General features: G+C 36.0%; 2 protein-coding genes across 11 annotated transcripts; one reads left to right on the top strand and one right to left on the bottom strand.

Moving 5' to 3' along the window:
• Positions 1-26397: 26397 nt before the first annotated feature.
• RBM11 (RNA binding motif protein 11) lies at positions 26398-42535 on the bottom strand. Of its 7 annotated transcripts, XM_088793917.1 has the most exons (6): positions 42339-42535; positions 38962-39124; positions 37131-37203; positions 35846-36001; positions 34640-34679; positions 31937-34214 (listed from the first exon to the last, which is right to left on the bottom strand). In XM_088793917.1, the coding sequence occupies exons 1-6, from the start codon at positions 42432-42434 to the stop codon at positions 33930-33932; spliced, it is 813 nt and encodes a 270-aa protein (XP_088650043.1). In that variant the 5' UTR covers positions 42435-42535; the 3' UTR covers positions 31937-33929. The 7 variants fall into 7 exon arrangements, with proteins under 7 accessions (XP_088650040.1, XP_088650043.1, XP_074189598.2 ...); XM_088793914.1 differs by lacking the exons at positions 31937-34214; positions 34640-34679 and adding an exon at positions 26398-27286 and having other exon boundaries at positions 35846-35942; positions 42168-42535; XM_074333497.2 differs by lacking the exon at positions 34640-34679 and having other exon boundaries at positions 35846-35942; positions 42168-42535.
• A 16881-nt stretch (positions 42536-59416) lies between these two features.
• LIPI (lipase I) lies at positions 59417-95950 on the top strand. 4 transcript variants are annotated; one of them, XM_019741997.3, is made up of 9 exons: positions 59417-59794; positions 62032-62140; positions 64278-64379; positions 68427-68516; positions 69489-69656; positions 71369-71461; positions 83145-83256; positions 86866-87036; positions 95337-95950. In XM_019741997.3, the coding sequence occupies exons 1-9, from the start codon at positions 59501-59503 to the stop codon at positions 95422-95424; spliced, it is 1227 nt and encodes a 408-aa protein (XP_019597556.3). In that variant the 5' UTR covers positions 59417-59500; the 3' UTR covers positions 95425-95950. The 4 variants fall into 4 exon arrangements, with proteins under 4 accessions (XP_019597556.3, XP_088650094.1, XP_088650091.1 ...); XM_088793968.1 differs by having other exon boundaries at positions 68427-68517; positions 69595-69656; XM_088793965.1 differs by lacking the exon at positions 95337-95950 and adding an exon at positions 90068-90098.
• Positions 95951-144179: the final 48229 nt, after the last annotated feature.

Below are 144179 nucleotides of genomic sequence, written 5' to 3'. Positions count from 1 at the left end.
GGACTTTCCAATGCCTTCCTTCCATCCTTCCCTCAATCCCTGCCCCCATCCCAGCTCCTACATCTCAGTCAGAGCCGACATCTAGTCCATCTTCAATGCACAATCCCAAATGTACCATCTGGTCCTATACCCCAGATTGGCATCTGTGGAGGGTATTTCCATCACCTCAACAACGAATCAGATGATCCCACGTCATCTATAATGCAACACCTGGGATGGCGTTTGTTGTGCCACCAACTTGAGCATCTGTGGGGTTTACCCTCTGTGGCCCAAGTTTCTCAGGAGGACTTTTGTTCTTTCAGTCCCAACTCTGCTTACCACCGGCCCTCCCAGGCCCAGGTTTCAATCTCCATCCTTCATGGAGCATTTCCTCTGAGCAATGAGCTTTCCCAAACTGTAGAACATCACCATAGAATGGAGCTTATCCAACACCAGTGGGGCCTGCCCCACAGAATCCATGAGTCTCGGGCGCTCATGAGGCCTCTGAGTGATTTGTCAGAGTTATCTGAGACGGAGAGCAATTATGGATGGTCATACATCTCTGTTTATAAAGGTCAGAGCAGGAAAACCCTAAATCTAGGATGGAGCCCACCCAGAAGCTTTTGTGAGAGGGGCTCAGAAATGCAACATCTAGAGGAAGACATGGGGAAGGCTAAGGGAAACAGCCTAGAGAATGGTCCCGAAGATCCTGTTCTGGGTGACTCAGACAGCTCTTCAGATGAAGATCTCATGTATGGCTCTGAGGAGGAACTAGATGGTCCCGGGGTGAGTCCGTCAGACAGCTTGACAGACGAAGCCCTCCTGACTCATACTGAGGGTGTCTCCAGTGTGGACGTGGGAGCTTCCCAGGGGCTGCCTGTCCATGTGGAGGACCGAGGAGTCAGTATGGAGCAGCGGCAGGAGCCTCGGGGCCCTAGGCGGGTCTTCCGCTGGTATATGAAGAAGATTCTACCTGCTCAAAAGAGACTGAGTCCTCAAGGCCCCCCATCAGAAATGCTCGGTGGAGGCGATCCAGGGTTGGGAACATCACAAACTCAATGTTTGGGGCGTAGTAAGAAGGTTCAGGACATGGCATTAGAGGAGGTGCTGGAGAGCAAATCTTCCCAGACCACGTCACAGAAGGGGCAGTCTGCTCCTGAAAGCCCATTCAGGAAGCAAATAAAATGCTTGTTTCCTTGTCTACAACCTAACAGAGAAGGCAAAATGCAAGAAAATCCCCAGGCCACGGGCAGCCCCATATGTGCACAGAGCAGAGGCCCAGATCAAGGTAGAGATGCCTTGCCTGGGACAACCAGAGATAAGAAAGTCAGGAGAGGCATTGGGAGGTACCTACGGGAGAAGCTGGGGTGTTGCCATGCAGCAGACATCCCCTGCCCCCAAGAGCCCCTTCCCTCCCCAGCGAAATTTGGCAAAGCTCAGCAGGAGGCAGAAGTAGGGGCCCAGGCACAGTCCCCCTAGGGGCCTCCTCTCAACTCCAGGGCTCCCTGCTGTAAAGTGGCAAATAAGAATTCATGCCAGGAAGGAGCTGTCTGTTCGGGCCAGACTTCTCCAAGTATTCAACAGAAAAGACACAAGAACAGACAACCCCAGACATTTGCATCATTTATGCAGCGGCTATTCCATCAGAAGCACCCCCAATCCAGGCCTCACAGGGAGAACGCGACCCATCCAAACCCCACCTGCAGGGGTCAAGCTGGCCTGGAGCCTCCGGCTTCTGTCTCACCACTACTGAAGGCACAGCTTTCGGAGATATGTCTATCATTTTCACATGAAACCAGTTTCTGAATTTCCAGGGGAAACATTTTCCCACCCCCAAGTAATTCCTCCCTTGGGATGAGTGTTGATACTTCATAATAAATGTCTGTCTAGTAACAGTGATGTTTTTGATGTGTGCTGTGTGGAGGACATGGGTTTTGGGTCACTCAGGGCTTGTGCTTAGGGAAAGGAAGGACTTAGTTCAGCCCTTATCATTTGCTTCCTTTGGCTTCTGAAAGGTGACCAGTCCCCTGCAGCTCTAGCCTAGAAATAGATAGCAAGTCCCCATAAGCCCCTTTCGTCCCTGGTGAAGTGTGAGGAGATGGGCTGTGTCTCCTGCCTCTTAGCTTAGTCTTAGTGACCATGGATAGCAGCCCACACCTTCCCCCTCCTGGAATGCTTTATATCCTTTAGGGCGGTGGGGAAGACAGGCCTTCTATATCTGAAGAAGGTCAGGGACAGTTACATTTTCAGAAAGTATCAGTGAAGAAGAAATAGTGGCTTCATCGCTATGGAGAGTCAGTGGTGATGATCCCAAGGAAGGTGAACCCTCAGCGGGTGTGTTTGGGGCGGACGTTGTCCAGTGGTTCCTGGGCTGGTTGGGGTCGGGTCCAGGAACAGCATCGATGCTGCTTACAAGTCTGTCTCGTGGCTTGTGTTAATGTGTTGGGGAAGCAGCCTTTAAATTTGACACTGAAGTTTCCCTCCTGGAAAGTCACCTTGGCAATGTGGTTTCTGTCCCTGGGTATTTCTTTGGGCTGTCGGATTGATGACATTTTTTTTTTTTCTTTTTGCAAACAATAGCATCACTTAATTCTCAGTGGTAGGAATGTTGACCAGGGAGCCACCTACCTTCCAGGGTAAAATAAAACTGAAAGTAAGGAAAAGCTGCCCTAGAGTGAGTGGGAGAATAAGAAGAAAGAGAGAGGGGAAAGAGTGACCTTGCGGTGGAACAAAGGTTTATGCCCCATCATCCCCGCACTGTGAGCCTGCCTGGCTCCCTGCTTCTTCAGTCTGCTCCAAGCTCCCCTGCTTGAGGCTGCTCAGAGCACCGCACAGCATGGCGATGCCTTAGACCAAATGGCACGGGGCTGTTGTGGGAAAACGATTTTTGTGGGGAAGTCATCAGTTTTGGTGTCCCTGTGTTTGGGGAGGGTGATCATGGTGCCTTCCCTCCAGCCATGCTTCAGGGAAATATACAAGATCTTGTCCTTAGCCAGTGCCATTCAGCTCTCAGGGTGGTCGTATCCCCTTTGATCCTCATGGTCCTGGTGGAGCCCTAATCCATCTCCCCAAAAACCCCTATAGCTCATGAACCAGAGGTGAGATTCAGGGTTACAGACATTTGGGGGCTGACCATGGACCTCCATGGAATGCTTTCATTAGCCAAGACTGCACACATACCCACCCTTAGACCGTGGTCTGAAAGGAAGGAAGCTCCAGTTGTACAGACTAGGACTCAAACATGGTATGCGTTGCCAGAGCACATTTGAGGTCATTTTCCCAGGAAGGTTTATGAATCCTGCAAGGAGAACAGCAAAAACAAACAAAAAAGACAAAACAACAACAAAAAAATGATGTTCACCACATCCCTCTCTCAATATCGCATTTGAATCTTCGTGTCCCAAGTTATGCCATTGAGCATGCAATATCCGAAGTGTGGGGGAACAGAAAACAAGAGCCAATTTTGTGGAGGCCCTGGGAAGGCCAAGGTGGGTTGGGGTCCATGGCAGGAGCTTGAAGGGTTGAAAGTCAGTGGAGGCTCTGACATCCATGTGGGTGGAGCAGCAATAACTCAGCCTCCCAGACCTTACATCATCCCCTCTTAGGGTCCTTTACTTTCATTCCAGCGCAGTTTCTTCCACACAATAGAGCTTGTTACCAGGAAGACCTGTGCCATCTGGAATAGTACAGAATATATTCCCAGCTTTGGCCTCATCCCCTATCCTTCCAGCGTATCTGCCCCTTGTTAATTTTTAAACTCACTTCATTCATTTTCCCACTTACGCCTTGTAAATACCTGTCAATCCAAGCTCTTGTTTTCCTCCCTGTCTCTGGCAGACTGGATAGTCTCTCAGGTAACTAACATTTAAAAAGAACCACTACAAATGGGCCCCTTCCAATCCCACTTAATTCTCCCATGTGGCAAAATTTCACCTCTGTTTTTCCAGAAATGCCTTCCTAAAAGTAACTGATCACTATTGCATTAAATCCCACATTCAAGTCTGCTCATACCCAGATCAACTCAACTCCAGAACTATCTGGGAATCATTCATTCCACAAATAATTAACCCATGCTTACTCACATGTGAACAAAACAAATGGAACTTGGGACAGTTTCCTGAGTCCATTCTCTCTCCGTTGCTCCTCAAACCTATTTCAAATCTCATTCACTTTCCTCAAACTGAGCCCATCTCCATTTGCTCAACAGCTGTGCTGGACCACTGTTCACAGAGGAGCTAAAGCCATAAGATCTGAAATTTTCATCAAAACACTTAAACTCTTTGAGTTTCTTCCTTTCCTTTTTCCTTCCTTTTATATGGACAGAGACTTCCTTCCTCACAAAAAAAAAAAAAAAAAAGGACCCTTCCTGAAATCACCTTTCTGAGAAACAGATAAACTCTAGTCTGGATGGACTCATACCTCCACAGGAATCCTTTTGCACCACCCCCTGTCTTCAGGAGGCACCCAACATCTTTTCTTTTTAAAATCTTTTTATTCCAGAAATGTTTAAACATGCACAAGAACAGATATATCAATATATCATCCCACGTACCCTCACCCAACTTTCCCAATTACCATCTGCATGTGTGATACGTCACATTTTTTGCACTACAATAAAGTGAGAAAGTCCATCAAAGCATCTTGCCTTCCACTCAGTCATATGCTCGGTGCCCACGTCAAAGTTCTCACATTTCTTTGATATTTCTCACCTGTGGAACACACTTATACACCACAGGTGTAAACAGCACTGGTGACGAAAAAGCATGGAGCTCCTAGGTTGCTTTGGCAATCGGTCCTGTTCTGCCTTTTATTCAATCCAAGGTGTCATTTGAGTTAATTCTCCTCTCAAGTCCACCCAAGAAGTAATGTTGCAGAGCACAATAATGCTGTCCATTAATCATAACTATACTCAGCTGGGAAAAGTATAGAAGGAGAAATCTATACAAGTTGATAGGACTTGGTATTGCTACATGTGTTTCCAAATATTCAGAAGGAAAATTTTTCTTGTCACACATTAAGACGAGCTAATGTGTTTTGAGTTAAACACAATATTTCCAAAATGCCATGAAAATGATGAGAAGATGCTCAACCTCATTAGCCATCAGGAAAATGCAAATCAAAACCACTTTGTAATAGCACTACACACACACACACACACACACACACACACACTCTCACAAATTGTTAAAATAAAAAAGTCAGATAATAAGTATCACTGAGAATGTGGAGAAAGTGGAACGCTCAGACACTGCTGGTGGGAATGAGATATGGTGCAGCCACTTGGGAAAAAAGTCTGTTGCTTCCTCAAAATGTTCAACATAGAGTTACCATACGACCCAGCAATTCCACTTCTAAGTATGTATTCAAGAGAAATGAAAACATGTCCACATAAAACTTGTAAACCGATATTCTTAGCAGTGCTATTCCTGGTGTCAAAAGGTGGAAATAGCCCAAATGTGCATCAACTTATGAATGGGTAAATAAATATGGTATATCCACACCATGTAACTTGTTTTGACAGTAAAAAGTACTAATGCATGCTACACAATGGATGAAACTTGAAAACATTATGCTGAGGGAATGAAGTCAGTCACACGTGAGCACGCATGATCCCATTCATATGAAATGTCCACATAAGGAAATCTACAGAGACAAAGTAGGTTAGTAATTGCTTAGGCCAGGGGAGAGGAGGGAAGAGGTGGATGGTAGCTAAAGGTCATGAGGTTTCTTTTTGAAGCCATGGATATTTTAACATGGACTGTGATGATTCCCATGTCTGTGAATGTAAAACATACATGGAATTATGCACTTTAGGTGGGTGAATTGTGTGGTGTGTGTAGTATAATTTCAACCAAGCTGTTAAAACAAGTAAAGGATTTAAAAGAGTACGTGCTTAAGAATGATAAGAAAGGGTGAGGATAGGACAAAAGACATCAACGTGTTTTGGAAAGATGGAAATCCCTGGAGGAGTGGTAAGTGACTGGCAGAGCAGCGTTAGTGCTAACAAAGCAATTCACACCACAGAACCCCAGAAGATGGACAATCTGGTTGCACCAGGTAAGAAAGAAATCAGGGGTTCCATGCTATAAACATCTTCGATTTAGGGTTTCTTTTATATAGTATATAATTTTAAAAAGCTTTTTAGGAGGAGAGGACTGCTCTCCAGTATTTTGTAAACCCCTGTGGCAATGTCAGAATGCTTCAGTGTGCAGAGGTCCTAGGTTTCGTGCTGGGACAAAAGTCAAGACAACTGTTTGCAAGTTTCATTGCACACTTCTGGGGTCTGGGTGTGGTGGAGAGGGAAGCTGTGGATTTCAAAGGCAGAAATCTCAAAGATCAGGTAAAATAAAAAAATAAAAAACAGTGAAATGGTCATTTTAAAAATGTATTTGTTTCACATAAATAAACTTGAGGAAAAATTGTACAGATGGTAAGACCATAAACCATTTTTCAGGTTTGTCTAGCAATATTTTGACTCATTTACCATCTCTATCCTGTCTCTCTGTCTCTGTTTCTGCCTCCTGCCCTCCCTCCTTTGTCTCTCTGTATATAAACACACACATAAATGCACAAAAATATCCATACATTCCTGAATATTTGAGAATATATTTCGTGCATCATGCACTTTCTCCTGGAATATTTCTTTGTATATTTCTTAGGAAAAGGCAGTGTCCTGTATACAGTGCAGTTATCCCCACTAGTCATTTTAACGTTTGTCATAAGACTTGTAACTAATCTCCTATTCATATACTATTTTTGGCAATTTATTGAGTAATGTCCGTTGTAATGTTTTTATAAACTTCCACTAAAGGAGCACATCTAGAATTGCATATTGCATTTAACGGTCCTGGGTTTTTTCAGTCTCCTTTAAACTGGATCAGTTTCTCAGACTTTATTTATTTATTTATTTTTCATAACAAGGACATTTTTGAAGACTGTACTCAACGTGCCATTTTTACACCCATCTCACCTGGAAATTTCTTGGTGGAGCTTCTCAGACTTTCAATGATGTTTTCACCATTGTGAGTCCTTGGGACCTTAGGAACAGTCAGGGCCAGACTTGGCTGCAAAAAGACCAGAGATGCAGAGCTATGTGGAGGGATTGTTCTGAACAGACACACCTCTGGCTGTCCCAGGACGGCTTGGAGAGGGGCTGGCCTTGAGGTGCACATTCCTACTGAGGGGACAACGGGAAGCTGGGGAGGCTGGAGGAGAAGGCAAAGGAGGAGCTGTCATTATGGAAAACCTTCCTCATACGGGAGGGGAAGGAGTGGGTGTCTGGGGCCAAGACTGAGTCCTCAGACTCAGAGAGGGAGCGCAGGCAAAGAAAGGGAGAAAATGACCCAGGGCTTCACTTCGGCAGTTTCTAATCTAAATAATGAAGCTGCAGGGGTTGTAAGTGTTAAGTGACCAGCTGGCACGGGGAAATGAAAGGAATGCAATAGACCATCCACAAATTAATTTATTGTTTCAAAGCTTATGCAGGTCCAATAGATATTTTGGTGAAATGTTAGAAAGTAACTGGGAAAAAATAAAACTTTAAATAGAAGAGTAATCAAAAGTGAGATACGAAAAAGTCAGAAAGGTATTGCTAAACATAATTACAATAGTGCTCATTAGATCTTATGCTAAAGAAAAGCCCCTGCATAAAACACCAAGATGTGTTTGGTCCTGTGGGGTGTGGGCCAGCACAGCTACAACGTAACTATTTTCATGGAAAGACAGGTTTTGGGACAGAGAAGAAACGGCGAACAGCAGGGTGGGACACTGAATGTGTGGAAGGGGCTGAAGAGCCTGAAAGGGATGTTGGGAGAGAAAAGATGACTAAAGATTTCAAAGTTATTGGCCGTGGGACCATGGGGTTGCCAGGTCCCCATCTCCCTCCGTGTCATGCTTTCTGTTCCTCACTACAGGCCACTCTGCTCTCACGCTCTTTGGTGAATGTGGATTCTTTGTGGGGGATGTGGGGATGGGGCTGTTGCTGAGTATGTTCCCGGGTTCATACAGGTAAACACACATCATGGAGAAGTGGAAGCTGTAGGTGAGGACAGAGTAGAATTTGGGAGTACAAATCCACGGGCACAGCCGGCTTTCAAAGAGATGTGGGGTCCAAACGGAGCTCACCAGGCTGTAAAAGGATCTCAGGTATTATCTGGGTAACAGGCTGAATAAATAGAAAAGTTTACTGAGGTAGATAAAATATATGGTATGGTGAATGAGTGGAGATGGACTTTGGCTGGAGAGATCTAACAGGCCCTGGAGGGATGGACCGATCTGCTGGGCTGGAGGATGGGCAGAAGGGACACAGGTTCATATTCCTTAAGGCGTCCCCTTCCCAACCCTCAAGAACCTTTGGTGTCTATGCCACAGCTCTGTGATGTGGGCCTGGGACTCTAGCCTAGAATGTGCAGTCAGTGCACAGCTGCCTGAGGCAGCAATCCCTTCCCACGTTGCATACCATGTCCTCTGTCTGAGGAGCCTCACTGCACTGTGGCCGAGCTCCAGCTCACTTCCCAGGTGTCCCCATCCTTGTCTTCCTGTGAGGGTGGGGCTCCTCCTTCTGTCTCTGAGCTGCCTAAACAGAAATCCACGTTTGCCAGGACTTTGGAATCACAGACATCAATCACGTAAGTAAACCAGAGTCCCTCAGAGATATTAAGTCTTTCTTTCCAAGTAGATGAATTCAGTGTTATCAGTTTTTCTCTAAGTACTGCTTTAACTACATGTGACAAATTTTAAGTTGTATTTTTGTTTCCATTTAGTTAAAATTCTTTCTTGTTTTGAGACTTCTTTTTGACCCTTGTGTTTGTTATTTCATCTCTGTACATTTTGGGATTTTCCAGATATCTATCTGAAATTGATTATTGTGTAATTCCATTGTAGTCTGATAATATGCTTTGTATAACTTCTATTCTTTTTTATTTGTTATGGTGTGTTTTGTGGCCTAGAGTGGTCTGTCTTGGTAAATGTTCCGTGTGAGCTAGAAAACAATGTGAATTCTGTTGTTGCATGAAGCAGTCTATCAATGTTAATGAGATCAAGGTGACTGATGGTGCTGTTTAGGTCAACTGTATCCTTACTGATACCTGCCTGCTGAATCAGCCCCTTTCTGATAGAGGGGTGTTGCAGTCTCCGGTCACACTGGATTCATCCGTTTCCCCTTATGGATTGTACCAGAATTTGTACCAGAATTTGTTCCTTGTACCAGAATTTACCTCACATACTTTGACAATCTGTTGTGAGATGTGAAGGACTGCTGTGTCTTTTTGGAGAATTGAGCCCTTTGTTTCCTCTGTAGTGCTTCTCTTTGTCACCGATAATTTCCCTTGTTCTGAAGTCTGCTTTGTCTGACGTTATCATAGTTAATCCTGCTTACTTTTTGTTAGTGTCAGCATGGTACATTTTTCTGTCCTTTACTTTTAATCTATCTATATCTTTATATTTACAGTGAGTATTGTATAGGCAATCTATAATTGATTCTTGTTTTTTCATGTACTCTGACAGTCTCTTGACTTTTAATTGGTGAATTTAGCCCATATGCATTTATTGATTTTTTTTTTTCATCTCTTTGGATTCATATCTACCATGCCCATAACTGTTTACTTTTCATTATATCAATTTATTTCCCCCCCACTTTTTTTTTTTTTACCTTTTCTGGTTTTAAACAAGCATTTCATATGATTCCATTTTCTCTCTTCTCTTGGCATAGCAATTATTCTTCTTTTAATAACTATTTCGGAAGTTCAGGTTCTGCCTATTCTACCTGACTCTCCAAGGATAACCGTTTGTTTCCCTGTGATCCCAGGGTCACGGATTCTGAGGACGTTTGTTGCTAAATACAGTCCCTCTGAGAAAAGAGGAGCCATTAGAGGAGAGGCTCATGGGAAGGCAGTCAGACCCTGAGACACTGCTCAGGTTCCCTGTTTTGGCTGTTGCTGGGAATGAAGCAGTAATAGACCTGGGACATGGGTATTGCCCAAACGGTGGCCATGTGAGATGTCAAGACTCAGAACTTTTGTCTACTAACTTTGCTACAGTATGTTGGCTTCCTGGGACTCAGACTCCTCTTTGAGATAACCTCTTTCAGATTGACCAGTGTTCCTCACAGGGTGGTTTTTGAGAGTCACGTGAAATAATACGTATGCAAGTCCTATGAGAATAAGAAAGCAATATTCGTCTGAGCCTATTATTATCATGGACAATGTGACCTTGTAATTGAACTCTTAAGGCTCTCCAAGTTCAATCTACCAAGGGTACCTCTAAAGAACATTGTAATGAGCCTCCTCTAAGATCACTTTGCTTCTACCTTCATCATTCTCCTGGTGTCCCAGGTTGAAGAGCTTAGCAGAGCAAAGTCGAGGAGGCAAGGGAGGTGTTTTCTTTTCTGCAAAGGTGACTAAACATTACCTGTTTATTTCTATAATCCTCTCTTAGTACAGTCTATGAATTTCTAGGGCCTCAGTGAAGCCTGGGATGGAACATGGGAGGGAAAATCCCGAGTCAAATTGTGAAATTCTTCGGGAGAGGGATAAAAATGTATACAGTACAATTAAGGCAGTAAGCGGATATGAAAAGATGGTTGCAGTGTGAAGCTCTACCTTTGCCAGACCTTCCAAGGTCCCATATGTTTGTTGTGGTCCTGGCTGCAGCTTTGTACCTCCTGTCTTATGTAGCCCCTGGGCCAGCATCAAAATATCATGCACTTTCGTCAACTGTTATGTCCAGGGCCCTTTTGTGAGTTGTGTAATAGTGCAACTGCTGAGGTCAATTGGCTGCTGTTCCAGGAGGCCCTGGGAGATGCTACTCCCTCTGTGTCCCCTTTGGCTTACACAACTCCTGTGACTGAGTCATCGTTCACTCTATCTCCTGCCTTCTCAGTTGTCCCACCAAGAGACCCAAACCCTGCCCTTTGGCCTGAGCCTTTCCCACTGCCACACTCAATTCCCCTCCCTGATCCAATGACCCCTCAGCTGATTTTCTTTCACCTTTACCAGCAGCTTACTCTCTGCCACCAGAACCCTTTCCTACATTGAAATCCAAATTCCCAGTGGACGATTCCCTACACCAATCCCTTGCCTTTGCCCCTCCCACCACCACACTCAGAGTGTGGATCCTGTTGTCCAACCAGAAGCCTCTTTTTCTCTGATTACCATCTTTTCACTTGACTCGCCCTTTCCCAAGGTACCAACTCCTTACCAGGCTTATAACAGAAAACAAATTCCTCTGATTCATTTGCTTGTCATCTCAACCCACCAATGCTGTCTATTTCACCACCACCAGACTGCCTTTATCTGTGACTCAATCTAAGTCGATTTACATTTTATTGAAGCATGTCCCAGAGGACTCATTTCCACATAGACCTGGTGCATTGTCCACTTATGTCCCAACAATCAGAGGCACTGACCATTCAACCTGTCAGTTTCAGACTTGTCCTGTTGGCAGGTATATACCTAGAACATGTTCCTCCCCACATTATCACACTCTGCTTTTCAGTGAGAACATGTTTCCTTCCACTTCTTGGAGACCTCTATCTGGAGAGACTGTTACAAATCACATGGAGGCCAATAGCCATTCTTTCTTTGGCTTTAACATCCAGGCACACTTGGAGAGACCAAGAAAAAAGAGAATGGCTTTTGAGATTTTAGAGAAGAAAGACAAGGAGGAGGGACCATTTTCAAAACATATGTGACAGAATATCAACGGACATCTGCATGAATTTCATTGCAGCCACTTGAGGTACAAAATACCACAGCTCCCCAAACTGGATGGAACTTCAAAGACCTACCAGAGCACATTGGCCAGCAACTCTTTTATGTCAAGAATCTGTGGGAAAATGTGCAGCAGAAATATAGCCATTCTGGGGTCTTCCTTCTTTTCACAGTGAGTCCCGAGTGGCCACTGTCCTGGTTTTAGGAAGTAACTCCCAACAAGAATCTTGCTGTGTCTTATTTAATAGAACCTATAATGCTTCTGCAGGGAAAATGCAGCATCAAGGATCTCCACCAGCTCCTCATTTCCATGTCCTTTTCCTACTCAATGCACATCCTCAAACTTTGCCCTAAATAAGGCCCCCATCCCAATCTATCAGGCAGGGCTAGCGCCAGGCCCACCTTCATTCCTGATTCACAATCCTTCCATTCTCTTCTTCATTCCAGATTAGGGACTGTGGAGAGTCGTCCCATAGAACCCTGAATCAGTTGAACTCCCACTATGTTGACTGAATATCAACTCTGGGAATGGTATGTGTTGCAGAAGCAACAGGAAAGTTTTTGAGGTTTAGGCCCTATGCCCTGAAGCTCTCAAAGGGCCACTTGTCCTCAAACTCCCAACCTTCCATTGGGCAGCTGGTTGTTTCAGGCCTGTGTCCCATTCCTGTTCCATCCTCCCTGGCCATTTTTATATCACCAGTAAACCCCAGGAAAAACCGTAACACCATATTCCAAGAAGGATAATCCCGCACTGCTGCCTGCACACCTGTAGGAACCTAGACTTTCCAGCACTGATGGTACCTCAATGTACATTAACGGAAACATCTCAGCAGAAAGGCCATCATGCTCACTTACAACTCTCTGAGCTTCAGGTCCAGAGTAGCAAGGATCTATCAGGACTGAATTGAGCCTCCCAGGAAGGTCCCATGAGAGCATCTCAACAAAATTTAGCTCAGGACGGACATGAGGAGGACTTTTGGAAATATCCTAGGGAAGAGCCCAAAAGCCAGCCTACGAGAGTCTTAGAATGCTACCTCATGAAGGGTCTGAGGGTTACCTCAGACACAAAAAGTAACTGTGTGTGTAATTGAAGGAATTACTTACGGAAGGAATTATTAAGTGCCTCAATGGATGACATAGACCAGAATCAAGAGAAAACCATTCTCAAATTACATTTGAGCAAGCAGTTTTGGCAGATCACTACACATGGGATCCCTATAGGTGTGTATTATTCATGACTAGCTGATGACAATACATTGCCTCCTTCTAGACATTTCCAGACCAATATGGAAAACACAAATTTAAAAAATACAATGATAACCCCATTGACACCCATGGACAGACCCTCCAGACAGAAAATCAACACAGAATCAATGGCCGTAAATGACACTTTAGACAAGTTGGATTTAATCCATATTTTTAGAGCATTTCACTCCAAAGCAGCAGAATATGCATTCTTCTCAAGTGTGCATGGAACATTTTCCAAGACAGACCATATGCTAGGCCACAAAACAAGTCTCTATAAATTTAAGAATATTGAAATCATATCGAGTGTCTTCTCTGAGCTCACTGCTATGAAACTAGAAGTCAATTATAAGAAAAACACTGGAAAACACACAAACACATGGAGCCTAAATAGCATGGTACTATAAACAATGAAGGTGTTAGCGATGAGATCAAGGAAGAAATCAAAAGGTATCTTGAGGCAAATGAAAATGAAAACACAATGACCCACAATCTATGGGACACAGCATAAGCAGTCCTAAGAGGTCTGCTTTTCATAACAGACCTTTTCTTTATTCATAGAGATCAGGCCTACCTCAGAAACAAGAAAAATATTAAATAAACTATCTAAGAAAATAATAAAGCAAACCAAATTCAGCAACTCATTAAAACGATCACACGCCATAATCAAGTGGGATTTATTTCTGGGATGCAAGGTTGGTTTTATATCTGCAAATTGATTAATGTGATACACCACATAAAGAAAGTGAAGGATAAAAATCATATGATCACATCAGTAGATGCAGCAAAAGCATTTGACAAAATCCAGCGTCCATTGATCATAAAAAATCTCTCAGCAAAGTGGGCATGGAGGGAACATACCTCAACATAATAAAGGCCATATATATGACAAACCGACAGCTAACATCATACTCAACAGTAAAAAGCTAAAAGTGTTTTCCTTAAGATCAGGAACAAGACAAGGATGCCCACTTTGACCACTTTTATTCAACACAGTATTAGAAGTTCAAGCCACAGCAATGACACAGGAAAAATAAATGAAAAGCATCCAAATTGGAAAGAGAAGTAAAACTGTCATTATTTGCAGATGACATTATACTATATATACAGAGAATTCCAAAGATTCTACCAAAATACTATTAGAACTGATGAGTGAGTTCAGTAAAGTAGCAGGATACAAAACTAAAACTATTCAGAAATTGGTTGCATTTCTATACACCAATAATGAATCATCAGAAAGAGAAATTAAGAAAACAATCCCATTTTCAGTTGCATCAAAAAATAAAATAAAATAAAATAAAATAAAATAAAATAAAATAAAATACCTAGAAATAAACCTAACCAAAGAGGTGAAAGACTTGTACTTGGAAAATTATAAGACATTGAAGAAGCACATACCACACACACGGTTAGGAAGAATTAGCATCACCAATATGTCCATACTACCCAAAGCAATCTATAAATTTAATGCATTCTTTATCAAATACCAATGGCATTTTTCACAAAACTAGAAAAACTCATCCTAAAATTTATATGGAATCATACAAAACTCTGAACAGCCATAGCAATCTTGAGAAATAAGAGCAAAGTTGGAGGTATCACATTATCTGATATCAAACAATACTACAAGTCTAGAGTAATCAAAACAGCATGGTACTGGCATAAAAGCAGACATATAGATCAGTGGAACAGAATAGAGAGCCCAGAAATAAACCCATGCCTGTATGGACAATTAATCTATGACAACGGAGTCAAGAGTATACAGTGGGATAAAGACAGTCTATTCAATAAAAGGTTTTGTAAAAATTGGACAGATACATGGAAAATAATGAAACTGATGGTTGCTAGATGAAATGAGGCTTGGAGACACGGTCAAAAATGTAAAAGGATTAAGAAGTACAAATTGAAAGCTACAAAATAATAATGGGAATGTAAACGAAAGTATAGGGAATAGTCAATAATAGTCAATAGTCAATATGTTAATAACTATATATAGTGCCAGATGCGTACTAGACTAGTACCTGACTATAAATTATATAAATTATATAAATGTCTAACCACTATGCTGCACACCTGAAATTAACATAAAATAATATTGAATGTCAACTCTAATGAAAAATTTAAAAAGAGGGGTAGGTGAATAAGAGGTCCAAATTTCCAGGTATGAAACAAGTAAGTGATGGGGATGTAATATACAGCATGGGGAATACAGCCAATAATGTCGTGATAGCGTGTCACATTGTTGCTGGACTTATCATGGTGATCACTTCTTTAGGTATATAAATGTTGAATAACTATGGTGTATGTGTACATTTGAAACAAATATAATATTGTATGTTAGCTATATTTTAATAAAAATCTTAAAAAAAACCCCACAATACCATCAAGCCATTAGTTTGTGCTAATAAAACATCATAATTTAAAAAAAGAAATGTAATAATGAGCTTCTTTAGTCTCCTCATGACACAGGATGTTACCACATTAATTAAACATGGCAGAAGACCACAAAGAAAGAGCAGGTTGGCATAAAGGTAAATAAGATGTTGTCGTGTTCCGCACGATGAGAGTTGTGGGGAGCGAGGAGGGCGGCGCAGGGTTAAGAAAAGACAGTAGCCATGTATAGAGTTTAAGTGCAGAGGCCAAGGGACCAGCAGCCTCAAGGTTTGGGCTGTGGTGCCTAATCGGGCCTGTGCAATAGTTTTTATTAGTTCGGTGGGGTAGTAAAGGAGATAAAGCTTGTCAATCTCAAGATCTGTGAATTCTTTTTTTTTTTTTTTTTTTAAATTTTATTAAATTTATTGGGGTGACAATTGTTAGTAAAACTACATAGATTTCAGGTGTACAATTCTGTATTACATCATCTATAAATCCCATTGTGTGTTCATCACCCAGAGTCAGTTCTCCTTCCATCACCATATATTCGATCCCCCTTACCCTCATCTCCCACCCCCCACCCCCCACCCCCCTTACCCTCTGGTAACCACTAAACTATTGTCTGTGTCTATGAGTTTCTCTTTCTCATTTGTTTGTCTTGTTCTTTTGTTGCTTTTGGTTTATTCTATACATCATAATAGGAAACCGATTTAAGTCAATCACCCTTGCTTGCAGACAGCTGGACCTATATGCATATGAATAGATGGAGAGCACCTCATTGAATCACATCCCTTGCAGGTTTTGGGAAGGAATGCAGCCACAGAGGCTGAGGCTTTCCTTAGCCTGAGGAAGGAGGGGGGCTGTGCCCACCTCTGTGAACCCTATGGGTTCTCTTGTTGGTCCCCACTGGACTGCGTGTGGCTTGAGTTGTTCCTTCCTTGAGGAATCTTACTCGTCATTGACTGTCCAGTCATCTTTCTGGGACCAAACAGGGAGGCATAAGGTCCAAACACAAAGGTTTAGCAAAGTCCCTGAAAGGATCCGTCTTACAGACTCTCCTTTCTTTGGGGGCAGGTAGAAGGAAACAAATGGTTAAGCTGTTGTGTGGTGACAAGATGTTATAACAAGGGAGATAGGAGAGAAAAAGAGGGATTTTTTATATATTCCATAAGTGCAAAAAAGCCAAATCGGAAGGAGTACAGCGTATTCAGGTAAAAATCAATGAGAATAAATTCACACCTTTAAATATCCTGTAAATGAGAAGAAATAAACACCTTGAATATATCTTCAGATAAAAAAAAACACACAAATAATAAAGAGAAAAATCTTAAAAGTATCAAGTCAAAATAACTAAGTGGCTTACAAAGAATAAAAGAATACTCATAGTTTACCTTTGTAACTTTTTTTCACATATTCACTGGCAATTTGTTTTTGTTCTTTTGTGAATCACTGGTTAATATTATTTACTCTTTTTGAAATTAAAGACATAATTTTGAAACCGATTCATAAGTGTTGGTTCTTATTTTAAAACTTAAACCATACATAAATATAGAGAGAAAAAAAATAAATGTCTCTTATATCTCTCAATCTTCATCATAACTCCTGTGAGCAAACTAGCCACTTTCAACTAATGCTGTAGGAGCACTAGAAGAGCTCATACTTCTGAATCTATTAACTCCTGGAAATGTAAGTTATTAAATAAATACATTAACAATCAGTGATTTGCACGAAGAAGTTTAGCACAGAGTTATTTACCATAGTGACACATTGAGATTTCGAACAATAGGGTAATGAAGCAATATTATGAAATGTATGTCACTTTAGCCTGCATTACCTCAGGGTTTAAAATGTGGTCAGATGGGCTCTATCTTTATCTTGCTCATGCCCATACCTGTTAATGGAAAAACAGGAGATGGTCGATGAAGAGCACGATTCTTAAAATTGAAATATGTAGTTGTTGTATTTTTGGTAATGGGGCAAGGTGTAAAATAACAACCATGGGAGGGAGTGTGTGAGTTGAGACTCTTATAGAAGAGTTCAGGGAACTAAGAGACCTGTACTTTGGAAGGATCAGCTAGGTGTACATTGATATCACTGAGAAATTTGGCAGGGGCAGCATTGAAGAGACTGACAGTGTACCAGCTGTTAAATTCAAGAAATGAGACCACTGTAAATGATGCAATGAGGCACCTCAGGTAATACAGTCCAGTAGAGTGAAGCACGGAGAATGATCTTGAAGTGGCAATGTTGAGAAAAGAGACAACTTCTTCTCCTCAGGCTGAGCAGTATGAGGCAGCATCAAGAGGAGACAGCCACCACCTGAGAGGGCTGCAAGGAAACAAGTGTCCTCAGGGGAGAGCCTAGTTTCTGTTAGAGCAGAAAGGTAAGGGAAGAGGTTAAAGATAAGGGGTTTATATGTTGAATGACTGAGTTCTAAGCACAGCAGAAACGTTCAAGAATTGAGAAGGGGTGAAATATGGATAAGAGCAAGGATTTCACATATCTTATGGTCCCTACAGTCTGGGAGATGAGGGATGACCTGATGTGCTTTTTTGCAGCAATTGAAGTAAATCAACACGAACATACCAACATTAAGTAAATCAACATTAAGATATGATTGATCTTAATCGTCTCAAGGGAAACAGTGAAGGAGAAGCTGTGAATACCAGGGTTGGAGGTAGGAAGAGAGAGGGTGGTGAGGCTCTCTCCAGAACATCACAGAAATATGGAGCCCTCCTTTATTCCTAGTGAGGAGGCCAGAGGAAGGGACGTCTTGCCAGTACACAGCTGTCCCTTTGGATGGAACTCAAGAGTAATCCAATCGACGGATGGATTTAGAACTCTGATTTAACCATGAAACAGCTAGAGATTCCAGATTGTTATTTATAGAATACCTTATATTCCATACTTGCATATACCTGGATTCTTATTAAATAGTTGTAGGAAATATTGGGGAGCTTCATATCACTTAGATGTTTGGTGTTAGACAACTTGAGAACAACAAGGCTGGATCTGCATGACAGTCACTGTGACTACACAGGTGGATTTAGAAAGAAGACAGGAAGAAAACTATTTTGTCTCCCTAAATGAAATGTAAAGAAATGAAATGTGTTTAGTGAGCTAAACAGCACTTGTGGAATCTTACTTGATCTGAGCAGAGTAAACTGGGTTTGAAGCTTTCTCATGTATGTGGCTTGCAGTGCCTGGAATTCAGGTTTGAGGGAAGAAGTCCAAGAAATAACTACTTAGATGGCCACCTCAGAAAGGAAATCAAGAGCCAACAATAAGGAGAATATGCAAATTCTTAGAATAGTTTTAATGCAACTTACTTTTGAAGATTTTTTAAGACCAGGTTTTAAACATATCTGTTTATGGATATAGCATTACATAGGTTTTTTTTAATGGTTAAAATTAAATGAACAGTAAAATTTTTACAGAAGTCTAAAGACTAAAGCTCTGTAATTTTACTCTCTAGCCATAAGGAGGGAGAGGTGTTATGTAGCTCTAAACTTCCCAGTTAACAGATTTGTTGAAAAAAAAAAAAAAAAAATTAAAGGCAGGTTGGCTTGTAGAAATGCATTTAAATTGTTCAGTGAGCATATGGAGAATTATTTTGTTGGTTAATGGGATGTGACCAAAAAAATCAATTATTTCCTTGCCATCTCACTGGTATTTAAAAGCCAATAAAACCAGTCTGATTGCATTAAATTTCTGAAAGTCGGGCTTGGGAAAAATAGTTTAGAGAGGAATGAGAAAATAGCCCCTAATCACCGCCTGAATTTCAAAAGTATGAGAAGACAAAGAAGTGGAGATGGAGGCCAAAACATAATGATTATTATCAACAAACTTTGGAGGAAGAATGGAGTACGAGATGCAAATGGCTTGCCCCCAATTATTGGACTCCACAATTTAAAGCTTACTAACCCAGCAAGGGAATAAAGGTAGAGCTTGTAATATTTATGGTGTGGGGAACAGAGAATACCTACACCTTGAGGCCAACTCACCCTAAAATAGACCAAGGGAAAGGACAGTGCTTCTCCTTTTCCATATTAAAATGATCTGAATGCCTTTTTCTGTATCCCAGCAGCTGCAGACTGGGATGTCTCCCATTGGAATGTTTCAGTTATCTATTGCAGTGTGATCACCCCAAAACTAAGTGGCTAAAAGCAAAATATTTTATTAGATCTCATGATTCTATAGGTCAGATATCTAGGTGGGGCTCAGTTGTGAAATTCTTCTGCTTCCTACGGTGTTGATTGGGGTCCTTTGGTGGTGTTGAGCTGATGAGCTGATTCAGAGCTCCAAGATGGAGTCACTCCTATGCCTGGCCAGAGCAGGGATTGTTGGAAGGGGGGTTTCAACTGGGCCTAGTCTCAGGACCTCTCCAGGCGGTCCTTCCAGCTGGATATCTTACATGGAAACTCGACTCCAAAGGTGAGTATTAGAAGATACAGGAAATGGAAAATTAGTCTCTTAAAGGCCTGGACCCCAAAATTTGCACAGCATCATCACTTTTGGCTATAATATATTTGCCAAAGCAGTCAAAGAGTCCACTCTAATTCAACAGGAGGAGACACACACCCAATAAGTCTGAAAAAAGGTCCAAAGAACTTATGGTTATCTTCATTCTGTGATAGTTTGCCAGCTCTCTGACCACATGGAAAACACATTCAACCCCTCCCTTGTCTCCAGAAATTCTCATTGCATTACAGCATCATGCTCAGGCAAGATTTCAGGTGGTCATCATCTAAATCAGGTCCAGGAATGCGTGAGGGTCTTTGGTTCCTGGGGCATTGTTTCTCTCTATCTGATGAGCTGTGAACTAAAATGACAACTTTTCTACCACTGTACAGTGGTGAGACACAGATAAGTGCAGTAGGAATTTCAGTTCAGATAGAGTAAAAATAAAATGCACAGCAGTTATTGGTCATTGATAATTCTGAAATCCAGGATTGAGGATGATTTGTTTTACTCCCCAGGAATGATCCCCTTGGCTCTTGGCACTGCCTTCTGAGCTTGTGAATCTGCCTTCTGGGTCTTTACGTGTATAGAATGGACACTTTCTGCAATCAAGTGGTCTTCTCAGTCTGTTTCTTGGTCATAGTGGGTTGGGAGGTCCAAAAATTTCTTTTCATTTTGTAAAATTTTAATCCATGCCATTAGAATACACCATACACACATTTATTACTGCGATAGGCCCTTTTCCACCTTGGGCCACGACTAAGGATACTGTGGAACAACATCTATAAGATCCTTTAGAGCTCTAGAAGATATGCCCTTATTTATTTATTTATTTATTTATTTATTTATTGGGGGGGTAGGGGAGAGAGGATTCTCTCAACAAGAGAATTTAGAGCAGCCACATATTTGTGACCTGGGTTTCTATGCTGGATTTCATATTTGCTAAAGTTAATTCTGTCTTTGAAAATCTTTTTCTGGGAATAACTGGGGATAGAAAACAACTTTATTTTTAAGCTAAACAATCCCTGAATCCTTTATGTTTCCTCTAAATTCCTAAAACCTTAATGAAAATGGTACAGTCTCTTCTTTAGTCTCTCTCTTCCTCCTCCCCCTCCATGTTGTATTTAAGTATAGGAAACTAGAAGAAGCCTGTTGGAATTTTCCATATTCTGGCAATAAATTTCTCCAGCTAGATCCAAGAGTTCATTAAGTACCCTATTTATTTTCCTCATTAAGACAGGATGTTACCAAACTTTCTAACAACAATTTCTTTACTGTTTTTCAAAAGCCCCTCCAGCTTTAACCAATGATCTTCTGAAGCCTCTGCCATCTTCTGCCTGCTACCTTCTTTCTGCCATCCTGTCCCAACCCCAATGTCACCTGTTTTGGGTTTTTGTTATGATAGCACTTCTATTTCAGGTACCAAACTTTGTAGGATACAACTAAGGAAGAAAAACTACTATGAGTGAGAAGGAATAAGGATTTATTCTAGGGATTGGATCTTACATAATAGTAGGACCTGGTGCAGAAGACTGGTAACTCTGCTCTTGGTAGTCAGATATACATTATATAGATCAATATGGACAGAAGTAGAGAAACAAGATGGATGTGAAGGGGGATGACCAAGGACTAACTGGAACTTGTATCTATTTCTCAATATCTCCAATCATGAGGATGTGGGTGTCTTGCAGAAGTAGCCGATGCTTTCACTACAAAACAGAACTGCACACTCACCTGCTTCAGGACTCAGAAAAACTGAACAAGGAGGTCCAGGAGATATGGGGGAACAATGGGCTTGGCTGCTGCCCATGCCAATAATGGGAGTCAGCAGATCAGTAAGAAACCAGTGTGAGCTGCAATGATGAGCTGCAACACCTTACAAGGAAATTCAAACCTTAATTCTTGTTGCTTCCAGGCTTCTTTCCAAATATTGTTCCTAATATGGCTAACCTGATTTATAGAGAAGAGAATTCTGGGAAATGTAGTTCGAGCTTAGCTAAATTGACATGCTTCAAAATCACTGAAAATGGTTATAATTCCTTAGAAATATGTTAATTCACCACCAAGTCTCAGATGTATCTCAACTTTTAAAGAGTTCAAAGAGTTAATAGAAGTCTCAAGAATATCACAGCATTGATGCAACCCCCAGCAAATTTAGAAAAAAGCCAATTTCCATTCATGAGGGTTGTTATTTCAGAACCCAATACTTAGAATTGCTAATATCCTATTGCAAGAAGCTTAGTTGTAAATGAGTGAAGATGGGTAGATAGAAAGATAGGTAGAATATCCTGGTTTCAGTTCTGACAGAATGCTAGTGTTACTCTTTTAACGCCAGGCAGTAAATTCTCATTATATAGCTACATAAATTGTTAACTTATTTAGGGATGTCTCCTGGTAGGAGGGTTATTTTAGTACAAGTATTTACCATATTTCTGGGAAAACACACCTAGACATGTTCTCTTCTGTCGTGCGGGGAGGCCTGCAGGGTCTCTGCTCCCGCTCCCCACAAGAGAACACAGGACATGGTGAGGCCAAAAAGGAACACCCACGGAGCCATAGGTAGGGGAGTCATACTACTATATTCTTGCTGGTGGCATCCGCCTCTCTGCAATCCGCTCTTGCTAGCTCAGCCACCATCTTCTTGCTAGCCCCCGTTTTCTCTGCTAGCGTAGCCACAGCAGTTATATTAGTGGCCAATGGCTCACTGGTTACAGCTGACGGCCAACTAGCCACAGCTGATGGCCATCCAATCACAGTTGATGGCCATTTACTACCTAAGCTAACACCTTTCTATGTGAGGCTGAGAGCCTGGAAACTACTTTCTGGGGCTCTGTCCCCACATCTTTTTTTCCCAAGAATAGCAATTGAAACATGGCCAATGTCTTACAAAAAGTGGACATATTTGCAAAGCTGGAATCCTTTCTCTGCAATCTGGAAAATCCTCTTCGTTTTCATTTTCTGGACCTTCCTTGCTGAGTTGAAGGGGAGCTTTATTAAGTAACGTGAGCTCTACATGTGGGAAGGTATTTTTATCCTTGTTGCTTCTACGTTTTCTCAGAGAATTGCTTAGAGCTACAAAACCGTCCTGCTTTCACATTTGTTGCAGCTGGAAAAAAGCTTTCTCCACAGATTTCGCAGCTGAAGCTGCTGTTGATGTTTCTGGTGTCCGTGTACCTACCAGCCTACAGAGAACAGGTAACACTATCACAGGACACTAAATACAATCTCTCCTCTACTTTTGAAATCCAGAACTTTCATATACATGTTCATTTAAGACATAGTTAGTATTTGCATGTCTACCTGTAATAACTATGAGGTGGAACAATTAAGTTCGCGGACATCCACCATGTAAGCGCAAGGTGGAAAGTTTGCGAACATAATTGTCAGACCTCGTATATCAGCTTGACCTCTCTTTAATAACATTAATGTTTCCTGCTCTTGAGCTGGAGGTAATGTTATATGAATTCCAGAATAGCTACTTCCTGGTTTCTGGATGCTAGGGGTGCATGCCAATGGAGGACTCTCCACGGGAAACACTTCTCTAACATAAAAATAAATGTTCAAATACTATGAGATATTTAGTCCTTTTTAAGTATTCTGTGACAATAATGCTGGAAATAGGATTAACAGATTTTTATAACTGGCAAGGAATTTGTAGAAAAAAAAATTTCATGTTACAGGAGAGGTCAATTGAACAAAGATGAGAGGAGAAAAAAGAGAAAAAGAGCGATATTAGATTGTTCACTTTTTCTTATTTATTTCTAATGATACAGTCACATAAATGTTCAAAAATATTGATACTGTTTTATCCTCTTCATCCTGAATAGGGACTGTTTAAAATTGGTACGATTGATAAAAATGTAGATTACTTTGACACAAGAGGGCAGCATTTTCATATGTATTTTTGAAATAAATTTCCAGGACTTAGAATAATTTGTAGACATTTTAGCTTAATTTAGAAAATAGGGAAGAGGAATCCAAAGCAAAATTAACCCTTCAAGGTGATTATTTTGCCAGGTTTCTTATTGAATTATTGGTAAGTAGGTCCTGAATTTAAACTATTTTATATCAATAAAACAAAAGAAACAGAAAAACAAACCTAATTGAAATACAATTTTATTGATTTAAATGTTTTATGGAGAAGCCAACGTGTATGGACACAGTACCTTATATTCTGAAGCTAGAGTAATAAAACAATGTAGTACTGTTGAAAAGATAGATAGTTCAATGAAATAGAATGAAAGGTACAGAAACAAAAACAACTAAGAATTTATTATTTGATGGAGGAGTCATTTTAACTAAACATTTGGAGAAGAAATAAAGTTTAATCTTTAACTTATACCACACAATAACATTAATTCTAGGTAGATTGTACACTTAAATGCTAAATATGAAATATTAATAAAATGCCATATAAAAAGCTGGCAGTAGTCACATAATTTAATAATGGAAAAGCCTTCCTGAAAATGTACTCCAATGCATCTACTACAAATGATAAAATGGTAGACTTGAGTACAAACTAAATTGTCCAGCTCAAAGATACCTAAACAAAATGGAAAGGAAATGATAAATAGGGAAAATATATTTGAAACAATTATAAATGCCAATGGTTAATATTCCTTTCATATAAGGACCTCTTACAAATAATTTAAAAAATATGATCCCTCAATAGAAAAAATGGACGAAGAACTTAATTCACATAGACCAAAAATTGATCAATCATTAAAAAAGGATCACCCTTTTCCTCATAAATTTCATTTATAATAACATATATAAAAAATTTAGACAAGAAAATAATATACTTGACTTATTAGATTAGTGATTGGCATTACAAAAGAAATTAAATATCAAAATGAGGGTAAAGTTGTTGGAAAATGAGCTATCTCATATGGTCAAGGACTGGATGATGTGTTCCCCTAAAATTCATATGTTGAAACCCTATCCTTCAGTGTGATGGCATTAGGAGGTGGAGCCTTTGGAAGGTGATCAGAATTAAATAAGGTCAGAGGGTTGTAGCCTCAGTGTAGCAACAGTGTGGTAATATATTTAGAGCACTGGAACAGGTCCCATGAGACTTATATTCTAGCTTTACTCTGCTGAAGAAAGATGAGTATTTTTGGACAACTGAACTCAGCTTCCTCATTTGTAGGGTGCTTTTCTCAGGACTAATGTTTGGCATGTAGTAGCCTGAATAAATAATAGTTATGATTATTAACCGTTTACAGCTTCAGTCCCTCATTCATTCATTCATTCATTCCTAGTCCCCAAATCAAATAAAGAACATCTCCAGCAATAAACAACACAGTTTGATTAATGTTCTTTTTTTTTCCTTTTTTTTTTTTTACCATTGCTTAAAAATTTAGGTCTTTGAAACAGATCAGTGAATTTATCTTCAGTGTTCTTCAGAAAAGTACATTATGGTGTCCTACATAATCCTTTCATAAGGTTCCCAATTACTTCTGGGGTAGAGTGGATCAGAATGATTGCCTTAGTACTACTTTGATGGGGACAAGGATGGAAGAAGCTGCTGTGTGGGCAGCTGGATAATCTGTGGGTAGAAGGTGGAGGTGGTACCAGTTTCTGAGACAGACAGACCTGAGATTTTCATCAGAGCAATGGCTTGTAACTGCCTCTCTCCCATTTTCACATGCAACCACGGGCTAAGGCTTTGGCATTTATTATTTTCTGAACATGGCATTTATTTAGTCTGATTCTCCCCGGAGATTTGCTACTACGTAGGTATGATGTTTTAGTTTCAGGAGATTTTAATTGAATTTTAAAGCAATATAATTACTAATTTAAGAATCTCTTGCTAAAGAAAAATCCCACTTTTTTTTTTCAGACTAAAGTATTATACAGACATTTGAACACTTAAAAAAAAAGAATGATACACTTCTGGATATGCATACCGAGGCATATGTTAGTTGAACCAAAAAATGCCTTAGCTCATATTAAATACAGTTTAAGGGTTACTGATATTTTACCACTTAAAAGGGATATTTTTTTTTCTTCAAAATGTAGTATCAGCTTCCTTACATAAACAGCAAGTATACTTGCTATTAGAGGGACCAACAGCCCACCAGAACAGTGTAAGGATTATTTTAAACTGAAAACATTGGAATAAACAGCAGCCTCAGAAAGAAACCTTATTTAAACTTCCCTTTATTGACTTTAGCAGAGCCATACACCCCCTTGGAAGGATTTTCCTGTTTGGGCAAAGACTGATCCTCAGCGCTGGGATGTTAGAGTTCAGCTGCCACAAATCACCCTCTGGGGGAGCTAGCAGCCAGGAAGCAGACTGCCCTTCAGCACCTGAATGACATATTGTGTAAACGAGCCCAATAGAGCCTTCCATACTTTCTCATTGAAGCCTTAACCCCCCACACCCCCTTTTGTTAAGTTGATATATCAGCCATTATCCCTGGCAATGTGAGGAGCCACTCTTTACAGAGTGCTCTCATGTGCATGTGAATTAAACTTCTCTCCTATGTGATGGTTCATTGTTATGTATTAACTTGATTGAGCCACAGAGTGCCCAGATATTTTGTCAAACATGATTCTGGGTATTTCTGTGAAGTTGTTTTTGAATATTTAAAGTGATTCATTGGGTAAAGCAGATTGCCCTCCCCAATGTGGGTAGGTCTCATCCAATCTGTTGAAGGCTTGAATCCAGCAAAAGGCTGACTTGTTCCTGCAGAGAGTTGCTTTCAAGCTGGCAAATGGGTTTTTTGTGGCCTTCAGACTGGAACTACACCATTGGCTCTCCTGGTTCTTGGGCCTTCAGAGTTGAACTGGAACTATGTCATTGGCTTCTAGTTTATCAACTGCAGATCTTGGGACTTATCAGTCTCCGTAATCACAGAAGCCAACTTCTTATAATCAATCAATCAATCAATCAATCAATCAATCAACCAATCCTATTGGTAATGTTTCTCTGGAGAATTCTAATACATCCTGTCAACTGTTTTCAATTAATTCACAGGCCCTCACCACTTGGACATAATTTAGTAGAAGAAAAGTTTTTCCTCCCAAGTTTTGATGACGATCAAGTGGTTAGGACGCCCCACTTACTGTGGAGATGGCAGCTGAGATTTTGAGACTTCTGACCAAGCTTACCAGAGAAGGTAAGCTTTCTTACCAGTCAGATTCCTGGATCTCTGCTTAGTGTTTGGTCAAACAAGGGCAGTCAGAACCTCTCCTTGATTTTTTGAAAAGGGATGTCCATAATTTAGATGTACAGGAGAAAATTTTTTGGTTAGAACTAGTTCTTTGGGCATTGTGATTCTTGGTTTGGATTATCCCTCCCCAGGGATAGCATTGTGTCCATTTGTCACTGATTTTTGTGTTACTGTTTTGTATTGTGCTATCTAAAAGTGTTGTTTACCATAAAAATGAGAATCACAGTGTAGAACACAGGCATAGAGCCTGGAAGTCTGTTGTTTGAGCTGGCCTCATCGACGAATGACTTTGTTGTTCTCACTGGATTTCTGTCTGCTTGACCAAACTTTGCTCTGAGTCACCTAAAAAAAAAAAAACTGGATGAGTTTCTTCTTCCATCTTAATTTTGTGTGTTGAGAGCTTGTCTTGGCTCTGGAGAGATGATTCTTTTAACAGGCCTCTGAATGAATTTCTCACCATCCCATAGATGTGTTGAAGAATGGACTTCATTGGTGAAACTTAGAGCAAGACAAGGGAGGGCACAGTTTATCATGCTCTCATTATTCCCTCGGAGAAGCTGAAGTTGTGTGCTTGTGGGTTTGTGTGCCATCGCAGGGGCCACTGCTGCCCTGAACTTGGAGACATTGGGCACAAGGGAAGTTACCTTACTCCCTGTTTGGGATGGGGGAAGTGGGAAGCCACTTACCTCACAGACAACTGAACTTGAGTTTAACCCTTCTGGTTGAAAGCAGTGGCAGGAAATCCTTATTTCAGCCAGCTTCTTGTCATAGTGGGTACGTGGGTCATTTTCAGAAAATCCTGCTCCTTGCATAATAGCTGACAAATTACTTTCCTTAGAAATTCACTCATTTATTTTCTTAAATTTTTTTTATGACAAGACACCTTACTCTTATGCTATTTTAGAGTGTGTCTTATTACTTGAAACTTCCCCGACTTAAATTTGGTTAACTTTTAAATTTCTAAATGCCATCAACTGTATTTTACTTAAGTTCCTTAAATTTACTCAATTTTATTTGCCATATTCCAATTAGACTTTTCATTTTCCTACCTCTAAACTATTCATTTTGCTGGGAAATAAGCTTTTCATTCCTGATGTTTCGAAATACCACTTATACTTCTAAATTCAAATTTAATGCAATCAAATTCATAAAATTTACTTTGTCACCTCAGGTGGAAATGGAATTGACTTCATTTGAGCCTCTTGCTGTCTGCACTGTTTATTCTGTGTAGGAGGCTGGCATCTTCCTTCAACTTAATTTCTGTTTCAAGCTCCTATTCCAGTGGGTGGGGGGAATAATATGTGTCAGTGAGAATATTCATTCTTTTCATCAAGAACTGCATCCACTACAGGGTTACATAATATAGGAAACACTACTGCTGGTTTGGTATAAGAAAACCTTGCAGGCATTCAGAAATAAACGCAAAATTGCTTATGTTGTACAAAAATCTAAAGATTTTACTTCCTTACATCCTAATAAAGTACTCCATGACCCAAGATTTATATATAAAATTGAGTCCGGCAAAATTCTAAAAGAAAACTTGATAGATTTTTTTCTTAATTTTTGATTTTGAATAGCTTTTCTACAAATAAAAATTCCAGAATCCATAAAGAAGACTGATAGATTTGACAATATATTAACTATATGAAAATTAAATCTTCTGGAACAAGAACACACACAAAAAAACTGGAAAATTATTTTAAAAATATATAACAAAAATTGAATTTTCCTAAGATAAAGAGGATTTTGAAAATCAGTAAACAGAACTTTTAAACCTGACATATTGACATATTGATGCCAGTTTTATCTCCTCTTCCTCCAAAAATCTGATTAGAGTAAGGATTTAGAAAAAAAAAAAAGTATTAAGCCACAGAGAATGAGAAAGAGACAACAGTAAAATTTTAGACATTCTTTAGGTCTAAGAAAATCAACCAACCAGCTCAACAAAAATCTAATTACATATCTTGCTTGAGTTATAGTCCTATTTTTCCCCTCCCTTTTCACAGCATGACATTTGAATAAGTTCTCTCTTCCTGCAGCCTTTCAATTATTTTTTTCTATTCTCACTTGCAATTAGTCTGATCATGGCTTTTGCCAGAATCATGTATTCAAAATGTCTAATATAAAGGATCATTGCTAAATCCAAGAATCAATTCTGAGTCCTCATCTTACCTGATCTAGTAATAGCATTTGACAAAGCTAGTCATTATTTCCTCCTGGAAACACTTTGTTCACTTGGATTCCCAGACTACACTCAGCTTGTCATTCTACATCACCTGCTGTTCCCCCTCATTTCCCTAAGGGCTGAATCTCCCTAAAGCAATCCACTATGAATACTGGCAGTACTCAGGGCAGTCCCTAGACCTCATCTCCTTTCTATCTACTTGCATTTCCTAGTAGGTGCTCTAATGCCATCTTAAAGCTTGAAATACTATTGATATGCCAATAATTCTAATGTTTAAGACTTCAATCAAGACCTCTCCCCTGGATTCCAGACTTGTGTGTTCAAACTTCTTGATCTCTCCTATTAGATTTCTGGTATGCAAACAATGACAACATGTCCAAAATTCTGCTCCTGATCTCCCTCCAAAACTTGCTCCTCCATAGTTTTCCCCGTATCAATAAATAACTTCATTCTTCTAATTACTCTGACGAAAAACCTTGGAGTCGTTGTTGACTCGATTCATTCTCTTTCCCAATATTGGAATGCTTAGTGAATTGTCAGCCCTACCTTTAAAATTTATCCAGAATCTGACCACTTCTTACCACTTCTATTGCTAGGGTAACTTCATTAGTCTTAATATTTCTTCCCTGTCACACCCTCACTCCCATTCACAAAAACGTCACCAGTAAAAGTCTAGTCCTTACAATGGCCTCTAAAGTCCCATTATCTTTTGATCTCATCTTTCGCTTGGTAAACTCCATCCATCACACTGGCTTCCTTCCCTTTCTTCTAAGCCTGCCTCTTCCATGGGTCCTTTGCATCTGCTGTTCCCTCAGTCTGGAGAGCTTTATCCTCAGATACCCACATGGCTTATTTCCTCTCCTGCTTTGGCTTTTTAATCACTAAAAATATCCCTCTATTTTTTTTTTTTCCTTAGCAGTTACCAGTTATTAACATCCCACTTTATATTTTATCTTTTTATTCTTTCTTCTAGAATGTTCCACGGGAGCAGGGATTTTTATCTTTTTCATTTATTGCCATAACCCAAGCACCTGTATCTTCAAGAGGATGGGATGATACTGATAAAAGGCAAACCATTTTACTCGTGCTAGCTTAAAACTTGGAGCCACCCGCTCCAAAGAGGGGCGACAACAGGGTTGAAAACATGAGAACAGTTCAGTCAGTTTGGAAAGCTTTTGGGACTGCTAGATCCCCCCCGTCCCCCCCCCCCCCTTTTCCCCTGTGTATGCAGGTGATTGGCTCCCTCCTCCCAGGATTTATTTTGAGGAAAGAAGACTCTCATGCATTCAGATTGCACTCTGTGTGTTGCCTCTATTACAACGTTATCCTGAAATCACCTTTCTAACTGTCCATCTATGCCAGTAGACCGTAAGCTCCTTGAATGTTGGGACCATACTTTTTCAGTGATGCAGCCCCAGCACCAACATCTGTGTTTAAAAGAATGGTATCCATTGTTGATTTGCTTGATGAATACCCCAAGCAGGAATGAAGAGAACCTGAACAAGGTCACAAGGAGCCGCTAATGACCACTTAGAAGTGAAGCAAAGGGAATTGGCTAGAATAACTCCCAGAGTTTTGATTAGTATGCAGGAGAGTCTGCAATGTTTCCTTTATGATTAACTTGGAGGTGGGATAAAATCAATGAGGATGCTGTCAGGCTGGGATAAGCAGCTGGGGTGAGACTTATTTTCCTATTCAGCATATTACTATTTTTCTCATATAGAAATAGAAGCAAATACATTAATTATTAGGATTCAAATAAGTGTCTTAGACTGACCAACAGTATCCATTTAAAGTATGTTTTCATTTATTAAGTTCCCCAAACAAGTTGTGGGGACAGAGCCCCGGGAGCAGTTTCCAGGCTCTCGGCCTCACGTGGAAAGGTGCTGGCTTGGGTAGTAGATTAGCCAATTGACTACTCATATAACTGCTGTGGCTGTGCTAGGGAGTGGGAGTCAGTCGGTTGGCAGAAAAGTGGACAGCAGGTTGCACGTCGTGTGAATCCAGCCTCCAGCAAGACTATAGTGGTATGACTCCCCTACCTATGGCTCCGTGGGTGTTCTTTTTGGCCTCACCATATCCTGCGTTCTTATGTGGGGAGCAGGAGCAAGACCCCGCAGGACGCCCCGCAGGACACAAGTTCAAATAGTTGAGCCAATTATCATTAGACCCAGGTTCCTTGCAGTAAATGATATTATATAGGCTTGTTTGGCTCAATCTTTCTCAGGGCTCACAACTCAGGAAATATATTAGTTTGTATCCTGGTTATATTCCTGGTTATATATACATACTGGTTATATTCCTTAATTAAATGCCAGTAGCACGTGTTTCGTTATCTTTATAAAACCTGTTGACGATTATAACAAGATGGTGTTGGAAGCTCAAAAGGAAAGTTTACCAGGAACCAGATAATAGATCACTTGTCTTCCTTGCTAAAAGTTTTTGCATGCACGTAAAGTAATATGCAGGTTGGACATGATTGGGAACAGAGACTTACTACTTAGTCCACAAGTGAGGCTGCATTTGACCTTGTAGAAGATTCTGATAAGGCAGAATGACAACATCACTAACAACCTCAGAAAATATTGCTTAGTACAAACTGGAACAGCTGAGCTCACGTGCTCACTCAACTTCTCTGGGCTTGAGGTGTAAAGGCAGTTTTCATTCTGTTAAAAATTTTTTTTTGAACTTCTTCCAGTAAGATATACTTTTTATAGAGATTTATATATTAGCTCATTTTAACCAAAATCAAACCTGGACTATCTATTCACTTTTCTTAATGGGAAATAAATCAATGAGAGCCAGACTTAATTCTGATATAATTGGCTTTACTAGGATGTATGGAAATAGAAAATGAAGGTACAACATGAACACTTAAAGATTTCAAGGGTATGCTTTGCACTCATCATTTGGACCAACTTTAATTCTAAATAATTTTTCTCTTGTTTTTCTACTGCTTGATGCATTACAGAAACGAACTAAAAAAATAAATTAGTGAATATGAGAATGAAATGACGAACTTACTTTGTTCTCAAATTCCAAGTTTCTTCTAGCATTTGAAGTGGAATGTGTACATTACATACTTAAAAATAGATTTCTGAGAGTGGAGAATTAAAATTGTAAGAACAATACCCTTTAAGGTAAATAATTCAACAAATTTTAACTCTAAAACAGTGTTGGGAAAATCGGTAATTTAAAATTGTATAAGATTGTAGATTATATTTGATATTTTTAACAATGAAAGACATTGGGGTAATAGATAAATTTGCCTTCTGTTTGGTTCGAATTGGTTGACTTGCTAAGTTGATATTGAGGGAATTTCTGCTTGTGATGAAAAAAGTTGCAAGTTCCTTGCATTTCAAAGATTTTAGTTTGTGTAACAGTATTTCAAGATAATTTTCTTACAAATATGCCACTCTTACTTGCTAAGAGACACTTCTCATGTATGTATTTCCTATAATGCCAATCACATAGAAATAATTTACGGCTAAGGTAAACTGTAAGGTATAAGAATTGAAGAAAAGGCTGAGGTGAAGTTAATGCGTTTATATATTATTTTCTATTTACACAGAAATTTATTTTTTCTTTGGCATAATTCTAAATTGCAAAACTGAATTTACAAAGAAAAGATGTCATCTTTTTTAATTTGAATATTTACGAATATGCAAATATATAGATCAAGTTACACCAAGCCGAATTTAGTTTTCATGATGATCAGATGGAAATACTCTAATAAGTACATTTAAAACTTTACTGCACTGTATATTTACAACCAAAAGTTAAATTCAGTTACTCATTTTGCTGAAAACATCTTTATTATTTTAAATAATAAAGATCTATAAAGTGCTATGCAATATGTAAAAGAAGGGTGGGTAACTCCTAATGAAGTTGCATGATTCTTTCTTTAGTTTTAGTAAATACATTTTACAAATTTTAGTTTATGATGAGCTACAAAGTTAACAAAATATTTCCAAATAAACCAGTAATTTATACGTAGTCTATCTTCTAAAAATAAATGAGCCAGAAATAAGAAACTTGATTTGATGGTATATATTAAATATTATAATATCATACATTAATGAAATACCATTCTATTTATTTTTCATTATCAAGTCTTAAATATGTCACATATACCCTCTCCAACCCAGTTAGCAAAAGAAGTGGATAATAAATTCTGACAGTCAAGTGTTTTTGTGAAATACAGTAAATAAGTGAAAAGAGACATTCATATTTATATACAATTGTATAAATCATCTTTCCTTTGGTACCACTGTTATATATCCTCGTTTTATGAAATAAACCTGTAGGAGAGGTAAGGCTCAGAAATAACATATTTAGACATAAAACATAAAATGTTAATAAAGGAAACTAAAGCTTGCTTCTTCCCTCTGTTGGAAATGGCACACAACTCTTAAATATTTGCACTAGTTTCATTCAGAAAAACCCACCACTCCATACAGGCCACAATGGAGGAGAGCATGGTGCCTTATCCACAAGTGCTAAGTGACTTTTGACTGACAGTATAGTGCAATTTCATCTTCAGTACTAAAATGTAACAACTCAAAATGTATTTCTCGTTAGCAATGTGTCAACAATACCATTACAAATACAAAAAGTAGTATATTAGTTTTAAGTTTCTGTCATTCAAGACAAAAATTCAATAGCAAATCAGATGTTATAGTATTATGTATTTCAAAAAAGTAAGAAAGCCATGAACTTGGTCATTTAGTACAATACAGATTTTTTTTTTCTTTTAAGAGCATTAAGACAAGTATAGATAAATTTCATTTAAATGTAATACTAATATCTTTTCTTCTTCTTACACTTTTGGAACTTTTGACTATATTCACTTCCTCTATTGTTTTCTGTACTACTATCACTATCACTGGTTTGTTTTTGCCTCTTTCGTTTATTCATCTGATAAAGGTCAGGGTCACGTGGTTGTTGGTGAGTCCATTCATAGGAGCTGGGTCCAGCCTCTAGATTTGGAACACGATTTAGTGAGGGAGACACAGATGTGCTATTAGGAAGTGGTGCTGTCATCTCACAGTAAGGAAGCTGCAGTGCTGGGTTATACGCATGCCACTGGTATGAAAAAGAGACAGTGAAAAGGTATAGAAAACAAGCCCCAAAAGTTTACAGTTTACATGCATTACACAAATAACTATGAACAAACCAAATCATGCATTAGTATAAGGCAGTGACTTTTCAAAGCAGGGATGTGGTAGTTTCCTTAAATGGCTGACATACAGATTCAAGGTAGTATATAGCTTTACTGCAATTCAGATTAGTGCTGTCCTACAGAAATAGAATGCAAGCCATAGGTAGTTTTAAATCTTTACGTTGCCACAATACAAAAATAAAAAAGAAACAGGTGCAATTAAATAATGTATTTTATTTATCTCAAAATATTGTCATTTCAACATCTAACCAATATAAAAATTATTGAGATATTTTACTTTCTTTTTTCATACTAAGTCTTCAAAATCTGGTGTGCATTTTATACTTACAGCATAACTCAATTTGGATGGTAACTTTTCATAAAAAATACTTGATCTTAATTTACGTTGCATAGAATTTACAGTTGAGAAAGTAAATACACATACACAAGTTCTTTCAAATATATGTAAAAGTTTTCCAATAACTGAATTAAATATTTTTAAGTTTTAATTTAAATTAAAATTAAAAACTCAGTTTCTTAGTCTCACATGTGGCTAACAGCCACCGTATTGTATAGCATGATTGTCAATAGTTATGACAGAGAGAAATATCTTTGTTTTTAAAGTTTTTAACTCAAATTTCTAACTATTGGAAGTATATTAAAGATTAATAGAGATAACGTAAGAGTGAGTGAATGTGACTATGTATTTCTCATCAAAGATAAAAAATGCTGGAAAGATATTGACATTTTCAGATGAGAACTGGTTGTTTATTAATATCTCACTGTAACAAAGAGAAGTTTTTTCCAAAAGTTAAATTATCAATTTTCCTTATGTTTACAAAAGTGAAAATGGCAATTTGAAAAACCTAAAGCTCACATGCATGTTGGATATTTGAAAATCCCACCCTGTGAATCAGAATACCTGTGTGCTAGTACCACATCTGTCACTAACAATGGGTGCAATCTTGGGCTTGTTGATTAATATTCCTGGACCTCAATGTTTTTATGTATAACATGAGGAGTCAGGAAGAAAACAATTTCCTAAGTTCCTCTTTAATAATAAAGAGCATAATTAAGATTCCTAGGCCAGAAACATATTTTTGAGAGTCTCTGGAAATAATGTAGCTTTCTACACTGAGACTTTTTGCCTTAAGTTAAAAAAATAAATAAATAAATAAATCCATGTCCAAAAGCAGTATATTTGTGATTGGTGTTTACATTATATAAAAATGTTTCACTGAATGAAACTATTCAATTCTGAAAAATATATTTCAAAATAGGTATTTAAATAACTCTCTACTCAAACTTTACTTGGATCACAGTGCCTCATCACTCCTAGCCACCCCTTTGTTGTTGAAGCACTAGCTGTTTGCTGAGGTATATGTGCGGGATTTAAGATGACGGGAGTAGAGCTGACTGCCACTGGGGGAAAGGCTCGGAGAAGCTTGTCTTCATCTCAGGTTTAGATTTGAGCATCATTAAGTTTAATACAGTTTTCATATTCTTCATAGTTTGTATCATGTTGTATATTGAACCAAAGGCATACCAAACTTACCATCCTTTGAAAACAAAAGTATTCTTGAGGTAAAGCTGCATTATTAGTTGGAAAGAACTGCATGGGAAAGGAAGATCTGCCCACGACTTCTTCATTTCTTTGGAGAGATAAACAAACAAACAAACAAACAAAAAACATAATAAAGAGTTAAAATTCCTACCCCAAAATGTCCCTTTTGCTTAAAAAAAAAAAAGACATCTCTTTGTAATTAAAAAAAAAGCTTCTCTAAGAGAGCTCAGTTACAATTAATTAACTTTAAACACACATATACAACTAATCAGTTGTTATACTGATAATGTAGTGACACAGCAGTACCTTAAGTCTTATGAATTACTACATATTGAAGTCTCAATATTTAGAGTCACATTTGGCATTCTGATAGGAAAATGATAAGCAATGTTATAGTTGCATAAGACAAAGAAACACTTAGATACAAAGACAGCAGAGCAAGTCATTATCAATCATCAAGGGTACATTCGATCTTTTATAGCTATAAAAAGTGAAAGAAAGGTAGACATGTTCCTCAATTTATTTTTGAAGATATCTTTTTATATAATTTATATACTGTTTATATAAATTATACTCTTTCTGAAATGGACTGCTGATGTTAACATGAACACATACTTGCTGATTTCTTCTACATATTAAGAATACCTAATTTAAAAACTGCAGTGGCCTAAAATTTCATTTTTAAAAAAGTGTAATGTTTTGTTCTATGGAGATGTTCAATAAATTCCAATGTTATAAATACTAGCTAGATACTATAGCTAGTCTTCATTAGTCTACTTGCCCCATCGTATTCCACAATTTTAAAGCTAATACTACTAAGCCTTAGTCCAGATAGTGTATTGTGGGAAGGGCGAAATTAACATAAGCAGATAAAGGAGAGGGCAGGAGAACAACAGGAAGCAGTCAGATGAAGAGGCAGAGATCCCTTTTATAAGTGGTGGAAGTAGTACCACAGAAGCCTGAATCATAGTATCTCTATGATTCATCACAAGGAGATCTTAGATGTGTAAATGATTTAACATCTATAAAAACACAATAAACTATAAAGAACACAAGAAATACAAATCTCTCCCACCTATTGCTGAAAATAACATGACTGAACTTAAATGAAATTATTTCCTGTCACTTTTCATGGTTTCAGAAAAAAATGATTCCTTAATTTTATCCTATGTCTAAATGGTAAGGTTTACAATTGTCCAGAATGTATAAAAACTCTTCCTGGCACAAGAGTGTGTTTATTTTCTTTACCTTTATGAAAAAAACATATTTTAATTACCTGTAGCTGTGTGAATTTATCTTAACACAGCTCTCAAAACTTTGGTTAGCTGGTTCAGAAGCGCGAGAACTCCCTTTAAAAATAAACAGAATAACAGATTACTTCATGGTATAATATTTTTTGAGTTCTAACATTAAACCATAAAAAAACTCCAAACCCAAGAAAATGTAGTATTGATTAAAATTCTAAACTCATATAAGATACATGAATATGTCGTTGGCCTCCAAAGTACTATTTACAAATTGTTTATATTACTATAAATGACTGAAATACAATCAAGGATTGTCCAAAGGAACGGCTCTACAAAACAATTATATTGACATGGGACCATATACGATACACAACATTTTGTTCTACATACCTGTGAACTAAAAATGGCAAATATTCAGTGTTATTTGCCTCCATGCATAAGGCATGGGTTCTTTAAACTGCACTGACAAAAAACAATGCAAGATCACAGAGGATGCTATGCAGTTGGCTAGAGAAGTGTCAGGACATACCGTCCTGGCCCACGATACTAACCTGTATGAGTTAACTGGACAATATCTGAAAGCATGATACAGCCAATGTTCTTTGCGAAGACATTTAAAAAAAAAGAAACTCAAAGAGAAGCACTTTTCCTTTGCAACAAGGCATCGTTTTGTCATTCTTGTTTGTTTTTAGTATAGTAAGAATAAACAACAAACAAGGGATCTATCAATAACTTAAATTATTTAGAGGAGGGAGGCAACATAAGCATTGCAAGCACTGCAGCATAAGCATAAGCATTGCTTCTATTAGTCTCTCTAAGCATGACAGTGCTAGAGTATTAGTACAATGTTCTCTAATCAAAGATGATCAGTTCTTGACGTGTGTGCAGGAGAAGGCCATTCATCATTCATGTCAGGAAGTTTTCCTCCACCGCTATGGTCACTTTGCAGCTGCCGTTGGCCAGCTGTTCTTACAGGGGCTTAGATCCAGAGCAATATACACACACACACACACACACACACACACACACACACACTATATATATATATATGTGTGTGTATATATATGTATATATACATATATACACACATATATGTGTATATATATATCAATATGTGTGTATATATAATATATATGTATATAATATATATTATATATAATATGTGATATATATTATATATACCATGGTTCCCTGAAAATAAGCCCCAGTTAAGATCGTTGGCCAGACGGACGCATTTAGTACATTATGACGATGTTCCAAAAGATGACATGATTGTATTTGAATAAATGTAGATTGGTGTACATGAAAAAATAAGACATCCCCTGAAAATACGCCCTAAATGCCCTAATGTATCTTTTGGAGCAAAAATTAACATAAGACCAGGTCTTATTTTTTGGGAAATACGGTATATATGTATATATTATATAGATCATGATTCCCCTAGGAGTAGGACTAAGTCACCGACTCTGTCTTCCAAACAGTAGGTATTTGATACCATACATTAGCAATGACAATATCAGCAAATAGCCTTGCTATATAAAAGCTAGAGTTGTATGTCCCCAGTTCATTTATATTTGCTTCATTTATAATAGCAAATACCATAGATACTTGCTGGCTGATACTAACATGGAACATTAAAATTTTTAATACAGAAGAGATGCAAAAGGGTTGGCCATGTAACTGGCAATGCTAATTAATTATATACCATTATGAATTAGACATGCGTTCTGAGATAATTTAATAGACAGCACAGGGGCACTTTTTTGGTCTAATGCTATATAGAAAACAAAATGCTTATACTTCTGAAAACACCACCACCAACAGAACACACTTGGAAGACTTATCACTGATAGGACCTACCAAATCGATACTGCACATTAATTGGTCTTCCATATAAACGAATTCCATTCAGCAAAGCTATGGCATAAGACACTGATTCTGGATGTTTAAAGCAGACAAATCCAAAAGACTTCGGCTTTCCGTCTTTGTCTTTGCATATAGTCACTTTGGTTAATGGCCCAGCCTACAAGAAACTTAAAAATTATTTTCTCATAAATCAAAGATTTTTTTTTTTACAGTTGGATAAATCAAGTATATTCAACTTTAGCCTAAAAAATCTGTTAGCAATAGTATCTTTATGTAGCTCTAATGTAATGTACTTTCCTAACACTAAATATTACACTTCAACACACTTTCTTCATATTTTCTATCTCATCAAGAAACATTCATGGTGTTAAGAACAGGCAATTCTAATACGTCCAAATTTTAAAAGGAAATCTCTGTTACCCTTCTGTTAGGCTTAACAAAAAAATTTAGAGAGCATTTAAATCTAAGATCAAAATGCTATGTGTCTCTTACGTAATAACAGTGTATATAACTCAAAAATAAATTGAAATGACAAAACCAATGTTGCTTATGACCAAAAAAACTGGTAATATTAAATCACTGCCAGATATTTTTTTTTGGTCAAGAAATGTTTTAATATATTTAAAACTTTTAAGTAGGTGCATTATTTATAATAGTGAAAAATCAAAAAGGCTCTACATTCAACTGGAGAATATTATTCTATGGTGTATTATTAAAATGGAATACCATATATTGAAAATATTCAGATTGCATCAATAATAAAACTTATAATTAGCAATACAGAGTAAAAACGCAGTCAAATATTTTTTAAAATAGTGTTAATTAGAACTAAGAAAATATTTGTATCTTCACCATGATAATGATCAGAGGAAGAACTCACAAAGATTTATAAACAGCTAAGGTGTAATAATGAATGGCTCAGACTTTGTATAATCATTAAAGATTGATTGCTTTGCTCTGTAGTGATGGCTAAATATAGTATTAAGAAATTGCTTATCTAAAGAAAAATATTAATTATCATTTTTAAAATGATGTTGTATTTTAGGATTCGGTCTTTCTCTTTTCATTTGTTGCTTTCTCAGGGACTAGCTCATCCTCCCTTCTGGTTTCAAGGACCACTTCACCAACAAATCTGTTTCCTACTCATGCATGCCTCTTTCATGGAACAGTGTCCTAGAGACTTCCATGTCACTGTACTTCAAACTCAGCATATTTGAAAGTGAATTCGTTATTTTTCCCCTCGAAATCTCTACTCCAGTATTCCTCAGTTAAAAGTACAAAGATATTAAACCTTACTGTCTCACTTCAAAGGATAATCAGAAATTTGAAAGACACTAGGATAAATGTATAGTAAAACCAATTTTAATCAGTATTTTTCCACTCCTGACATTAAATACATGAAATCACAAATGGACAGAATATGTTAAATGCTCTCTGAATTTTACAAATTCAAAGATATGCCAAAGCATGTTTAAAGATAAAATTCAGTAAGAGACTTGCTTGTAGCAAGAATCACATCAGCTTGTAGTCTTTTTAAATCATGATAAATAAAACACATAAACAGTGTTGCCGTTGTCAACATTTGCTGGGTTTTGTTGGGTTGAAGCCTTTCTAAAAGATACCTCATTTTAGCAAATTCTTCCAGAATATAGGACCGAGGCAAAAATAAAAATGTGCTTGATTACCTGATCTGTTAGAAGAGATGAACACTTTGTTTATGTAGAAATCACAAAAAATGAGAATATAGTAGATATATGGTCTTATAGATCCACATAACTGAGAAGTCCCTACTGAGTAGAACTAATACGTGCACGAGGGCCTTCGTGCCTTATCCTCCCCAACTCCCCTTCACTTCGTTTTTGGAGGCTCAACAGAAGCCTTCTGGAAAAAAAGAACGATTGAGCTTTTTCTTCTTTTTTTTCAGAGTAACAAGTTTCAAATGATATTGGGGGAAAAATAACTATAGGAAAATACAAGTATTTGAACAGATTAAAAAGAGCAAATTTTAAAGGATGGCAAATTATTAGAAGGGTAAGCATAAAAGCCTTAATTTCAACAATATTTTTCAAATAAAAAATTTTATGTCCAGGACAGGAAACTGTGGTACCAGAAGGGATTGTCTCTATCAAATTGTCTGTATCTATAATTAACAGAGGGGTGCTTTAGTTCAGAGACAAAGGTAGGGCCTTTCAAAAACTACATAAAGAACTCCTTTCATGGTTGGTACTCATACTTCTGGAAATTTAGCTTTGCTATTGTCAGTCTTGGAACTTGCCCTTTTTCTGACAGGGGGATGTCACTCTTTGATTTCTCTTCATGTTAGTATTAATGGTACTATTAGTAGTAGCAGCAGCAGAAAACAGTAAGCGTCAGGCTCAGTTCTGTTTTACCTGGATTAGTTTATTTAATCTTCACACATCATATTGTAGATATTATTGCTCCCATTTGACGTTCAAGGAAACTGAGGCACTGAAATATTTACTTACTTGCCCAAAGGTACATTGCTGACATCAGAACTCACACTCTAAACAACTGTTATACTGTGTATCCTCTGTTTTGTAGATTATCTTGAACTATGGTAATTAATTTAAAATTTCCCATTTAAGAAAGACTAAAATCGGGCTCTTAACTGTGTATGCCCAGTACCTTACTTAGTACTTGCCATGCCACTCTGGCCCATTAAATGGTTAGATGAATGGCTGAATGAGGATATCTCTTTACCATCTGAGACCTAGGTGTGTACAATAGATGAGTGTTTACAAGAGACAAGAGGGTTAATCCTGGAGGTACCTGGTCTGGAAAGTTTCCGGAAAGTCGGTTGAGTATGAAATCAGGGAACTGGCCAGAGAATTAATTGGTCAAAGTCATGCTCTGGCTGCCCAAATCATCTCCAATCTCATTCATCATACTGGAGCAAAAACACCAGCCCCATAAAACGGTACGGGGGGGGGGGGGAGTAAGAGAGAGGGAAACACTGAAAAATCCATACCGCTCATTCTGCGGGCTGGAAGGTGTGTCGGTGTTTATCACCTGAAGGCAGGCAGTGACACAGCTGTTTTCCGTTTTGGCTGAGCACAGCCAAGGCCCAGGCAGCTTCGGCCAGGCACTTACTTAGGGCGGAGCCCAGTCACTGCCCATCCCCAGGGCTCTGCACTAGGGATGGGGATCACATTAGGTTACATCACTACCCAGCAGCTCACCTGGAGACAGGTGCGCCAAGGCGTAACTATATTAAAACCAAAGCTCGGGGTAAACGCGCGGGAAGGGGGCCGGGCTCCGAATGGTCCAGGTGGGTGGGCCCCGCCACTCCGGCTGCGCTTCAGGCTTGACGGGCCCCGTCGCCTCCACTGCCCCTTCCCCACCGACGGTACCTGAAGGAACAGCTCGTAAAGGATCTCCTCGCGTACACGGGCCTCTAAATTCCCCACAAACACCGTTCTGTCGGCCTCCTCCTGAGCAGGGAACATTCCTCTAGTCTCGGCCGGAGGACGGAGGAGAAGATGTCGAGACCCCGCCCTCCTCCGCTTCACTGCGCCGCCTGGCGAGGGGGTGGGGCCGACGGTGGGGGCGCGCGCGCCCGGCGCCCAACGAGGCTGCGGAGCCACGCCTCCTGGCGCCTCACGGGACCCGCCCACCGCGCCGTCGCCAACCCAGGATTTGGCGGGGACCTTGGGAGAATGAGAGTGAGAAAGTTTAGTGTGAGAGAGGCTCTGCCTTCTTGCTTATGGAATATCCTCCCTATTTCCGGCCAGGACACTATTAATTCTGGATTTATTCAACTAACATTTTAAATAAAATGCCTGTCTCTAGAGATCATTTAAGTTATACTAACTCAATTACAGAAACTCCCAGGCCAATGGGTAGATTAGTTTCCAAAGAGAAAAATGAATAAATCATTAGTATTTTCAAATTACATTCTTCATAAAATTCTTTGGAAAGAATGAATGCATGATGCATGCATGAATGTGGGTACCAGAGATTACTAGAATTAAAGTTTATTCACCTAGGAAGCACTTCCTGGAAAAATATTTGAAAATGGTCATAGTGGTTTTAGATGGATGGACTCTAAAAGGCACTTGAACTTGAGAAAACTGCCTATATCAAGGAAAACAGCCTATATCAAAGAAAGAGTGTGCAAGTTTTGTGCCTGAAGCCACAATTCTTGAGGATGGCTACTGGGCACTTGTAGCAGGAGCCAATATTTGTACCGTGTATTAGGACTGTACTTTGAATACTGTGTACCAGGATGAAGAATTGATTCTTACTTGAGGAAGATGTTTTAAAATCCTAAAATCAATAAAGATAATTTAAAGAAGGGGGGGAACTTACTTAGTACTTTGATAAATCAACTGTCAACTCTTAATTTGGCTTCCTTTCTGAAGATACGCATGTCTACATAGAACCATGAAATCATTGTGTAAATATCATTCCAGTAATCAGAACACCATTTGGCCTTTAGTTAGGTGTGGTGATAATTCATTTTGAATTGAAGACACATGCTTTTAATTGGTTGGTGGCCCAAGAAAATGATCTTTTCTAATGAAAAGGGACACATCTTTGGAACCCTGATTTCTAATTGAACTCTGACATTGGTTCATTTTATGACTTTAAGTAATTTCAGTTTTTGGAATTCAAGTTCTGTTTTTTAAGAAATGGATTGGACTAATATAATTACTTAATTTAATAGATGTTTTCTGAGTGTTTCTTATGTTCCAGGCACTGTCTTTAATCTGCGAAACAAAAGTATAGAGATCTGCCTTCCCAAAGCCTACAGGATAATGGGGGAGACAGACTTTCTGTCACCTTCAGTTGATATCATGAATCTATAAATCCTGTCTCCATTATTCTTTCTTTCCTCTGTCATTAACAGTGTAATAGGGTAGGAAGGGGGTTAAGGAAACTAGCACATTGTAGGTGTATAACAAATATACGTTGATCAAATGAATGCGTACTTGCAAGTTCCTATTATGTTTGGATCTAATGATATTGTTTTATTCCTTTACTTCATAAATTGTATCTGTGGGGACAGAGCCAGATAAGATTGGATGGCCATCAGCTGTGGCTACTTGGCTGTCAGCTGTAACCAGTTAGCCATTGGCCACTAATATAACTGCTGTGGCTACACTAGCAGAAAATGGGGGGCTAGCAAGAAGATGGTGGCTGACCTAGCAATCTCGGATTGCAGTTAGCAAGTAGAGTGGAGGAGAGTCAGTCGGTTGGCAAAAAAGCAGACAGCAGGTTGCGGATCGTGTGCCTCTTGCTTCCTGTGTCTCCAATCCAGCCTCCAGTGAGACTATAGTGGTATGACTCCCCTATCTATGGCTCCGTGGGTGTTCCTTTTTGACCTCACCATATTCTGCGTTCTTATGTGGGGAGCGGGAGCTGAGACCCTGCAGGTCGCCCCGCAGACAGTATCAAAACAGACATATTTCCTTTTTAACTGCTCCTCAGACACTGCTTACATTCGAGATGTATCTTCAGGTTTTCATTATAAGACATGCAGTGGATATATATGACTGTGAATGCTAAAACCTTTAGTTGTATTTGTAAGTAATTGATAATATTATCTTGTTATAGTGAAATTTGCATTATTCTTTGTCTACAAATGTGAGTAATTTTGGAGTTCTTATCACATCTTTTGGTATTACATAAGTTTATAGTGCTTATAATTTTAAGAATACTCATTTAATGTTACAAGCTCTGAAAGTCAGCTTGTGCAATTAGCTTTCTGTTCAAACTTTGACCTCAACATATCATTTTTTCTGATGTAAGCATACTGTATTTCCTAACTCATATTGAATGAATGCATGGTAATAAACCTAACAGAAGCTAAAAAATAATTCACTTTACTCTCAACATTTACTGGACCATTGGTCACATATAAGGTTTAGCAGGTAACATGCATTGAACACTCTTTAAAGAATTAGCCTTTCTTCACTCATATCAGGATGTCTTATACCTCTAACTGTGTGAACACATCAAAAATGAAAACATTTATAAATCTATAATATATATCATAAGTAAACCTATAAACTTTGTTCAGATAAAATATATTTATAAATTTATATATTTGTATTGTATATAATTAATATATTTTTATATTCTATATATAAGTTAGAGGTCCTTCCTCCCCTTCTTTGCACTGTTGACTCCTATTTTCTTTTGTAATGCAGCCCAGGCAGCAGCTCCAGTTAGGCTTCCCTGAACTCTGCACTATAAATTAGTTGACTGCCCCACCTGTGTGGTTCCATAATTCCTTAGATATACATTTTCAAGTCCTCCTCACTGTGAAGTACTATAGGATAAATATATTTCAGAACCTAGGATAATCTCTGACATATCTGTGGATGTATCATAAATAGTTGTGGAAATAATATGGTTTGAATAAATAAATGTTTCTGTATTGTATGTCCAACAACTAAGTTATGCGTGGAAATCAGCGGATGCTTTTGCATAAGTGAATGAATGAATGAATGAATGAATGAATGAAGAAATTTGGTCGTGTTAAGGGACTCTAGAGGATGCGTTTTTTTAAATTGACCTCACTTTTATCTTCACCTTTTTCCTTCCACTCAGTTTGTCTTTATTCTAATTTTTCAAACCGTATTTGTCCCAAGTAAATATAGCTTTTTTTGTTTTACTTATATTAGATATTTATTGTAAAGACATATTTTAATATTTAAAGAAATAAATAAGAAAGTGAAAATCATTAATGCATCTATCATGCAGAAATAAACATTTTAGAGGAACATTTTTCTATGTCTATGCATATGTATGTAAAACATTTTTTAAGGAAATAAACCTTACTATGTTTTTTAGCTTGCCTTTTCTCTCCTTAATGGAGGCTTTCTACACCAACAAATATTGATTTATTTACATCATTCATTTTAATCCACAGTATGTGTATAATTAGGCTAGTCCCCCAATGTTACACATTTACACCATTTCCATTTTTTGGCAGTTATAAAAATGCTGAGATGACCATCCTTGTGCATATGTCTTTGTGCATATGTGTTAGTTTTTCTGTAAGAAAGTATCTTGGATGTTTAACTGCTGAATCAAAGGGTAAGATCATTAAACATTTTGACGCATTGCTAAATTACACAAAAGATTATGCCGAAATATATTCTGATAAACAGTGACTCCCCGCATCTCAATAAACACTACTAACTACCTATTATAATTACCTGTAAAGTGCCTAAAAGCATGCTTGGTATATAGGGTTCAATTAATTTTATATCATCACTCTCATTATCACTTTTTTAGTATTGTTTATATTGTGTGCATACCTGTAATCTTCTTAAAATCATTTTTTATAACCAGGAGGACTCAATAAGTACAGGAATAAATATTGTCTTAACTAAACTATAAATTTTATATAATATTTTGTCATTTCTCTATATTTTGCTATTTAATGCAATAGACATTAAATCAACTTTGTCACTATTGACAGTAAGAAAAAATATGAAAATGAAATGTAATTTTATATTTTAAAACTCTGGTATTTATTATGCTGTCTTAAATGCCAAGTTGATATTTTTAATATAAGCTCTTTAGAATGGTAAAGATTCATATTACCCTGTCACATCAAAAGCACAAAGCAAAAGGGATTTATGTTAAATAGGAAAGGCTTTTAGTTTGAGTATAAACTGGTTAAGAAAGAATCTCTTTTAACATGTATGACAATTACATTTTCTATCTTCTCATTTTGAAATGACATGGTTTATTTATATCTTTGTATGAGAAGTGCAATTGTTAAACAACTAAATTATGTGGAAAGTCCTAGGTTATTTTGTAGTTTCCAGTCAAATTTTAATGGTGGCACTCTAAAAAATGAAGTGTCACATAAAATTTCTAGAGATTAAAAAGAGTCAAAACAATGATGACATTTCATCAGCAATTAGCCTTTTCATGATTTTTAAATGAATAACTAATTTTGTTTGTGTATCCTCTGAAACACCTACCCAGACCTCAGACTGGTTTCTGCTGATCAATGATCATGTAAATTAAACACTTCTGTTCTTGAAGTATCTTTGGAAATTTACAGAGACTTGAATTTCCAAAAAATAAATTTAATTTTGAACTTATAAATGCATGCATTTAGAACAATTCTCTACTTTCCTTGCCTAGTAAATTCCATTGCTGGAAGGAAAATTAGAGAAAATTTAAGTAAACATGTGAAAAGAAAACCTGGAATAATTTAAAAATGTTTGTTATACTAAAACCAACATATTTTTTAAAAATGTAGCTTTCAAGACAAGCTAGCATTCTGAATTTTAAAATAGCCACTGAATTTGGGTTGCAAAATGGCAAACATGAAAATGCTATATTTCATACTTGACAACTTGATGAATAGGATTTCATTATTGATTTTATGGTGTATAAAGACAACTTAGTTTGTAGTCAACATGAACATGAACCACAACTATTTCTGACTCTTTCCATTTCTAGCATTTTCTAACATCACATTTGCTCTAGGCTTTCAACAAATATGTTCTTTCTAACCACTTCTAAAACCCCGAGGTTAAGAGGAATAAAGGAAGATATAATTAGCTTTTTCTTTCCCTTAAATTCAACTTTTTAGTTGAATGTTTGTGACTTATTATAGAGTCTTTGACTTAAAGTCTTTGACTTAAAAATCTTTCTCACAACCACAGGCTAATTGGGAGAAAACAAACTACCTCACCTTTTCAACAAACAGGGTGGAGCAAAAGGTCAGGGATGTTTTACATTAAAGCTTACCAGACTGTGACAGTCCTATCAAAGAGAAACCTTACTGAATTTCAGAAATTCATTTTTGGTGAATCTGAGTGCTTCTTTTACTTTTATCAGATTCCAAATGAAAATATACATATTTCTCTGTTTGATGTACTGGACAAGATCTGGTAAGAACTTGATAATTTGATTTGTCTTTTAAAATGGTGTATAAAATAATCAGTATGGTCTGTATTGTGGGATAGGGAATTCTATGACATGGTATGAAAAAAATACTATGATTATGGGTACTAATGATATAAAACAGATTGTTATGAAGAAAGTTCCTGTATGTATGTAGGTATGCATATATGTGTGTGTGTGTGTTTTTGGTAAATTGCATATTCTGGACTTTCCAAATAATTAGTAACTAAGAAACCTTTTATAAGAAGATGTGAATAGAGAACAAATAGAAACATTCAAGAGAAATTAGAATAACTCAGTAATAAAAATCCAGTATTTGAAAATCATGATATAATAGAAATCTTTTTTCAATTTCAAATAACCCACTTGTGAGGAAAATTTTTACATAGATAAATTATCAATCGCAAAGAAAACAAAGTAAACATATACTACAAGTTTCTTCTCCCTTTCTTTTTCTTCTCCTGGTTTACTGGTCTATGGTAATAAAGCTTACTAATTTTAGTAATATCATTTACTACTTTATGGCAATAAAGTAGAACTACTTGTTCTACTTTATGATAATAAGAAAAGTAACAAAATTTAAAATTCATGATCACTATTTTATTTTTTTTAGGGATTTTGCAAAAGCAGATTACTTTCTTTACATTTAAAAAATTTTTTTGAAGGGATAGTTGAAGAACTTTAAAATATCACCTAGAAATTCCAATTATTTCTTGTTTCTCTTCCATTTTATATTTGAGCTAATCATACAGTTTGGAAATTTTTGAGTTTTATATTCTGTGGAGGAGAAAGACGCAGTAAATAGAAAATAAGGAAATTAAAGATTTCAGTGATTCTCGAAATCATGCTTAACCCATGTAAACGCTTATGCTTTCTTGCTTTTTCCTCAAATTCCCACATGCCTAGGAAATTTTGTTGAATTTTCAGTAATTTATTTATATAAGTATGTTTATTCAAGTTACACATGTTCCTCCCTTCTTTACTAGAGATTCTGATATATACCTCCTAGAGGTCACGTCTCACATATTCAACATGAAAATCATTATATGATTACATCTGCCTTCAAGAAAAGAAAAAACATTCTGAAAAACTGAGATTAGTCAGATGTTTAAATTTTTTAAAATAGAATAAAAGGAGAGTAGAGAGGTAGCTGAACAAACTATATGTAAATATTTATCTGTATAAATATACCGGGGGTGCCAAAAAATGTATATACATTTTAAGAAAGGAAAAAACTGTATGAAAATTGTAATACCTATAACAAAAGATTAATACAAATCACGTTTGACTTCTGCAATTACAAGAGATGCTTAAAGTGGTTACCATCAGCATAATTGTAATAGTTATTTTCCTTTCTTAAAATGTGTATACATTTTTTGGGAACCCTCTGTATATTCAAATTGCATATATACGAATATATATATTCTTGGTACAGTTTGTGATTCGTACTAGCTGCCTATATGGCAGTTGTGATTGTTACTATTATTATTATAGCAAAGGTCAGCAAATATTCCTGTAAAGGGCCAGATAGTAAATATTTTAGGCCTTGGGGGCCATATAATCTTTGTTGCATCTATTCAGCTCTGCCATGATAACATGAAAACAGCTGTAGACAATTTGAAAACAAATGAGTATTCTAATAAAAATGTATTTGCAGACACAAAATTTGAATTTATTATAATGTTTACATGTTACATGTTGATGTTATTGCTGTTAGCAGATATGTTTTATTTTCAGAAATGGGGAAAGAGAAGGAAGGAGGCTTTTTGAGATGAGCGTGGCGTTTCAGAGGGTTATCAGAAGAAAAGGGTTTAAATTTTTCCAGAATGTGTTAGGATTGCTAGCTTTTTATGGCTGGATTTTGAGGCCCCCTGTTACTGATTTGGTCAACGCTAGAAGTTGCAAGACAAGATAACTTGTCTCTGAAGATTACCAAGTGTGAAAATGGGTTTTAAATCAAAGAATGTTAGAACAAGTCATAGGGATCACTTATTTGCATTCCTTCCATTTAAAGAAACCAAGGCTCCAAGATGAGAAGAAAAAGAATTTGCTCAGGGTGCAAGAGATGCTTGAGAGAAGCTAGAGTCTCTGGAGTCTCAGCTGTCCATGTCCAGTGCACTCGCTGTCCACACCTCTGCACTCTGTCCATTGTGATCTCCCTATCGACCTCTTCACAGCCATTTTCGCTATAATGGAAATATACGCCAGAGGTACAGCTGAATAACCTAGAAGGATTGCTCCTAACATTACCATATATCTTTGATATTTTTAGCAATTTTACTGCCTTTATAAATTTAAACCTGAGATTTTTAGAATTCTTTCTCACTGCACTTCTCTGTTGAGATACTGCTGGAGTCATTATCTTCCTATATATTTGGCAGTGAAATCTAAGACTTTGCCCCGGCTACTGAATTTCTAATCACAATACAGTTACTTAGTCTAGTTCCCAGACCCTCAATTTGTTAATTTTTCAAGTAGGATTTAAAAAAAATCAATCTTTATCCTTTTTTTCTAGATACCTTTATCTTTTTGCTGATAACATTATTATTATTATTTTTGCTATTATAATTTTTAATTACCTGGTCTATTTAAACCATTTTTCCTCATTATAAAACTAATAAATGAATATTTTAGATCTAGAACATTCAGAAAATATTAAAATACAGAAAATAGAAACTGCACATAAAAATACAAGAAAACAGAAAAAACTCTGTTCTAATAGCACCATCATTACAAACAATTAAGTGATTGTTTTATTCCCTACCAGTCCTATTACGATGAATATATGTGCATATGCACAAATTGTGTATATGTTTATAGTATACTGTATAAACACTATATGTTATAGACAAAATTATAACTATATACATGGACTATATAGATCTATTAATTGCTGCATGTAGTCCCCATCTGTGGATACACCATAATTTATTTTTCCAGTCTCTCATTGCCATATATGTAGTTGATTCTTAAGTGTTCACTATTAAAAATCCTGTGACATAACATCGATATTGGTGGTCAATAGGTATAATGGTAAAAATTCATAGTAACGTTTTAATTAATTTTTATTTAATTTCTAAGAAAATTAGGGACATTTAAATAAGTTTATGAGCAATTTGAATATTTTATTTTATAAAATATGTTTATATCCTTTCCTTGGTGTTCAATTTGGGGTATTCTTTTTCTTTTCTTTTATAGTTCTTTATATGTAAGTATATTAATTCCTTTCCTACCTTATATTGAAAATATTTCCCTAGTTTATGTATTTTTTGTCTTTTGGCTAGTGTGTAGTGTTTATTGAAGAAGTTTTAAATTTATGTATGATGAATTCTCATACTTGATAATTTCTTCCTTTGTTTTTATGCTAAAAAGTCATTCCTCAATCTGAGATCAGGTCCATATTAACTCTATGTTTCTTCTTGTTCATATAAGTTTTCATTTTACACAAAAATGTTTAATATAACAAGAATCAAATAATTATCCTAGCCATTGTTTATTTAAAAATCCCTTACCTTTGACTGCTTTGAATTTCCATAGTTAAGAATAATACAGTTTACTGCTGGGTGTTCCTGTTCTGTTTCATTAATTTATCAATTATTGACTCAGCTTCACAGGCCTCTTTTTTAATTGATATATAATATGAACATACTTTTAATCAAAACTTTTTATTATCTTTAAAATATCATTCATTTTTCTTGGGCATTATCCCCCCCTTGCAGGCATCTCACTGAGACAATTTAGAATCACATTGTACATATAAATTAATTTCAGTAGAATCAATTTTGTAATATTAGCTCTTCCATTCTGGATTATGGCATATCTCAGTGCTTATTCAAATCTTTTCTGTTTCTGTGTAGTTTTTCAGCTTCGTAGTATTCTTTTATGGGTACTGTATATTTACTTTTTCCTTCTGGTCTTTTCTTTCCTTTTCTCTTCTTCTCCTTCCCCTTTTCCACTTTATCCTTTCTCTCCTCCCCTTCTCCACTTCTTCCCACTCCTCTTCCTCCAACTCCCCTCCTTCTCTTCCTTTTTTCAAGAACTAATTAACTTGCAAATCACCAGTTCAAACAAGCTTAGGCAAAGAAGGAATTTATTTTCTCACATAACTGAAAAGCTTTGTATTAAATACCACTGGATTCAAGCACTGAAAAAATAAAAAAGCCACCCACAGCTTCAGGATGTGTTTCCTCATAGCTTGAAATGTGGAAAGAAGAAAGCCACTTTCTCTCTGCTGGGTGTTCGGAATGGGCAGGGATGGAGGGAGAGCATACATTTATGGTTAGTCCAGAAAAAATTCACTCAGTGTGGGAAGTAAGTTTTGAAAAGTTTGAAAGCTGAGAAAAATATATATTTACAGTAATATTAATAAATACATGTTTGTGGTTTTCAATTTTTTAATTTTTTGAATTATACTTTTTATATTGGTTATTGCTAATATAGGCCATTGGTTTTTTTCAATATATTTACAGGTACTTTTCAGATTTACATATTACATGTTTATATTAAAATTTCCTATTGGATTTATTTTTTCCGTTGCTATTTCCATATTTTTAGGTGTAATATATCACATGCAAAATAAGGACAATAATGTCTGTATCCAATGATTAGATCATATTTCTTTTTCTTATTGATAAATTAGAATGTTTAAAAAATCCTTAATGGGATAGCAGATGTTTTTAATACTTAATTTTAATGGAAATGTGTCACTGGTATTTCATCATGAATATAGTAATCACTATTGGCATGAAAAAGGCATTTTATAATTTTAATAAAAAATAATTCTACATTTATGTTACTTAAAATACAATAATTGAAATTATTCCTGTTGTAGTCCTATTCTGTGGATTGTAGTGTGGACTGCTCTATATGTTTTTGAGTGTATTATTTGGGAATTTTGCTTTTGGATTGCTGCATAAGGTATAATGATTTATAGCTCATGTATCTCTGTGTGTGTGTGTGTGTGTGTGTGTGTGTGTGTGTGTGTGTGTGTATTAGTCCTGTGTGTTTTTGGATGTGTGTGCATTTGTCCTGTTAACTAAACTATAAAGGGCCAAATGAATGGCAATAAGCATTTATTTGGGATCCAAAGAATAGCTATATGGGAAATACTGGTTCAGGCAGAAACCCAAATATTGTTCTGATAGGAAGATAAAAGCAAGGGATATTTATAAGACAGGGAAGGGGAACAATTACATCAATGCTTATTGACTGTACTGTCATTACCCCATTGCATATTCTTGCCTCCTTTGTCATAGATTAATTGGCCATATAAGTGTGGATTTATTTCTGGGTTCTGTATTGTGTTCCATTGAGCTATATGTCTATTTTTATGTTAGTACCATGCTGTTTTGATTAGTATAGCCTTGTAATATAGTTTGATATCAGGTATTGTGATATCTCCAATTTTGTTCTTGTTTCTCAAGATTGCTGTGACTATTTGGGGTCTTTTGTGATTCCATATAAACTTTAGAATTATTTGTTCTTGTTCTGTGAAAAATGCCATTGGTATTTTGATAGGGATTGAATTATTAAGCCTATAGGTTTCTTTGGGTAGTATGGACATTTTGATAATTTAAATTCTACTTATCCATGAGCATGGTATATATGAAGGCCGGACAGTTAAGTTCACAAATTTTTCACTGTGTAAGTGCACAGTGGAAAGTTTGCAAACTTGATTGTCTGGCCTTTCATATTTATTTGTATCTGCTTCCATTTCTTTCTTCAGTGTCTTATGATTTTACAGGTATAGGTCTTTTATGTCCTTGGCTAAATTTATTCCTAGGTTTTTTTGATTTTTTTTTTTTCCCCATGCAATTGCAAATGGGATTGTTTTCTTTATTTCTCTTTCTGATAGTTTGTTATTAGTACATAAACATAAAACTGATTTCTGAATATTAATTTTGTATCCTTCTTCTTTATTGAATTTATTTATTAGTTCTAACAGATTTTTGGTGGAATCATTGGGGTTCTCTCTATATAGTATCATGTCATCTACAAATAATGACAATTTTACTTCGTTCTTTCCAATTTGGATGCCTTTTATTTCCTTTTCTTCTCTGATTGCTGTGGCTAGGATTTTCAATACTATGTTGAATAAAAGTGGTGAAATTGGACATGATTTTTATCTTTCATTTTTTTTTTATGTTGTATATCACATTAATTGATTTGTAGATATTGAACAAATCTTGCATCTCAGGAATATCATGGTGTATGATTTTTTAATATATTGCTGAATTTGGTTTGCTAATATTTTGTTGAAGATTTTTGCATGTAAGTTCATCAGGTATATTGGCCTGTAATTTTGTTTTTTCTTTTTTGTAATGTCTTTGGTTTTAGAATCATGGCAATGCTGGCCTCGTAAAGTGAGCTTGGGGATCATTTCTCCTTTTGAATTTTTTGGAATGGTTTGAGAAGGATACATGTTAATTCTTCTTTTGAATGTTTGGTAAAATTCACCTGTGAAACCATCCAGTCTAGGGCTTTTGTTTGTTGTGATTTTTTTTTGATTTGTTGTGATTAACATTCAATTTTGTTAGTAGTAATCAGTCTGTTCAGATTTTCTGTTCCTTCCTGATTCAGTACTAGAGGATTTCATGTTTGTAGGAATTTATCCATTGTTTCAGATTGTCCAATTTTTTGGCATATAATTATTTGTCGTATTTTCGTATTTTCCTTTGTATTTCTGTGATGTCAGTTGTCACTTCTCCACTTTCATTTCTGATTTTATTTATATGGGTCCTCCCTCTTCTTTTCTTGATGAGTCTGGTTAAATGTTTATCAATTTTGTTTATGTTTTCAAAGAACTGGCTCTTGGTTTCATTGATTCTTTGTATTGTTTTTTCGGACTCCTATTTCATTTATTTATTTATTTGTTTGTTTATTTATTTATTTCTACTCACTTTCGGCTTTGTTATTTTAGGTGTAAAGTTAGATTGTTTATTTAAGATTTTTCATTTCCCTCAGTAATGTGGGATGCTTCAAATTGGTTTACATCCTCACCAATACTTGGTTTTGTCGGTCTTTTTAATTTTAGCCATTCTAATAGGTGCATAGTGGTATATTACTTTGGTATAATTTATATTTTCCCAATGATGTTGAGCATTTCATGAGCTTATTGGCCAGTATACCATCTCCATCTTTTGTGAAGTGTCTTCAATTCTTTTGCTAATTTTTAAACATTGAATTGTTCTATTGTTTTACATATATGTGTGTGCATAAACACAGACATACAACACACTGACATACGAGTATTCTGGTACTTTTCAGATTTACGTATTGCAAGCCTATATATTCATATTCTTATCTGTGTCCAATTTATCACTTTTTCTTTTATGTTTCAACTTAAACGGTAATGTTGTCTGAGAAACCTTTTCTAACCTCAAGATTGCTAATATTTCAGTATTTGATATAAATAGCCTGCTGCCTGCCAGAGAAAGAAGCTGAATCAAAGCAAGAAGAGTTGAGACAATGAGAGGGAGAAAGGATGATGTCTTTTACTCGTTTAGATCCCTAAAAACTAAGTCTGATCCTTCTAGGGTCTCTGTTGAATATCCATGATACTCATTAAACATATTCCACTCTGGCTAGTTGGAACTTCATTATGTCAGAGCCCATTGTGACCTCTGGAATTGTTCAGCTCTTTGCGGAGTTTCACACTTTGCAACCCACACATGGGAACTCCCTGCAGATTTCAGAGTTCTGCCTCTGCATGGCTCCATCCTTTGTGGCACTCTGCAATACAAATTCAGTTTGCTTCAGCCTCCCCAAACTCCAGTCTTTTTCCCTAGTTCAGTAAGACCACCACACTTTCCTAGGGTTCAGTCTTCCTGCAGTGTGGTGTGGAAACTACCCGCAGGCAGAAAGTATTAGTTATAGGGTTCAAATGATTTGATTCCCTTCTTTCAGGGATCACTGTCTTATGTTTCTCGTCCAATGTCTAAACTTTTTTTCTTGCATATATTTTTATCCAGTATTCTAATTGTTTACAGAAGTAAGGTAAGTCTGGAATCAGATATTCAACATGATAGAAATTGGATTCTGTATGTTTTTGTTTGAATTGTGGTGAAACACATAAAAATTACTATTTTAACCATTTTAAAGTTTACAATTCAGTGTCATTAAGTATATTCACATTATTATGAATGCATACACTATCACCACTATCTATGTCCAGATCTTTTTCATCTTCCCAAACTGAAATTCTCTAACCATTAAACAGTAACTCTTTATTTTCCACTTCACAGTAAAGTTAAACAAAACAAAACAAAAGCCAAACTCTCAGTGGCATTTGATATAAAGCAGTTATTACTCACACTTGTGGAGTCAAGTAGTACCGTATTTCCTCAAAAATAAGACTTAACCGGAAAATAAGCTGTAGCATGATTTTTGCAGGATGCTCGTAATATAAGCTCTACCACAAAAATAAGCCCCAGTTAAGATGCTCAGCCAGACGGACACATTTAGTACATCCATTGCAACACACGACAGTATTGAATTATAAAATAATAATATTAATATATAATTAAATATAAATAAATAAAATTATTGACATTAATACTTAAAGTAAATGGTAATATAAATTATAATTAAGTATTTGTAAATACCCAAATGAGCGCCTTTGGACAAGAGGTAAATGCCTATGTAAACAGATCAACTCATTAAACACATTCCACTCTGGCTAGTTGGAACTTCATTGTGTCCGAGCCCGTCATGACCAGACTTATTGCCGACTGACCAATTGGAGTACAGACACAACACACGAATAATGTGCGCACTTGATAACGAATAGACGTGGTTGTGTCTAATATGAACCTTCAAAATTCAATATGTTGCGTGTTGTAACAGACATACTTAATGTACTCGTGTGAAATAAAGAAACGTTTTCTGAATTTTGGTGCCTGCACATGCTCACTTTCAGTCTTTTTATACTGTGAGTTTCTATGGACCTTGTCTTCAATAAATCTAGCATTTACTTAACAATGATAACATCAAAGCTATACTATATCATTTATGAATGGTGTACTTTAGGAAGAATACAAAATTGTTAGACCACAAACTTTTCCACTTGTAATCTTTATTCATTGTATGTTTATCTGTCTGCTGTATTATGGTAGAAGACAAATGTGAAGTCATCATAAATTCATTCCTCTATATGTAACCTGGATTTTCTGCTTTGATGTTTTTAGGGTACCTTTCACTTTCACTGAAACCCAGACCAGTTTCTAGGAAGACTCTCGGTGAGTGCGATTAACTGATTTTCTCTAGATTATGATGAACCTTTTCAGTTTGCACACCCTGGTATACAATTATTTCCTTAATTATTCTAACTACTACTCTGTCCCTCCCCAAATTTCTCCCCCCAGCCCAAGGGAAACTGATGATTTTTAATTTAAATCATTATTGACTATCCCATATCTATATTTCGTTTTATAATTTTAATCTCTTTCTTCCTCCATTCTTACTTTAAAGTGAGCTTTCCACATGTGTTTTAGTATCTATAATGTGAATTTTTATTCTGCAATTGCATTTGTACTTTTCCTGGATTGGATTGTCTTATTCCACGTTTCACCTTATCCTATTGTTTTCGGCCTCAATAAATTTTCTCTTAAGGGTCTCCTGCTCCTTTTTTTGAGACATGTTTTGCTTGCATTCTAATGAGAGTGCTGTAGTTTTCTGCAATTACTTCTACATCTGGTAATAGAGAATAGATTTCTCTGTTGATTGTTTTGGGTGAGTTCTTTCCCTTATTTTCTAACTGAGATCTTGCTGGTTTATTCCTCATTAATCATTCTAAGGCCAAGTAAAATCTACCTTGGCTTGGAATGGACCAGCAGTTTGGATGTACTGATTGCATTTGGCCTTCTCAGAGTTCCAGATGATGTGAAGGTGGATGTACACAATTTCTTACATAATTTTTCAGTGTAATAATCACTGATATTGCACTATGGTTTGATTTATTCTATCTCTTTACTTCCTCACTCCCTAGTACTTAGAGCAAAGTATCAGTTTTTCATTTGTCCAAGTACCTCTGTTGTTAACTTGGGGAATTGAATGCAGGTCTTACTTCTCCTTTATTGCCTTCCTCCTATATCTTCTTCTAAATAATTGTGACAAGGTCACACATACACTTTCCAAACAGAATGATTGCAATTAATGAATATTAATGCATATTATTATGGTTTATCAAATATGTATTACATATTTATATATTAAAAATATATTTCTATTTATCAGATATGTATATATGCGGTTTACTTAATCAAATCATTAATTTGGGGCAGTTAAATCACTTCTATTTCCCTAGTATTAAAATAACTTATATTAGTTCATTTTTAATGTGTTTTGGCACTATTTTTTGGGGATAAACTCTTAGAAGTGGAATTACTGGTATAAATTATAATACAGCTTCTGTGAACTTTTGATATATGTCAAGAAATTGTTTTCCCAAATCTTCTTACCAAGTTTAACTTTCAGAAGCAGTAAGAACATATACTTTCATTTTAAAAATGGTATATAATTATTTTGAAAAAAAATACAATTCTGAAAAGCTATGAAAAAGAAAACACAAAGCAGCCTAGCAATGACTATTGCTATTGATTAGGCTTAGTTATTTATTTTCTGCTCTACTTCCTTCAAGGATGGATAGATGGATGGATGGATAGAGAGTTAAGAAGATAGATAGATAGATAGATAGATAGATAGATAGATAGATAGATAGATAGATATAGATAGATAGATAGTAGTATGAACACATGGATGAGAATACTTATAAAACGATATTTAAGGTGTTTTACACTTTTTTGTTATTATGCATAACTCTGTGACTAATGCCTTTACATTTAATATAATTGTTTATTTCATTAATGTAAATCCTAGAAAGAAAATCAGGAAAAATAAATATTTTTAACTTTATGTAAAAGTGTGTGTGGTACAGACACATATATAAAATGTCAAAAGGGTGTTGCATCAACTTATGCTCTCAGCATCCATCTATATGAATATTTGTTACATTTACCCTCACAATTGTTGAGTATTAAAAGGGTTTTCCTGTTTTGTTTAATTTGATAGGAAGAAAGTGATACCTTATTGTTTTGATTTGTATTTATTTGATCACTAGTCAGGTAAAATATATATTTTTCTAATGCTTATTATACATATATAAGTATTCTAAAGGAATTCTGTTAAAGTTCATAATCAAATTATCTGCTTTTATAACTGTGCATAACACTTTCTTTATTAATACTATTAATGATTTAGCTCACACCATTGTTACTTTGTATACTTGAAAATAATTCTTATTTTTAAATTAACTACACTTATTTCTGTATTTTATTTCCATTTTTAGTACTTCTAGTTCAAAAAGTCTTTTCACATAATCAACAAATTATTTGAATATTATAGTTGGTCAGTTAATTATGTGGAAGAGCTAATGAAATGAAATCCTCCCCACCCTCTGAGTTCAATTCTGTTCTTTGCATCAGCAACAGGAATCGAATCAAATACTATCCTAGTACTCAGCTTGATTGAATTGTTTTTTATTTCAGAGAATAAAAGACCATGCCTTAAATTCTCTCAGCTAAGTATAAAGGATTCCCTCAGAGATTTGTTTAAGCCCAAAATTGAGGTGTTTCTGATAATGTATACAAGGAACAACCTAAACTGTGGGGAGCCATTGTTTGAGCAGAATAACTCACTTAACGTTAATTTCGACACAAACAAGAAAACAGTCTGGCTTGTTCATGGATACAGACCAACAGGCTCCACCCCACAATGGCTTCAGAACTTTCGAAGGATTTTGTTGATTCAAGACGATATGAATCTAATTGTAGTTGACTGGAACCATGGTGCTACAACTCTTATTTATAATAGAGCAATTAAAAATGCCAGAAAAGTTGCTGCGAGTTTGAGTCAGTGCATTCAGATGCTTTTGGTAAGTCTGGAATTTTACGTACGATATATGTTATACAATATGCAGTGTGTTGTGCGATACCACAAAGTGGTGATAAAAGAATGTGCTTTTAATGCTTTTCCCCCCATAGCATTCAGAATTACTGCTTTGATATGCTAAAGTGTGCAGTCATCTTTCTTTGTATAGATGGATAATTCTATATCTAGACATGAACTGTATGATTTTTAAAAATTATCTTAAAGACTAAGTTATTGTGTTTTATCTTAAAAGTCTTTTAAGATTTTAATTTTTTAAACTTTACCTATACAGATTTCAGGAAAAGGTAGTGAGTGATTCTATGTGGATAGAGTGGATAAACTATGTAATCATTAGGTTCTTTAGATATCTTTTCTAAGGTATAGCTAATATGTTTATAGTTAATCAAGTGTGAATAAATAAAAGGGAGGGAAAAACAGATTGAAAAGGAGCATACTTCTGCCAACCTTGGAGGCAGGTCTCAGTTTTATACACATTTGTGCAGGATTTAGGTCCAGGGTTGAGATGGGTCAAATAAATTCAGGACAGTTCTGGGTCATCTTTGGTTACTAAGTAACCCATAGGGAGATCCAGAGAGAGGTATGGTGATGGGCACTTGAGAGAAAGAAGGGCGATGTCTGATTTGGGGGTATTTCTGAACTTGAAATCTGCCTTTGAGTTGTTGTTGCGATTAACTTCCAAGCCTCTGCTGAAACTGAGCAAGCATAACACAGCCAAGAAATAGTTACATGTAGTGATTAGGAGTCAGACTGGAGGGTTTCAAAGACCAAATCCATCTTTTATCATCTGTGTGATTTTGAACAATTGCCTCATTTCTTTATCTATACATTTGGAATAACAAAACTTTATAACAGTATTTAAATATTAAATGAAATTAATTCTTAACCAGTGCCTGACATATAATAACCATTGAATTAAAATCAGCTATCATGATTTTTACATTCTCAAATTTGGACAAAACCAAACCATCTCTCTGGACTCTAGAGAGACAGAGGAGGTAATTGATGCACCTGTTCTTACTGATAGTCTGTAGATTGAATAATTGATTTTTCCTTATAGCTGTAGTTTTCTTTTCTAAATTAATTAGTATGTACCATAAAGTGTGGGAAATGTGAATGTTAAATTGGAAATTTTATTATGTTAGATAAATTTCTAAGAGTCCGTTTGCTTGCAAAGGGTTCATATTACAGAGAAGGGATGAAAAGATCAGTTGCACTAAAGTTGAAAGCAATACTCCCTCAGGTTTCTGGGCATTGCTCTGAAAAATTTGAAGAAAATTATCACCCTGTGCTTGGGAAGCCTGAGTCTAGTTTCTCATAAGCAGTTAATGCTCCACATCTTTCTCCAAACCATCAGATGTGGCACTGTGTAGACTGGGCCATGACTTGTTTCCCGAAAATGTAAATGAAGAAATTCTCCCTCAGTTGAGCTGCTAATGCCCCCCACATCCCAGGGATGGGGCACGTGAGACTCTCAGAGATGTTCAAAACTTGGGCTTGGAAGATCTGTCTCCATCACTCCCCAGCTTGTGACCCAGAGAAATCACTTAAAAATCTATGAGTCTTACTGTATCGTCTCTGAAGTGAGGATGATTATTCATACTGTTCAGTCATTATTCATACTGTGTCAAGAATTTTTGACACAATCTGATCAGCGGAAACACAGAGGCAGATTAGTATATATTTTGGAGTTAAACAGACCTGGACTTGAAGTCTATCGTTTTCCCCTGTAGTATGTGGCTTTGGGCAACTCATTATTAAACCATATTCATTCAGCATTTAATAGGTGCTAGGAACAGTTTTAGGCAATAGGATAAAAATAAATAACTCACAAGAATATTGCAAATATTAATTATGAGATTTATAAAGCACTTATCAAGGCAGCTAGTACAAAGTAAGCACTCAATGATCTTTATTATAAAATGTTTTACTAATTACATGTGTTATTTTGCATATACTCTTCTAGATAATAGATGACAAAGGTTTTTAAATTTTTAAATAAAAATGTAATGGCGTTTTAAAAATGTAGAGAAAAGTCAGATCTCTTCTGGAAAAACTTGAGCAAAGATATAGTTGTTTTGAAATGATGAAATCCCATTCCCTGTCTCCCAGAAATGGATTAAACTAGAAAAAAACCAAAACACATTTTAGGATATTGATGCACAAGGCCTAATTTGTGATTTTTCTGAAAGGAAAATCGTAACACTACATTTTTAATTGCAGAAGCATGGAGCGTCTCTTGATAATTTTCATTTCATAGGCATGAGCTTAGGGGCTCATATTAGTGGATTCGTTGGAAAGAGATTTCACGGTCACCTTGGAAGAATAACAGGTAAAATATTTTCGACAAAATGAACACTTTAGCACACTTTTAAGTATCAGAAATTAATTTATTTAAAATTTGATAGGTACAGTAATTAAGTAATAGAAATACACAAACGTTTCTTTTTTGTATGTTATACTCAAATGCTAGTCTTTGTTTTATTAGACTTTAAAGTCTTGTTTAGTTCTTAACTGAGCTTAAGCTACCCTTATAGAATTGAAAAGAAACAGATGAATTTCTGCAGCCCCTGTTAAAGAAACATTTTTATAACAATCCAGAGAAAAATTTGGACCGTTAAACAGAAAACTTTTTTTCATGTATTAACTAAAAATATAAACATGAACTGTATTTAGTTTTCACAAAGTTTGATGTATTTCAATTCTTTTGAAAATTTTACTTGAATGCCAGAAGAGAGAATCAGGAACTGGTATCCAAGCTTAAGCAATTCTGGATCCCGATTTCCCTCATTCTTCCTTACCAGTGTTACCACATCCAGTAAGCTTGGTAACCAAATAATGCTGACATGGATTTTCATGCGTTCCTTTAGGAATGGCGGTGATTTTAGAACTAGAAGGATAGTATCCCTCCCAAACTATTTAGCTTTTTAAAAGTTGTGAAGACCCATCTCCATAGAAGATTTATAATAATTTCAAGTGTAAATAAAAGATAATAGAGATTTAGTTAAGCAAAGGGGTAAGGAAGAAGTGAATAACTTGTACAGATAGTTAGGATCTTTTCAAACCTTTAGTATACGTTACTTATTCTGACCGCATTTAATATTTTTCCCATTATACAGATGTGAAAGCTGAGGATAACTGAATCAATGTGGGAGGGTCAGCTAAGCCAGGATTTACACAAAGATCACTAACACCAAAAGCCCATTCTCTTTCAACCATCACACTAGCTCTGTTTAAACTGGTGACGATCCTACTTTATTTTAAGGTTTGTTTACTCACATATGAGTATTAGTCCAGTTAGAATGGCTCCACATGCCAAGCAATTATGACCGTTTACAAGGCCAGAAAATGTGGTATTTCTACAGCATAATAATTTATAGGAAGAGAGAAGTTTCTGCTTCATTCTGTAATTGTGCTAAATAAACTAGGGAAACAAAAGGAATTGATAATAAAAAAAGTAAAATAAAATAAATAAAAAGAAAGATACTATTTAAAAAAAAGAAGCATAGTGAACAAAAAAAGATTGGTCATCATGTGGGTAAATCTAACCAAGCATTAGCAGCAAAAGTAACAAATGACTATATTGAGAGATATAGAAACAAGGTAAAATTAAAGTACTGGCCACATAACATGATAACATGTAAGATTGGAGGGTTTTTTAGTTATGCAGGGAAAAGGTGGGAATGTTACATAAAATATATAGACTGAAAAAAGCGGGGGGCTGAGATGAGTAACATTATATTTACGTTTTAAAATATATTTTTAAGATGATAGTTTCATCTACTGCATAGATGTTCTCCAGGTGCTGAATTTTATCTCCTTCCTCATTTTTTTGATACATTCCAGTAGGTCAAGAGCCTAGAATTTTTATTTAGAATTTCAAATACACCAGAAATATATCCATATTCCACGGAACTTTGAATATATATTTCTTTTCTTATGTGTGTGTGGTAAACTTTTATGAGAAATGAATGATAAATAAATATGTTTATTTAAATATAAAGCAGTAATAAATACATTTTATTCCACAGCCAAAATTGCATTTAACCTATAGATAGATCCAGGATGAACTAGTAAGGAACAGGGTCCAAGATAGGACCAGGATGGTATTGATTTATTTCCCCCTCAGAAGTAGTAGTAGTTATTTATTATTAAAGTTCTACCAGTTTATTTCTAATTACTTAAATAAAAATGGGGAAAAAAAAACTCTACAGTATTTTGTTGAGGCATCTCTAGTGTGGCTTAACACTAGATTGTTGATAAGACTGGTAAAACGTATTATTCATGTAATGAATATACTTGCTATACATAAAATTTTATTTATCTTTAGCTTTGTTTTTAGACAGGTTTAAGCTAAAACTGTACAGGCATGTTATATTTACGATGTAATAATAATGCAAGCATATAATCTAATGATCACTGTAATAGGACTTGATCAATAGATCTATAGGTTCTTTCTTGAATTTCAGGTCTTGACCCTGCTGGACCAAAATTCTCTGGAAAACCATCAAATGCCAGATTAGATTACACTGATGCAAAGTTTGTGGATGTCATCCATTCTGATACCAATGGTAACAATGCAGGATTTATTGCTTAATTATTTGAAAGTCAAAAATGAGATGCAGATACTAAAGAAAAGGAGAATGTAAGAGGAGAAAGAGTAGTTCATAAAGTGATAATAAATCTGTAATTATATATTGATTATATTTCCCCCAAAGTACTATTTTTTGGAGTTCATGAAATCCTGTGGTGCCTGCAGCTTTCCTCCTTTAGGTTTCAAGAACTGTCATGTCATCCTAAAAAACTGAAATTTGACAAAAACAATACTTCATCCTGTTCATGCTATTGACAGTTTTATTGATTTGATCACAATTTCCCCCAGGCTTAATGTTCTTGATATATTTAGGTTACCATTTCCGCCACTCATTTTCTCGCTGTGATAATTATCAGCTAGTACTGAGCACAGCAATTCAGACACAGATGAAGAATACCTTTCCCTAAAGGTAGGGAAATAACTTCTCATTGTTTTAAATTATCTTCCTGAAAATGTCTAACAGGCTGTTGATAGTTTTGGCCAGAGTACGTTGGACAGGCACTATCACGGAATAATTTAGATGGCCCTGATCCTTTCCTGATTTGAAAATGATGATACTAATATTTATCAATCCCTTCCTATACATCAGGCAATGTTTTAAGTGCTTTCTATAAATTAATTATGGAATTCGTCTAAGTCCCCATGAGATAAATAGCCATTATCATCATTTTATACTGATGAGAAAGCTAGGACCACGATTGCAAGGCCAGTAAGTGGCAGAGCCAGAATCTGAAATCATCTCTTTTGGTTTCAGAGTGTGCACTTCACCAGTATGTTGCTCTCATTAATGTGTGTTGTGATTGTGGGCATGGGGAGGATATGATGCTAAGATAGAGAAGGAGGAAGTGCCCCTCAGACTGCCCCTACTTCTCTGTTTCCTCAGGTTTCTTTTTTCTTTGGTCCAGGTCCCATATTCCTCTGAATTTACCTTGTGATGACCCATACCAGTGATTTTGTAAGAAATATAAAGACCATAAATGCCATAAAAATTTTCAACTTCTGTATCTATGTGCCAATCGGCTGAGCCTATAATAGGAACAATTCTGCTCCTTCTTTGGAATCTAAGTTTACTTTCATCTTACAGGGAATCAGTGCCCAAAGTTTTATAGTTCTAGTATGATAACTCCAAACTCTCAAGTCTTCTTTGTCTCTAGCCCTTTATATCAGCTTAACATTTCCACACACAGGACACCTACTGCTCAATTACTCTGCAGCTCTTTGTCTGAACTCTTCTTTCTGAAATCCCAATTTCAGTTCTGCCTATGGCCTTTTGAATTAGTTCTTCATACTTTTTATTATTTTTGTTCGCATTTTTTACTTTTCCTAATAAACTCCTTTGGATTGTCTTATATAGACATCTCTTGGTATTTATGGGGCATTGGTTCCAGGATCCCCACAGATACGAAACTTCACGGAAGTTCAAGTACCTTATATAAAAGAGTGTAGTATTTTGCATATAACCTACACACACCCTCTTGTATACTTTAAATCACCTCTATATTGCCTATAATACTTAATACAATGTAAATCCTATGCAAATAGTTGTGGTACTATATTGTTTAGGGAATAATGACAAGAAATTAAGTCTGTACACGTTCAATATAGATGCAACCATCATAGGCCTTACGCCAAAGTACATGTTGGTAACAGAGTAACATTTTCATTTTTTCAAATATTTTTGATTTATGGTTGGTTGAATCTGTGGACGTGGAAACCATGGATATGGTGGGTCAACTGTACTCTCAACATCTTTGGATGACTCAGCCTATCAGATCTAAGTTGCCACTACATGCCACATAGTTGGCACATTGATTGATCTTTTCATGACTATCACAAGTGAGGAACAGAGAATTTTGACACTGAATATTCACCTAACAGTATAGATTAATATCACAACCGTACTAATCTAAGGAAGCCAGACACAAAAGCATACATGAAATATGAATTAATTTATATATATTTTCAAAAAGGGAAAATCTGAACTATAATATTTTGGGAGACATCCTTAGAAGGTAAAGAAGAACAAAATAAACGATTTTGTTAAAAGAAAAGATTATTTATCTATCTATCTATCTATCTATCTATCTATCTATCTATCTATCTATCTATCTATCATCTATCTATCTATCATCTATCTATCTATCTATCTATCTATCTATTTATGGAGGAAAGCGAGAAGCTGGTGATCCCATAAGGGCACACTAGGGGCTTCTAAGGTGCTATTTCTTGACAGAGTGTGATAGTGAAGTGGCTATTTGCTTTGTAAAAAATAATCAATCGTTAGCATCATGTTTTATGTTCTTTTCTGGCATGTATGTGTTATATCTTAAAATAAAAAGAAAATTAAAGAGTCATATCTGCTCTACCCACCCTTCTTGAAACCAAGGGAATAAATGACCTAAGCAGACCAAGCTACCCTGCCCCCTCCATCTGAAAAAAGAGAAATGACATGTCTGAATCAAAGGCTGCTTGTACATTAATAACAAATGTCTTCTGCGTCTGCTTGATTCTTGAGCAGTCTTCTTGGTTTGATTCTAATTCAGTGGCGGATTGGAGAAAAAGATGGCTCCAATCTTAGAACCCTTAGTCTTGCTTGGAATTTCGTATTGAGTTCAGGTATGAGGACATTTTAAAGATTTCCAAAAATATTGGACTTTTTTTGGGTCATATTTAGGAGACTGTTTCTCCTTGCTTAAATTCCACAAACTAAGTGACTGATTGAATGTACAGAGTGATTGGTTACCATACCCTCACCACTGTCACAATCAAATTACATACATGCTTTGCTGAATTCTAGGGGTTCTAATGAAGTCATCTAAGTTGTCTTTTGGCTTTCCTTGTTAGCTGAATTCCCACCCTCATAATGCACACGCCCTGTGTTTTCATGCCCTGGGAACACCTCACTAGCTGTTAACTGTTTCTGTTACACACTAGAATTAAATAAAGTTGTGTTACATCTTAATCCTTACTCTCAGATCCAAGTATTTATCTTTGTTATGTTATACCTATTACTAAGCTCTTTAAGAGTTCATTGTTGTAGGAAATTTCTTGTGCCTCAAGGCAAGGCAGTGCAGTCTTACTTGGCAATGAGATTTTATATCTAATCACAATCCTGAATATGCTGAACCTGCTACCCTCTTTCATTCCTATGGATGGCCCCCTGGATTGTAGACCCCATATTGGTAATGGACCCAGAATGTGCACCTTTCCCAGTGCCCTAAGGATCTACACATATACAGAAGCCCTTAAATCAGAGCTACATATTTCATGTCACTCTGACCCAGCTTGTTTCAGATGAGGCAGCATATTTAGATTGTTTTCCAATTTGTGAATCTAGCACTAAATTTTAGGTATTACTATCCAGAATCTTGCCTAAAAGCTCCTACATGGCGTGGCTTTATTTCCTCCAGTCCTCCCTTTTACACACTATACTCTAGCTTCCCTGGCATCCTTGAGTACCCCAGGCGTGTTCGCACAGTACCTCCTTGGCTCACGGCCTCATTCGCGTCTTTGTTCAACTCTCACCTCCTCACTGAGAAAGTCTTTAACTACATAGAAGTGTGACCTACTACCCTCCCTCCCCTCACTGTTCTCTTATTTTATTTAATTTTTCCTATAGCACTTACCTGACATACTGTATTTTTACTTGTTATGTCTTCCTTCCAGTGGACTGTAATTCTACTACAATAAGCATTTTTGCTCCTCTTTTCTTTTTCACTTATATATTCATAGCACACAGAATTTTGATAAGCCCATAGTATACTGGTGACTGGTAAATGTGTTAAAGTAATGAAACATAATTTTCATGGGGAATTAATTTGAGGAATTAGTAGCAGAAAAAATCATCTTCTTAAAAATTGCATTTATTTTCAATTCAACTTTTAAAAGAGTCACTTTCAATGTATTTTATAGGAGATTTTGTTTTATACAAGTGTTGCTGACCTGATTATACGCGCTTTGTGATTCTTGGGTGGTTTTCATCTCAGGTTTAGGCATTAAAGAACCTGTGGATTTTTCTTCTCAGGTTTAGGCATTAAAGAACCTGTGGGACATGTGGATTTTTATCCAAATGGAGGAGTAGAGCAACCTGGCTGTCCTAAGTCAATATTTTCAGGTACACCAATAGTATTTTCGAATGAATTACATATGCTTCAAAAAAGATAAAAGTAAATCAACGTACTTTTTCCCTCTTAATCTGTGGGCAAGATTTTGATCACCAGTGCCCATAGTTCCTGAGAGTTATTAGTGAAAAATGATTTAATTTAATCCTTCTCAGTTCATAAAGGTTACTAGTCAACATCCCATTTGGTCATGGATGAGACCTATTACTTTATAGTTTCAGCAGTTTTAGTTTATAATTTTAAACATTAGGAGACCTTATAAGTCATTGACAAAGTACATATAGCTGAGGATCATATCACACAAGTTTGGTCTCAGGATTTAATCTTTACCATCACCATAGTACTGTACAAGCATACATTTGTTAACTCTTGCACTTGGTTGTTTTGTATATAAATAGCTCAGCAACTGCTCCAGGTATGGAATTTGGCTCACTTCAGAGGCTCAGTGAGAAATGTTCTGAGTTCTACAGTGGCAACTTGTCAAGTAACACACTGCTAAAGGCTATTGCAGCTGGAGAAGTTTGGTCAAAGGGAAATGGGTATAAGAAGTTGGGGAGGAAAGGGACATGATAAAGTTTTAATGTCACCCGGTTTCATAAGTCATCTCTGACATTGAGTAGAAATGTTAAGTGAGATGGGTTAGAAGGGAGAAATGAATACACTAGTTATTAAGTATGGTAGCACTGTTTGTAGAATTTGTTAAATTATTGAAATTGAACATTTTTACTGTGTTAATTATAACTTTAGAAAAATTTCTTATAATCTCATGTAAAAGATATACTAAATTTAAATTTTCAATGGCATTATTTGTTTAGTTGCTTGAGATAACACTGTGCGTTGTAGTCAACACTTTAACATTCATAAAACACAGTATTGAATACTACTTAATCTTTAATTTTTCTCTAATTTACTTGAATTTGGTTTAATACACCTACAATTCTTTTACTTGATTTTTAACACCTAAGGAATACCATTTGTTAAGTGTGACCACCAGAGAGCAGTTTACTTGTTCATGGCAACTTTGGAAACAAACTGCAATTTTATTTCATTTCCTTGTCATTCATATGACGCTTACGAGACTGGTTTATGTGTGGATTGTGACAACTTTGAGAAAAAATCATGTCCAAGGCTAGGTAAGATCGATTGTTATAATTACTGTGATTCTTTGTGGAAAATGAATAACATAATTGTCTTAGTATTTTTTATTGGAAGTTTTCATTTATTTTTGAATATGTTAACACTTTGTAGAGAAACTATCTGTGGAACAACCAGAGAAAATAGTTCATTTCCTACTAAATATTTTTAAGATGTTTAGTGAGAGGAACTTGATTAACTGCCTTTCTATGCTCAATGTAGTGGGCAAATTTGGTAGCTTCATGATGATGCTTGTTTTTGATATTCAAAAGGGTCTCACTGTCTATTTGTGATCCATCTATATTTGCACTAAAGAAAGAGACTTGTGCATTCTTAGTGGCACTGAGAGTTTTTTTGTTTTGTTTTGTTTTGTTGTTGTTGTTGTTTTAATAGGAAATGTTAGGAGCAAGTGAAGAGGTGTGAAGCATAGATAGCATTTCATTGGCTATTAGCAAGTGGACATGACTCTACGTTCACACCTTCCAAATTGATAAAGCTTGGTAAGAGCAGTTAAGTATTACAACCTCTGATAATTAAAGCCTGCCAGTGAGGAATTTAGAGAAAAAAGAGTCCACATAAAAATAAAATGTTAGAGCTGGAAGGAATCTCGGAGGCTGTTTATTAAGGGTTTCCTAAAGAGAATACCAGACCCAAAGCATGTAAACATCTGATGAGTATCTTGACAGGATTTGCCAGAAATGTTTCCAAAGCCAAAGGGGCTCCATGAAATGGGAAGCAATTACAAATGCTGAATGAATTACACAGCCTCCTGCAGTGTTCTTCAGCAGGAGGTTTATGCTAATGTACACAGAGAATCGCTAGAAGAGGCAGGAAATATGCAGGCTTCACCAGACTTATTTTCCCCGTAGACCCTGTCAGTCCACAAGACATTTTGCTGTATTCGTTTTTTTCAGACCTTATGTTTGTGATTGCTTTTCTGGTCCCATCACTTTTCCATACAAATAAGAAAATTGTGACCTAGTGTGAACATATGGATTGCTTAAGGGCACAAGTGAGAACTCGTATTAAACCTCTGAAGTCTGTCAAGCATTCTTTCTATCTACTACATTCAGATCTCAAATTTGGAGGTAGAAACGTGGCAACAGACAACTACAGGAAGTGGGAAGCGTCTTAAATATATACGTGTGTGTATAATACATATTCTATGTGTACATTCAATGTATGTATCTGAAATATATACATATACTAATAATATATAGTGTATATGGATGATATCTATGCTATATGTAATATGTATAATGTATGCATATGTGTATATCATACCTATATGATTATGCATAGAAGAATTGGGGCTGTAGTCATGGAGCTAAATTTGTATTCAAGTTTTATATAATCAATTTAGTCCGCTGAGTATACTAAAAAGAGTTACAAGTAAAATTCTGAATTTGTAATACAATAGTAAACATTTCGACAAGTGGATAATAGCCATAGAGAATATGCTAAGCTCTGATAAGATATCTGCCGAGGGAGTAGATTTGTTTGTGAATCTTTAGCTTAAGAGTTATTATTGTAATTAAAATAAATAAAATGTGAAATTATTTGAAAAATAATTTGTTATAAAAATCCCATTAATACAAAAATAATAATAATATTATTATTCATTGATGCTTTAGTTCCTTCAGTAATTTCAAAGTTTTGTAAGCTATTTGATGGAAATCCAATTTCTAATGTTCTGTTTCTCAAATCCCAGGTTTTCAGGCTGAGCAGTGGAAAGATGTTTTAAAAGAAAGATCTCTTAGGATCACTGTGTTTTTGGATACTGCTGGCAAAAATCCATTCTGTAGTAAGTTACATTTTTATCAAATAAACAGATGATTAGTTCTAATATTAATTTATATTTTATTCAAAATTTTCTTTCTACCCACTCAAATTCCATCATGCGCTTTCAAGGAATTTTAAAACTTGTCAGAGCCAATTGTACAAATTCAGATTAGGACTTGATTTTTTTAGATAAAATGAACATTTGCTTTGGGTAACATTTTTCCCAAAGAAACAATCAAGGACCTTGTTTATTTTTCCCCCAAATTTGTATGATTATCCTTCCTACCCTTAGAGTTATATTAGCATATAACAGGTTAGAGAGTTTAAGACATCTATCTACACTATTTGCCACCCTTTTGGGAACTGAAACTACACATGTGAATACAAAAAAAGTATAAGTAAATAATAATCTTCCCAAGATATTTAAAGTTAGACAAGAGGAAAAATTTGAAGAACAAGAGAGAATCTTTTATAAATAAATTAAATAAATAGATTTATGAGGGGCTAGTAAAGAAAGCAAAATTATTTTGTTTAGAGATGCAAATCTAGAAGTGGTTTATAAATAAAAGTAAATCCTATTATATGAAGAATCTTCTGAGAAAAGTTTCTAGTCACTGCCATTGACCTTGGTTACTGGTGTATAAATATTTAAAATAGATTATCATATTTAAAAATATGTTTAGCTCAGTTATTGTCAGGGTTTTACAGTTACAGTTGCTATCAATTTTAAGATATTATAATTCTTTAAGCATTAGTGATGTGTTTGATTATTCAGAATTGGGCCCGTCAATTTATTTAGTATTATTATTTTTAAATTAAATTTATTGGGTGACAATGGTTAGTAAAATCACATAGGTTTCAAATGTACAATTCTGTAATATGTAATTTATATGTCACATTGTGTGCTCACAACCCACAGTCAGTTCTATTTCCATACCATATATCTGACCCCTTTTACCCTCTTCTACCATCACCCCTCCACCCTTACCCTCTGGTAACCACTAAACTGTTACCTGTGTCTATGAGTTTTTGCTTCATTGTTTGTTTGTCATGTTCCTTTGTTGCTTTCAGTTTTATATCCCACATTTGCGTGAAGTCATATGGTTCTTGACTTTTTCTGTCTGATTTATTTCGCTTAGCATAATAATCTCAAGATCCATGCATGTTGTTGCAAATGGCAGTATTGCATCTTTTCCTACGGCAGAGTAGTATTCCATTGTGTATATATACCACATCTTCTTTATCCAATCATCTATCCAAGGATACTTTGGTTGCTTCCATGTCTTGGCCACTGTAAACAAAGCTGCAATGAACATCAGAACACATGTATCTTTATGGATAAATATTTTCAGATTTTTTGGGTAGATACCCATGTGGGGACAGAGCCCCAGAGAGTAGTTTACAGGCTCTCGGCCTCACGTGAAGGAGTACTGGCTCGGGTGGTGAATGGCCGTTGGCTGTGGCTGATTGGCCGTCAGCTGTGGCCGGTTAGCCGATTGGCCGTTGGTATAACTGCTGCGGCTACGGAGGACTGCCAAGGAGAGAGAGAGAAGAGAGAAGAGAGAAGAGAGAAGAGAGAAGAGAGAAGAGAGAAGAGAGAAGAGAGAAGAGAGAAGAGAGAAGAGAGAAGAGAGAAGAGAGAAGAGAGAAGAGAGAAGAGAGAAGAGAGAAGAGAGAAGAGAGAAGAGAGAAGAGAGAAGAGAGAAGAGAGAAGAGAGAAGAGAGAAGAGAGAAGAGAGAAGAGAGAGGAGAAGAGTCGTCAGTCGGTCGGTTGGCGGAAAAGCGGACGGCAGGTCACGCGTCCGGTGGGCCCAGCCTCCAGTGAGACCACAGTGGTATGACTCCCCTACCTATGGCTCCGTGGGTGTTCCTTTTCGGCCTCACCATGTCCTGCGTTCTTGTGTGGGGAGCGGGAGCAGAGACCCCACAGGCCGCCCCGCCTGAAAGATGGCACGGCGAGAAGGCCTCCGCGCACGACAAATGGCGCAGCGAGCAGGGTCTCCTGCACGACAACCCAGGAAAGGGATTGCTGGGTCATATGGTAATTCTTTTCTTAAGTTTTTGAGGAACCTCCATGTTGTTTTCCATAGCAGCTGTGCCAATTTACATTCCCACCAACAGTGTATGAGGGTTCCTTTTCCTCCACAGCCTCTTCAACACTTTTTATTTGTCTTGATGATAGCCATTCTAACCAGTGTGAGGTGATATTTCATTATGGTTTTGATTTGCATTTCCCTAATAGCTAGTGAAGTTGAGCATTTTTTCATATATCTATTGGCGGTTTGTATGTCTTGTAGGGAGAAGTGTCTGTTCAGGTCCTCTGCCCATTTTTTAATTGGATTGTCTTTTTCTTGTTGAGTTGTGTAAGTTCCTTATATATTTTGAATATTAGCCCCTTATCAGAGGAATTATTTGCAAATATCTTCTCCCATTTGGTTGGTTACCTTTGTTTTGTCGATGGTTTTTTGGCCTGTCCATTTTTCAAATTAAAAATTTTATTGAGTAAATTTAGATTCACAAACAGATGTAAGAAATAATACAGAGCGATCCTGTGTACACTTTATCCAGTTTTCCTCAATGGTAAAATTTCACCACACTATAGAATATAATGTCACTACCACGATAAATAAAGCTGCAATGAACATCAGAACACATGTATCTTGATTGATACAATCCTCCCATCTTGTTCATATTTCCCCCACAGACTCGTGTGTGTGTGTGTGTGTGTGTGTGTGTGTGTGTGTGTGTGTGTGTGTAGATCTGTACAACTTAATCACACGTACAGGTCTATGTATCTTATCACCACAGTTAAGATACTGAACAATTTAATCACCACAAGTATCCCTTGTGGCACTTTTATAAAGACATAAATCACCCTCCTGCCTCCTCCCATCCTGCTGTTTCTCACCCCTGGCATCCATTAACAGATTCCTAAAATTTCATTTTGAAAATGTTACATAAAGGGAAAATTCAGCATGTGACCTTTTAATTGGACTTTTTTCCAGTTTAATACTCTGGAGGTTCATCCATAGTGTAGCAAGTATCAATCATTCATTCTTTTTTATTGCTGAGTAGTATGTACTACATTCTGTTTAATGATTCATCTGTTGAAGAACATTAGGATGTTCTTAGTTTTGGGCTATTTTGAATATAGCTGCTATGAAAATTTATGTACAAGTTTTTGTGTGAATTTAAGTTTTCATTCATCCATTGTAAAGGCCCAGGAATTCAATTGCTGGGTCAGAGCTAATTGCAGTTAGACTTGTAAGAAGTTGACAGTGTTTTGCAGAGTGGCAGTAGCATTTTATATTTCTCTCAGCAAAGTACGAGTGATCCAATTTCTGTGATTTCTTACTAGCGTTTGGTGGTATCATTATTTGAAAATTTTTATCCATTCTGATAAACATGTGGTGATACCTTATTGAAGTTTTTCATGTTTGTTGCCATGACAGCTTATGATATTGAATATACTTTCCATATATTCTCTTTGATGAAATGTGTGTTTGTGTCTTTTGCCCATTTTACAGTTGAACTTCTTTTTTATATTAAAGTTTATTGGGGTGAGAATTGTTAGTAAAGTTACATAAATTTCAGGTATACAATTCTATATTACATCCTCTATAAATCACATAGTGTGTTTACCACCCAGAGCCAGTTCTCCTTCCATCTCCATATAGTTCTACAATTGGACTTTTTTTTCTTTCTTTTCTTTCCTTTTTACCTTCTTTTTTAAAATTTTTTAAAAAATTTATTGGGGTGACAATTGTTAATAAAATTGGACTTTTTTTAACTGTTGAATTTTGATGGTTCTTTATATATTTTTGGTAGTACTTGTTGGATATTTGGTTTGCAAACATTTTCTCCAGCCTGTAACTTTACTGTTTTTTCATCTTCACAGGGCTTTTGTAAGGGGAAAAGGATTCACTCTTATTGAGGTCTAATTTATCATTTTTTTCCCTTTAGTGGAAAATAATTTTGGTGTCTAAGAACTCTTTGCTGATCCCTAGGTCCTGAAGATTTTCTCCTACATCTTTTTCTAAAATTTTTATAGTATTATGTGTTTTTTAAGTCTATAATCCATTTTTTTAAAAAAAAATTTGGAATAATATGTGAGATTTAGCTTGAGGTTCAATTTTATGCCTATGGATTCCCATTTTCTCCATTTGTTGGAAAGGCTATCCTTACTTTATTGAAATGCTTTTGCACCTTTATAAAAAATAAGATAAGCATATTTGTTTAGGTCTATTTCTATTGGGTCTATATTTTGTTGTCTATTTTGTTTCATTGATTTATGTGTTTATCCTTTTTCCAATGCTATACAGTATTAAATACTATAGCTATGTAGTAAGTCTTAATATCATGTAGAGTGATTATTTATTATTTATTCTTCTTTGTCATGATTATTTTGATATTTAGGGTATGTCCCTTTCAGTATAAAGTTAAAATAAGATTGTCTATGTCTACAAAAACTTGATTGGGATTTTCATAGGAATTGTATTAAACCTATAGATCAATTTGAAAAAAACTGACGTTTTTACCATGTTGAGTCTTCTGATTCATGAGCATGTTATGTCTTTCTATTTACTTTGAATCTTTGATTTCTTTCATCAGCATTTTATAATTTTCAGCAATACAGATCCTGAGCTTCTTTTGTTATGTATACCTAAGTATTTTGGTTCTATACCTAAAAATGTTTCAGATCTCCATGTTCGTTGTTAGTATAAAGAAATGGGACTGAAACTTTTGTATTGAACTTGTTTCCTGAGATCTTGCTGAATTTCCTTATTATTTCTTCACATTTTAAAACAGATTTCTTGGAATTTTCTGTGTAACAGCCATGTCGTGGAGAAACTTTTATTTCCTTACTTTCTAATCTGTATGGCTTTAATTTACTTTTTACTGACATATTTCAGTGGCTGAAACTCCTTGTACTGTGTTGAATAAGAATGATGAGAGCAGACATCTTGCCTTTTTCTTAATCTTAGAGGGAAAGCATTCAGTCTTTCACCATTAAGTATGATGTTACCTGTACATTTTTCGTAGACAATCTTTATAAATAAAAGTAATTCCTTTCTGTTCCTAACTTGATAAGAATTTTTCTCATAAATGCATGTTGGATTTTGTCAAATGCTTTTTTTGCAATGTGACATAATCATTTTTTTTTCTTTAATTTGTTGAAATATAAGATTACATTGATTTTAGAATGTGAGCCAGTCTTGTGTTCCTGTAATAAACCCCATTTGGTTATAGTGAATATTCTTTTTATACATTGTTGGATTTGGCTTGTTAATAGTTTGTTGAAGACTTTGTGTCTAAGTTCATGAGAGTAATATTGTCTTCATATAAGAATAACACAATCTCGTAAAATGAGTTGGTAAGTGTTTTCTATTATTTTCTGGAATATATTGTGCAAAATTGGTGTTAATTCTTTTTAAATGTTTAATAAAATTTTCTTGTGCAACCATTTGGGCCTCAAGTTTTCATTTTGGGGAGTGTTTGAGTTACAAATCTCCTTCCTTTAATGGATATAGGGCTACTCTGATTATCAATTACATCTTGGTTGAGTTTTTGTAGATTGTGGTTTTTAAGAAATTGTCCTTTACTTCTGAGGCATAGAATTTATGAGCATAAAGTTGTTTGTACTATTTCCTTATTATTTTTTTAAGGACTACAAGATCTGTAGTAATATCTTCTATTTCATTGGTGATAGTGGTGACTTGTGTCTTCTCTCTTTTTATTTTTGTCTATATTGCCGAAGTTTATCAATTCTATTACCTTTTTTCCAGGAACCATCTTTTTGTTTAATTAATTTTCTATTGTTTTCTTGAATTAAATTTCATTGATTCTTGTTCTATTGTTTATGAAAATATATTTCTTCATGTCTAATCCTATGAATTTCTCTCTCTGCATTGCTTTAACTGTATTCCACATGTAATGATACATTGTATTTTCATTTTCATTTAATTCCATGTATTTCTTTTTGAGACTTCTTTGGCCATGGGTTCTTTATAAGCATGTTGTTTAATTCCAAATGTTTAGTGATTTTTAAATATTGGTGAGTTTCTTTCTTTCTTCCTTTCTTCTTCTTCCTTTTTTTTTTTTTTTTTTTATAGCCCAGAATATCTCTATCTGGGTGAATGTTTCATAGGCATGTAAAATAAATGTGTATTCTGCTTTTGTTAGGTGGAGTGTTCTGTTTATGTCAATAAGAGTTTGTTGGTTGGCCTCCAACATTATCAACTCAAAGTAAAAAATCTTATCTAACCTCATCAGATAAAAGTTCCAAATCATATCATTTAATTCTAAATATAAATCAGATTTGGTTGAGGCTGTAGACAGAATCCATCCTTGGGCACAATTTGTGTCTATGTGTGAGCCTGTAAAACTCAAGAATTAAGTTATCTGATCCCAAAATAAAGTGGTGAGACAGGAAAAGAATACTAGTTATGGACATTCCTGTTCAAAAGGGAGAAAATGAAAGGATAATAGGGTCAATGGTACCAAATAATTTTATAGTCCAGTGAGGCAAATTTTATTTGGTTTCAAGGCTGGGGAATAATCCCCTGTGGTCTATTCACCCTAGGTTCTGCCTCTTGCGTTCATAGCTCCACATTCTAGGGTCTCAGAGTCATCCTTCTTCTTTTTTTACTTTTTATTTTTATATGAATTATAGCATATGCTTGCATCTGCATAGTTTTATTAGCCTGTTTCTTGTCTGTAGAATTGTGGGGATCCCACAACTTTCTTTTGTTTTGTGCTCTCTCTGTCCCTTTCAGTCCAAGCTGGCAGTATTTATGCTGCTGCAACATTATCAAAAACCTTCTAAATCTCCATTTATGTCACAGAAATTCATTCCATTAGGCAAGAGGCTCCTCAAAATATCTTTTTAACATAAATACTACCTCTATTTTTGGCTTCTGCTGAGACATCTGAGGGAATCTATGAGTCACACACTTAATTTTTTTAAAGAGACTTGTGTGTTACTGAATACACTGACTTTTTTTATCTTTCTAAAGCAAAACATTGTCCATCCACATTCCTATTTTTAACTCTAGAGCATAATTTCCTGTTGGTGAATCTCTTAGTTTTAGTATCTTTTGTGAACTTAATAGGATAAAGATTTTTCAAATCATCAGAGTAGGGTTTGTTTTGTTTAACACTTTTATCTCAGTTTATGTCTTTTACATTTAACCATAAACACCAATAAGAAATATGGCCACACTTTCAACCTTTTGCGTGGAAATCCCCCCATCTAAATGTCCAATTTTTTCATATACGATTTCTGCTTTCCACATAATTTCAGGACATATTCTGCTCAGCTTTCTGCGACCACACAGCGAGGATTCTTTTCCTCCAGTTTACAAAAACATGCTCCTCACCTACTCTGAGTCTTCACTAGCAGAATTGTTCACATCTACATTTGTACGAATACAGTTCAAGGTAATCTCGGTTTTTCTGTTACTGTGCCTGAAAATTCTTACAGCTTCTGCTCATTGCTAGTTTCAAAGCCACTTCCTCATTTTTTGGGGAAGGGCTATAGCATCATCTCAGTCTTCATAACAAAATCTGTATTCATTTTCTATCACTACCATAACTAATTACCATAAACTTAGTGACTTAAAACACACAAATCTATTGTCTTACAGTTCTGTAGGTCAGAAGACTGAAACAAGTGCTACTGTGCAAAAATGAAGATGTTAGTAGGAATGCATTCCTTTCTGGAGGCCCAGGGGAAAATCTGTTTCCTTGACTTTTTTGAGCTTCTAGAAGCAGTATGCATTTTTGTAGCTGTGGCCTCATCTTCCATAATGGTGGGTTGAGTCCTCACACTGAATCACTTTGACGCTTCTGCCTTACATTTATTTTTCTGATTCTCTTCTTCTGCTTTCCTCTTCTGCTTTTAAGGCTTTGTGATTGCATTCCTTGTGATTACATTAGGACCACTTGGATAGTTTAGGGTAATTTTCCTATTTCAGGGTCAGCTTATTAGTAACCTTACTTCCATTTGAGATCTTTATTATCTTTTATCATTTAAGGTACCTTATTAACGGGTTGCAGAGATTAGGTTATGGACATATTTGGGGAGGTTTACTACAATTACAGTATGCATATGTGATTTTTCAGTCTACTGTTATCAACATTTTACCACTTCAAGTGAAATGTGGGAACCTCACTTCCATTTAGGTCTTCTGACATTCTCTAATTTTAAATATCATTGTATTGAGTGTCAGATATTGTGATAATTTTTGTTTCAATCATCAAATGTAATTTATAAAATCCATGAGGAAAAGGATAATCTATTGTATGTACCCATATATCTTGTCTTCCCATTGTTTCCTCTTTGTTTCTTAATCTCCAAGATTATTTATTTCATCAAATCCTTTCTGTTTGAATAAATTCCTTCTTATAATATTTAAGGTTGGGTCTGCTAATGAGAAATTCTTTCAGTTTTTCTTTGAGAATGTCTTTATTACCTCTTTGTTCTCAAAGGATAGTTTTGCTGGATATGAGATTCAGAGCTGAGTTCTTTCTTTTAGCACTTGAAAAATGTGCTAATTCCTTTTGGCCTGGGTGGTTACAGATGAGGAATCTATTGTGACTCAAATTCATGTTCTCCTGTAGGTAATACATCATTTCTCTTTGGCAGTTTTCAAGATGTTTTTATTTCTAGGTTTCTGAAGTTTAGTTATGATCTGTCTTTTTGAGGATTTCTTTAGGTTTACCCTGTTTCAGGCTGACTCAGCTTCTTGAATCTGTGTGTTTGTTTCCTTCACCAAATTTAGAAAGTTTTCAGGTATCATTTTTTCTAATATTCTTTCAATCCCACATCTTTTTTCTCCTTCTGACACTCTGCTAGCCCAGATATTACACCTTTTATTATAGTTCCACAGGTCCCTGAGTCTCTCTCTCTCTTTTTTTTCCCCTCAGTCTATTTTTTCTCTGCTGTACAGTGAGGGACAGATTCATCTGTCCTAAAGTTTACCTATCCTCTATCATCTCCTCTCTATTACTGAGCATATCCAATGAGTTTCGTATCTGTTATTATATTTTTCATTTATGTAATTTCCATTTTGTTTTCTTTTATAGGTTCTATTTTTCAGATATATATATATATATATATATATATATATATATATATATATATATAGTTGTTGTTGTTTGTTTGTTTGTTTGTTTTGTTTTAAGAGACTCTAACTGGCTTTGAAGTATTTCTATCATGGCTCCTTTACAATCCTTGTCAGATAATCCTGGCATCTGATTTATCTCAGTGTTAGCAATTGTTGATTTTCTTTCCTTACCAAAGTTGTGATTTTCTTTGTCCTTAGTATAATGGGTAATTTTCAATGACATCCTGGACTTTTTGTATATTACGTTAGAATTTCAGTTGTGTGTAAAGCTTTTATTTTAGCAGGAAGTCATGTGATTTAGGTTTTGGCATTATGGATTCTGAGGTTGTGATTCTTTTTTTTTAGATGTATAAAGTTTCAGGATTGTGATATAGTTCTGGTGACTTAGTTCTTTCTTGCTTTCCACTTAAAAATACATCTTGCCTCACAGACTATATTACTGGATTCTATCAAATGATTTTGTCTCATAAAGCCTTTGAATCTTGTCGTTTTTTCTATCTTCACTATTACGTTCTGTAATATTTTATTTCACCCTTATCTAACAATCAGTATTTTTTATGAATGTTATCGTTACATCAAATGCTCATTTATATTTACCAATTTCAATTTTCTGTACTATCTTGCCCTGTCCTCCCCCACTTCTTCCTTCTGAGTTTAACTTCTATCTTGCTGAAGTATATCCTTAGTGATTTTCACTAGTAGTCCCTCTCAGTGTGTTTGTTTTTCTGAAAATAACCTTATCTTTCCCTTACTCTGGAATATAAAGTTAGTTCAGGGTAGAATTCTACATTGAGTGTTATTTTCACTTTGCACTTTGAAGATATTCATTCTATTGTTTTCAGATAAATTTATTATTTTTTTTCATTTATTGTCAATCTAATTGTTCCCTACAGATAATCTGTAGTTTTCTTCTGGTTAAATCAAGCTATCATCTATCTATCTATTTATGGTTTATTATCATTTTCTATTCTCAATTGTCAGTCCAAATCTCTCTTAAAAATTAAAGAAAAAATTATTTGTGCTATTTCAAAATAAATATTTATATCTTCTTTTAATGTAGAAAATTCATTGCAGTCAGCTCTTCAAAATTCTCCCAATCAGAGCAAGTTGGATTTTGTTTTTGTTTTTTAGAACTGTTGTACCATAATCCAGGAGCATTTTTAATGTAAATTGGGGGAGAGGGCCATTCACCAAGTGACAAGTGTAAGTTTAAATTCCATGTTACATGGAGTTTTAGTCTCAGAGAATACTTTTTATTTCTATGTAAAACCCCCACACAACCAATAGGAGGAATTCTCCAGAGCACATGATTACAGAGTCTGTACTGTGCAGGGATTTTCATTTCAGCTCTATCATTTTGCATCATGTCTTGTGTTCCAGCATGGAAGTTGACACTTAAGCCTCTGTCTCCATGCTACACCCAGTTCTCAAGTCCCATGGCGTTCCAGGGCTTCAGTCCTTATTATAACCTTATATTTGACTTTAATTTCTGTTCATTTTTCCGCCTGAAATTTCCCTTCTTCATCTGAGCTTGGTTGTGTATTTAATTTACGGATCGTACACCCAGAATTTCTGTGTGCTTGTAGCAGAAGAAGGGCTTATTCTGTAGCATCTCAATATGTCCTGCTGCCAGAAATCATCTGAACAAGTCTGAACGGTCACCTCTTTTGGGTGAGGTAGACCAAAGTATTTTGTCTAAAGCTGGGCAGTCCCTTCAAAATAAGTATTTCTTTATATCTCTTATCTCTTATCTTTATATCTCTTAGTATGTTAGAAATTGGTGAGGTTCAATCATAAATCCATTACTTTATTTGAGGTAGTACTAAGTGTTAGGCAAAAAGCAAAAAGTTACAATGACTGTTTAGTAGCAACATTTAACAGCTAATATGCATACTTTTAGTACATATATTTCTCACAAGAAAATTTCATGCATTCCACGTTCTGTTTATATAAATTGTCTTCTTGAAGATGGTGCACAGTACTTGGGAAAGCTCACAGAGTCAGACCTTTCTGTATAGCCCAGACGGCATCGACTATAGGGATGAGTTCAGCATGCTTGCCTCTGAAAGATAGACTCTATCAATTTTTAGTAGAGGCATTTTGAATAAGAACTACTATGAGATCACGCTATCAAGGATTATTTAATTTCATAGTCATTCCTAAACAGCCAGTGAAATTGGGAATTATATTGTTAAGCAAGTTTAGCTAGGACTATCAATCAGGTAATTAAGGAACCTTATATTTACCTTAGATGTGCTATTTAAAAAATTGTTTAATTGACTTAAATGCTGAATTTTTTGTTTGTTTTCAGAACCGTTGGTATTCACTAATGATTTGTCCAATTCTTCACTGTACCCATGACTACCTGGCAGATTTTGACATTCCTCATTTTCAAGACTAGTTAAAAATTGGCAAGAAGTAAAATGTATTACCCATGTGTCAAATAAGTGCCTCTCAGTATTATATGCATATATAATATCTGCCTAGATTACATACTATATACATACATGCATATCTGCATATGTACCAAAATACAATTTTTAAATGTGAATTGCATTCTCTATTTTTGTTTTGTAGCCTATTATTTTGTTCTCAGTATAATTGTTGTGGATAGTACTATGAAGGATGGCCATATTACATTTACAGTATTAAACCAGCTTGGAGTGCTTCAAGAGCCAAAGCTCTATGAGTAAGTATAATTCAGTTTTCTTTCTTCTTTCATAAATTAAACATTTGTTTTCTTGACCATCCACTTTGGAAGACAATCCAAGTAGCATAGATTTTATATCCAGGCTGATTTCAAAGACGTGGAGATAGGAAAGTACCTGATTTCAGTAATAGCCCACAGACTGCGTCCTACAACAGTTGTTTCAAACTTGTTCAGAAGGCAAAGAAATTACGAATCTTGATTTCCTTTACAAACATCATAGTCTATGCAGAACATCATGAAATTGTGAGGCATTTTATTCAAATACTTGAATCAGTGCATTTTTCATAAAGGAATATAAAATACAGAACATATACCGATGGTAAATCTGTCCATCTAAGACTGGCCAATGGCTTTATTAAGTTTCTATTAATAATTCTTCACTAATAAATTTAGTCATGCTGTGGGATTTTAACTGTTTTAGATGCCAGGGAATTCAGAGACTTTTAAGTGATCTTTTATTTCCTTTTTCACAATTAAAATGGGAATGTTTGCTTACTGTAAAAAATGTCATATTACTGTAGAAAATGAAAATGATTTATAATTATATCATCTAGGGAGAATTACATCGACCATTTGGTTTATAACGATTCCTTCTCCTTTTTCTCCTAGATCTTGTACATGCCCCGTACACACACATATTAATATTTTTTTTATTTAGTAGTATTAGGATCTTATTGCATATGTGTCCTACACCTTGATTTTTATATAAATGTTATAGTGTGATCACTATGCTTTGTCATTAAAAATCACTTACACATTACAATATGATGCCAAATATATTAATGTGCCAATGTAGGATTTTAAACGGAGTATCCATATTGGATATTCAGGTTGGAGCTGTTCCCCAGATGGATGAGTAATGGGGAAATTAGAGTGGAAGCAGATCAGAAACGTGGCTATTGTAATAATTAATTTGAAAGATGATGGGGCGTGAACCAAGTAAGTGGAAGTTCATTTTTAGGATTTAGAATATATGTGTTTTTATGATTAGTTAAACATGTGGAAGTGAAAGAAATAAACCAATCTAGCATGACCTCAAGTTTTACGCTTGATGATTATTTAAACTATGATGCTGTTTGCTGAGCTAGGAGATACATGGAGGGTAACTGATTTAATCATGCAATAAAAGTTTCTGAGCGCTTCTATAGGCCAGGAACTGCACTAGAAATCGGGGACAAAATTCTGGACAAATTAGATTTCTGTCTTTACATAATTTGTCTAGTGCAGCTGATAGACTTTAAAAATATATAATACAAATAAAATGATGTTTGTCATTATTCAAACAATTTTTAATGACTCTGCATTGAACTAGACACTGTGCTCAGTGCTGAGGATACTGTGATGAGAAAAGTAGACATGGTCCTACCCTCCTTAAGCTTACAGCCTAATGAAGGCTATAAAGCTAATCAAATAGTTATAAAAATATGTAAATAAAATCTGTCCATGTCTTGAGGCAAATTATAGTGCGTAAGAAACATAAAATTGAGGCTGTGAATTAGTTAGGGGCAGTCACTAAAAGTTTCTTTAAGAACGCTTTATATTGGTGGAGATCTAAATGATGAGCTGGATTTAGTCTGCTTTGCTGTATTCCAGGCACAGAGGCCAACACAGGAAAAGACCCTGAAGTAGGAGGGAACACAGCCCATTTCAGGAATGGAAGGAAGTGCAATATGCCTGAGAATAGAGGCAAAGAATGCAAGAGATGAGAAAGATAGAGAACACCTAGATTTTGTAGGAACTAGAACTTGTAGGACATGTTCCAGGATTTATATTTTATTCACTGGGCCAATGAAAACCACTGAAGTATTTTAGTTGAGGCAGTCTGGTTGGGGCCAGGATTGGAGTTTTAGTTTGGAAAAACAATTTGACTACAGTGGATTAGAGGAGGAAGACAGGGTGCTATTGTAAGAAAATGGGCACGGAACAGCGGTGTCATGAGATAGTGTTTGCAGTGGAGATGGTAACGTGAGGAGGAATTCAAAGCAGAGTCAAGACATTTTATAGGTAAAGTCAGTAGGAATTTATGATAGATTGGATGTAGGGATTGAAAGAGAGGATATTATATCAAGAGTGAATCCTAGTTGTCTGGCTTGAGCCACAGGTGGTTTGTGCCATTGAAAATGGTAAGGAAATGTGTACACTTTAGGGTTTTTTTGTGTGAGAGGCAGGTGTTCAGGAAGATATCATTTAGATTTGAACCTACTGAGCTTTAGGCATCCTTGAGATACCCAAGTAGACATGGTGAATAGCAGTGGGTACATGTGTCTGGATCTCAGCAGACAGGGCTCAGCAGGGGGCAGAGATCTGGCCGTCACCAGCTAACAGTTGGCATTTGAAACCATTGGAGTGGATGTGGATTTGTGGAGGAGGACAACACGTTACTGTCTGGACAAGTTGAGTCTGAAGTATCTCTGAGAAATGTAGAGAAGATCTTGGATGAACATAGAGATAGGACCATGACATTATGTTCTGTGACACAGGAACTCTGCTAGGAGGGAGCAGAGGGTGAACTCCGAGGGGAGTGATAAGGACCTTTCTGGGACTAGTGCAAGGACGAATATAAGATGGACAGGTGCTGGGTGCCCCACTGGCTGCTCGTCAGCTGTTGTATGTGCGGTTGTCACTTTTGCTTAAGCAAGACTGCCTGAAAGGAGGAAATTATTTATTAAAAATTCCCTTCCTCTCTTTTACCCCTCCCCTCCTCATCTTTCCCCTCCCCTCCCCTTCCCTCTTTCCTCCCCTTCCTTCCCTACCCTACTCTCTCCTCCCCTCTTCTCTTCTCCCTTCCCTTTCCTCTCCCCAACCCCCCTCCTTCTCCTCCTCATTATCCTTGGAGTTTCCTTTGGAGTCAGCAGGCACATGTTGGCCGAAATGACTCCAGGGACCCACATTTCTGGCACACAGGGATGAGGAATTGGGTGGAGTGGTGACGTGCATCGCCATGGCTTTGCATTACAGCTTAGCATTTACTTGCTTTGGAAAGGCCCTTGTATACTCTGGTACTCAGTTTTCTCATCTGTAAAATGGTAATACTAATAGTACCTAATAAAAGGAGTTGTGGAGGTCGTTGGAGATCAAGTATGTAAAACTTTATTGCAGTTCTGAAGAAATTGTTTGTATTAAATACTGCCTTTATTTTTTCTTTTGAATCTTGGGCTTTTATAATTATTCCTTCAATTCACAGATCTTTGATAAAGTGGCACAGAACAACAAAGGATTATTATTAGAGTACCGTGTTTATTCAAGGAACTGTGATTGTTGTTTAGGGTCTAAAAAAAGAAGCATAAAATTACTTCTCTAATTTTAGACAAATGAATAATCTAGATACCTAGTCAAAAAAATAAGATGTCCACTTTTTCTCCAAAAAGTATACCCAAAATATTGTGTATGAGGATGCAGATATTTTATTTTGTTTTAAATTACTGTTTATCTTATTTTAATAAATACTTAACTAAATATTTATTGTTTGGCCTTTTTTTCCTGTAAGATTGGTCTCTTTATCTTCCATTGTTAAGATGATTTTTCATTTTAGAATTAAACTATATTTCAAATTAGTAATATGCTGAGTATATCAAATTTTCTGTTTAGGGAGAACAAATCATTTCATAAACTTCAAGAAGTCAAGATTCTAGCTCAATTTTTAAATGATGTAAATATTTCAAGCATTGGTTTGGCGTATCAAAGCTCAAATCGACAATGTTCCACATGTAAATACAGCATCAAGCGTTTCATGTTAAAATCACTTACATACCCAGAAAGGTAAGAAAACTAAATTTTGATTTCAATTTGTTATCTCTTAAACTCGAAAATATAGTTTGCTAAGGAGTGGTTTAAGAATTCATGTACTCAAATATCTGTTTATTGTTTATTTTAAATTATATTTTATTAGAATATCTAAATGGTACAAAATGCAGTTTTTTTGTTTGTTTGTTTGTTTTGAATGAGGTTCGTTTGGAATCACATTATCCAAGCAAGGAAAACACACACAGAATTGTTTCATAAAACACAACAAAAATGAAAAAAGTAAGACAAATGTCTGCCTTAGAAGTTTATCAATAATTTATATATATATATATATATATATATATATATATATATATATTTCCAGAGGGGTTGAGAGTCCTTTTTCAGATGAGGTCCAGTGGCTGAAAACTCTATAATGAGATATATGGTAGCAGAAGATAGAAATGACCATGACTTTTAATGATCGCTTCTCTTGCCCAACTTTATTACCCTTTATTTGAGAAGAGAAAAAAAGTCTGTTTTCATCTGCTGTATCTAAGAGTCTACAGATCACTGGAGATTCAACCCCAAGAATATACTTACCAGGTGTGCAGCATTAACATATATATATTACAGCGTGGGAAGAGTCTGACTCAACACTTTAATTTTACAGTCACCAGTCTTTATTTATTTTTTTAATCTTTACAACTTTATTTATTTATTTATTTGTTTGTTTGTTTATTTAGGGGAACAGGATTTTACTGGGGAACAGTGTGTACTTCCAGGACTTTTCCAAATCAAGTTGTTGTCCTTTCAATCTTAGTTGTGAAGGGCGCAGGTCAGTTCCAGGTCCAGTTGCTGTTGTTAGTTGCAGGGGGCACAGCCCACTATCCCTTGCGGGAGTCGAGGAGTCGAGAAGTCGAACCGGCAACCTGTGGTTGAGAGCCCACGCTCCAACCAACTGAGCCATCTGGTACTGGCTCATGTGGGAGTCGAACCGGTAGCCTTCGGGGTTAGGAGCACGGAGCTCCAACCGCCTGAGCCACTGAGCCGGCCCTACAGTCACCAGTCTTGGTTTGTCAGTTATGTTACAAATATCCCCATTCCAAAACATGTGCCACCATCATTACTGTGTGGGTCCCAATTTCTTAAAGACGATAGGTTCTAGCAGTATTTTTCTAAGCCCATTTAATGGGCTCTTCTTGGTTTGATGTCCTTGCAACCGGAGAAATTTTCCACTCTTCTTGTCTTCATGGTATTGATGTACATGTTTGCCATAGCAGAATCCATATTTCCACAAAAAACACTCCTGTGGAAGCACTATGAACCTCTAAGAGCTCTTTAATGAGATGGTCACCTGTCATTTTGGACAGTGAGTTGTTCTGACAGGTAGCATCAACCGAGGGGCTTGTGGATTGCTAGAAACCGCTCTCCTTTAATTAGTTGCCACCACTTCATCTTTATGTTCCTGTATTTATGTACCTGACTTCCCAATTGCTTTTCTGTGAATGTTGAACTTAGCAATAAGAATTTTTGGAGAATAAAAATAAAAACTAAGAAGAATATTCATTTAGATGAGGTTTATTTATATCAGTGGAGGAGAGTTGGGAAAATTCTTTGAAGTGTAAGTTATTTTGTAACTTTTGCTATAAGACTATTTAGTCATTCAAAAGTCAATAAATAAGATGTCATTATAATGGAAAAAAAAAATCTAGGCGTAATTTCACTGTACTTTCCCTTTGAGTGAAATACTTATAAAAATACCATAATATATGGATATTTGCAGTTAAGAATATTATCCAACATCATTCCATGCCAAAGTATATCAAACAGAGAGAGAGAGAGTGAGGAAGGTTAACAGGTCATGTTTGGAGGACTAGAGGTTTGAACTGCATGGGTCCACTTATATACAGAATTTGTTCAATAAACATATTGGAAAAAAATTTGGAGATTTGTGACAATTTGAAAAAATTCACAGTCAAACCACATAGCTTAGAAATACCATTTTTTTTAAAAAAGTTAGATACGTCACAAATGCATAATATGTACTTATTTTCTCTTCTTTATGATTTTCCTATTATTTTATTTTCTCTAGCTTACTTTGATGTAAGAATATAGTATATAATACATATAACCTACAAAATATGTGTTAATCAACTGTTTATATTTTCAGTAAGGCTTCCTTCCAGTTAACAGTAGGCTACTAGTATTTAAATTTTGGGGGAGTCAAAAGCTATACACACGTTTCAACTGTGCAGGGAGAGGCGGTCTGCACCCCTAATCCTCACATTGTTCAAGGGTCAACTGTATTTTGGTAGCCCCCAAAAGCTAGATTTTAAAGAGGCCAGGGGTGTCACACTATCATATTCCCCTAGTCTTTCCTATTAATACCTCTCGGAGCATAAGGAAGGTGAGTATGAGCAGAGAAGTTTAGAGGTTGTCGTTTTACATCCTGTGTTCTGGTACTTAGATGTAAAGGATTCTTATTGTCCAGGAATAAAGTCTGCTCCCTATATATCATAACTGGAAAGATAAACACGTTTCCTCTGCACTGTGGAAGAAGCATATAAGTCTTCTTATATAAGCATATAGTCTTGGCCAGTCAGACACCAGAATTTTAGCTAGAATCTTTATACATGAAACAACACTCAAGCTTAAGATGAGAAAGAGAAATTTAGTTCCACATATGTAGACAGTAAAAGGGACCAAGGATAATCGACCCTATGTGTATATGAGAAAGTGCCAGAGTTAGATACCCCTCTCATCATTTAAGTCTGTGTAGAATCATGCAGCGTATTCATTGCAATAGCTTCAAGGCTCACTGTTCACAGAGATAACAGGATGCACATAATGAACTTGAAGCTATGCAACATCATGGGTCTGGTTATAAGCAATATTTCTAACTATAAGTAATGGCTGCCATCATATTCCATCTTTGGTAGAATATTCAACTTAATTTTTCCTTTTTTGTTGGATACTTGATTTTTTCCCAGTGTTTGCTTATCATGAACACTGACTATCGATGCATATCTGCACATTAAACAATTTCGTTGTTTTATATTCATAAAATGAATATCAAGGAGGAGGAACATTTGTGACTCTTTCATCTCTCTACTTGTGTTCAGACCTTGACACACAGTACTGGTGAGCCTATAGATAGACATAGACAGCCATTGCTTTCTCTACGCCTTTCTCGTTTTTAAGTGACTTGTTATAAGGGGAAAGGAAAGGCAGACAGATGTGACCACTGTTATATTTGACTCATTATCTTCTAAATTATGTTTTACATAGAGAAATGCTGTATACAACTCATTCATTAGTTAAGTAAGAAATAGGGTGAAGTCATAGGGTTATACTGCAGAGCAAAAAGGAAGCATGCATGCAATTTTTATGTGGAATGTAAACGGTGGACAGACTATGAAAATTTACTAAATTTATAAGATTTAGATGGACTTTATTTCTACTCAGGGAAAAAAAAAACCTAAAATATATTTTGTGGGTGTTTAGCAAAACTCTTACCATTTCCTGCTGGCTTGGGATGCTAACAGATGCTTGGATGAAATGTCTGCTTTAAGTTTAATTACCTAGATAATTGTCATAACCATCTAGTTGCTTTTCCTATTTAGATCTGTCTATACAGATAATGTGCAATTAATGAGAATTATCACTGCCAAATTATTAGGAATGTGAGTTATAAAAACAGGATGGCTTATGGCCCAGATTAAACTGTGTAAGCACTCAATCAGTAACTATCTCTCTGTAGCAAGCTGTGATAGAGACCTCAACATAAGTTCTTCAGGTTTTGCCAGTAGAACCGGGACTTCAAATTTAGGGCCTGAAAGGGATATTCACAGTAGAGGTGACCAGGTATGATTTCCTGAGGAAAGTTGGACTAACACTGCTTTTAAAAACTTAACAGTAAAACATACTCTTGGCATACAGTTCTGAGTTTTGATGAATTCATACAGTCATACAACAACCACCACAATCAAGAGACAACATTTCCATCAATCACAGAAACTGCCTGTGCCCTTCCTTTATTTTCAATCTCATTTCCCACTCCTACTCCCTGGCAACTACTGTACCTCATTTTACCTTTTCCAGAGCATTATATAAAAGGAATCATACAGTATGTAGCCTTTAAAGTATGGTTTATTTTACTTAGCTTCATATGAGGTCTGATAATTAAGTTCAAGAACTTATCCTAAAAAAAGTGCTACATACCTCATTGCTGAATATCACTATGGTCACCTTCGAAGTACTCCCCTTGGGAAGCTATGCACTGACACCAGTGCCTAGTCCACCCTTTAAAGCAATTTTGGAACTCTTTTTCTGGAATGGCCATCAAAGCTGTCATTGTATTACGCTTGATGTCCTGAATGTCATCAACATGTCTTCCTTTCAATATTTCCTTTATCTTTGGGTAAAGAAAGAAGTCATTGGGGGCCAGATCAGGTGAGTAGGAAGGATCTTCCAATACAGTGATTTGTTTACTGGCCAAAAACTCCCCTCACAAAAAGTGCCATGTGCACAGAAAGAAATGGTGCATTGCCGTGATGCAAGAGCCATGAATTGTTGGTGAAAAGTTCAGGTCATCTAACTTTTCCATGCAGCTTTTTCAGCACTTCCAAATAGTAAACTTGGTTAACTATTTGTCCAGTTGGTACACGTTCATAATGAATAATTCCTCTGATATAAAAAAATGTTAACAATATCGTTTTGGCTCTTGATTTGGACTGACAGAACTTTTTTGGTTGTGGAGAATTGGCTGACTTCCACAGTGCACTTTGATGTTTTGTTTCAGAGTCATATGCGTACACCTATGTTTCATGACTGGTGACAATATGGCCCAAAACCTCGTCTTGCCTCTCCAAAAGGTCTTGGCAGACTTTGACTCTCTTTTGCTTTTGTTTATTGGTAAACACTTTGGGGACCATTTTTGCACACATCTTTCTCATGCCAAGATTTTCAGTTAACATTTTCTTGACTGTTTCTCTGTCAATGTTTACTTTGTCTGCTATGCTTCTCATATTAGCTGACACTCTTGATGCACAATTTGACAAAGTTTTGCAATGTTTTTGTCCGTTCTGTTCATTAGTGCACACCCTGACTGCTCTTCATCAGTGACGTGTTCTCTCCCCCCAGATAAATGTTTAATCCATTTTACACTTCCATTTTCTTTATGGCATTATCCCCATAAACTTGGACTAACATGACTCTGATTTCACTTCCACTCTTGCCATGTTTAACACAAAATTTAATGTTTGTTCATTGCTCTGATTCAAGCTCAGATATTCTTATGATGGCAAACAAAAACACACAACAATAATGAACACCACTCAGCAAAACAGCACCACACATTGCCACAAACACAGCTGTGAGACACTGATATAACAAGGTTATGAAACCTTACTGAGCTGTTTGTACAGTGCTGCCAAATGTAAGCACCTGGTGTCAAGTTCGCAAAGTTAATTGCCAGATCTTGTACATTTAAAATTTATCCAGGTTTTTACTTATATCAATGGAATGTTACAGATGAATAACATTCTATTGTATGGATATACCACAGTTCATTTATCCATAAATTCACCAGTTGGAAGACATATGTTTTGTTCACAATTATTTATATCAGTCTAAAACGAAAGCCAACATAAATTTTTGCATGACGGTTTTTATATGAACATAAGTTTTGATTTCTTTTGGATACATACCTATAAGTGAGATTGCTGGGTCATATTATAAGTGTATGTTTAATTTTATAAGGAAGTGCCAGACTGTTTTCAAAAGTGATTGTACATTTTGCATTCCCACTGGCAGAATTCCACTGCACTCCTGCACCAAAAACTACACCTTCACCAGTTTTGTTGTTTTGGTTTTTATTTTCACTATCCCAACAGATGTGTAGAGGTATCTCATTGTGTTTTTAATTTGCATTTCTCAAATGACAAATGATGTTGATGAACTCTGCCATTTAATCGAGGATATTTACATCTTTTAATTTAATGTGATTATTAATAAGGTTGGGTTTAAATATATCATCTTGCTATTTTGTTTTCTATCTGTCCCATCTATTCTTTGTTCCCATTTTTCTCATTGTCTACCTTCTTTTGGATAAATTTAGTAGTCTTATGTTTTCAGTTTACCTCTTTTGTGTATTTATTATCTATAACTCTTTTAACAAATTATTTTAGAAGTTTTTTGGGTTTATATTATATAATTTATCCCACTCTACCTTCGTGTGAATTTTACCGCTTTACATATAACATGAAAACTGTACAGTAATATAATTCCATTTCTTTCATTCTAGCTTTTGAACAGTTGTTGGTATACTTTTTACTTACATATGCTAAAAACTCCATAATACAATGTGTCATTTTTGTTTAAAGAGTCACTCTAATAAATATATATAAGTAATTAGGGAAATTCATATATTTATCCACATAGTTGCTATTTCTGGTACACTTCTAACCATTATGTAGATGCATAATTCATGTGGTATAATTCACCTTCTGAGTAAAGGAGTTCCTTTAAGATTTTTTTTTTCTTTTGTAGTGTGGGTCTGCTGGCTATGAATTCTTTCAGACTTTTGTGTCTAAGAAAGTTTTATGATGCTTCATTTTGAAAGATAATTTATCTGGTTATAGAATTTTAGTTTGACAGTTTTGTTTTGTTTTTTTACTTTTAGTACTTTAAAGATGTTGCTGTACTGTCTTCTACCATACACTGATCCTAATGAGAAATCTGTTACTATCATCCCTTCATTTCTGTGAAGAAAATCTGCTTTTTTGTCCTCTGGGTAGTTTTAAAATTTTCTCATCATTGATTTTAAATAGTATGATTATTATGTGACTTGTAATTTTCTTCATACTTCTTGTGTTTATAGATTTCATCAAATTTCATCTAAAATCTTAACTATTTTTTGAAATATCTTTTTCTGTGTCCCTTCTCTAACCTATTCCTTTGGGGACTCTAATTTCAAGTTTATTAGGCTGTGTGAAGTTGTCCCACATCTCATTGATGCCCTACTAATGTTTAAAGTTCATTTACCCTTTGCATTTTATTTTGATTAGTTTCTGTTGCTATGTCTTCAAGATCACTGTTCTTTTCTTCTGTAATGTCTAATCTGATACTAATCCCATCCAGGGTATTTTTTCATATCAGATATTGTAATTTTCTCCTCCGGAAGTATGATTTTTTTTTTTTTTTTTAATGTCTCTCATGTCTCTACTTAACTATTTGAATGCATGGACTACAGTCATAATAACTCTTTCAATGTTTGCTGATTCTTACATCTGTGCTACTTCTAGGTTGGTTTTCATCAGTTTACCTTCATGTGGGCCAATTTTCCTGCTTCTTTGCATGCTTGATAATTCTTGATTAGATGCCAGACATTGTGTATTTTTATCACATTGTGTACTTTATATTTTTGTATTCCTATAAATATTCTTCAGGTTTATTCTCAAGATGATGTTTAAATTATTTACAAACAAGTTGATTCTTTCATATCCTGCTTTCAATATTTATTAGGCAGGCCTGAAGAAGTGCTCAGTTTAGGGTTAGTTACTCCCATTACTGAGGCAAGACCCTTCTATGCATTTTATCAGTGACCTGTGAGTTACTGATTTTTCCTGTCTGGCAGGTGGAAACAGCCACCTGTGTTAGTGTTGAAACCTTATTCTAAGTAACTTTTAAAGAGAATATTAACATTTACCAATCTTTTCTTATTATAGTTAATTACTTTTTTGAAGGTTTTCAAGATATTAACAATATATGTAAAGCATTATAACTTTAAAAAGATAAATAACTAGACAAGATGCCTGATACACCACAGTGACTTCTCAGAAATCTTCCAATACTAACTACACAATCTCTCCAAGATATAGAATACTTCACATACTATTATTTTTATTTTAATAGGTAGCAAAGATAATTGATTAAATAATTTGGGTAAACTTGTCTGCAATTCAGACCAACTCTTCCATGGTGATTATCAATGGTAGACTAACTGGTCTAGCCAATTAGTTGAGTTCAGGTTTCAGTTATTTCAGTAGCCAGCAATATCTCCCATACATTGTAAGTATTCCAATGAAGCAACAAAGAGAGAAGTTGAAACACAGAGAGTTTTTATTTTTCATAAACATTGTGTCTACTTTATCTCAACATAGCCCGATGAGATAGAATGGAAATGATCCTATAGGTATGTTCCAGATCCCTGCATTTAGAGAACTAGTTAATTATAGACATAGAATATTCTAATGTTTAGACTATTTAGAAGATAAGCAACTTTGCTGTTTTACTAATAATTATTTTTTACTTCCTCTTTTCCTCTTTCACAGACCACCTATCTGCAAGTATGATTTTATACTTAAAGAAAATGAGGAAGTATTTTTCACTCCGTGTGCATGCAAACCAGAGGAAATATAATATGCCTTCTTCCATCAAATGCAGGAACTTGTTTGTAAATTGAAAAACTTGTGTATGGGACCAATGTAATCAGTATTTTTTTTTAGAATGCATTGTTCAATCTGGGATTCAGATATATCTACTTCTTACATAAGTTTTAAGAATCAACAATATATGGTAAAGCATTATGAGTATATCCTGAACAGTTGTTTATTCCTGTTTACGTCAATCAAATGTTTATTATTGAATGCTTCCCTTAATTATTAATAGATAATATGCCTTTAGAAAGAAAGAGAAGCTTATTGCTTCAATACATTGTCTATATAGTACCATTCTCCACTTCTCAGACTATAGTGGTAAAATCAGGGAGTATGTTTTATAAATTGTTAATTTGTTACTTGGGGAAGTCACTTGGATTAATATTAATCTTGTAATAATAAATTCACCTTCTCTTTAGTGAACTGTTTAGATTTTATGTAGCACTTTGTAAATAATGGTTGTTTCTACAGAACATGATAACCTATAGATCTGTAATGCTTAAGGTCAAATCTTGGGTCCACTTATCATGTTTCAGTCACCTAAGAATTTTTGTGAAAATTGATTCAATACTTTGACTAGTGTGTTCCTATACTGATGATAATAAAAAATAATGATAGCTAAGAGTTACGTACATTATTGTATTCCTGCAGTTTAATTATATATAATATTGTATTCCTGCAGTATAATTTATATATATATATATAAATTTAATCCCTACAAAAACCTTACAAGATTGGCCTTGTTATCTCCACTGATGAAGAAACCGAGACACAAAAGTATGAACTAACTACCCAGGACCATGCAAAGAACCAGAATTACAACCTAGGAAATCTGGCTGTTGGGTACATGTTTTTAACCTGTGTGATATGTACTTCTCCACAGTTCAATACATGTTAGTAGCTATACTTACAAATGATTACATTCAAAATAATAATCTACATGTCCTTGGCATTGTCCTATTTACTGATCCAATCCAGGAGTTCCCGGGCCTCAACTCTCTCTCACTTACACCTGAATGCTTTCGAGGTTTATTTTAATGTATGTTTCTAAATCTATCTGTCAACTACATTCAGTCTTTATGCTCTTGAATTCCTGCTGTATGAGTTTGCTGGGGCTGCCTTAACAAAATACCAGACAAGGTGGCCTAAACAACATCAATTTACTTTCTCACTGTTCTGGAGGCTGGAAGTCCAAGATCAAGGTGTCTTTCGGTTTCTTCTAAGGCTTCTCTCCTTGTCTTGCAGCTAGCCACCTTTTTGTTGTGTTTGCACATGGTCTTTCCTCTGTGTATGGTATCTGCTTGCACCTCTACTGTCTGGGACAGTCCTTGCAAATAGCTCCTTGCAAATAGTGTTTGGTGCAGCCCTTTACTCCACAGGCCTCTGACTGCAGTCCACAGAGATACTCTCTCTCCCCTCTGTCACTAAGGCAATTGCTCACAAATTTCTCACATTCCTTTTTTTTTTTTTTTTTTAATTAAAGCTTATTGGGGCGACAATTGTTAGTAAAGTTACATAGATTTCAGGTGTACAATTCTGTAATACATTATCTATATCTCACATTGTGTGTTAACCACCCAGAATCAGCTCTCTTTTCATTACCATATATTAGACCCCATTTACCCTCTTTTAAACAAAACCACAAGCCCTCATGCAATTTCACTTTTCCAATTCCCCCTCCCACATTAATTTTCCAGATATCCCCAGAAACTTTTGAAATGCAGTAAGTGACATTAATGACATTTAAAATTAACTAAAATGCACTCTATGTATGCTACTAGGAGCAGAACTCCTGCTCCAGTATTTCTGATTCCTTAGGGCCCCCGGGGCAACAAAGAAGCAGTAGCCGACTTATCTCATAGCATATAAAATGACACCATAACCATTATAATAAAAAACCCTTGCCCTAGGTGATAGAATTTCTCAAGGATAACTTGAAGACATCAATTTATAAAATATTGATAGATTCGCATATTGAAATATCTTCTCCAGTATCTTATTTTCTTCCACTTTTTGTTCGTTTGTTTTGTTTTGTTTCCAAGATGCAGATTAATAAGAAAAGGAAGCCTTAGGAGCTTTTCTTGGTGGTGAGGGAAGTAAGTTCTTCTGACCCTCAAGTTCATAGTCTTCAAGCAATATTTTTAATCATGTGTTTTTCCCCCCAAATTTGTAGAACTTATAGATCAAAAACAGAAGTAAGAAGGAAAAAATGTGCTTTTTGGAGGACTGTGATGAAGCACAGGTATTCTATAGCAATTACCTGGGACAACAACAGAGAAAAATAGACACTGTGCACCAAGTATGTTATGCCAGGCTGAAGACATGGTATTCTGGATCAGCTAGTCATGGAGAGATGAGGTGTTTAAATTCTTTATCCTGTTTTGATTATCTATTGAATATATAATAGGCATTAAATGTTTATGAATGAATAAATGGACGGATGGGTGAATAGGAAGTCAAATCCTCTGGAAAAGAAGCATAGGACAAAAGGGGGAGCCTGGCCCTGAGAAATTATGATGTGGCTTCTAAGTGTCTGCTGGCCTGGTGTTGGCTGGATGCGACCGTGCTGGCAAATGGCCAAACACATGTGCTCGTTTTCTGGTGGGTGCTTTTATGATCTTAGGATAAAGATACTGCTAAAAATTACCAAATACTTGAGTTCTGCTTTTGACAGTTCAACCTGCTTCTCCAGGTGGTATACACAACATTGGCAGAAAACAGTAGCGAAGATTTTGGGGTTAGGAAATGTAGGACTTTTAAAACACAAGTAACATTTTCATTCATAATTTCTTGTTTCCTATGAATATGAGGTACACAAAAAAAAGAGGAAATATGGGAGAGGAGGTGAACAGCTGGTTATGCAGATGGTGTTGATGAATTAAATTTGGATTTCTGTATCATGGCTTAAGTTTCTGGAATGCTAGGCTCTTGGCTGGGGTAGAATTATATCTCACAGGGACACGGAAGAATGTGTTTGCATGTAGACTAGCAGTCATGATTAAAGTGCTTTAAATGGAACATAATATTGCAGAAAGTGTTTGAAGATTCAAAGCAACAGATCATTCACTTAGCTTCTCTAGGACTCTGTTGAACACTCTTCCAGCTTTCCGGTTTCATCTCTTCAGCCCGTTCCAGTTCCTAACTCAGATTTTCCCTTACGTCTGCCTTCTCACTTGAGCTCTGTCTTGGGCTTTCCCATGGTTAACTTCTCCTTTCCAGTATCACTCCTTCCTTTGCCTTTGTCTCCTCCTTTGTTTCTCAGAGATGGCATTTCATGTCTGTGTTACAAAATGGGGTATTAAGACTCTCTGCTTACTTGTCTATCCAACACTACAATGTGATTTTCCTGAGACTAGTAAAGTCTGAATTATGCATCTTTGTATTTTTTGGATCTAGGTGAATAACTGGCCTGTTTCAGGGACTCCATAAATATTTGTTGAATAATAAACACAAAATTAAATAAATGAAGCAGTAAGTTTTTAGCTTACTTGGGGAAGAGTGGGCAGAGACCACTATTTAGAAGAACAAAATGTTACAAGTGTTTCTGGTTAGAGATCAGAGAGCTGTCACAGAACAACAAATTTAAGATTGTGTCTTAAACTCTTTTCTAAGAATGCAGTAAAACCAGATTTTAATATTAGCTGAGGTTACTCAAGACAAATACAGTATTCAAGAATAATTTTCATTTAGAACTGAATTTAAAGAATTCTTCCCCGTATATCATTAAAGTATTAAAACATTCATTAACATGCTAAACACATAGAAGAATTATAAATTTCAGGTCTTCGTTCGTAACTCTCTGGGAAACAAGACAATTTGAAGGTTAACAAAATGTCTACTGCAGGCATAGGTAGATTCTGAAATCACTGGATTTTGTCACTTGAACTTGTCATAGTTTTTAAAGGATTTTTTTTACTCTCCAGTATTTGTTAGTGTTGTGTTACTGTTTAACCCTTGGTAGGAGAGATTTTTAATTGAGAAAATATCATTCAAGATGAAGGTTATCAAAGTGAATGAAGAATAAAGAATTAGCAAATATGCTTACTTTTAGCAGAATTCTCTTTAAGTGGGGGAGATATGGGGTGAGAGAGAGATAGAGAGAAAATTAGAATTTATTAAGAGCATATTTTATTTTAATGATCAAACTAAATGTATTTTCAGAACCACATGACCTAGGGCACTATCACCAAGAAACTTTCATTCTAAAAGACAACATACAGTATCTGTTAAAGAGTGAGTTACTGAACATAGGGACAATCTTATTTCAAACTTATTTTCCCCCTATAGCCTGTACCAAAAAAAAATAACACTTGATCAATATTTATAGACTTGAATACGGACACAGTTTTTACTACAAGGTAAACAAAAATTATTTGGGAGACACCCCTAGGATAAGATGGTGGCACCCAACAGTACTAGATTCACCCTTATATCCCTTCCCCATGAGTAAGTCAAGAAAAATACACATTTTTTTTGTACTGAATAATATTTCATTGTCTGAATGTATCAAGTTGATTTTTATATTCATCTACTGAAGAACATCTTGGTTGAAAGTTTTGCAAATTAGGAATAAAGCTTTTATAATAAACATCCATGGCTAGGTTTTTGTATAGACACATGTTTTCAATTTCTTTGGGTAAATGCCAAGGAGAACAATCGTTGGATCATATGATAAGAGTATGTTTAGTTTTGTAAGAAACCGCCAAACTGTCTTACAAAATGGCCATACCATTTTGCATTGTCACCAGCAATGAATGAGAGTTCCTTTTGCTCCACATCCTCACCAACATTTGGTGGTGTCAGTGTTCTGGATTTGACCATTCTGATACATATGCAGTGCAATGTCACTGTTGTTTTAATTTGCATTTCCCTGATGACATATGATGTTGAACACCTTTTACCATGCTTATTTGCCATCCTTATGTCTTTGGTGAGGTGTTTGTTCAGGTCTTTTGTCCATTTTTCAAACGGGTTATTTATTTATTTTTCATTGTTGAGTTTTAAGAATTAGTTTTTGGAGAATTATTTTATTAGATGTGTCTTTTACAAATATTTTCTCCCAGTCTGTGGCTTCTCTCATTCTCTTGGTATTACCTTTCAAAAGCAGAAGTTTTTAATTTTAACAAAGTTTAATTTATCAATTATTACTTTTATGGATTGTGCCTTTGGTGTCGTATCTAAAAATCCATGACCGTGCCAAAGGCCATATAAGATTTTTCCTATGTTAACTTCTAGGAGTTTAATAGCTTCACGTTTTACATTTAGGTCTATGAACTATTTTGAGTTAATTTTTGTGAAGGATGAGGTCTTTTTCTAGAATTTTTTTTTTTTTTTTGCATGTGGATGTTTAGTTGTTTCAGCACCGCGATGATCTTTTCTACACTGTATACTGTATTGCCTTTGCTCCTTTGTCAAAGCTTGGTTGGGTATATGTGGGTCTATTTCTAGGTTCTGTATTCTGTTCCACTGATTCTGTTCCGTTGAACGAATCTGTTCCATTCTATTCAGTATTCTGTTCCATTGAACAAGACAGTGTCTGTTCTTTCACCACACTGTCTTGATAGCTGTAGCTTGTAGTAAGTCTTGAAGTTGGGTAGTGTCAGTCCTCCACTTTTGTTCATCTCCTATGTTGTGCAGGCTATTCCTTGAGACGTTTTTCAGAGTGTATCTCTGAAGATTTGCTTTTGCAGCTTTACAATATTTTGCACTCAAGTGCTCCACATGTATCTCCTTGAAAGGAGTGGGGTAACTGTACTTAATCATCTTAATCAATCTTGGCAACAAGCCTTCCCTCAAGCATGACAGGTATTGGAGTACAAAATGGGAAAAGTTCAAATTCTTGGACTCACCAAACTTGTATTGGGAAACTACTTATGTAAACACATGTTGCCTGACTATGAGATGCTTGCAGCCATAAGGACTGCGCCAAGGGGTGGTGTGGAGAAAGGCTGAGTGTCAGCTGCAGGAGGAGTTTAGGGAAGATTTGGCTGCTAATAGAGATGATTGCGTTGGTTCTTGATGGATATTTTGGGATAGTATGTGCAAAGAGAGATATAGAAGAGAATGTAGCTTGGTACTTTGTAGACTGTGATGCAGAAAGGGAGGACAGATGTGATACAGGCAGGTCAGATTATATGAAGATTTTCTATATATCATAGAAAAAGAGTTACTCTAGTCAGGGGCTATTTAAGATTCTTGGGTAAGGACCAGGCATGAGCATAATTGTTTTCCAAAAGGTCTATCTCTAATAAGCTCCACTGGAGAGGTTGTTACTAACCTCTTTGCTGGGGCCCTAGACATACTGAGGTCAGATAATAAACGATGTTAGGTAAGCAAGGATGATAGGAGATGGAGAGTCAGCCTAGCGATGCACAGAAGTTTTGCAACAACAGCCTGGTGAGAGCAGAAGAAAAGTTCATGCGGTGTGTAAATGTGGCCTTCTAATAATGTAGCATAATTTTCTTCACCCTTTTTCTAAAATGTGTTGAAATCCCCCTTTCCAGCTCTGTAGAAGGGAAGACCTAGTGGAAGTCCTATAAGTTTGCTTAAATGGAGTGAGGGGGGACATCAGAGAAACAATTAAGGATTGCTGTACATCACCCACTTGAAAATTGTATGCATTTGATTTTAAAAGAACGTATACCCGACTTTCTTTAGGGAAATAGCAGAATCGTGAGGAACATGTCAGGTTGAGTTGATCTCCATAGTAGAGATGCAATCTAGACAGTATCTGCTATTTGAAGGGCTACTAGTAGAAGTGGTTTGCAAATTTGTGGCTACCAAACACACATATACTAAATGAATTAGATCCATATTCTCTGGGCCCAAACTGCATTGTAGCTCCACTATTCCTTCTCCAGAATAAGGGTATTTTCGTTTGTTTGTTTGTTTGTTTGTTTGTTTTTTAAAAGTAGAGACCATGATAAGGGGTCTCATGTGATTTTTATTTTCCCTTTCTTCCTAGGAAAAAAATCATTGATTCTTAGGTATATCTCCCAAATTTTTCCATTGAGGAAAATCCAGGTTTTCATGTGAGCAAAACTGGATGTGTAAGTTAATTATGCTGTGGATAAAAGTCAAATATCTACATCTACTTATAATATTTTTTATACCTATAATGTAAGTATATTGATTTAGAATTTCTCACATTTCATGAAATAATTTAGTCTAATTATTCAAATGCATTTTTTATATCAATGTCTTTTTATCGATTAAGCTCCCCTTACAGTTATCTCACAGGTTTTTCTAGGCCATAATCTTCATGTCTATCTAAGTTGTCTCTGTTATAGAACTTTTGAAATCTACATATGGAATGTTCTCACAAGGGTTTTCCTATTGCTTGTTTAAGGGTTTCTCTTTCAATATGATGCAGAATCAAAATACACTTAAAGAACATTATTTCCAGAGTTCCCTGCACTGGAGACAAAGCTATTACCCATTTCTTGTATATTCTACTGGATTTTAAACTCTTAATTTTAAGTAATCATTAAATGCTGCATTTAATTGCAATTTTGATGTCCCACCGTTAGGAATAATTATCTTTGATAAATTTATTTTTCTCCTCTTTTTTGTAGTTTGACCTAATGGGTCTAAAACTGTCCTGACTTGGGGTAAAGAAGCCAAGACATTATACACATACATTGACCAGTACTTGTATATAGGTTGTCCCTGGGAAGGCGTGGTGAACTTGGATGAGATGATGTTATTCAGCTGTGAGTGTTATTGCAAGGAGTTCGCTGTCGACACTCCCAGGAACTGAGAGAATGATGCATCTGGGTGGCAGAGCACGGCCTTGGTAAGCAGAGCCAGAGCTGGGGGCATAGACCATGGTTAGGCACGTTGTGCTCTGCCATCTGTCCACACAGTCTGCTGGGGGCCTTTCCTGTGTCCATTCCTGCAGAGCCTGTTTTGGCCACAAGCTCACTGCTGCTGCTTTATCATATGTGGAATACAAACATGCTGCCATGAGTCTGCCCATGGCCCCTTCTGCCTAGACACCCCGGTAGCTTTTTTTTTTCTAGACCTTTACATCTCTTGGGATGTTTCTAAAGAACTGCTTCTACATCTCCACTGCTCATCAAAGGGCCCCTCTGTTTCCCCCCCTCTCAACCATGGGGAGGGGATGTAGAGGTATGGAGAGTGGGTTTTTTTTTTTTTTTTCTTTTTCTAATCTGGGAAAATCTTTCTTCTTTCACATTTACACAGTCTTTCTCACTCAGCAAAACACTACTCTCCACCAGTTCCATAATCCTAAATTCTCCCAAAGGCTTAAACTTTTAGAAAACAAAAGTCAGAAAGAATTACAGGTTACTGTTTCTATCCATGAAATGCTTTCTGTCTATTTCTCTAAGCCGGTGAGCCCAGGATAGATTTGCGCCTACAATTGGGGGAACAATACCTAGGAAAATACTGGAAGAAAAAAAGAACCCTAAAAATTAACATCACAGAAATATTGTAGTCACTGTGTTTGTACTAGAGGGTATTGATGAAAGCAAAGAAGGGTACAATTTCAAGAGATACTAAAGACAGAAAATCCACGGGACCTTATAACCCTTATTATATTGCATTTCAATTGTTTACAGTATGGTTTCTCCATTACATCCTAGTTCCTTAAAGTAGTGACTAAATATTTTCATTAATATGTCCTGAGTTTCTACGGAATACAATAGCACATAGTACAATTGTGTGTGTCTTATTCAAATTTCAGTAATGTCTCCAGTGTTAGCATATCTAGTCCATTTCCCTGGTTCTCTAAAGCAAAGCTCAGTACTTTCTCTTCTCTGCTTCCGGGTATAGTACGTACTCCTGTACTATAGCATTTGAGATTTTTCTTTGTAATTCTCTACACCATCTATCCCCTGCATTAGGCCAACTGCTCTTCAAAGCCAGAGATGTATTATCTTTCCATTAGTAATGTTTATTGTTTAACTAATTTTTCATTCTGGGAATGACATTCACAGTTACAGAAGCATAGATGGCAATTTAAGTTTTATGATATGTGCCACTGACACCTCAAGCTACAGCAAAATGTAACTAATTTATTAAAAGCAGAGAAGTGGGTTGTATACATTAGAAATATGTCCATTAAGTTAGTTAAATAATGAAATGCATTTAAACTTTCAGCTCTCTGGAACATCGATCTAATTAGTACTATTCATTATCCAAAGTTGCCATATAAGCAAGATTTTTTTTTTTTTAAATCTCAAACTACATTTAGGTTTTATTTCTTTTCATGCAATTATGAGTTAGATTCTAGACGATATGAGGCCATTTTTCCAGTAAAACACACAGCACATTGTCACAAGAGGGCAGCCTTTTAACAAGAATTGTTCCTCAATCTCTAATCATTCCTTGAAATTTTATGACAGTTACTTTAATCCACGCAACTAATAAAACAACATGAAACATTCACGCAGATACTTTGCATTATGTATGCCAGCTTTTTAAAATTACTGATACCTAAAAATATTTAAAATCCTTAAGGAAACCACGGGCTGAATTGTCTCATGTAGAAAGGTGTGTTTACATAAATTGTGCCTTTTAGCAGGTTAATGGCTGTGTTAAGTGCATTAAAATTTTACGTGAGCAAATGTGAATTCTCCTCTGATCTACCCAAAATTCTAACCAAGCAAGGGCAAGCTGGAAGCATCCAGACTTATATTTAGCCAAGGGCAAATGATTGTCATTAGAATGTATGCTTCTAATTTTTATCCTTCTACGTGTCTGAAGACACAATGCCATTGGATATATCGATCAAGAGTAAATTGCAAAATGGGTTGTTGTACATCTGTAAGACAGCTGAATACAATGACCTCTCCCAAAGTCATGAGTCCTTTCCAGCATCAGTCCATGGTGCTATAAATGCCTGGCCCCACTTTGCCCCACCTTGCTCCAATGTGGGTTTCTCTACTTGTTGATTTGGACAGTTTCTGAGCCAACTGTGGTTTCACAATCCCTCCAGGAGATTCTGACTGAGAAATATGGGCAGCCACTGGCAAACAGCAGCAAAATCTGAATTCCCTTATGTGGTTTAAAGACTACATTTAAAGTCTAAAATTTAAAAAGGGAGGGAAGATCAATAATACTGTGATAGCATGGTACAGTGTCAGATGGTTGCTGGACTTACCACGGTGATCATTTCTTTAGCATAGGGAGTATAATCAATAATGTGGTACGAAATCTGTATAGTGCTGGGTGGGTACTGTTGAATGATGATGTGTGCCTTAAACTAACATAATATTGTATACTAGCTATATTTTAATAAAACAATCTTTGCAAAAATAAAGAATCCAGTTAGTTTTCAGCCTTACTACCTCTCTCCTAGGCACAGCCTGGTCCTTTAACCTTCACTCTCTGTCCTCAAACACACAGATATCTACAGGCTGTACTTGTCTCCCTGTCTCTAGGACCAACCCTGACCTATTACAGTGGGATTGAAAGAGCTCACATTTGAAATACTTTTTTCTGCATCACTGATGACCGTTATGGGGTATTCCAGTGATGATCATGGAGCTACCCAATTCATTTCCAGTCCCATGCCCTTCCTCTCTACCACCGTCTACCTCATAATTACTGCAATAATTTGGTAAGTAAGCTTCTGCCCAGAACCCCTCCCCCAAATCCACGTTCCTGAGTTCTTGTTTTTGGCAATTGGTTTTAGTAGTCCTGTTACTCTCACGGCCTGGAAAGCCCAGAATATAGCCTTCTGCTTGGCTCTTCTGAGTTTTTGAATTATAAACCTTCTTGGGGCCTTATTTTTAACCTAGAACTTAATCTCTGTTTTCTTCTTGCTAGTTTTACTCTACCTAGAAGCCCAATCACTGCCTGGATTTCAAAGTATTGACTATTTATACTTCCATTTGTGGGTTATAATGCTTTTTTATCTTAGACATCATTGCCAGTCAGTTTATCTTGAATGTAATTGAAGTAGTTTAATCTGTATTATTTTCCAGTAGCAAGGACCTTCTTCTTTACGAGATCTGGGATGGGGGTCAGTCCCACAGCATGTGCCCTGCTCCTTGTGTGGACTTCATGTCAAAGCCAGGGCGTTCCTTCTTGCCCCCAGATTCATTCTCAGTAACTACATCTAATCCACAAAGTTCCAAGATAATGCTCACGGATCAGGACAAATTTCTATTGATATGTCTTCAAGTTTACTGATATTTTCTTCTGCCATCTCTGGTAAGCTCAGCTAGTAAAATGTTCAAATCAGATATTGTGTTCCTCAGCTCTAGAATTTCTATTTCCTTATTTCTATATAGTTTTCATTTCTTACTTGATATTTCACATATATTTAGGTGAATAACCTTTTATTCCTGTCATCTTTGAGCATAGTTAAGAAGCTAAAGTCCTTGTCTTCTAATTCTAACATGCAGGCCATCTCAAAGTCTTTTTTCATTGGCTACATTTTCGGACTATGTATCATATTTTCCTGTTTCTTTTGTTGTTGTTGTTGTTATTCTTGTTTTTATTATTAGTTTCAGGTGTACAAAACAATGTACATTTGCACCCCTCACAAAGTGATGACTACCCCTCTGACATTGCATACAGTTGTTACAATTCCCTTGACTATATTCCCTATGCTATACTCCACATCTTGTGACTATATATATATATATATATATATATATATATATATATATTCAGGTGTATAGGGAAGCTTCAGAGTCAGGTGTACAGGGAAGTAGTCAGGCATCTACACTGTCCATGAAGTAAGTGGTTGCCCTAGTAAGACAAACGTCCATCATATACCCTACAAAATCTTTACAACATTATTGATTATATTCCCCCAACGGTCTTTCATATCCTTATGGCAATATTGTGGTTACACTAATTTGTACTTTCTAATCCCTTTACCTTCTCTCCCAACCCCACCCCCCTCCCATCTAGCAACCCCCAGTTTTTTTTTTCCTGTTTCTCTTTATGTTTAGTTAGTTTTAACTGTATACTGGATTTTGGGGCTAATACATTGTAGAGACTCTGGGTTCCATTACTTTCCTTTCAAGAGTGATGCTTTAAGAGTATAATGCATCTACCTGAGCTCAAACACCAAACTTACGTTCTTTTGTAGTGTGTAGTGGCTGAAATCTCTGCTCTATTCTAGTCCCCCAGCTATTGCCTTCTGCTGGGGTCTATGGTTTTCACTGTGCATGTGCAATTTGGGGATGACCCATTATCAGAATGGAGTGGACATGCATATTTCAGATCTTCACTATCTTTGACACTCTTCTCTGAGGCTGCCACTTGTATAGGGTTCTCTGCCACTCCACTCAGTTTCCCAGTTCTTCTGTTCTGTTAGTCTGGAACTCTGTTCTCTTATTGCACAAGCTAGAAAACTTTGCTGTTTCAGATGTAGTCATCCAGTTCTTCACAGACGGCAGTGTCTTCAGGTGTAGGACTGTATTAATGCAAATTTAACCAGTGCAGTTATTTTCTTTCAATGGTTAAATACTTAGATATTTCTTCCTATTTTCAGTTTTTTTCTTATGATATCATGTGTGTTTTTTTAAGTGTTTTGATTAGAGTTTATAAAAGTTTTTTCTATATTTGGATTAGACAGATATGAGTCAGATAAGCTAAACCATTGTAATTTTAAAGTTTTGTCTGTCATCTTTTGAAAAACTTCTCTATATTTAAAGAATTTTGCAAGTTGTGAATCCCTTTGTAAATACCATGTTTCCCCGAAAATAAGACCTAGCCAGACCATCAGCTTTAATGCGTCTTTTGGAGCAAAAATTTATATGACCCGGTATTATATTATTAGATTATATTATGTTATATTAATTATATTATATTTTATATTATAAAGACTGGGTCTTACAGTAAAATAAGACCGGGTCTTATATTAATTTTTGCTCCAAAAGATGCATTAGAGCTGATGGTCCGGCTAGGTCTTATTTTCGGGGAAACACAGTAGAATCAAGGCTCACATTCTCAATTTCCCTTGTAGGCAGATGTGCACATGAATCTTAAGCTCAGCTAATCAGACATACCCACACATTTGAAAAGTAACAAAATTGATAAAATGCAATGTTTGTAGATATGATTTTAGTTGATGCTGGGTAGTACAACGATAAACTTTCACTAGAGGATTCTGTTGTCAGTGATTTTTTTTCCTGTGGATAAGTGGTTAACTTCATTGTTTAGAATTGGAATTGGTGCAGTGATGGTGATTGATCCTGATAATATTTTGGTTTTGTCTTTTTGAAAAAATCCTAACTCACCTTTGTTTCTGGTCCTGTTACTTATATCATATATAATCTTTCATATACAATTTGGTTTTAACTTTTTGTTTCCCAGATTATACTGGACTTTGATGGGCAAAATTTTCCCTTTTGAATGAAAGGAATGATTTTGGTTGACATTAGACAGAAATAACAACAAAGAGGAAAATAAGGAAATATGTCAGTCATCTTATAGTATTGTATAAATGAAACAATAAAAATTCAACAATCCTTTTTTTCCTAAAAATAATAGAAAGTTTTTACTGTTTCCCATTATCTTAAAAGTCATATCATTAAACAAAATTTCTACTTTATGAAGGATTTCCAGAAATATGCAATACTGAGTAGCATCTAGATCATTAGAGGGGAAATGGATAAGATGATTGAAAGAGGTAAGGACTATGCAATAATCTAGATAGGATAAGTGTGTGCATGGAGACTTAATACTTTCTCTCATGGCATTTATAAAAGTTAGGTATCTGTGAACCTGCTAATTAATATGACTCCCATAGACATTTCATTAACCTAAACAGTTTAGGTTTCCTGTAGATAAACTGCATGTATTCTCATCTTTAACCTTTCCAGAATGTTTGCTAATTATAGATTTCATTGATTCTTAATAGCAAAGGAACAGTAGTAGTTTGTAACATTATGTTTTATTTCTTTTTTAATAATATGTGGTAATTTTGTCTTTCATTTCACCTCTAGAACTAATTATGCATTCTCTGTTAACAAAAACTCCTGATCATGCTATCATTGGTTTAAACTTTACAATGAACTCATTATTTCCATTTATTATTAGCCTACGTTATGGCAATATGTGGCTGATGAGTTCTCAAGATGATTTTTTAGAGGTTGAAGAGTCCTCATATAAATGCCAACATTATTTATCTGAATTTTTAAAAAGTTTTCCTTTTAACCTCAAAGGACACTAAGGAAGTTAAGATATAAGCTCTCTCTGGTTAATAAAATTGCAAAGGTTGAAATTATATTTTTTCTCATACTCTGATGTTTATATGATATTTAACAAACAATGAAAATGTTTAATTTTTAAAGGCTTTCTGGTATCTGTTGTAGTCAAAGGGGTGAGCTTCTCAGTTTAGCTGGTTGCTGAAATTTCATCAACCTTTCTTTCGTTTAATACAGTTACCACTCCAGGCCTCCAGAGTTACTGGTGTATGAAATCACATAAATGGTAATTAGACACATATATAAAGCAGACAGCTTTCTGTAGCAACCTTTAGGCTTATAGTATAAGTCTTATGCAGCTGGACATTGAATGCTTCAGTTTATAAATTGTGAAACACAAGTGGAAGCACTACATAGTAACAATAGCATATAATTTAAATTATACAAAACTTTTGTTGTTGAAGAAAATTCTTCTAAAAGTGCATCTAAGTTATTGGCACGAGGAATGTATAAAAAGTTGTCTATTGAGGAGTAGGCAAAGATAGCTGTAAATGAAAGTTTGATAGAGATACTTTTTTCTACATGTAATATGTGTATGTTGACGAGTTTCCAGAAACATGTAACCCGCAGGGCACTGATCATGAGGTCTGGGCAGGAGACAAAGGATGGGGTGGAGGTGAAATGAGGAACTGATAGAAATATGCCTTTAAGTGGAAATGTTTTTATAAGAAGTACCAGAGGAGAGACAATTTCCAAACTATACTTTACCAGGTAGCACTTGCTAAATGTACCATAGAAGATGATGGATCAGCTGTGTATGGAAATCACGCCAGTGCAAACAAGCAGTAGGGGCTATTTATTGAAGTCTTGAAAGTGGTTGATAGTGGATGAATTATTTATATTTATGTTAAAAGAAATAACCTTGATTTTTAAGGGGATGTGATGTCTTCCTGAAAATAACCCCCCAAAGATTTTTTTTAGAGGTGTCTCATTGGCCAGCTCAGCTTCCAACATCTACACTTATTAAAGCCAATAGACCATTTAAATTAGTTTGATTTTCCGCAAGTTTCAAGTTCTACTATTCTTACAAGTTTATCAGGTGAATGCCTCCCAGGATAAAATATTAAATGGTAAAATTAATTGGATCCTACAAGTGAAAACCTAGGTCGCCATAGTTCTTCCTTCTTAATAATTGATTTTTATAAGCATTTTCATTCATGCCCTTGTAGGTGGAGCAACTATCTCCAGACTTTCTTGTGAGACCCATAGCCATCAGTATAACTGTGATGCATAACTAATTAGCCCACCTGCAGGGTGCTGGATAAATAAAACTGGAAGTAATTTCCTAATTAACATATCCTGGATTTTTTTTGTTTTAAAAATCTAATAACAGCATTTGTAAAAGAGTATAAGTTTAGGAAACATTTTTAATGTTTCTCAAATTTTACAAAAAATGTAAATTTTGGTCTCCTGTTTTGAAGTTTGATAGTATGTATTACGCAGTGAATGTATCAAAGGCCACCAGTTGCTTATTAAGCAAGTTTATACAAAAGCTATATCCTGCACCCTCCCGTTCCCCTCAATCATTATTTTTTTATCAATGGACTCTCCTTTTTCAGTATTCTCTAGATGGATGTCGGGATGTCTGCTGTTGGTGTTGGTAGAAAATGAGGCCATATATAACCAAGACTTCACTAGCTAGCATGTAGATCACCTCACTGAGTGAGCCCTATTTTGGGTCGTTCAAGATGCCAATGGTGACATCGTGCAAAGCAGGAGTTGGAAAGCTAATGGAAGATGCTTCTGTAACAACTGATAGAATGATGATATCAAATATGAACAAATGAAGGTGCGAGGAAGCTGTTCAGTTTGTGATCTAAATGTACTGTCTAGAAGATGTGACCTTGCAACTGTGCTTTCATGTGGTTCTTGTCGTAACAAGACATTGTTGTTTCTATCTGTGATGAAGCTATAGTGTCTGTTCCCCATGAAGGTCCCTTGGTATTATCTAATAATGAAAGAATTAAATAATAATAGTTTTGAAGTGTCCATTGTAATATCAACAAAGGAAAGAAGTATTTGCTAAATTCTGATAATTTGAAATGGAAGTTGACTGCCTTCCTGCCCTCAGGCTGTTCCCTTGAAATGCTGCAGCTTCCTGAGAACATGGGATTTCTGATATATCTGGGAATTCTCTATTGCTGAAAAATGAACATGACATGGTATCAAATGAAGCAAAATTTTACATTCTAAGGACTTGTGCTTTCTTGTTAATCCCTACACAGAGCAGGCATTGGTCTGTCTTGAATGTTTCTGTACTTATTAGGGACTAAACTTGGGTCATGATTTTTTGCCTATTTATCATAAAAGACAATATGTAGCTTAGGAAGTATTCTTTTATATGTAATGTGAACAGTGTCATTTATGAGAGTCTATCTTCCAGTCATTTTAATTGTGAAATCCAGTGCAATCAAGAGGCATTGTTACAGACCTTCGCTGACAACACATAGATATAGTTATAGATGTTATAGAATATATATTCAGTTGCCCCCAAAATAAGACCTAGCCAGACAATCAGGTCTAATGCGTCCTTTGGAGCAAAATTCATTTATAAAACCTGGTATTATATAATTTATATTATATATTATGTTATATATATATATATAATATAAGACCAGGTATTATATTATTTATATTATATATTATATTACATTACATTACATTACATTACATTATATTATATTATATTATATTATATTACACCCAGTCTTATATTATAGTAAAATAAGACTGGGTCTTATATTAATTTTTGCTCCAAAAGACACATTAGAGCTGATTGTCTGGCTACATCTTATTTTCCAGGAAACACGGTATGTAAATTACACACACACACACACACACACACACACACACACACACACTAAGGTCTGACAATTAAGTTCAAGAACTTGTTGCAATGATGTTGCTAAACTTTTTTTATATCAGAGGGATTATTCATTATGAATTTGTACCAACTGAACAAACAATTCACCACGTTTACCATTTGGAAGTGCTGAAAAGGCTGCCTGAAAAAGTTAGATGACCTGAACTTTTTGCCAATAATTCATGGCTCTTGCATCACGACAATGCACCAGCTGACAGGGCACTGTCTGTGAGGGAGTTTTTAGCCAGTAACAAATAACTGTATTGGAACACCCTCCCTACTCTCCTGATCTCACCCCCAACAACTTCTTTCTTTACCCGAAGATAAAAGAAATATTAAAAGGAAGACATTTTGATGATATTTGGGACATCAGGAATACTGCAATGACAGCTCTGATGGTCATTCCAGAAAAAGAGTTCCAAAATTGCTTTGAAGGGTGGACTAGGCACTGGTGTTGGTGTATAGCTTCCCAAAGGAAGTACTTCGAAGGTGACTATAGTGATATTCAGCAATGAGGCATGCAGCATTTTTTCTAGAATGAGTTTGCGAACCTAATTGTCAGAACTTGTGTGTGTGTGTGTGTGTGTGTGTGTGTGTGTGTGAATATATGATTGGACAGAATTTTGGCCTTTCTCTTGGAGCTCTGGGTTGGGGAGCTGGGGATATGTATTTATTTTGTATGTTGTTCCAAATTTTCCTTACATAGACTTTCCATGGGCTTGTATTTGAAGCCACTGATGAAGAAAATCATTAGAATTGCCACTCTCAAGTAGATTCCTCCATTCATCCATATGTACAATGGGAATTTTCTGAAACCAGTGTTCTTCTTTTGAAATTATAAATTTTGAAAATTGACAGAAAAGGGTAATCCCACACAAATAACAAAGTTTGAATCAGGTGAATTGTGTTTTATACTGAAGTTGTGCAGACTATGAATCACCACTCACACCTCGTATGATCCTTCATTTTCTAAGTTTCAGGACAAGATGAAAGCCTCACCCCTATATTACAGTCATGAGTCAGAATGACTAAAGCAAACTGCCCATTTGTTAGAAACACACACTCCAAACCTAGCATCAAAGAGGTGGCAGCCTTTGAAAAGGCATCAATTTCATCTTCATAACCTTTACAACTAAATTTGCACTCATATCATTGGTGTTCATAATATTTAACTTAATGTGTGTATAATAATAAGAGAAAAATAGTGTATATATGGTGTGTGTGTGTGGGGAAATTAGGTACCCTTGGTAAACCTATAACTCAATTGGTGTTAGCAGAAATGCCAGTTTATAATAGTAAGAAACTTGCCAGCCAAAAGTGGGTAGCAGTTTTCCGGGCAGAAAAGTATGTTAATCCAGGGAGCAAGATTACTATTGGTAAGTTAAAAGATCAAGTATTTAATGATAAGTTTTGCTCAGCTTTCTACTACAAAAGAAATATAACACTACAGTAATTTCCTCCTTACCTCAGGGTATTACTGCTCAATCTTTTTTGAAAGCTACTACCAGCCACTGGGTCATCCAAGACCTATGGGTTATACCCAACATTTCCCTCTCTCAGAACTTGTTGTAAGTCTTAGGGTCTCCATGAGAATATTCCAGACAAGCTTCATCAGTTTCTAGTCACTGGTTCACCACTGTGATCTAATCTTTAGAGACTTTCTCTTCCCCTTCCCAATTTAACACACTTTCAAATACGTTTACCAGTAAAATGCTGGTATTTATATGGTTTTGTATTTATTCCCATCTCCTTTAAAAACATTTATCCGTATTGACATTGGTTTCTATCAGGCCCTGAACTACTCAAGGTGAAGAAAATGGTACAAGATGGCTAATATTTATCAAGAGCCAGGTACTGTTCTAAGTGTCCTATAAACATAAACCAGGGTAATACTCACCAACCCATAAGACAGGCACAAACTGATAAGTATGTAAACTAAGTCTCAAAGAGGTAAGGGAACTTTCCCAGAATCACACAGCTACCAAGGGGATAACCTAGAATCTGACCAGAGCCCATGTTTTCCACCATCATTTGTACTGCTTCCCTAAATTACACTCTAGAGACTTCAGTGATTTCAAGTCTCATTATGCCACTGGTTGTCTGGGTGTCATTACAACTCATTCTCTACATGACTCAGTTTCCTTCTCTGCAAAATGATAAAGTCAGTATATACCGCATAGATTTAGTATAAGAGTTACGTGAAGTAATACATGCAAAGACTGTAGAAGGAACTGGAAGATGATAAACTCTTATTTTCTCAATTGTATATCAGTGTTGTGTATGATTGATGTTGAGTGAGTTTTGGCTCAATGAATGAATGAAATGTTAATTAATGATAGTATTGAATATCATTACTAGTGTTCAACATGTTATTTATATAACATTAACAAATGTAGTTATTTAATTGTTGACTAATATTTATTTTGTTTTTCAGTGCTTTTTTTGTTTGTTTGTTTGTTTATTGGCCAGAGATTTAAGGTTCTGCAATAGTGTATGCGTTTCTTAAGTTTGGTGGAAGGACTCTAACAGGCATTTTATGTTATGCTTTCTTTAGTAAATGCTATATTCTGTCATGAGGAGAAAGAGAGTTTTGTTATTATTGGTACAATGATTTAATGGTGCTTTTATTCCCTGTGTGGTGGTTCTGTTTTAATTAGTGTTTAGAATAAAGGTCACTACTTATATGCTTTGATAATTGCAAATTTGTCTTTTAATGCCTTCTACACATATATCATGATTATCTTTATTTACTTAAATCTTTTACTGTTTTATAATCATGGCATTTGAAATCTCATAAAATGTTATTTTGGGGTCTGCTGGAAATGTCATCTACATAGTAATGGCTCAAGTTTGTAGTATCTTTGTAACATAATAAGAGATAGAATTCATAGCAGAATAATAAACATCTTTCTTTGAGGTATGTATTTGTGATTGGTATGATTTTTCTCCTATAGGGCAGTTAGAAACACAGCATTATGACAGTGTGAAAAAACATCTTTTAATTTCAACACAGAATTGTTATTATTATTATTATTATTATTATTATTATTATTTTGATCAGAATCTGAACTTGTGAATGCTAGGCTTGTGACGTCTTGATTTAGCTTTACAAATGCCATAAACTGATCCAATTTTCAGGGCATATTTGAGTACTCTGAATCCAGAAGACATTTTTTGGACACACTTAGAATGTGTTCCAGCTGAGCAGTACCAAGCAAAGAATCCCTGTTGGGTGTAGGGCTCTGGACCTCTTCCTATGGACATAGCTCTGGATGTACACCCAGAAAATTGGGTGGGTATTTGTCACCAATGATATGCAAAGGGAGAGAGTTTAAAAGAAAGTACTAAGTTTAATCCAGAGGAAGGCCAAATGAAAAAAACAAAGAGCTTTACATATGTTCTATTCCCTATGTGTGCTACTTTCAAGATGGCTTAAATGTATTAGCATTCTATGAATAATTACAAAAGTCTTTATTAGTGACATCGGAGCAAGCTGAATGTCTTTGCTCTGTGAGTCAAACACAAGGAAACATGGTTTCCTTTGGATGTCACAAAGGCAATGTTTAGCAAGTAATCAGTTGATTTTTTTCCCCCTATTATATCCACATGTATGTATTATAATTTAGAAACTGGGACTACTCAGATAAAAATCCACTCACTGTATCAAGTCTCTCAGATGTCAGAGACTGAATGTTTGAATCTGCCTATATTTTCGCATGAGAAATCAGGATATTTACCTAGTTAAGAAAAGAAAAAAAAAAATCCCATTTCCAGATTAATCGAGTCATAAATTTGGACACTTTTTAGCCTTCAGTTCATTATGTAATTCTGGCAATGGCAGAATACAAGTAAAGGATTTCAGTTACATTCATACAGAAGCAAACAGAGATCATTTCTAAGACTAAGGTTTATAAAACGAAAAGAGGACTCTAGTATTGAGGATAAAGCCCTCAAAGATGATCCAAAATGTGTAATTGTGAGTTTAGGTTGGGGGGAGATAGTGTTAGATTCTCATTGCTATAAAAGGGTTTAAGTGTCACATGAAAGCCCTTGATCAAAAAGTAGGAATGGTGTTTGTTGGTGATTTTCAGAGAATCGTAAAGAGAGGTTGAGGTGCTAGCATTCTGAAGATAGGTAACTATCCCAGGTTAAATAAAGCAGCACACGGTGAATTCCAAAAATGCTATATCAATGTGCTGCATATTGATCCTGAGTAAAATTTCAGGAAGGTCCATTAAATGGGTGTTTTGAGAGCACTTAGGATAAAAAGTTGGTAGCAGAGATTCACTAAGAGTGAGTTGTGCCAAATTTACTTCTATGACCTCGTTACCTGACTGAGAGGAAAAAGTAGGCTTTAGACACAGACAGTCTGGGTATTTCCAGGGTAAGGTTACTGTGGGCCTATAAGTGCCTCTTGCCTGTACCTACAGCTTCTCCTAGGGCCAATTCCTGAGCAAAGGATGGTTGACATTTTTTTTCTTTATTAAAGTTTATTGGGGTGACAATCATAGGTTTCAGGTGTACAGTTCTGTAATGCATCATCTATATATCATATTGTGTGTTCACCATTCAGAGTCATTTCTTCCATCACCATATATTTGATCCTTTTACCTTTATCTACCACCCCCCTCCCCATTTATTCTCTGGTAACCACTAAACTATTGTCTGTGTCTATGAGTTTCTGTTTCTTTCTTTGTTTGTCTTGTTCCTTTGTTGCTTTCAATTTTATATCCCACATATCAGTGAAATCATATAGTTCTCGACTTTTTTCTGTGTGACTTATTTCTCTTAGCATAATAACCTCAAGATCCATCCATTTTGTCACATATGGCACTATTTTATCTTGTCTTGACTTTTGATATAGAAATTTATGTTGGTTGGTAAATACGTACATGCATTCATACATACATACATACATACATACATACATGCATACATACATAAATAAAATATTAAATTACCCTTTAGACTGCTTTATGCTCAGTTTACTATTAGACTGTGTGATAAGGCCACACTGCAGACACTATTACAGGGATGAGTTTCTTATAGTCTATGTGGGGACGGAGCCCCGGAGGGTAGTTTGCAGGCTCTCGGCCTCACGTGGGGGAGTGCTGGCTGGGGTGGTGGATGGCCGTTGGCTGTGGCTGGTTGGCCGTCAGCTGTGGCCAGTTAGCCAATTAGCCGCTAATATAACTGCTGCGGCTACGAAGGAGAGCAGAGGAGAGTGGAGGGGAGTGAAAGAGAGTCGTCGGTGGGTTGCAGACAAAACGGACAGCAGGTCGCACGTCCAGTGAACCCAGCCTCCAGTGAGACCGTAGTGGTATGACTCCCCTACCTAAGGCTCCGTGGGTGTTCCTTTTTGGCCTCACTATATCCTGCGTTATGTGGGGAGCGGGACCAGAGACCCTGCAGGCCTCCCAGCATGACAGTCTATCTTTTTAATGTTCTTCAAAAGACATTTGTCTTACATCAACAATTAGGCTGCAAACTACTTCAAATGAGGGAACATATTTTATCGTAAAGTACTTATCAAATGTCTTTCCCATTTTGAGGGCTTTAAATTTTAATTATTTGATTATTAATATGAAAATTATTAGTGTTATAAACCATAGAAAACACATTTGTTAACTCCATAAGAGATATTCTGGTTAATAGGCCTCCCATTTCATACAGTAATTGGAAACTGTATGCTTCAAAGCGGCCCTCCTCAGCCCTAGAACAAAGAGTGATTAATCTAAGCCAGGGGTGTCCAAACTGCAGCCCGTGGGCCAACTGTGGGCCAACTGCGGCCCACAATCCATTGTTAATTGGCCTGCAGCAAATTCCAAAAATATATTTAGTTTACTTAAATAAACCAGGTGAGGCAATACGTACTTCACCTCGAGTGAGTGGCCCGGCTGTTTGTGTATTTTACCGCATATGGCCCTTGTAAAAAACGTTGAAAAAAGTTTGGACACCCCTGCTCTAAGCCAATGGCTCTCAGCTCTAGCTCATCCAATATCTCTAACTTATAACAAATTCTTGAATGGCCTCTTCATTTCTTTAAAATGTTAGTGAAAGCATAATGTATATATTCAAGTCATTAAACATTATTATAATGCTACAACTAATATAAAGGAGAAATAATTTTACATCTGTTTATAATAAAGAAGTATGTAGTTGTGCCAAAGCAGTTACATATTTAAAATACTATAGATGGTAATAAATTTTTTATGCCTGCATCCACATCTTGAATCATTATAAATGCAAAGCTACAAATATAGCAATGCATGTGAGTTTTATTGGAGAGCTCAAGTATTAAAAATGCCATTCCCATTCTTGACATAGTTGATCTGGACCATCGCATATGATGTATATCTTCTGTTGGTCCCTCATCACCAGTTGTATTCTACTTTGTTACCCTGCTTTTATCCAAGTGGGATGACTTGTATTAAATATGTCAGTGGCTCCCCTGATCTAGGCTTCTGTTTGTGTTCAAGAGATTGGAGGGAAGGAGAAAAAGGGGTCAGGGATTATTCTACAACCTCCTCCCTGCTAGACCTTTTTGGTCAATCTGTGTCTCTCATAAGAAGATCAGTGTTCCCTTCTCCTCGCAATGTGGTTTCTTCCCCATGATCTGCTCTGCTGCTACTAGCCCAGAGTTACAGCACTACTTATTGCAGTTCTATGCCCATCCTCATGCACCTTTGTAAGTCGTCTTTTTGTAAGTAAACCTGTGTTTTAAATTATCTTAATCTGAGAATGCTCTCTTTTCTTTCATCTTCTTCTTTTCTTGTGTTCATGGGAGTACAGATATCTCTTTGAGATAATGGTTTTAGTCCGGATCATATAATTTGAACAGAAACATGTTTTACCTTAACCCACATGTCAATTCTTTTATTTCACCTGCAAAATTATCCTATAAAAATTGCTTTAAAGATCAATTTGCATATTTGAAAAGCAATGTCATATTATACATCCAATATTAGATTATATTATTTTAAGTATGTAAGTACCATTTAAATCTATCATGGTTCTTCAGTATTGATTGTGAAGCAAAATGCATTTATCTGTAGTAATAGGCTCCTGCTGATTTTTAATTTTGGAAAGATTATATATAATCAACCTCATCTGAATTTTCAATTTTTGATATTAAGATTATGAAATCTCAAGAGGAAAATGAATCAGTGTCTGATTCTGGTCTGAGTTGTTCACCCATCTGACAATTTGTGTTAACTGTCCTTCTTATTGCACACATACGTAATACTGTTCTGACTAAGGTTGGAAAAGGTGCATTTTCAGTAATGCCATTATGAAATTGTCAAATCACTACATGTATGTATTTTTTTGTATGCTTCTTTCTTTTCTGCTATTAACAAATGTCTTTTATGAGCCGAACAAGCAGGAACAACTAGAAAAGAATTTTAATCTAATTAACTAGCTCTACTCTCGCTTCAAAATTTAAAAGAAATAACTTTCTTGTTTTTTCCTTTTCAAGCTTTATCTTTCTTTACACTTGCCAACCCCAGACTTTCCTCTGTTTGTTTTCTCTACCTTTTTAAAGATACACCTACAGTAAAGAAAAAAAACAACAACAAAAAAACTCCAACAAAACTAGGACATTTCCATGGCTGCTGCAAACTTTGCATTGCTACAGAAAAAAACTTTATTATTCAGTTTAAAGAGAAAGAAAACAATAAAAATATGAACCCAGAAAGCACAGAAGGTAGTAACCACATTTAGTTGTTTATCATGGAATCATTTTTTTTAATCCATCTGTTTCGATTCCACAGAGCAAATTATGAGTAATTAGGAAGTTTCTCCTCATTTTATAGATTTGGTCTTAGAAGCTTGCAAGGCCAGGACAACATAAATTTTATTTAACTTTTTTGGTATTTGGATTTCAGCTTGAGGAAATGGCCACCAGGCAGATGACGGAGGCTTATGGGACATAAGATAGTCTACCTACAGCTTTGATGATATAAATATTATAGTATATTTTCCATTCCCTTTTATATAAAAAGCGCACTTCGTTAGAAGAGATCTCATCACATCAACAAATCATTAAAATTAAAAGACTCACAAAGAGCAATATGTTAAAAAAAATTCCTGTATAAAATTAGTTACCGCTGTTGTCTTCAAATATGTTTAACCCCTTTAAATGTAAGCCTAGTTTGATCCCAGATCTGTGGCCCTGATGATATTATAAATGTAGAATTTAAAAAATATATATATCTATGGGGCATTGTCTATATATCAGCTTTTCTAGATGCCAAAGTCCTTTTTTTTTTTTTTTTTCCCCACCATAATGGCTGCTAGTCAGGTAATCAGGAACTCCAGCCTCTGGTATGATCTTGATTGGTCATAATTGAAGTGGGCTGTGACGAGGGCTCATCTGAGATGCATGGTTAGGTAGCTGGGCTTAAAGCTGACGTGCTAGGGGGTTGCTCTGAGATGCAACTCAGCAAGGAGGGAAGAAGGATGGGTAAAGTTACTAAGATTTTGAACTATGGGTTGTTAGCAGTCAAGCTTCTGACATCATCAAGCACCAAAAGATGGAGAAACGAAGAATGGTGAGTTGAGCATTTAATTTGTTTGGCTTGGTAGTCAGGCTAGACAAATTTTGGATAAATTATTTCTTATTTTTTATTCCTCTCCGTAACTCAGGGCCGATTTGGGATATGGGCTCCTTGGAAAACAGTGCAGAAATATCCATATGAGCATAGGAGATAGTCATGATGTTCCTTTCCCCTTTGTCAACTGGAGTGCAGTTTCTTCTTGCTGTTTGTTCTATGTAAGTGAATGTTGGGCAGAGAACAACTTGCTTACACCAGAGGAAGGAAAGAGCTTCTAACAAAATGCAAAAGGAATTGAGAGCTACAAAAGTGCCCCTCTGGCGGCCAGGGGAGAAGTCTGTGGCAGGCAGACGAAGAGAAGCCCAGAGGCCACATAACCTCACTGCTTTCTCTACCTTGTGAGAGTGAAATTGTCAGCAGTATATATCAATAATTAATTAGAGGCTTTGTAGAGAGTAAGACTTCTAATAGATACCTTAATAGCTGAAGTCTCTCCTCAGTACTACACATGACTTGTGGACAGATTTTAGGCATCATTAATTATTCAGTTATTCAAGAAATAAATATTAAGTTAAAGGCATAGTCCTAAACTATGAAGGGGATTTAAAAATATGAAGCTCTCTCTCTGCCTCATAGGACATTAAAATCCTAGTTTCTAACTGAGAAAGTTGGGGATCTGGTGTCATATAGCTGGGCTGCAGTTATAACTAGGACTCTGCCTTTGATCCATTCCATTGTTCTTGTTCTGATAACCTGCCTATCACCTAGCTCACCCCCTTCCCCTCCCATGGCTAACCCACCTGTGCATGGACCTCCCCCACCACAACCACCTACCTAGAGCTTTGATTTTTTTTTTTTTTTTTATGTATTGTTACTTTAAAGTTGCAATAAAGTGTGATTTGGAACGTGAGACTCTGAGAATAGGTAATGGCTGAAGCTGTCTGTCTTGACTCAAAGACAATTTAGGGTAGGAATTTAGTATCCAAACTCCTTTGAAAATTTTCTCTGTTCTCCACTCATCTGTTGCTAAATGTTTTATAATTTCTACATCAATGATATTTTAATCCACATTCATGCAAATCAGTTCTGCTGAGAGTTTATTATCCTGCTCCAGTAACAAGTAATACATTCCTTACTTAAATTCAGTGTAAGTATAAATTCCATGTACTAGTATGTAAAGCTATCTTTTTGAATTACTGCTATAAAATATACCAGATTATATGAGTTTTAGGGCAGTCCAGGTCATTTTCAAGCAGTTTAACATTTTTCGGGAAAATTTTCCTTTCATTTTAGTTTATTGGGCTCTAAAACTTATGATACCATCTACTAGTTGGATTGTTAACATAAATCTACATGCCTAAATTAAGTTTCTTATTTATCAAGTTTTTCAAATTATCTAGATGCTTTCTCAGAGACCTTGTATGGCTTCTTGAAAATAAAAAGAAACAATAATTTATAATTTGTGTTTCCAGAATCATATAGTGAGAGGTTTATATGCCTTTCCATGATCATAATGGATACTTTTCTTTTTCTATGTAATAGTTTATCATCATTATAAATAGTTACTCAACTCTGATTTTCATTTAACAGTGTTTTATAAAGTGAGTTTAGGCAGTGAAAGGGTCCCTGCCATCATCTACAGTTTACCAGAAAGTGCCAATCATCAACTTTGAATGCATATTCCCAGCCATGGAACATTTCTCTGGCTGCCAGGCATCATCCCCAATTTTGATACTGAAATGAGGGCTCATTTGGCATGTGTTAATCCATAATGATAAACCTACTTGGCATTTGAACTGTATAATATCAAGTATAGGTTAGTACAAGAAAGTTGGATAATTTCTGCTCTCTCAAGAATGTATATCATTTCTAAGAGATTTAATAGTGAATGGCCTTAAAACCCAAAATAGTCAATTAAGTCTCTAGAAAGGCCTTAGAACTGCCTATTTCCATGGAAGCTTCTCCAGAAAAGGCCAAATCCTTCATCCTCTAGATGGTGTCTTCCAAGTTGCCTTTAAGTGATAATTGGTAAATCTCTGGTTTACATACACATGGGATTCCACATCATGCTCTAGCTTTACCTCCTGTCTTTGTGAGGAAAACTGACGGCAGCAATGAAGGCCTTCATGAGGCAAGTGGCTGATTAGGCTTTTTAGCACCAAAGGACCTCTTGTTACTAGGTTACCAGAATAGTCTTATAATGGTACCCATACCTACTGCCCACTTTTTTGCGTCAATTTCCTTTTTCTCTTTAAGACAATTTTAAATGTAGAGATTTTATGCTCTTGAGTCACGCATATGGCTTACTTATAAAATAGTCGTGCTTTTGAATATTTTTCCTTTGATAACTAGATATCCAAGCCATTTATATTTTCTTTTGTCAGAAAAATGATACCCAAATATAGCAGTAGATCAAGAAATGTCTGATATAACATTTATCCTTGTGACACTTAAATTATTTCAATCCACATGTTTAATTTATCCCTGGATAATTGTACATAACTATAATGGCTAATTCTGCTAGTCAGAAACATTTGTATGGATGATGTTTGTGAGGACAGAGCCAGGAGTGCAGTTTCCAGGCTCTCGGCCTCACGTGGAAAGGTGCTGGCTCAGGTAGTAAATGGCCATCAACTGTGATTAGGTGGCCATCAGCTGTGGCTAGTTGGCCGTCAGCTGTACCCAGTGAGCCACTGGCCACTAATACAACTGCCGAGGCTATGCTAACAGACAAATGGGGGCTAGCAAGGGTGGATTGTGGATTGTGGATTGCAGAGAGGCGGCTGTCACCTGCAAGACTATAGTGGTATGACTCCCCTACTTATGGCTCCATGGGTGTTCCTTTTTGGCCTCACCATGTCCTTTGTTCTAATGTGGGGAGCGGGACCAGAGACCTCGCATGCCACCCAGCATGACAATGTTTTTCAAAGTGTAAAAATTTTCCCCTTCACTCCTTTAGGTTCTTTGGCTGATCTAATAATTAAATGGAGATAAAACAGATTAACAGGAGGAAAACAAATTTAATTTTATATATATGGGAGCTCAAAGATATGAAATCCAAGGTCAAGTTGGACACGAGGCTTATATGCCATCCTAAGCTAAGGGATAAGATAGGGGTCAGGGTTTTCAAAGGGGAGAAGGGCAAGTCACAGAAGATAAGAAGAACAGATGCTTGGTAATCAGATGTTTACCCTGCCACACAGGTAAATCTTTCAGATAAAAAAAAAAAGTTATGTCTGGTAATAGCTCTCTTTCAGGGCCATGCCTTCTATCTGAATTCTTTTAGGTCCTTAGGGGAGATGTAAAAGTTTTTCTCGAGTCTGCTGGGTCTTGATTGCCTTCAGCTGAAAATAACCCACATACCAAAGTAGCACATTTGAGGGTAACATATTCTGCTCCCCTTCACGTTTATGAAGTTCATTAAATATGAAAAAATGCTTGAGTAGAAATAGTATTCTGCAAATATTGCCCTTATTAGAACTGCTGATTTTCTAAAGGATTGAAGCTTCCTAAATCTCTTTATCTTTCAACTTTGGATCATGGGAATATCTCATTATAATGAGCCAAGGGCCTATTTGATAATTAATGATAATAAGTTTAACACTTCAGAAAAAATGCATAGCACACAGCTAATTTGAAATAGGATTTTGAAGTGCAAATTATACATTTCTCTTTAAATAATTAGAGTAAAATATGGACACTACCAATTTACACTCCATACACACAACCAACTTCAATTTGTCTCTACAAGAAAGGTTTCATTTTGCAGGTGCCGTCCACAAAATGAAGTGTTAATAAGCTACATCTTTATTCTCACTTTTAAGTGATTTCTTTTTAATCATAGTACAACACCACTACAGTTGGTATGGAAATAAAAACACATTTCACAGTCAAGTTCCTAAAGGAGATCATTTACCTTCAGTCATCTTCAGGATACATATGCTTTTACAGTAGGGACAGGAATTTTAATAAATTGTTAAATTATGCAACCCTCCTTGAAGATGTCTCTAAATGACAGTTCCCTCGTTATATTGCTGGTTTTCATGTATCCACAAATGAGATACAGTATAATTATAAATGCAAAAGCACCACATAACTGTAAAACTTAGGATATAAATAGTTTCACTTGGGAAGAACATAATGAATGGATTATCAAAGCAATTTTATTGGTTCCCAGATTTACCGTAGAAGAAATAAAACACCCTTATGAAAATTTCCCAGCACTTAAGTCCATTTCAAGTCTGTGTCATATGCCCTTAATTTCTTCAAATGTTATTGCCAGTAAAAGAAGAGCAACTGATAATCCTGATAATAAAACCATTCTTCTCTTCCTTAAGAGTACACAGACTACCATCTCCATTCTGATGGGAACACTTTTTCCTGTCTCCTTAGAGTTAGTGTGGGTGTGAAGAGAAATTGTTGGTGAATTTTGCTTCTTATAAAGTTTCAGTGATTGAAGGTCCATCAACAAATTTTCTTTAATTATCATACTAATACCTTGCAGTTGCCAGCTGGCTTGTATTTACAAGTTGTGATACTATGGCTTATAATAAATACATGTTTTGGTCCTGTCCACAGTTCCTGGCTCACATCTCCCCCAAATCTTGGAATTTCCTGAGCAATAAGAGCAATGGGAACATCTTTCATTATAATATATTTGGTCTCTTGTCCTCAGCTCCTAAAATGACTTCAGAAATATAGGGGTGAAGTAAGTGTCTTGTTGTTCATTACAAGTGTCTTTCAACCATGCCTGAATTTGTTAATGAGGTGACTTTGGGGAATCCCCAAAGATGGTGGGAGGCTGGTTTCCAAGGGAACCAACCATGAATAAAGGATTGGAACTTTCAGTCGCACCCGCTGACTTCTGGAGAATGAATAGGGGCTGGAGGTTGAACCAATCACCAGTGGCCAATGATTTAATCAATTAGCTATTCATAATGAAGCCTATGTATTAGGTTGGTGCAAAAGTAATTGCAGTTTAAAAGGTTAGAAATAATTGCAAAAACTGCTATTTCTTTTGTACCAACATAATAACTGCCCCCCGCCCCCCAAAGATGGGCGTTTGGAGAGCTTCTGGGTTGGTGAACATGTGGCAATTTCAGGATAATAGAACACTCAGAGTTCATGAAGCTCCACGCCCTTTTTCCATGCCTTGCTCTCCGCATCTCTTCATCTGGCTGTTGATTTGTATCCTTTGTATTAATAATAAATCTGTGATCTTGTGCATAAATTGGTTTTCTGAGTTCTGAGAGCCGCTGTAGCAAATTAATCAAACCCAAGTTGGGGCTCTTGGGAGCTTTTGATTTATAGCCAGTTTGTCAGACGCACAGGTAACAATTGGACTTGAGATTAGCATGTGAAGCGGGGGCAGTCTTGTAGGACTGAGCTCCTAACCCATAGGACCTGATAATCTGTGATTTGTCTTTGGTGTATAGTGTCAGAACTGAGTTGAAATGTAGGACACCCAGCTGGTATAAGAGCATTGCTTGGGTAGGGGAAAGAAACTCACGCAGCGGAGCTGGGTACATACTGTATCATTAGATGTTGAATCATGGAAGAAAGTTAACATAAGGGTTGTGTTCTAGAAATTGTATTCACACAATTTCTTTTAATGATCACACTCATTTTTCTAGTGTTGTTTTGGTGCTTTGAAAGGCTCACTAACTTGCTATAGATTTCATAGCTTACAACAGGAAGAAACCACAGTAGAACTCAGGGTTGTCAAGACTCCAAAAGTATCCCCATATGATCACACAAAGACAAATTGAATTCTTTTGAACCAAGAAACCAAAATTTTCTGTCAGAAAAATGAATTATCTTTAAACTTTGAAAGTAAAATAGGTAGCAAAACCTGAACTCAAGACTAGATTTAAAAGTAATGACTAGATGGCTAGGACATATGTCTAGTGACATAGTAACATAAGGTTGCTATGAATGCCTGACCAAAAATCTCCCTCATGATTCCCAAATTATATAACAGCTGCATTTAATGAGAGCTCTATGAATCATTAATATCAGGCTCTGAAAACTGAATTATCAGAGGAATATTAAGATTTTCAACAACAAAAATCTTGTCTAAATACTAAGTATTGTATTGAACAGAGGACTTTATTCCCCAGCAGGCTGGTTAGCAATTCAGCTTGTTCAATGTTGTAAAATGTAGCAACTGAAAAACTTCTGTAAATTCTTCTAATTTTGCGATCAATGTACTTGGCCGTAATTCCTCTTGGGAACAAAAAAGGGCAGATGTTTTTGTCAAAGCTTTTTGCTATTCTCTTTCAATTTCCACATCTGGAGAGATCTGGAATGAAGATGACTTAGATAAAATACCATTTTTTTCAGTTTAAAATTTGAAGTCAAAATGAAAGTAATTTTTAAGAAATTAAAAAAAAAAAATCCAACCTTCACTGAATCCTGATTGATCAATTCAATCATCTCTCCCTCATATATTGACAATTTTTTACTCTGGCTCAATGTAACTCCTCCCACATACTCTGAATCTGATCTATGTCAATACTGTATTATCATAGATGACCCTTTGCATATCCTGATCTCTCAGTTCCTTGAATTTCTCTGCTACAATGACAATGTTTTCCACTTGAATTGTTTCCACTCACAACACTTCTGACACCAGTTATGTGGGGTGTTTCCTCACAACGACTAATTCTCCACTCTCCAGACATCAACTGGGTTTCCTACAATTCAATGTGGAAACTATTTACCTGTGGTTAATATCAAATACCACCAGTTAATGGCAGTGCCACGGGACTGCCCTCCATTTAGATGCCAACTGCAAGTGCAGGGCTCAGTGACCACAAATTCTGGTACTTCCTTACTTCTGACCCACTAGCTATAAATCTGGGGTTCCCACAACTCCCCCACAGGTTTGATAAGGCCCATTATGGGGGTGTCACTCTGCCAATACCTTGATGTGTTCACTAACACACAAGACCCTCAAACCTCATTGTTGAGGAGTTTTTATAGTTTTCATTACAGAGGGATGATTGATTAAATCATTGGCCATTGACAATTAACTCAAGCTCCAGCCCCTTCTCCGTCCCCAGATGTCAGATGGCAGGACGGGAATTCCAACCCTCATCCCTCGCACTTTCTGGTGACTGACACCCATCCTGAAGCTACCTAGAGGCCTCCCAGCCGTACCACTCATCTCATGAGCACAAACTCTTGTACCATTGAAAGGGGGTTTATTGTGAATAGTAAATGATGTTCCTCTCTCTTTATCACTCAGGAAATTACATGGTTTTAGGAGTTCATGATCTGGGGATGAAGACCAAATACATATTTCTTATTATATCACAATATCACCCTACCTTGTTCACCCATTCCTACAGGACCAATTCTAGACCAGTTCTAATTACTGTATAAACCAAAGTTGTCTAAAAGTGTGTTAACGTAGAGATGCCTGGGTCCTGCCCTTGACGTTTCTGAGTCAGCAAATCTGTGGTGGAGCCTGAGAATATGCAATTCAAGCTCTCAGGGGTGCTGATGCTGCGAATCCAGAGGCCAAGCTTTCAGAAGGACTGGCCGGGCCTCACTACGACTTACGAGTAGAACAGCAAATCTTCTGTGCTCACAAATTTGTGTGCCCCATTCTCTGAGTTTCTCTTTAATCTTTTACTTTGCACTCTGATTTTAAAATCTTTCGGTCCCCCTGGATCTCCCAGTTATTATCACATTAACATTGACCCTCATTCCTTCCATGTCTTCTCTTGCTTGTTTTCCAGCATAAATTCCCTGGTCAGTCATTCCCTCACATATACCTTGAACTTCCTTGTTTCTCTTCCCATGTTTTTGAACCAGTTTGGAAAATATTCAATGCTAGTTAGATCCAAATTTTCATTGTCTTCATGTATTCCTGAAGAATTGGAGGCAGGGAGCAAATCACAAAACACACTGCCTTCTCCCACTTTAGATTTATAACTGAAAATCTCAGAGCTGCCTATGAATTAATCATACAGTGGTCCCTCAGTATCTATGGGGGACTGGTTTTAGGACCCCCTCAAATCCTCAAATCTGAGGATGCTCAAGTCTCTTATATAAAATGGTGTAGCGCTTGCATATAACCTATGCACATTTTCCTGTATACTTGAAATCATCTCTTGATTACTTATAATACCTAATACAATGTAAACAAAACTGAGGGTCCTCATAATTTTGATTAGATATGTAACTTTAGTTTTAAAAATCGTTTTTCCCTCTGCACGTTTTGCAGACCTTAGCCTTTTCCCCTACTAATCATTAATCTCCTGAGGCAGCAGAAGACAACAGCCCAACCCTGACTAATAGTCACAAGGTAGAAGCCTCTGGCTGGCTAAAGATAACACCATCTTGTCCTAAGTTGTGTTTCCTCCTGAGCCTCAAAGCAGAACGACTCCTCCACTACTTCTCTGTGAAACCAGACAGAGGGACATCAAAGCTGCCCTCAAGACCTGAGGAAGCCATTTACTACCTTTACCTCACCTTTGACCAATCAACTCCCAACAAGACCCCAGACCCCTAGAGATGACTAGAGATTTTGCCCTATAGAACCTGTCGCCTGTACGCCATCAGAGACGGGTCTTTTAGAGCAGGAGCCCACCCATTCTTCAGATTGGTGCCACTCCTTTCTCCACTGCAACCTTTCCTCCATTGCAAACTGATTCCTTTCTCCACTGCAAACTCCTGCAGGTGCCTTTCTTTAGGTTGGTGCACACAGGGGGACAAACTCATTTTTGGTTCGGTAACATAAATACTATGTAAATAGTTGTGGTACTGTATTCTTTAGGGACTAATGACCAGAAAAGTCTGTACAGATGCAATCATTGTAGGCCTAACTATATAGTTAGTACATGTCAGCAACGTAAAAATTTTTTTTCAAATGTTTTCAATCTGTGGCTCATTGAATCCGAAGATACAGAACCCAAACCCATGGATATGGAGCGCTGACTGTACTATATATGCCCCAATCCATTACTCTTTGTCATCTAGGTAATGTTTTTGCATCTTCTATCTCTTCTTACACCTCCAAAACCTCCCAGAAATCATTTTCTTTTTGGTTCCTACTTCCCTGAGAACATTGATTCAATCAAAAGAGAACTTTCATAGACTCCTAGAACTATTCATTCCCACTTTATTATACCATGTTGCCCCCAAAATAAGACTAACCGGAAAATAAGCCCTAGCATGATTTTTCAGGGTGACATCCCCTGAATATAAGCCCTAATGCATCGTTTGGAGCAAAAATTAATGTAAGACCCAGTCTTATTTTCGGGGAAACACAGTTTCTGTACCTACATAGTCTGCCTTCGCTCTATTATTACATGTGAACCACTTCACCCCTGTCTGTACATTTCCTGAGGATCCTTATTTTACAGATGAAGGTAATAAGAAAGGAGTTAAAGTTATTTTTTCATTGGATTGTAGCTTAGATTCAAATCCACAGAGTCTGATTACAGAGCTAGGTTTCAAAATCAGTGCATTTGGAAGGGGAGGGCCTAGCAAAAAGTGAGGGCTGGAAAGATTCTGAAGGAAGCTGCTGACTGAGGAAACACACTTGCAGTAGTAGGAGTGCCTTATAATAGACCATGAGCATTCTCATCTGGATCAGATTCAGTCACTCCAGAGAGCTCACTAGGGTTTGAGATTTCAAAGGTCGTCAAAGGTCATGAACAAATAACCTCACTTAAAAATTAGAGATAAAAGGCTTACCAGGCACATTATCTTCAGGACATTTAATTTACAACCTATTTCACTGGTCAAATGCAACTTTAGTCATTATCTGCTATCTGATCGTTTCCAATCTCTATCAGCGGGAGAAATGGAGAGGAGGCAGAGTTTTCTCAGATGCCTGATGTTAGGGAAACTTTTATATCTCATGGAAGATAAGGGCTCAGAAAAGGAAGGGTGAGGACATAGAAAATAAACCTGTTTTTTTTTTTTTTGATAAAATGTTGATATTATGCAATAAAAACTGATGATTGTGTGAAAATAACTTTGTCATTCATATTTGTCAATGTATTTAGCAATATTTCATAAATTGTATATGTTCTTTTTAATAGTAGTTTAACAAAAAGCTTATTTCTGAGAAATGTATCCATCAAATGCTCCAAAAACATTCTTAGAATGCTAACATTGTCAATTTAAATATTATCAGACAAGCCTATATGTAGATAACTTTATACAAATAGGCACATTCCATGACAACAATGCCACTGTAAATATGGGCTGGTAGTTTTGCTTTTATTTAATTTTATAATGGAAAATCTAGTTAAACCTCATATTCTGAACTGAATTTCAGAAAAAAAAAGTATTTCAAAGACATCAATACATATGTAGTCCAATCTTTAAAAAACAAACAAACAAACAAACAAACAGAAAACCAAAAAAACACTTCCCCAGTTGTTTCTTAAAATATATTATACAGGCTCTGACTTTGATTATATCCTGAAAAATATCTAGATTTATGTGCAGCTATTACAAAGTGGAAGCTCTGAATGTCTACTCTCTTCTGGTGGCTCTTTAGTCTAATTGCTACAAAATAATGAAAATACATTGGTTGACAAATGGAAGATTTGAGCTTTGTATACTAAGTTTTTACTTTGTATTATCAGCCCCTGAAAAATAGGTGCATATAGCAGAAATAACATTCATTTTACTACATCATAATGTATTTCAGTCTTGATAGCTTCAGCTACCAAATTCCCATCCTTATAATTATGTCCACAGCCTTTCAGTCACCAAGCATTGCCTATTCACCTCCACTAATTCACAACTCTATTCTAGTTCTCCACAGGACATGTTTCTATAGTTCTGCCTTGTGATAAGGTTTGTTTTTTCCCCTCGAGTTCTTTTTTGACTGTCATCCAATTTGTTTTTGGCTTTATCAGGAATTTTTCACTTTATTGTTTGTCACTTCCTTTTTTCCTAACTTTTCTTAATTTACTGCAGTTATATCTGTCTGAGCTTTTAGTTCCAGATTTGTTTTTAAGACTTCAAACTTTTTCTTTTTATTTTTAGCTCATGATACTTGCAAAAGTCTGTACCCTTTTGATTTTCACTTGCTTCATCGACACAGTTTTGTGTTTTATTTTCATTTTAAAATACCACAAAGTAAAATGTCTCTGCAGCTTGGTGAGTGGACTAGTTTATTTACAATTCAAAAAATTTTACTTTTTATGAGATATTTGCTTATAGGTTAAAATCTTGTATATGAATTCCTGAAAAAAAAAATCTTAAATTTCTGGGGAGTTGACTGGCATTCTTTTATCATTCTATGCCGCCACCGGTGCAATATTTTTATTTCACCACTCTGGGGAAATAATTAACAAAGATATGTTGTCAGTAGCATCCAAATGTTAATGTGTTTCATCAGATATTCTTAAAACACTATTAAGCTTAAGTGGACATGGAAAAGCATGAAACAAAAAGTGTATAATTTACCTTTATTCATATTAGACTTCTTTTTTCTCTTCCGTAAATAAGAGTAACTAGTGATGTGCTGGCAAACTGACTAGGGGAGGTCTTTGGGGAAAGGAGAAAAGCCCTGATTTGTAGAGCAGGGACATTTCTATGGCGTAAATACTATCACCATTGTCAACTTCAAGCTACCAGCAGTTTAACAACCAGCTCACAAAATTTCTGAAAATATAATTATCAGCTGACATAAGCAGGTAGAGGCCAACAGAAGTCAGCTTCAGCAGAAAACTGATAACAGTTATTCATTTTTACTAGGTCACAGATGTCTTTGAACATATATTGGAATCTATGACCCTTAAATAAACAAAGGAAAAATGCTTATATACCGATTTTGACAAAATTTTGCAGTTCTACCCTGTATGGATCCCTGTATAAGAATTTCCTTTCTATGTGTACTTGCCATTTAAGGGTTTTGACATTATGATTCACAGGTAATAATTCATCATTTAATCTCAACACTTTGGCTTTCATAATTTGGGAGCCAGATATTTAACTGCAGTATTAACAACTTCACTACCTCAGACAATCTTAGTAACTGTCTGGGGAAAGATGCCTTAGTCTCCAAGTAGCATTCTCCTCTTCTTCCTGAAACACACCATGTAAAAAGTTAACTTTGTTTAAAAGATTATATATAATTTTTGTACTTCCAATTACTGGTTATCTACTTCAGGATTCCTTTTGGTTCTATACTATTTCTATCAGATCATGTGAATAAAGAACATTTTACTTGCTGGTATACTGAAAAAGCAAATTTTTATTTTCATATTTTAATAATTTTGTCAAAGTACAAAATCCCTGTATAAGAATAAGTTAAATTAAGTGAATATCTGAAATTTTCTGATCTTTTTTTATAAGAATAACTTCTAGATGTTATCCTTGCAAGAAGAGCAAAAAATAACATGATTCTCAGTTGCTGCTTCAATAATTATTTGCTTATAGTATATCTAATTAAAAGGCATAACTCTCAATTTTCAGTTTTATATACATCAATTACGTGATCAGAAAGTAAATTCTTTAAACATATAATCTGGAGTTGAGAAACTTGTTAAAAAAACACTTTAATTTCATTGCTGTTAAGTTTGTGAATTTAAATCTCAACATACTGTGATGAATTTACGTTATGCTGACAAGACAGTATCTTGGGGCTTTGTTTTTCAAGTCAGTTCTAAATCTGCAGTGTATCAAAGTCTCCTCATTATGCTTTGGATGTTATGGTAGATAAATGGTATCTTCACAAAGATATATTCATTCTGGTATTGAAGATGCCTACTTAAAATTCTGCATGAATAGTTTTATTGAAAAAAATATGTAGGCAAGCCATTAATTATACACAAAGACTTGGAACAAATTCTTATAAGAAGCACAGCATGCTTTCCATTAAATGTATACATTTTATACAAAGTAACTGAAAGTCTTCCTGAGGTTAAACAATAAATCTTAGATATTTAACTACTCTGCTCCCCTGAAAGTAATTTTTTTTCCTCTATGACACACACAAAGGGCACACACTCAGATCTTAGCCTAATTTAAATAACTAGACAGTATTTTCAGTGCATTTTTTTTTTTTGTTTCTCAAAAATTTAGTTGCTGAGATTAACTTGCCCAATTATCTTCCTCAATTTCTTTTTGTTTTATTTTGTGATTATTTTCTATTTTGGTTCTCCTTTAGAATTGTTAAATATCTTGAAACAGGAAATGCAGAATATATAAATGAGTGAGAATGCATCCTGTCATAAAACTGAATCTGGAAAAAGTATTTATTTATAGATAATTCCTTGAATTTGAGACACTATTTTATTCAAGGCATATGAAGCATTTTCAGGCTTATGTATTTCAGGCAGTGTAGGAATCTTTTTGTTATTTTATTTGGAGGGAGAATCAGCAGATAAAGGATCACTTTATTTCTTACACCTTGTTTTCCCAAAAATAAGACCTAGCCGGACCATCAGCTCTTAATGCGTCTTTTGGAGCAAAAATTAATATAAGACTAGGTATTATATTATATTACACCCAGTCTTATATTAAAATAAGACCTGGTATTATATTATATTATATTATATTATATTATATTATATTATATTATATTATATTATATTATATTATATTATATTATAGACCCAGTCTTATGTTATATTAAAAAAAGACCAGGTCTTATATTAATTTTTGCTCCAAAAGTTGCATTAGAGCTGATGGTCCAGCTAGGTCTTATTTTTGGGGAAACACAGCATTTTTAGCTTTGATATTCTAAGTTTTGCTGTTTATATGAATTAATGAAAAGTCATTTTCCATGTAAAATTCACAATCCTTTTCTAAAAAACTCCAGTTTAAAAGTACAAACAAATAGTAACTACTCATACACAGACAGACAGGTAAAGGAAACTAAAAACAAACAAACAAACAAACAAACAAAAAACCCCATTAATTGGTCATAAGGAAACCGTAACATGCCTTAAAATTCTTAATATCTTGAAGACCAAAAGGGATGGAAATGGGGAATAAAAGACTAAATATCTAAAATATATAACAAGTAAATTCCTGATGCTATCAAATATGTGACTGGCATGGCATTTCAATAAGTGCTAAGTTTTTCTGAAAATGTAGTAGATGGTAGAATTTCAAAAGAGCTCCTTATACAAATGTCATTCTTGTAAAGGGTATGAGATAATTACCTTCTTCATTTATTAGCAGACTCAAGTTTAAAAAATCAGAGTTAAATCCTTACTAAGAAGACTTACAGCAGCTTATTGCATATAAAAATATGAGCCATATTAGTTATTCAAATTTTAATTAGAAAATTCTCTTTACTTCCTCTTCCACATGAAAAACACACGGGCACCTGCAATCCAGGCAATTAATTCTTCTTATTTACCATCACTTCAGGTACCCAAGACCGATATATTGTTTCATACATTTCCTAGCTGCAATTCCCACAGAAGTTTTTGAAGACAAAAGAATGAATGTGATATTAATTGCTTATGGGGCTGATACTTTGGATCTATTCTTTGGGGCATTTCATGTTACCGTTGAAAAACAGCAGTTATAGACATATATTTATCACTTACCTTATGACAGGTATTGTGATATACGACTATACTGGGGGAATAGGGATAGAAAAATGAGTAATCCACAACCACTGGTCTCAGTTTGCTTGAAACTGATCCTGTGTGCCCTGTAGATAAATTCTTGGTAATGAAGAGAAGGGGACAGTTCCAACTGACATGGACATTGTCCCCCTTGACATGTTTACCTAACTTGTTTCCTGGCTCTACTTCTTTACAAACTCAATTTTTTGTTTTGTTTTGCTTTTTAAGTAAATAAATGCATGTTGCTAGTCATTATTTAAATTCTATAATTTTTAAGCTTGTATGATGCCCTTTGGCTTGGCTTCTTTATACCTCTAAAGTCACACATTATTCTTTTCTAGTCTTCTCTTCCTTCATCTACTCTTAAACTCTGATTGCCCACCACCACCCCAAGCTGGCCCTCCATTCTCTCTCTCTCTCTCTCTCTCTCTCTCTCTCTCTCTCTCTCTCTCTCTCTCTCTCTCTCCCTCTCTCTCCCTGTCCCTTTTACTCTCCCTCTCTGTATCTATATATCCATCCCCCATTGAGTGATTTTATTTACAGTCATGATTCAGAAACACCCATCATTTCATGACTTTTGAATCTGTACCCATGTTTTCCACATCTTTTGTTAGCTTCATACTCATGTGTGACTCCCTTCTGGGTCTTTCCCAGTGGGAAGTCTCATAGTGACCTCAAACGCAACATGCCCGCTACTGAACTGCTCATCTCCATCTCCTGTCCCCCTCCCACAGCCTCTGCTGTCGTCTGCTCCTCTTCCTGCTTTCTAATGCTGGTTATTGAGATACTGAACACACAGTCATCAAAACCATATACTCCAGGTTCATTGTCACCCCCACACATTCATCTCACGCCCTGCTCTAAATTGCATCCAATGACTCACCACTCCTTCTTGATTTTACTTCTGAAATGTTTTACCCCTATGCATCCTAATTTTGCTATTGGTACACCGTTGCCTCTCACCTGTACTCTCTTAGTTGATCTGTTTCCCTTTTTCATTTTTACTCCTCTACAACCTATCTTTGTTACACTGCTATGTCTCTTAAATCTTCAGAAGAAACCGTTGTTCTTATTCTGAAATGCAGGCACTTCAGGATATAGAGATAACAGCTATCAGTCTTGGCTTTGCATGCAAAACACCTGAGACACTTTTTAAAGACACAGGTTCCTCTGCAAGGCTCCCTGAAATTCTAATTTAATTGGTTTTGGATAAGGTCTAGGCACAAGTATTTCTAAGACACCTAAGGTATCCAGATATGCAAAAAGAGCTGAGCACCTCTGATTTGGTCCTTTCTTACCTTTCTTACCTGCCTTCCTTTACTTAGGGGCCTGAATGCTCCTCCTCCACCTGCACACTTGATTCTTGGCCAACACACCCTTTCTCCAGTCTAGTCCCCCTTCCTCAGTAATCTTAACATGCATTCACAACAGAGGATAGTAATCATCATTAACACACTTTTCAAATGACGCCATAGAGTGCCCATGACTTCTCTTTTTTAATACTGAAGTATGTACACTTTATTGTAATTGTTATATTTGTCCTGTCTGCTAGGTTGTCAGCTCCTTTAAGAAAGGACTGTGTATTACTTTTGTTCGGAGGTCCTCTATCCCATCACCTTGGACAGAATAGATACTCTTTAAAAGATTTTAAAATTGACTTTAAGGTATTATTATACGAGATAGAATTTTGTACCTGACCTAATTTATGGTTGGCTGATGTCAAAATAACTCAAAAGTCCAACTCACCTCTTATCACCTCCCTTGCTTCCTTTTCGTCTGCTTACAAATTCTTGAAAGCAATATTTTCTTGACACCTTGGCAGAGCGATCTTCTAAAATTCAACATTCCAGTACTTTCCCATCATGAAGGTGAGGCTCTCCTTTGGCTCCTCCCCTCGAGGATTGCCCTGCTCTCTGAGTGGCAGCTACCCCAGCCTCTGATTCTTCCTCATGCTCCCTGTGCCCACTGTGCTCCGTTGGCCCCTTTCCTCCATACATTGCATTTTTCTCCCTTCTCTGCCCCATTGGCTGCACTTTGTGATCCGATCACCTGGGCTCCTTTTCCCTCTTTGTGAGTTCAGAAAATAGGAGGCCAGGACAGGAGGGAGCCTGGGGAATTGAAGCCCCTACTTTTCCTCTCTAACCTCATCCTGGTATAGCTGCCTTTCTTCATAGCTACAGTTCCTGAAGGGAACTCTTCCAAGTCACTGACTCTCACTGGGTTCTAGAAACACTAGTTCTCCTTTTTGCTCTATTAGACTTACTGGTGGTAAATGTTTCCCACAGTTTGTAGTCATCTGGGTGTCCTCCCCAAGCCTTATTAGCACCAAGTAGCGCTTTCATTGAATCCCTTCAAGTTAACTTAATCTGCTTCCTACCAGCACTTCCTACACTGATCATAGACAGACCAAGTGTACTTCCATCTCAAGGCCTTTGTTCAGGGTATCTGATAGGTGCTGCTTCTAAATATTTGGATGGTTCATTCATTCACATCATTTACATCTCTGTTCAGATGAAACCTCAGAGACTTCCCCTAGTTCCCTTATTGAAAATAACCCCTTCCATTTTATTTCTATCGCTGCTCTCTTTTCTCAGGGGAATATCTTATTATATTAAATTGTCTTATTTATATTGTTGGCTCATTCATTCATTCACTCATTGACTTCTACTCTGGTGTGTAAGCTCTTGAGAACAATGGTGACCCCGAAATAGGCGCTCAATAAATTTAAAAATAAGTTAAATGAACAAAAGTTATAGAAATTTCAGGAGTTTAGTTCTCTGCTCACAATTCTAATCATATTCACTGGTTAGATGAACGCTTCTTTGCTCATTTTTATTGCGCTATATTCATCATAAATTATTTTATTCATTGGGAAAAGTTAAATATTAATACTTTGATTTGAAGTAAATAATTATTAGTCATTTAAATATCTATTGTCTATAGCTCTATTTTTTTCAAAACCTATTGCAATGTATTTCATTACACTTCACAAGGACTTAAATGCCTTTAACAAGGATTTTAATGCATGTCCTTGGTGAAGGTCAGCATTGCTTCTTTGGTAGATTAGAAAGAAACAAATATTAGGCAGGTAGAAACTGAAAGATTTATGGCATGTCCTTGGTATGCCAAACTACTCCTTTCTTTTAGAAATACTTAACCTCTGCTTCCTCAGGATTGCATTTTCCTTGTTCCTACTACCTGGTCACATGCTTTTATTTGTTTTTTTTTTTTTTTTTTGGTTGTTGTTTTTTTTTAAACTGAACTCTGGTCCATCTTGTTTTATTACGTCTGAAGATGCTACTAACATGCATCTACTGTCACCAGTTTCCAAAATTCTGGTTTCAGCTTCCTGACAAATTCAATGTCACTCCCTAGTGGGAACTTTCAATACCTAGAGAGTGACTGACTTTTTCAGCATCATGTTTAGACTTTCTCTTTTGCCTGTTCCCAGGCTCTCTCTGTATTTATTTAACACCCTTGACCACGTGAGTCCTGACACTGGATATTGAGCAAGGATGTTATGTACAGTTACTACTTGTTAGCAGCACTCATTTGATTTTTCTGCTTGGTTACTTGGATTTAGTGTGCTTGTTTTATATTTTTAACATTTTTTTACCTCATTAACCTCAATTTTCAATCAATCACTTTTCTTGTTTCTCTTTACAAATATTGTCTATTTTAGTCTTCTTTCTTTGCTTTTTCCATTATCACTATTCACATCTAAGGCTTGGTCACCTATTTTTCTAAAGCCCTATAATAATGGTAAGGATATCTAATGCTTTATTGTGTACTTTCTGTGTGCCATGTGGTACCGTAAGCATTGTGCATGTCATTTCAGATTCAGAAAGCTTCATAATTTTCTGACCATCTTAACCCAATAAAATTCATCAGCCCTTATTTGGCTTTTAGAAGATACTGACTAAAATTAGTCAACTATACGGGGTGACTGGTTAACTCAGTTGGTTAGAGAGTGGTGCTGATAACACCAAGGTTGCCAGTTTGATCCCCACATGGGCCACTGTGAGCCGTGCCCTCCTAAAAAAAAAAAAAAGGCAACTGTAACATGAAGCTATAAACAAAATCAGACTTGATGGTTGAAATCATTAGAATTATTTTTATAATATCATTTGATATTTCATCTCATGTCATACCTCAGCTAGTATGTACTCTCTTTATACACAAGGGTACTATCCCTCTCCACAATGTTAGCCCAATGCCATGTTAGAATGTTCAGTCAATGGAAACAACAAAAATGCCCATCGGTAGATGACTGGATTAAGAAACTGTGGTACATTTGTACAATGGAGTATTATGCAGCCATAAAGAAGAAAGAAATCTTACCATTTGTAACAATATGGATGGACCTAGAGAACATTACGTTAAGTGAAATAAGTCAGACAGAGAAAGACAAATACCATATGATCTCACTTATATGTGGAATCTAAAGAAAATAATAAGTGAACGAACTAATCAGAAACATTTTTGGAGACATAGAGGAAAAACTGAGGGTTGCTAGATGGGAGGGGGGTGGGGATAAGGGGGAAGGTGAGGGGATTAGAAAACAGTCAGTAACCACAAGATGGTCATGGAGTTCTGAAAATTAATTTGGGGAATGTAATCAATAATGTTGTAAAGATTTTATAGGGTATCTGATAGACACTTGTCTCATTAGGGAGACCACCTCAGGGACGATGTAGATGCCTGATCACTGCATTGTACACCTGAAGCTGAACAATAATGAATGTCAACTACAAATTTGTATGCATATGTATATATATATATATATATATATATATATATATATATATATATATATGTATATATATGTATATACTTACAAGAAGCAGAGTACAGCATTAGGAATAGAGACAGTGGAAATGTAATGGCTCTGTGTGATGTCAGAGGGATAGTGGATGGGGGAGGGGGGGTTCACACACTGTGAGGGATATAAATGATAAACATCTAAGTATTACTTTGTCTTGTGTACTGAAACTAAAAATAAAATAAAAAGTTCAGTCAAGAAATGGTGGGTACTGCTTAATTTTCTACCTTCAGTCTTCCTTTCAGTTAGTCCTGTCCATACACAGTTTGTAGACTAGTTTTGCCATTTCCCACTTAATCATTTTAAAAATACAGGTTCCCCAGCTATTCGAAGTAGAGTATTCCTATGAAATCCTTCATAAGTCGAAATAGCGTAAAGCAAAGAATCAATTACCAGTAATTTATATGAAAAAAATTTGAGCGTTCCCAGACCCCAAAAAATAACCTACCAAATCATGCCATATCATACATAAAGTCTAAATAACACATTGTATAGTAAAAGCAGTGCCACTGTCACTGCTCGGTCTGCACGCTGCCTCTATAATGGCTTGCTGTAAAACAAACATTGAATGCTGTTTTTGCTTTTTACCTTTTTTCTTAAAAGTGAAAAATCCTCTTTGTTTTTTTTTTTGGTTAGTGAAAACAGTTACTAATGTAGGTCTTTTATAAAAGTGAAGTGGCATAATATGAAATTTTGAAAAGTGCAGGGTACCTATATAGCAATCCCGAATTTATTAACTTGTCCATATCTCTGATTAAGGTCCAATATCTCTGACCTCACATCTTTGTTTGGATGCCCATGATGCTTTTTTACCCATGATGCTCTCTTATATTAGAAAAACTCCTCTCAACAGCTTTTTAATCACATTCTCTTACTTACTTACTACTATAGTGTTGCTAGCATCTGTAAGGCAGTTGCCACACTTCAGTCTCTTCCTGAAAGTCAAGGGGACATTAACCCCTCCGCAGGGTCCTAAGTCCCTGTGTGATACTTGTGACATGAGTGGGGAACAAAGTCCCAGCACACAGGTGCAGATAGAGTGAGTTAACACAGATTTATTTGAGAGCCAATGCCCCTCCAGAGGCCAATGCTCTGGTAAGCACATAAGGTTATACAGAATGGAACAGAATTTAATAACGAACCAAGTTCCAGAGTCAATTAAGGTGGTGAAGGTCCCTGGTCCAGGAGAGGCAACTGGGCCCACAATGGGTCTGAGGCAAGCTAGTTTTGCAAGGAAGAACTTTGAAGATTCCCGAAGTGGCGTGGCTTGCCACTCACAGATGACTCTGTCGGCTAGTGTCTCACCCAGAGTCTCATGGAGGGTCTTAGCTGAGAGCCCAGTCAGACTACTCATGGCATTGCTCTCTGGAGTTCTGCTTTTATCCTCTTTTCCTTGGATTTGTTTACTTCTTAGGTGATAACCAGGAGTTGTTTGCCAGGAGTTGTTTACCTCTTAGGTGAACGTGTTTATCACTCAATTTTATTATGCTCAGTTTCACACAGAAACATAAACATGCTTACTTTCATGTATATGCTCTAAACATAAACATGTTTACTTTCACTTTTATCAGTCTCACTCATGTGCGGCCATAGTCCTGTCCCTACTAATAAACAACTTGTTTTACAAACCTCAATCCAACATATATAATACATTTTATATGCTCTATACATATACCCATACCAATAACCTGTGTGTCTTCAACTTATTAGCTAGGACAAGGGTCTTAATGTCTGGGCATTTCTTACTAAATGCTATTCTTGCTAAATGCTAAAATGCAGTACAGTATTTTGCAGATGCAACTGGATGAGCTTGACAGGAACCACAATCAGATAAGTTTAGTCAATTGCAAAGAGGAAATCAACATGTAATTAACCAAATAGTGTGTATAAGCAATGGCTCAGCCTCTCTGCCAGGAGACGGAGCTTTGGATGTGAATCCCGGTCTCCTTTACTTGTTGTAAGTAAATAAAACAACCTAATGACAATCGTGTCTCCTTCTTAAATAGAACATCCCAAGCAATGAACTGCTTGAGTTCTCTTGAGATCGGTAATGACCTCCTAACATTGAAACACCAAAATTAACCATAGGCTGTAGAATGAATTCATTAAGATTTTATATAATTATTCAGATCATGAAATCACACAACCTTGAATACAGAATTGGGAGGAACTTAGAGGTCATTTAGTAGAAAACAGATTCCTCTGTGACATTTGTGAAAGGTGGTCTGCTCAAATCCTATTAAAAAGTGCATAACATTGTGAAGTAGCTGATGTAATTACTACCGATGTACTTTATAATGTGGTTTTCATATTTTGAGCTTAGCTGGCTTTCATAAAATTTGTAGATCTCCGGGAGAGCACAAAATTTATAACCTCTCTTTGGGCAGCTTTTAAATATGCAAGGACTGACTTTTCTTTTATTTTTCTTTGAATTAAACATGGGATATTCTAATTTTGTCTACATGGGTCATGGGTTCCAAAGCACTCATGATATTTTGAAGAATATTCTTGATTCTCTGCATTGTGTTAGTATATCCCTTGAAATGAGAGGCTCAGAAAACAGTAATAATATTAGGCTTGTGGTCTGGCAGGATATATATATATATATATATATATATATATATATATATATATCTGACAACATATTAATTTTTAATAATTCTTATGTTGTAATACTTTTATCAATTTTACTATAGTTTTACTTAAGTGTATTTGGTATTATTATCAGAAATTTAGCTTGTAGTGAAATAATTCATTCAGATCTGCAAAAATAAAATACATTTAAGTTTTTCAGTCTATATTTATTCATAAATGCATCTAATAGTTATTATTGAACAAATTCTAGGTACTAAGTACTATTACAGCTTCTAAGAATACTACAAAAAATATTCGAAAAACCTTATACCTAACATGTAGAGGGATAACAAGACAAATGAACCAAAACTTACACAGCACTGGGCATGAGTTTAGAGTTTGGGTATCTTTAAAAAATACGTTTCATAAACCTAAATATAGAGCTTGATACTTGTTTCTACTAAATTTAGTTTTATATACTTAGGCATCTTATTTTTGAATCTTGAATGAATAAAATAATCCAACATATGTTTGCAGTCCATATCTTTATCCAGGACGTTGATAAAAATAATGAATAAGCAAATTCTAAAGGAAAATGGCACTCTGAGATATTACTAGAAACCTCTCTCCAAGGTGAAAAGGATTAAGAACAAGAATATTTTAGCTACATATCCCCAATAAAGAGGTGTATTAGAGAAACAGAACCAATAGAATATATAAAATAGGATATTAAGAGATATTATGTGATTATGAAGGCTGAAAAGTCCCACCATCTGTTGTATGCCAACGGGAGATCAAGGAAAACGTAGTGCAATTTCAGTCTGAGTCTGAAGGCATGAGAACCAGGAAAACACATATTATAAATCCCAGACAAGAGCAGGAGAAGAAAGTCCCAGATCTATCAGACAGGCAAGAAGGAAATTAATACTCTCTTCCACTGCTTTTTGTTCTATTTAGGCCTTTAATGGATTGGATGATGCCCACCCACATTGGAGAGGGCAGTTTACTGAGTCCATTGATTTAAATGTTAGTTCCACGCAGAAATACCCTCACAGACAAACAAGAAATAATATTTAATCTGAGCACCCCATAGCCTACTCACGATGACACATAAAATTAACAATCACAACAGGTAAAATCAGTAGGAACTTAAAATCTTTCTACACAGTCTCTC

This window comes from Rhinolophus sinicus, chromosome 17 (assembly GCF_057876585.1).
Source record: "Rhinolophus sinicus isolate RSI-liver-muscle chromosome 17, RSI-T2T, whole genome shotgun sequence".
Lineage (NCBI taxonomy): Eukaryota > Metazoa > Chordata > Mammalia > Chiroptera > Rhinolophidae > Rhinolophus > Rhinolophus sinicus.
This window is presented reverse-complemented; position numbering and strand designations above follow the sequence as displayed.

Bases quoted from the DNA above. Each gene is read 5' to 3' on its own strand.
- RBM11 (XM_074333497.2), bottom strand. From the start codon at position 42,434: ATGTTCCCTGCTCAGGAGGAGGCCGACAGAACGGTGTTTGTGGGGAAT. The intron at 39,125-42,167 runs GTGAGCTGCTGG...AGTTTCTTGTAG, and splicing joins CTTGGCGCACCTGTCTCCAG to GCTGGGCCATTAACCAAAGT. The intron at 37,204-38,961 runs GTAGGTCCTATC...TTATTTTTAAAG, and splicing joins TAATGTGCAGTATCGATTTG to GGAGTTCTCGCGCTTCTGAA.
- LIPI (XM_019741997.3), top strand. From the start codon at position 59,501: ATGTATACAAGGAACAACCTAAACTGTGGGGAGCCATTGTTTGAGCAG. The intron at 69,657-71,368 runs GTAAGATCGATT...CTCAAATCCCAG, and splicing joins AAAATCATGTCCAAGGCTAG to GTTTTCAGGCTGAGCAGTGG. The intron at 71,462-83,144 runs GTAAGTTACATT...TTTGTTTTGTAG, and splicing joins TGGCAAAAATCCATTCTGTA to CCTATTATTTTGTTCTCAGT.